At 43.9% G+C, this 143,530-nt stretch overlaps 1 protein-coding gene and 1 long non-coding RNA gene across 2 annotated transcripts; both read right to left on the bottom strand.

The window, feature by feature from the left end:
- Positions 1 to 22,340: 22,340 nt before the first annotated feature.
- Positions 22,341 to 113,014, bottom strand: SLC9A4 (solute carrier family 9 member A4). The gene is made up of 12 exons (XM_077482670.1): positions 112,520 to 113,014; positions 109,896 to 110,359; positions 84,061 to 84,320; positions 68,879 to 69,096; positions 64,555 to 64,757; positions 64,352 to 64,438; positions 58,768 to 58,838; positions 44,122 to 44,280; positions 40,022 to 40,112; positions 31,283 to 31,402; positions 25,649 to 25,733; positions 22,341 to 23,531 (listed from the first exon to the last, which is right to left on the bottom strand). Exons 1-12 carry the CDS (start codon positions 112,710 to 112,712, stop codon positions 23,251 to 23,253), a joined length of 2,232 nt encoding a protein of 743 aa, XP_077338796.1. The 5' UTR covers positions 112,713 to 113,014; the 3' UTR covers positions 22,341 to 23,250.
- LOC143984415 (uncharacterized) lies at positions 54,838 to 55,605 on the bottom strand. The gene is made up of 2 exons (XR_013274843.1): positions 55,132 to 55,605; positions 54,838 to 55,036 (listed from the first exon to the last, which is right to left on the bottom strand). It is a non-coding gene; the product is annotated as an uncharacterized LOC143984415 (long non-coding RNA).
- Positions 113,015 to 143,530: the final 30,516 nt, after the last annotated feature.

Raw genomic sequence — 143,530 nt, 5'->3', positions numbered from 1 at the left:
TTTCACGCATCGCATGCGGAGTTCGCACTGCCCTATGTGACCTGCTGGGAGTATCAGTGTAAAGTTTTATTGACACCTCCAAATTAGTTATCATTTCACAGTGCAATCTTTAAACTCGGACAGGAATCGGACCACATGGTGTGAACACCCATGTGATCCGATTTGGCTGTGGACTAAAAAAAGGGCCATGTACAAGTTTGGTCCGGATGCGATGTAAATTCAGCCATACTACATGCATGGCTGAAATCGCATCACACAGAGGTCACATGTGATTTGCACTGCAGTGCGGTGCAAATCACATTTGATCTCGTACATTGCAGCAATGTGAACCTAGCCTTTAACCAAACTGTGATACTGTATATCTTATGTCCAAGTTTCACAGACGGACACACTCGAATCAACGCCTGGAGTACCTGTGTGTGATTATGTCAAAAATGTTCTATGAAGGCCCAAACTACACTTATAAATGTTTCCTAGTCCAGATGTTGAACCAGCATTTTATCTATCTATCTATCTATCTAATTTTTTTAATTGAGTCTACATTGCACTGAATACATTTATGAAACTTTATTAAAAATTTATATCCTATAAACTGAGCGTGACAATTCAGTTTATCATGAACAAAAAAAAAAAACAAAAAAAAACTAAAATCTAATCCAACACCAGATAAATTTACACCATACACAAATTCATGCTATTTACGCCCACATATACGAACAACCATATGCGCCATATTTTCATAAACTACCTACACGAACGATTACGATCTAATCCGCCAGATTTACACCGCCTACACGAACGATTACGATCAAATCCGCCAGTTTTACATACACTATCTACACGTACGATTACGATCAAATCCGCCAGTTTTACATACACTATCTACACGTACGATTACGATCAAATCCGCCAGTTTTACATACACTATCTACACGTACAATTACGATCAAATCCGCCAGTTTTACATACACTATCTACACGAACGATTACGATCAAATCAAACGATTATGTCCGACAGTCACGAGAAACGCGGAGTTTACTCACTTTTTTTCAGGACCTTTTTGATGCGGTCATATTGGTCCGGCTCCCTGGACTTGATGTCCGACCATCTTTTCCGCAGCTGGTCCTTTCCTCTCCGTACCCCGAATTTTGACTCCAAGGCTGTGACCACCTCGTCCAAGATGGCGCTTTTCCTTATATTTGGTTTTGGGTAAGGGCCATGTTCCCCATCATAATCATCCCTCTTAAGGATAGCTACCATCTCCACCATCTCTTCGAACGCCATATTGGTGGCCTTATATCTCCTCCTTGCTTGGGGCCCATGGCTTTCCTCCGCGCTGCTCACGCTGCTAATTGAACTTGCATCCGCCATTTTCCACTCTCATACACCCACAGCGGAAGGAGGGTAAAAGGGGCGGGGAAACACGGTCGCAAGGAACGTCAGGGGCGGGCGACGCAGGCGGAGCCTGAGCGCATGCGCCGTATATAAAGCGGTACCACGAGGCCGTACGCTTGTCCGAACGGGAGCAGCGAGTGCTACACGCGACGGTAAGATAGTTATCATTTTATTTTCGGTTAATTTAAAGCCTGCGTTAGGGATATCCATATTGAATTTTATTCTTATTGATGTTTAATTGATTTCTATGTGGGTTGGTGGTTGAGTGGGCTTGGTGTTTTGTGTGGTAGTGTGGGGATGGGTGTATAGGGGGTGGGGCTAGTGTGTGTGTGTGTGTGGGTTTGTGTGTGTGTGTGTGTGTGTGTGTGTGTGTGTGTGGGGGGAGTGTTTGTGTGTGTGGGAGGGGTAGTGTGTGTGTGTGTGTGTGTGGGGGGGGGGAGTGTTTGTGTGTGTGGGAGGGGTAGTGTGTGTGTGTGTGTGTGTGTGTGTGGGGGGGGGGGAGTGTTTGTGTGTGTGGGAGGGGTAGTGTGTGTGTGTGTGTGTGTGTGTGTGTGTGTGTGTGGGGGGGAGTGTTTGTGTGTGTGGGAGGGGTAGTGTGTGTGTGTGTGTGTGTGTGTGTGTGTGTGGGGGGGAGTGTTTGTGTGTGTGGGAGGGGTAGTGTGTGTGTGTGTGTGTGTGTGTGTGTGGGGGGGGGGAGTGTTTGTGTGTGTGGGAGGGGTAGTGTGTGTGTGTGTGTGTGTGTGTGTGTGGGGGGGGGGAGTGTTTGTGTGTGTGGGAGGGGTAGTGTGTGTGTGTGTGTGTGTGTGTGTGTGTGGGGGGGGGGGGTAGCGTGTGTAGTAGTGTGTGTCTCGCCTACATTCTCACAATATAGTGTGCATTTGGTCTGACTTTTTTTTTTTTTGTTTTTTCTTTTCAGAAAATGAAAAAGTATACTGCAGACCCCTTTAAAGAGGAGGCCTTCCTCTCCACCTTTATAGATCTAGTGGAGTCCCACAGCAATCTGTGGGATACAAAACACCCCCAATACCCAATCCGTGCTGCCCGGAAGAAGACACTGGAGACAGTTTTGGCGTTTGTGAAAACCCGAGTCCCCCAGGCAGACACTGTCTTTGTGAACGCCAAAATTCAGAACCTGCGTAGCGCGTATAGGCGGGAGCAAAGAAAGATCCTAGAGTCCCAAACATCAGGAGCAGCAGCAGGTCAGGTCTATGTACCTAGGCTGTGGTATTATGACAGGCTGCGTTTTCTGGATGACACGTCAGAAGCCAGGCCGTCACTTTCGACTCTTCCGTCTACCCGTCCCTCCACCCTTCCCTCCGCCTCAGGTGAGCCATCCCTGGAAGATCCAGACCCTTCCTTGCTGGACGAAGTTGATGCGCCCAGCTGGAGCCAGGTATATTTTAGTTTCTAACGTTTGGATTGCTCAAATATTAATGATGTAAAGTTCAATGTTTGAATTGCTTCCAAATCTAGGATTTCATCACAAATTAAATTAGATAGAAGGATACAGTAGTTTACACAAATGTGGCTCAAATCTTAATGAACTGATGGAAAATGATGGTGTCAAAATGATAGCCTTTTGTATTTCAAGACAAATGTATTTGCAAGTGAGAACTGTAAAATTGTTAGTGATTGATGATTTCTAAATATAGACATATTTTAGTTATTGATTGCTTTGTTTTTTTACACAGGATGAGCTCACCCAGGAGGAGGCCGGGACCAGTGGTATGGAGGAGGAGGCCGGGACCAGCCACACGCAGGAGCTAGCTGGGCCCAGCAGGAGTAGGACTGAGAGCCAGGTCCCTCCCCTCCGCCTAGCCAGCAAAAGGCCCAGGAGGATGTGCCGTACAGAGGAGGAGTCCTTGGTGCTGATACAGCGAGCCACCCAGATTTTGTCCAAACCCCCCAATCCGCAGGAGGCCTATGCCACTTATCTGGCTAGCAAGCTCCAAGAAATGGACAAACCCCAAAGAAACATGTGTGAGGCAATCCTCTTTGATGCCATACAACTGGGTCTGAAGGGTGAGCTCACACCCACCTTGAAGCTCTACAAAACAGACCCTACTGCTCCTCCTCCTCCTCCTCCTCCTCCTCCTCCTCCTCCTCCTACCACAACTCCACCACCAGAGGCACAGCCTCCAGCGAAGCGTGGAGGGAAGGCTAGACAGAAGAGTCGCAGGTGACTGCCTGGCTTCAGTCTGCTCTGAAAGAAGACGCAGGCTGTTGTAGTACCACAGTCTGGGGACATAGATGTCATCTGCTGCTGTTCCTGGTCTTTGGGATTCTAGGACCTGGTTGTGCTCCCTATGTACATGCTACGCAGGTTCGGAATTTTGGTGTCCACTCACTTGATGTGTGCCTGGGGGACAAAAGGCTTCACAAACGTCAAAATTGTCTCCAGTGTTGCCTCCCTTTTGTTTTTTGTTTTTGGTTCTGAGGAAAAATAAAAATTTATTATTTCAAAAAAATCTTGTATGTTTTCTTTTTTTTTTTTTATCAATATTTTTGTATAATTTTGGGTTAAAAAAACAAAGTTTATTTGTGAGTAGGCAGATACATGTCAAAAGACTCTGGGGGTTATTTACAAAACACATGTTCATGTAAATATGCTAACTTCAAGTGCAATTTTTAAAGCACTGCAAGTGCACTTGGAAGTGCATTCGCTGTAAATTTGAGGCTTAACATTTGAAATGAGGGGAAGCTCTGCTGATTTTGAACATGCAATCATGTGTAGGCTAAAATGATGGTTTGGGTATCTATCTATCTATCTATCTATCTATCTATCTATCTATCTATCTATCTATCTATCTATCTATCTCTACTTGCATAGTCCTGCTTGGCCCAAAAAAATGCAAGTCCATCTTGTTTCAAACCCCCCACCCAAAAAAAAACAAAAAAAAAAAAAAAAAACAATAGTAGTTCCAAAAATATATAGTAATAGATTTTTTTTTTCTGAAATAAATAAATAAATATATATATATATATATATATATATATATATATATATATATATATATATATATATATATATATATATATATATATATTTTTTTTTTTTTGGGTTGTTTTTTTTTTTTTATATATAAATTGGGAATATATTTTTGCTATAATTGGAAGATTAATCATAGGATGAGGATGAATAAAAACATGTAGTATAACTCTGTGTGAATATAAGCAGCAAAGCTACTTCACTTTTCTTGCATTACGAAGAAGAAAAGAACGGGCTATATTAAAAAAAAAACACAAAATTAGCAGCATGACGAATATGCTAGCTTCAATACGAACACTAGTTTTACAAGACCGAGCGCTTCCGCCCTGTAAATTCTTTCTGAGTATGCGCGGAACTTAGTTTGACGAACAAGCCTACACACGGGCGGACTGTTCGCTCAAACCAAGTTTCAGCGGACAGTTTTACGGAAATTCCGAAAAACTTTGTTCGTCAGACTGTCCGCTGAAACTGTCCGCTGAAAGCCCACACACGAGCGGACTGTCCGCTGAAACACTGTTCAGCGGACAAAGTTGGGCGAACAGTCCACCCGTGTGTACGCGGCCTAAGAGAGAGAGCAACTCTGTCTGGATATAAGAGGCTCTCAGGGGCGGCAGTGGTCCTTACAGCATTGATTTCTACTCCTTCTGGCTCTGGAGCTTCACTGTCACGATCAAACCTCCATCCTATGCCAGCCTGCCACCAGCTGACCTGTGATATGTTCTAATTTTCTTAGCAGTTGTACTACAACTTTTAAATCTCTCTCTACTCTATCCAAAGATTTAAAAAAAAGTTTTGCTGTTAGCTATACTTTAGGTAGCTGGTGGGAGTAAAGGAATTTCTTGATTCCTTGATTCCTATTGATGTGGGTTGCAAATTACATGTGGGAGGTCTTGCCTGTGGAACACAGCTGGAGGTCCAAGGTAGTAAGGTCCCTTTACTGAACTTCTCATGGTTGGTGAATGTGGATTCCAGGAACAGGATCTGGTCTTGGTTAGATAAATAGACATACAGTCAAATTGTGGGGGAAGAGAATGGCATTTTGCTTTATGTTTTCTAGGGTGAACCTGGAGTGTTATATGGTTGTCTTTATTTGGGGGGTTGTTTGTTTGAAAGTGAGTCTGCAGCATAAAGGAAGACAATATGAGATTTTGTTAGGGAAATTACTGAGAATCATTTTACATTTTTCAGGCATACCTCCACCTAGTCCAATCAGCGAATGTTCAAACAGGATTTGTCCCAATAGACTTCAGGGGGAGTTTGAGTTTGCCAAATTTCAAACAGGATTTGTGAAATCCTCAGTAAATCCAACCCTGGCAGACTGACTGATTCTAGCAATTACCAAGTCAGAATTGATGATCACATGGCCTTCTTTGTAACAGCTGTCAGTGAAATTTGATTAGAAGTTATTTTCTTGACATGTGAAGGACCTAACCCACAGTCACTTCATCCACCCGTTAACCATAATATCTAACCCCCTCCAAATCCCCTCACAAATGACATGACAAGATTTTGGATTAAATGGCCTTGATGGCCTTTTATTAACAATTACTTTGAGATTAAATAAACAACATTTTAAATAACTCTTAACCAACTTTTTGTACTTTTGGGGTCTTTGAGGGGAACCCACCCCACTGGTCACTGCAACAAACTTCTTTTTACTTTAGGCCTCCAGTCGCAAGCCCCCGGACCCGGAGGCGGTACTCAACTTTCGCAGTGACCCACCTTTTACCCCTTCCAGGTTAACCCCTTGTTAACCAGAAGGTGCCTGATAACCCCATCCACAGATGGGTACCAACCATGTTATCCCCATACCACAGATGGGTACCAACCATGTTAAACCCCATACCACAGATGGGTACCAACCATGTTAACCCCATACCACAGATGGGTACCAAGCATGTTAACCCCATACCACAGATGGGTACCAAGCATGTTAACCCCATACCACAGATGGGTACCAACCATGCTAACCCCATACCACAGATGGGTACCAACCATGTTAACCCCCATACCACGGATGGGTACCAGCCATGTTATATATGCATATAACATCCATATTCTCCTCCTTCAAAGATCCAACCACTGCCACAGAACGAAAGGGGTAAAACCTTACCCTTGCGTGCACCTCCACACCCTCCTTGCTCGCTGTATGCCTTCCTGCAAACGTAGAGCCCAAAGACCGGTTCCCACTTCGATGAAGCGCATCCCCATTGTTCCCAAGATACCTCCAAGTATCCACCTCCAGCTCACTATGACGTACAGCCATACCCCCGTTCCTGCTCACAAGCCTACTCACTTCCATGTTTTACCTCCCTAGAGTCCTATAAACCTTTTCCGCAGGCCAAGATGACTGCCCACCATATCTGACCAAGCCATGACCATTCTGGCTGAGCTGCCCCACTGCGCACCTTTTAGCCGAACATTTGATCCCCTGGCCCACTCCAGTAAACCTATGAGTGACCCAGGATCAACACTGGCCAACTTCCCCAATGCAAACAAGAAAATGACAACCCAAAACAGTAAGTTCCCCCTTACTTAATGCCAAGATAAAGGCCCGAAAGCCACATCCTTAGACCCAAATCTGCAACGAATATGGGCGAATATAAAAACTCAAATCCGTCCAAGTCCCACCTATCCATGCACTTATCTGTAACGTAACTTGGGGCTGGGCCTGGCAGCCTCTGTGACCCCCCCAATTCAGAAAGACTGGGAGGCATAACTTTGTGGCTCATAGCCACCGCTGTCAACCAGTTTCGAAACCCAGCTATGAAATGTTCCGTAAACATTGTGCTCCTCTTACCGGCCACATAGGCGTGACTCCTTAATCCGGAACCCCTCCAGTCGCATGTCCTTAGTGGTCCGATCAGTTCGACCGTCTTAGTCACCTTCTGACTGAATCCTGAAAATAACCTACAACCCCCACCAGCCGCCCTACTTTGTGACCGTTTGGAAGGGCTGTCTATCTCGCGTATCTGTAATGCTCCCCACGAGACCCGGAGAGAAGGCCGTGCGGAACAGGGCACGTTCATGCTCTGAGTTACAAATGTCGCTCAGCTACTAAAATGGGCTGTGTAGCATGTCAATGGAAAACCAGGCGCTTCGTAGTTTGAAAGAAACTCCAAGTCCACCAATTACCGATCGATGGCGGCTGCCTAAATACCTCTCTCCAATCCCATGATAATAAAATAGCGACCCGCGTGGGTTACCTCTCGACCCTTGGAGGCGGTACCAACCCTGTACCGAAATGCTGCACATTCCTACCTTACCTTGAAGTAGCCCCCCACAAATTGTCCTATTCACAGATCATTGAATCCTCCCATGCCGTGATCCACCAGGCAATGTCCCACCCAAGTCAGGACCGGTGTTGTTCCGCATCTGGTGCTAACTCCCGGCAACTGACCCGTTGAAAACGAGACCAAGCATCCACCAAGGTGATACCCCATCCTTGGTACCTATACTGCATAATGAAAGCATTCCCTTGGAAACAACCCAACACCCAATGTCTCACCCCACCGGGCCCCGGAATAGACTTTGCCGACAAGCGGATGCCACCCGGACCCCCCCCCCCCCAGGTTGTCACAACAGAGACACACCTTTAGGTACGGAAGGATTACCACCACATTTACCTTACTACCATAGTCTGAAACCATTCCAGATGAACCAAGTTCCTCAAGAACCGAGCCTCCCCCCTCGCTGGGGGACAAAGGGCAGCACTGCCTTTTCCAGAAAAACAGGCCCCCATAGCCCACGAGGCCCACCGCCTACGTGACAACCCACCTAGAAAATACTGATGGGCCCAGACCTCATTAGAGTGTGCCCATAAAACGACTCCAGGATGTCCTGCCACCCCCGCAAGTCCCCCCTGTGCTCACTGTTGAGACTTCTGAAATCCTTAGGGACCTTGACTAACTCCGATTCTGCCACCAGCCGGCGGCAAAACCTACCCATGGGAATTCAAGCAAGCAAATTCTCATGTATATATTTATTTATTTGTGTTTCTCCGATTCTGCCACCAGCCGGCGGCAAAACCTACCCATGGAAATTCAAGCAAGCAAATTCTCATGTATATATTTATTTATTTGTGTTTCTAACCCACAACGTTTGTAACTGATGAACAATAACTCTCGCCTAGCAATGGTCCATGACTTCAGCCTTGAGCTTTCCCCGCTTGTCCCTCGATAATCGCATTCCCTTCCCATCGAATCCACTTCCATGCCCTGAAAACAGTGGCAGACATGGGGCCCTCCATCTTACCCATTGTTAGCGGGACCCCGAAATGTTCCGCTATATGTCGTACGGTCCCCAACGGGACGGCGCAAATTGTGTAACCCGGTTGGCAAATGCATCTGAAGTCCACCAGATAGTGAATGACCGAGTTGATCACAGAGATATGCCGTACCACCCATTCCCAAAAAACGGAGCTGAACGTTGTGAAGAAAAACGCATGAGAAGGAGAATCTCATGGGAGACAATGATCTACAAAGCATGCCACCTTCCACGTACAGTCTGGCAGACGGCAACTGTCTGGATGAACTGGCAAAATCCGGAAAGCTGATTCACTATTAGCTTCCGACCACCGTGACCCCTACCCATCGCCGACCCGTAATACCGCTGCACCCCAACAAGTACATGAAAACCGCATGCATTCCAACACCTGAGCCGATTTCCGGTCGAGGTACTGCTGGGAAAAAGGAAGCGTCCCAAACCATCCACCGTCGTCATCCCTCCTCTTCTGAACCACCTTCCAGTGCCCGGGAACCCCCCGCGGCCAGCACGTTTGTCTAAAGCAACAGCTCGCCCCGAACTTACTTTTTCGTGGTCGGTTGTCCCTAGGCTGTGGGACCTCAGTCCCCTGCCCGAAACTGATTAGGAGCCCGCTCCGCTATCATAAGCTGCATACACTGGCAACTATCCGAGTGATCCCATCGCAGTGCCTGTCGGACATCCAATCGTTGTCGAAATTATTCATTGTCCCACAGCCCTGCCCTACCGCCATACATCTGACGCTACAGGCTGGTAGGCATCAGAACCGCATCGAGCAGTGTTAGAGGGCCTCCTTCCCGCCCCCCGCCCCCCCCCCCACTTGCCAATATGACGAACGCCTGCAACCCAGTGTGAAGAAAGGGGGTGGGTAGAAGGAATCAGCAGATCTCTGTGATTGTCTCACCCAGGTTGAATCTCCCTATCTGCAATAATGTGAAGATCTCCACCCATTCCCCTTTCCACATTTCCCATTACCTCGGTCCTTAGATGGTCATCCCCTCTGGTACCTCTCGAAGCCAGCTGTGTAGCCGCCGTGGCACGCTTATTACTTATGTGGTGCCTGGGCTGTTCTGCGTGGGGCCTATCACCGCCTGCCCCCTAACGAACTACCCTCCACCGGGGGGGGCCCTGCTGTCCACCCCGATCTACCACTAGTTATAAGAAAGATAAAAACAGATAAGGAAGAATTGCACTCACCTGGCTGTCCAGGACTTGGCCCACCAGCCGCCACTTTGGAATCCACCGCTGCCGAATGTCCCCAGTCCTCGTCCCTCTCCGACCTGGACAGTTCTCCCTCTGATCAGTTGCTGTCCTCCTCCGTCTGAACGGCCACTGGCTGAACCCCCAGAGGGTCCTGCTCTGGTTGCTGGGGTTCGGTGTTGCTGTTTCCATCCTGCTCACCGTCCTGTCACACCGACCCCCTTGGTGCCCACTTAGCTGGGCTCCTGGTCTCAGCAACTGCTGTTCGACCTCAGACCACACTCCCCACCAACGCCGTGCTCCTCCTGTCCTCCCTCAGGTCACGTGGGACAGCGGGCCTACCCTGCCGCCTGACCCACCACCCGTGCCACTGCTCCGACCTGCTCCGTCAAAACTGGCCACCTGTTCCTGGCCTCTGCGATGAGTAATGGGGGGGGACGGAACCATATGTCGTGTTGGGCTCCCCCTCCCTGCGCTCTTGTAACTGCGTGTGTCTCTCACCCTCCCTGGAAACCCCAGGGCTGCGGGCTGCTGTTTGCTGTGGGGGGGGGGGGGGGGAGGTGTGATGCTCTCTCTCTCTTTCTCTTCTAGCAGCACTTGCTGGCAACTGAGCCCTGGTGAGGTGTCAGGCTGAAGTGCTCCGGCTGTATCAACCGCCGAGCACGTGGAGTCACTGCTGGCCACTGAGCCCTGTTGAGGTGTCAGGCTGAGGTGCTCCGGCTGTAGAGCACGTCGAGCACGTGGAGTCACTGGTCCCCCCCGTCCGCCATTCGTCACCGCTCCCATACTCTGCATACCGCCCCCCTGCCCGTGCTTGCAGTCGTTACATACCCCTGTGCCACCGCTGCAGCCGCTTGTAGCTGTGCAGGAATGCCTCTTCCGCCGCAATCACAGCCATCCATAGATCGGGGAGGAAGAGCGGTGAGGGTGTGTGGAATCTTTTCCTCCGCCGCTCACTACTGACGTCACTCCCCCTCCTGCCTACTAGTTTTCTAACCTGAGCGCCTCCCCTGCTCCGGCCACTCCCCTTTTCTTAAAGGAGACAAATTATTTTTCCCTACAAGCCTGACTGTGCTGTCCAAACCTGTCATGCTGTCCCTTTTCTCTCCTTCTGCTCCGGGACTCTCTGTACTTTTGTGGTGCACAGTTACATTTTAAAAATGTTTTAAGAAAAGAATCATAGATCTTTTTGGACTTTTACGTACTTTTTCAACCTATAATAATAAATCGGTTTAGAGTATTTATTAATGCATTGTACCAAATCAAATACTTATGTGTCCTTAAAATCAAAGTATAAAAGTATATTTAGGTAGACATATTTGTCATAGTATTATTACCATTTTAACAAATGCATACTGTTGGTGACAAATTTGTTCTGTATATTAATGACATCTGGTCATAACATAAAAGGGTGAAGCTACATGTGAAAAAAGGCATTTCTAAAAGTTCCAAAATACTTTTTTGTAAACCTAAAACATGAGATTTTAACTTACTGAAGCTGTAATAAAAATATGACAAAATATTGCCATCATTGCAATAGCTCATTTTGGCTTGTATTTCTAAATTCACCTAAAAATTATTGCTTCTTATTTTGACTTTCCCTCTACGATACATTCACCACCATTCCTTACATTGCACACTAGATGGCAGTGGAGTGCTTTGTTATTTTGGTGGACAAATTGCTATGAAAGATGAAATACTGGAGAATTGCGCTCCAACAAATTGAAAACGTCCTTATTCTCACTCACTTGTCCGTCGTGTAAGATAATGTTAACTACATATACTGTATATACCCAATGACCTAAGCATAGCAAAGTTGGTGTGCCATTTTTCTGCAGGTTAATAATTTGGAACTTTGATCAGGTCCACTATTTAAAATGTGGGCAGCACAGTGGTGTAGTGGTTAGCGCTCTCACCTAGCAGTAAGAAGGGTCGCTGGTTTGAATCCCAACCACGACACTACCTGCCTGGAGTTTGCATGTTCTCCCTGTGCCTGCGTGGGTTTCCTCCGGGTACTCCGGTTTCTACCTGCCTGGAGTTTGCATGTTCTCCCTGTGCCTGCGTGGGTTTCCTCCGGGTACTCTGGTTTCCTCCCAAATCCAAAGACATGCAGGTAGGTTAATTGGCTTCAGTCAAAAAAATTGGCCCTAGCATATGAATGGGGACCTTGGATTGTGGGCTCCTTAACGGTAGGGACCGATGTGAGTGTGCAATGTACAGGGATAGGGACAATTGTAGACACTCAGGTTGAACTTGATGGACTGGTGTCTTTATTCAACCTAACTAACCATGAGACCAAACCATGAAATGAGAAAAGCAAAGTTAAATTTAAATTAACAAGTGAAACTCACTAGTTTGGGGTGATAAATAAGATATGTATAATACCTACTATGTCTGTCTCTGAAGTATTTGGAACACCTAGAAATATCAAGACAAAGAGGTCACGGACCATTAACTTTAAGAAAGAAAAGCTAAACCAGTGGTCATTCATCTCCAGCTTAAACAAAATGAAATATAAAAACATAATAAGTGGCCTTTGAGTAACCATCCTAATGTAGGAAGTGATATGTTGTAGCATATCAAGAAAAACATGTTTGAGTTTCAGTTAATGTGAAATTACTTTCTAGATACTTAATTAGATACAAGGACTCAGAGTATGACACATTATTTCATCATAGTTCTGGAAATATAGTCACCACCCTGTCACCACCCTGTTGCTTATCTTGGCAGGACTGTTAACCAATTAGAAGTCTTTCCCACTCATATGTCTACTTCCTTCAACATTGTATACATTAATGTAAACCCAAGGCCAGCACCTATTCTTAGTCTGTCTCTTTATTTCCCCTGCCGTTTTCCAAAAGCAGTAGAACCACATTTATATGAATAATCAATACAAGCTGAATAGAACATGAGTTGATTTCCAAAAGGAGTAGAGTCTGCTCTCATTTAAAGTGTACTGTATGTTCACTGAGCTTAGTAAATACGGTCAAGCTGGGTTCATTTCAACTATACAATTATGTGCTAGCAAAAATTCTGTGTTTTTTTATAGATTTTTTCTACATGATTGTGTTTTCAAAATGAACACACCTTAATTACTAACAGCAAAGTAAAGATATACTTCATAAAATGAACATTCATTGAACAGCCTTACTCCCTGTGGTATATTAACCAAGGCTCGTCTGAGCAGAGCGCAATTCAGGCCAATTTATGGCACTTATTAAATACATAAATACTGTATTGTATATTGCTTGAAGATACTGAAAAGAAGTAAAATAGGAAGATTTGATATTAATAAACCAAATAAACCTGGAAGTATAAAAAAGAAAAAAACAAGCTATAGAACTCTTTTGTTGGCCTACATGCTGCTTTTTTCTAAATTATCTAATGTTCTTTTAACATCATGCTTCGGTTCTCACATGCACAAAGAAGGAAATGTTGGTTTTATGAGGAATGTAGAATGCCAGTGGAAGAAAGGAATAAGGGCAGATTTAAAATTCTAGATAGAAAAAGCAAGTATATATGTATTTACAGTAAAAAAATACAAATTACAGGGAAAAAAAGAAATAAATAAAGAAGTTAAATTATAACTAAAATTATTCAGGGAATAGAAAAGTTATTTGATTTGAAAAAAGGGAAAAAGCAACTGTTGAATTTGGGTCCTATTTCCCCCCTCAGAGCACACACAGTCAGGGACACACAATTTTCCACTGGGAACAGTCTAGGTGTTTTTATTGGGAATAATGAACTAGGATAGTGAGAGGGATCATGGGATACCCCGAATACTGTCCCACAGGACAGTGGCCTGCACTCCTTACAGTATTTAAAAGCTACACACAGTCACTCACTCCTCAGCAAAATGGTTGCTTACTCAATAAGCCACAGGATCATTGGTTGCTTCCTGCCGATATCCACCAGGCTCTAGCTATTGGAAGAGATGTAGACTTATACTACCATAGGACAGCTCTACTCTTTCCCACAAACTTCCTTCTGGCTGTCTCCAGTGAGATTCTCCAGACCCCACTTGATCCTTGGTTTTCAGTTTGCTAATAGACCCCCCTCCCCCCCTCAGCTAAGCCTACCTTGACCCATGGTGTCTTCTTCACAGATCCTCCCAGAAAGCTGGCCCAGAGGCAGAGCCTCTTCACAGAGATCTCCACCAGCAGAACTGGACCCAGGGACTCTGCAACTGCTGCTCAGGCTTTAGACTATTTATGCTCTTTTCCTCCACCTTCTGAGCACTTCTCCCCAGGGATTGGATGGAGTCCAATAAATATTCAGGTTGCATGCCCTATTCTTCCTCCCACTACGATTCTAGAATCTTCTAGAACACTGGAGAAGTAAAAAAGCAGAAGCCTGTGAGATTAGCAACTAAACATAAACCCCTGTTCCACTGATTACAGATGAGCTAAAGTAAACACTGCACTGCACTGATGGGCACTGATAGGTGGCACTTATGGGTGGCATGATGGGCACCGATAGGCAGCACTGATAATCAGGCACCGATGGGCAGATCTAGGCAGCACTGATGGGTATGATAGGCAGCACTGACAGGCATCACTGATGGGCACTGATTGGCATCACTGGTGGGGACTGTTTGGCATTAGACATGTGCAGAGTAAAATATTTCGTTTCGGAATTTCGTTTTCGTCTGAAAACTTAATTTATTTAGTTACTCCCGAAATTCGTTTTTATTTATTTCGTTTTTCGTTCAAAAATTGCATTCGTCCGAAAATCCACATGAATTACGGTCGAATCTGTCTTGGAAGGCTTATGGTGTCTGTCGAATGTATAAAGAAGATTCGACGGAGCTAACTATATAGCATACTTTAGAACCCTATTAAAGTCTATGGGACTCCAACGTTCAAAATCTAAAGTGCTAATTTTAAAGGCTAATTTGCAAGTTACTGTCCTAAAAAGTGTTTGGGGACCCGGGTCCTGCCCCAGGGGACATGTATCAATGCAAAAAAAAGTTTTAAAAACGGCCGTTTTTTCGGGAGCAGTGATTTTAATAATGATTAAAGTGAAACAATAAAAGTGTAATATTCCTTTAAATTTCGTAGGGGGGGGTTGTCTATAGTATGCCTGTGAAGGGGCGCATGTTTCCCGTGCTTAGAATTGTCCCTGCACAAAGTGTCATTTATGCAGGAAAAAAAGTCCTTTAAAATCACTCGCAGCTATAATGAATTGTCGGCTCCCGTAATACAGAGAACACTCATTGAAAGTCATTGATAAAAAAATAAATAAATAAATAAATAAATAAAAAAGCGTGGGGGTCCCCCAAATTCAATTACCAGGCCCTTCAGGTCTGGTATGGATATTAAGGAGAACCCTGCCTCAAATTTAAGAAAAAATTTGACGTGGGGTTCCCCCTAAATATCCATAACCAGACCCTTCAGGTCTGGTCTGGATATTAAGGGGAACCCCGCGTCAAATTAAAAAAAAAATTGACGTGGGGTTCCCCCTAAAAATCCATACCAGACCCTTTATCCGAGCACGCAACCTGGCAGGCCGCAGGAAAAGAGGGGGGGACGAGAGAGCGGCCCCCCCTCCCTCCTGAACCGTACCAGGCCACATGCCCTCAACATTGGGAGGATGCTTTGGGGGTCCGTGACCCCTCAAAGCACCTTGTCCCCATGTTGATGAGGACAAGGGCCTCATCCCCACAACCCTGGCCGGTGGTTGTGGAGGTCTGCGGGCGGGGGGCTTATCAGAATCTGGAAGCCCCCTTTAACAAGGGGACCCCCAGATCCCGGCCCCCCCCCTGTTTGAAATGGTAAGGGGGTACAAAAGTACCCCTACCATTTCACAAAGAAAGTGTAAAAAATGTTTAAATAAAACAAACACACTTTTTAAAAATTCCTTTATTAAAAATAAAAAAAAGATTCCAGCGGCGGTAATCCACTCTTGCTATCCAGCGACGGACGGTCAGCTCTCCATCGATGTCTAATGTCATCCAGCGCAGCGCAGCATCCTTCTTCTGTCTCCTCCACGGAGACACTGGAGGCATTCCGGCGCTGACGTTTCTTATATACGGAGGGCGGGGCCACCCGTCACCTGACCCCGCCCCCTCTGACGCAAGGGGAAACCCGGGGTTCCCCGTGACGTATGGGTGACCCCGCCCCCCTCTGATGTAACGGAAACCTGCCTGTGTTACATCAGAGGGGTGCGGGTCACCCCTACGTCACAGGGAACCCCGGGTTTCCCCTTGCGTCAGAGGGGGGCGGGGTCAGGTGACGGGTGGCCCCGCCCACCCTATATAAGAAACGTCAAGCCGCCGGAATGTCTGTAGTGTCTCCTCCACGGAGACAGAAGAAGGATGCTGCGCTGCGCTGGATGACATTAGACATCGATGGAGAGCTGATCGTCCGTCGCTGGATAGCAAGAGTGGATTACCGCCGCTGGAATCTTTTTTTTATTTTTAATAAAGGAATTTTTCAAAAGTGTGTTTGTTTTATTTAACCATTTTTTACACTTTCTTTGTGAAATGGTAGGGGTACTTTTGTACCCCCTTACCATTTCAAACAGGGGGGGGGCCGGGATCTGGGGGTCCCCTTGTTAAAGGGGGCTTCCAGATTCTGATAAGCCCCCCGCCCGCAGACCTCCACAACCACCGGCCAGGGTTGTGGGGATGAGGCCCTTGTCCTCATCAACATGGGGACAAGGTGCTTTGAGGGGTCACGGACCCCCAAAGCATCCTCCCAATGTTGAGGGCATGTGGCCTGGTACGGTTCAGGAGGGAGGGGGGGCCGCTCTCTCGTCCCCCCCTCTTTTCCTGCGGCCTGCCAGGTTGCGTGCTCGGATAAAGGGTCTGGTATGGAGTTTTAGGGGGAACCCCATGTCAAATTTTTTTTAAATTTGATGCGGGGTTCCCCTTAATATCCATACCAGACCTGAAGGGTCTGGTTATGGATATTTAGGGGGAACCCCACGTCAAATTTTTTCTTAAATTTGAGGCAGGGTTCCCCTTAATATCCATACCAGACCTGAAGGGCCTGGAAATTGAATTTGGGGGACCCCCACGCTTTTTTTTTTATTTATTTATTTATTTTTTTATCAATGACTTTCAATGAGTGTTCTCTGTATTACGGGAGCCGACAATTCATAATAGCTGCGAGTGATTTTAAAGGACTTTTTTTCCTGCATAAATGACACTTTGTGCAGGGACAATTCTAAGCACGGGAAACATGCGCCCCTTCACAGGCATACTATAGACAACACCCCCCTACGAAATTTAAAGGAATATTACACTTTTATTGTTTCACTTTAATCATTATTAAAATTACTGCTCCCGAAAAAACGGCCGTTTTTAAAACTTTTTTTTGCATTGATACATGTCCCCTGGGGCAGGACCCGGGTCCCCAAACACTTTTTAGGACAGTAACTTGCAGAATCTTTTCTCTCTGTCAAATCTTTTTTCTCTGTCGAATATTTTCTCTATATAATCTTGGACTAATAGAGGTAAGGTTAAGCACATTCGACCACAGGTTCTATAGACAGATTGTTATCGTCAGAGTCATGTCGAATCTCCTATTCTATATCGAACTGTTGTAACAATGAAAACGAAAATGAAGCATTTATTTATGTCGGATCTTTCGTTTTTCGGATTTTGTGCTTTCGTTATCGTTTGTCAAAACGAAAACGAAAATAGCTGAAATTCGGACGAAAATGCATTCGGACGAAAACGAATGCACATGTCTATTTGGCATCACTGCTGGACAATGATGGGGCTACACTGATAATTAGGGCACTGATTATCAGTGCCCTGATTATCTGTGCAGATCTCCCCTGTGGGGGAATGCCACTGATCGTCTCTACTCTCCTCAGGTACTGAAATAACCGGCATTTCCTTGTTTTCATGTGACCAGTTGTGATTGGACACAGCTGACCACATGGGTAAAGAGCTCGTCATTGGCTGTTTACTGAGATTGGTGATGCACTGTGTCCCAGGGACAGAGCGCACCAGCGACCGCCACACGACCCGCTAGGCACGCAAGCGCAGCGAGAGTGGGAGGACTTAATATGATGTCCTCCCAGAATGAGAGTGCTCACACCCACCCATCATTTGACAATACAACGGCCGGGAATCAGTTAAGCAGGCCATACACTAGTAGGATTTTTAACCACTTGCCGACCGCCTCACGCCGATGTACGTCATCAGAATGGCACGGGCAGGCATAAGCACATATATGTACGTCCTTTGCCTCCCGCGGGTCGGGGGCCCGATCGGGCCCCCGCCCGGTGCCTGCGGCGGTCGGTTTTCGTTCGGGAGCGATCCCGGACGAGGGGACGGCCATTCATTCATGGCCACCCCCTCGCGATCGCTCCCGACGAATGGAAATCCCCGGTGACATCACTTCCTCTCCTGTAATGTAAACACAGGAGAGGAAGTGATGTATTCTCTCCTCCGTGTCGGTATTTTTCGTTCCGACACGGAGGAGAGCGGATCAGTGAGTTGCACCAACACATCCCACACACAGTAGAACATGCCAGGCACACTCACACCCCCCCTTTACCCCCCGATCACCCCCCCAATTACCCCTGCCCCCCAGTCACAGTGACACCAATGTCATTTTTTTTTTTTTTTTTTTTTTTTTGCATTGGTGTCATTTGTGACTGTAATAACTGTTAGGGCAGTTAGGGTTAGCCCCCTTTAGTTCTAATGTACCCCCCTAACCCCCCCAATAAAGGTTTAACCCCGTGATCACCCCCCGTCGCCAGTGTCACTAAGGCTGGGTTCACATTGCAGCGGTTTATGAGAACGAATGTGATTCGCACCGCACTGCAGTGCAAATCACATCCGATCTCTGTGCGATTCGAGTTCAGCCATTCGCCGCACCCGCCGCACCCGCCACACCCGCCGCACCCGCCGCAAATTCGCACGGGACCCTTTTTTTGGCCCGCAGCAGAATCGGATCGCATGGGTGTTCACACCATGCGATCCGAGTTTGCAGATCGCACTGCGATATGCGAACTGATCTGGGGGTGTCAGTAACATTTCACTGACACTCCCAGCAGTTCGCATAGGGCAGTGTGAACTGCCGCCGGGAGGCATGCGATGCGGGAACCCGCCGCGGATTCGCGGCGTTTCCGCATCGCTCCAGTGTGAACCCAGCCTAATAAGCGATCATTTTTCTGATCGCCGTATTAGTGTCACAGGTGACGCTAGTTAGGCAGGTAGGTATTTAGGTTCGCCGCAGCTTTTTATAGCGCTAGGGACCCCCATATACTACCGCATAAAGCCCCCTGATTGCCCCCTAGTTAACCCTTTCACCAGTGATCACCATATAACTGTTACAGGTGACGCTGGTTGGTTAGTTATTTTTTTATAGTTTCAGGGCACCCGCCATTTATTACCTAATAAAGGTTTAACCCCCTGATCACCCGGCAGGTGTCATTTGTGACTAATAACTGTTAGGGCAGTTAGGGTTAGCCCCCTTTAGTTCTAAGGTACCCCCCTAACCCCCCCAATAAAGGTTTAACCCCGTGATCACCCCCCGTCGCCAGTGTCACTAAGGCTGGGTTCACATTGCAGCGGTTTATGAGAACGGATGTGATTCGCACCGCACTGCAGTGCAAATCACATCCGATCTCTGTGCGATTCGAGTTCAGCTATACAGATAGTATGGCTGAATTCGTGTCGCACCCGCCGCAAACTCGCACGGGACCCTTTTTTTGGTCCGCAGCAGAATCGGATCGCATGGGTGTTCACACCATGCGATCCAAGTTTGCAGATCGCACTGCGATATGCGAACTGATCTGGGGGTGTCATTAACATTTCACTGACACTCCCAGCAGTTCGCATAGGGCAGTGTGAACTGCCGCCGGGAGGCATGCGATGCGGGAACCCGCCGCGCATTCGTGGCGTTCCCGCATCGCTCCAGTGTGAACCCAGCCTAATAAGCGATCGTTTTTCTGATCGCTGTATTAGTGTCACAGGTGACGCTAGTTAGGCAGGTAGGTATTTAGGTTCGCCGCAGCTTTTTATAGCGCCAGGGACCCCCATATACTACCGCATAAAGCCCCCTGATTGCCCCCTAGTTAACCCTTTCACCAGTGATCACCATATAACTGTTACAGGTGACGCTGGTTGGTTAGTTATTTTTTTATAGTTTCAGGGCACCCGCCATTTATTACCTAGTCTCACTAGTGTACCCCTAAATTTAGGGGTGTCTACTTTCTAAAATGGGGTCATTTGGGGGGGGGGGGTTTGTGCCATCTTGGCATTTTATGGCCTTCAAAACTGTAACGCCCTTAGAAAGCCTGAAGGCGGTGCTTGGTTTTTGGGGCCCCGTACGCGGCTAGGCTCCCAAAAAGTCCCACATATGTGGTATCCCCGTACTCAGGAGAAGCAGCAGAATTTATTTTGGGGTGTCATTTCACATATGCCCATGGCATGCGTGAGCAATATATCATTTAGTGACAACTTTGTGAAAAAAAAAAAAAGTTTGTAATTTTCCCGCAACTTGTGGCAAAATATAAAATATTCCATGGACTCAACATGCCTCTCAGCAAATAGCTTGGGGTGTCTACTTTCTAAAATGGGGTCATTTGTGGGGGTTTTGTGCCATCTTGGCATTTTATGGCCTTCAAAACTGTAATAGGTAGTGAGAAGTGAACTCAAAAAATTACGCCCTTAGAAAGCCTGAAGGCGGTGCTTGGTTTTCGGGGCCCCGTACGCGGCTAGGCTCCCAAAAAGTCCCACATATGTGGTATCCCCGTACTCAGGAGAAGCAGCAGAATTTATTTTGGGGTGTCATTTCACATATGCCCATGGCATGCATGAGCAATATATCATTTAGTGACAACTTTGTGAAAAAAAAAAAAAAAAAAAAAAAGTTTGTAATTTTCCCGCAACTTGTGGCAAAATATAAAATATTCCATGGACTCAACATGCCTCTCAGCAAATAGCTTGGGGTGTCTACTTTCTAAAATGGGGTCATTTGTGGGGGTTTTGTGCCATCTTGGCATTTTATGGCCTTCAAAACTGTAATAGGTAGTGAGGCGTGAAATCAAAAATTGACGCCCTTAGAAAGCCTGAAGGCGGTGCTTGGTTTTCGGGGCCCTGTACGCGGCTAGGCTCCCAAAAAGTCCCACATATGTGGTATCCCCGTACTCAGGAGAAGCAGCAGAATTTATTTTGGGGTGTCATTTCACATACGCCCATAGCATGTGTGAGCAATATATCATTTAGTGACAACTTTGTGTAAAAAAAAAAAAAAAATTTTTTTTTTGTCATTATTCAATCGCTTGAGGCAAAAAAATAAAATATTCAATGGGCTCAACATGCCTCTTATCAATTTCCTTAGGGGGTCTACTTTCCAAAATGGGGTCATTTGGGGGGGTTTTGTACTGCCCTGTCATTTTAGCACCTCAAGAAATGAGATAGGCAGTCGTAAACTAAAAGCTGCGTAAATTCCAGAAAACGTACCTTAGTTTGTAGATGTGACAACTTTTGCGCAAACCAATAAATATACAATTATTGACTTTTTTTTTACCAAAGACATGTGGCTGAATACATTTTGTCCTAAATGTATGACTAAAATTGAGTTTATTGGATTTTTCTAATAACAAAAAGTAGAAAATATCATTTTTTTTCAAAATTTACGGTCTTTTTACGTTTATATCGCAAAAAATAAAAATCGCAGAGGCAATCAAATACCATCAAAAGAAAGCTCTATTTGTGGGAAGAAAAGGACGCAAATTTTGTTTGGGTACAACATTGCATGACCGCGCAATTACCAGTTAAAGCAGCGCAGTGCCAAAGTGTAAAAAGACCTCTGGTCATTTACCAGCAAAATGGTCCGGTCTGAAAGTGGTTAAGAACATTTGTTCACTTTTCTAATCATTAGTGTGGTAAAATTGTTGTCCCGACCACAGTGATGAAAAAATTCCATGGCAAAGAATTTAAATATTTTCTCAGACTGACCAATTTTTAACAGTGTATGTGTTTTTTGTTTGTAAATTTATATTCATTCCAAAATCAGATATTAAAAGCAAATTACATTTTGAAGTACTATTGAACAACATTCATCAAGTCATAGAATGTACTAAAAATTTTCATGTGAATGATCATATAAATATTCGTATGAACTTTGTTTCAAAATCTGCTAGTGTAGTGTGCTAGCCAATTTTATATGCTATGATTGCAGGTCTGTAATGGGAGGAGGTAGCTATACAATGACAAAAAGATGCTTCTGACTATGAGTTCTGCTATGATGTGGTGACTTCCATTCATGGACACCAACCCAACATATGTTCATAGTACTGGTACGGGCACAAATTCCCTTCTTTCCCTCATTGCTGTCTGTCCCTGATTTTCTTCCTGAAAGCTTACATAAGAAAAATATGAAAAAGAATCAAAACTTCATCTACTAATTTTAATAGTGTTTACTTCTTAGGTCCTAACCTACAAGGCCTTTAAGAGATTCAGGCTCTCTTTGCAAAAGATCAAGATGGCTTCTACACCCACAATTAGAAGCATTGAAAAAGCCATTTGGTTTTGAGGTTTATTATAAATTAATTACACTCAAAGTACATTTTTAACCTTTCACAGAATAATACTCCAGTTCCAAGATTTAGAACAATGGCATTTACATAAATACAGTATATTATCCATTATCCATGAAAAAACACTGTGGTTGGGCGAGTGCTTGTGGTACCAACAAGTGATAAAGGCAATCTTGAAAAACCTTTTTGTAAAAGTCTAAATAAGTCAAATTGGAAATGTTTAGGTCATCCTTCCGTATACTGAGTTTTTGGTGCTGCTGGTCATAGTACATGATTTCTTAGTCATGTGAGTTTCAGGAAAAAATAAGTATCTCTGCATCTACAGACATCCACGATCTAACACCATCAGTCAACATAGCATGTTTGAAGCTGATCTGACTGGATTCCATGCTGAGCTGTCAGCTGCGGCTTTGCTGTAGAGATGGGTGCAGAGGAGGCAGCCAACAATGGAAGATCCATAGTAACTCTATGGTGTCGTCACTTCCCATTTATTTGACAGGCGTTGTCGGCTGTGTCCTCTGTAGAGCTTTTCCACTGGAGACCGGACCGGATTGGCTTCAGAAAAGGTATGTATACTGATTTCTTCTTTACAGGACTAGATAGGTTAGTGGATGTCTGTAGATTTTTTTTTTTTTTTAACAAAGTCCACCCTAACACTAACATTTTAGTGTTAGGGTGGACGTCTACTTTAAAGTAACAATATACAATATCCTTATTCTCCAATAAATAATTCAAAAACATTGACTACTTGATGGCTCTGTAATCCATTTTTCAATAAATCTTTTCTCACCAAGTATATATGTTCATCTTACCAGTTTGTGCTCAATGCCCAGTGTCTGCAGTTTTTTAAATGTTTAGCATTACTTCAGGTCCCCATATTTTATTTAATCTACTTCTATAGGATGTCATGACTATCCACATGGTCATCATCTTCCTCAAGGACTATATCAAAATATGGCTTCTTTTTAGTTGGCTGATATATTGGTCTTGCAATGAGCTGTTTCAGGGGCTCATTCTTCTTGATTGGCCAAATCCCTGTTCTACTCCTACTCCTAGTTTCCTCCATTCCAGCATTTTCTTTAAGATTTTGTGATGGAGAATGTGGTAAATTGGTACCAGGCCTAGTTAGGATCCCTGCTGGCTCCAAAAACGCAGAATCGCTATCATTATCTTGATCTGAAACAAACAAAAAAAAATCATGATTGTAAATATCCATAAAAATATGTAGAAAAAACCCCCAAAGAAAATGTAGTACTAATCTCTAATGGCCAATTTGTGGACTAAATCAATATAAGGCTTTTTAATTTGTCACAGAAATATTAGGCCTCATGCAGGATGTTTTGCAAACTCTGCTAAAAGTTTTTCCTCCTGCCAGTAGCAAAAAAAAAAGCCTGATGCTTGCAAAAGTGTGCAATGTATTTAGGTGCATTTACAAGTGTCAAAAGCTTGGGTGTTAGTTAATTATTTGAATTGGCCAGAATAATAATTTATTCTGGCCATTGAAATGAATTAACACTCAAGAACTTAACACACCTAGCATTAACGCCCATTTGATGCATTTACATGCATTTACAAGCACCAAAGCATTTTTTTCTCCAAAACTCTGCTGCTCCTGGATGCCCTGGCAGTGTTTTTTTCTGCTCCTAAAAGCCCCTGCCACTAAATGCTGCTAAAAGCCTATGTGTGCATGGGGTAGTTTAGAGGCAGTACACTCTCAAGAAAAAAAAACTCTCTAGCAATACACACCAAACTGAGCATGTGTAGACTGACTCCACTAGCTAGAAATGTTTTGGGGGCAATGCAAGAAGGGCAGGGTATGTACATACAAGATCAAACAGCCTTTTCTTACAAAATGCAGGGATTAACTCCTTAGGTTCTACAGTCAGTATAACAAGCATGCTTTACTGCACATACAGACTGATTTTCCTGTTGTGGGTTTAGTAACACTTTAACATCACATGACTAGAGCCCAGTACTGTTTTAAATTTACACTGTTTCACCTTATAACTATTGATGATTATTCTGTAAACTTTTTAATATTTGTTTTCTACATTAAAAACATGACTTCATTGACTGAGCCTCTAGTAATTTGTTTTCATTTACACACAGACATACTAAAAGTAGCACCCTGCTCCTAATGAGCAGAAGCTACTGTTTTTCAAAATTAAGTTGTCTGAAGCTGTAGTTGGGCTCAGATTAATTATTTAAAAAAAGTTCTGGTTTCTGTATCAGTTCAGCTGGGTTGCACTAATTTACATTTGACCGTGGGTGTCGCTTTCACCGCCAGTGGGTGTAGAAATGTAACAAGCTGGATGTATTGAATACCACCTGTTGCTCGGAAATAGCTCAGTGGGAGTGGTATCTCTGCTGTGCATTCTGGGAGAGGGTATTTAAGATACTGACACCATTTTGTGAGAGCTCTTTCCGGGGTTCACCATCCCGACCTCATGGCCCTCCTGGCCTGGGGTGTGTGTCTCATGATCCTGCGCCTCGAGGCCGGCTGGCCCGAGGCTCTGCAACTGAGAGGGTAGGCCCAGGAGTCTTGGGGCCTACTGATTCAGGGGTGGTCCTGTGCTTTCCTGCCTGCGGGGAGAGTCCAAGAAAACTGAAGGACCCAGGGGAGGACTTTTCTAGGAGAGCACCGAGTACAAGGCTGGTATCTCTGGAGGAGCCTGGGAACCCAGTTGGAGGACGCAACCCGGATCAACACCCATACAGTATCGCCGGTTCGGCTGAAAGAAAACTGGTACTGTATGGCAGTTCTTTAAATTTGTTCAGAATCTCTCAAGAATATTTTAGTTCAATATACAAGTCTGTGGCAGAGACTTTGTTTGATCATCCCACTGATTGCTAGGTGAGAGGGGCCTATCCAGTGGTTGCTGGATCCAGTCTGTGGAGCTATTTCTGCTCTGGATCTGACCAATACCTCTAACCCACAATTATCAAGTGCCTGAACTCCCCTTAACCCTTTGACCCTCTATTGAAGGACTTTGTGCTTATCCCAAAAAAATCTGTGAAAAAGGACTAAGTGCTGGATTTAACATTCTTTGGGCTATTTTCCAATGGGACCCCGGAGACAGAGAAGCGAGCAGGTGAGGTAACGGTAAACCCAAATAAAACCAGCAGCTCCTTCGGGGGTCAGTGCTACATAAATATGTCACATTTTGCTCACTGTATTGTACCAAAGAAGGACAATCTGTAGAAATATTATAGTAAATGTAGGATGCTTTATGTAAAAGATTATAAGGACAAACATATTAATATTAATAATGTTTTGTTAATATGGAAATTACCTTGCAAAAATTGCAGGTTATATTCTTCTCTTGTGTTATAACAGTCATGGGGCAGTGATAAATAGCGTACATTCCGGGCATTTGTCTGTGCAATAGAAGTTAGGACAATAAAAACAAATCACAAAGGAATTTAAAGAAACATTTCTTTGCATTTTCTAACCTAACAAGGTTAACCTGCAACAGAACTTTATTTCATGTATCTTGACATGGTTAGTACTAAGAATTACAAAACTGACATTTGTACCTGCTCCCATACTTAAGTGTAACACGTTTTAGTACATGCTTATTTTATAATACAAAAATTCTTGGCTGTGTTTCATTGATCAGTTTTAATGGAAAATTTTAATTGAAAACCTTTGTACAAGACCAGTGATGAGTGAATGTGCTTGCATTCAATTCAGGGGCTGTTTAGCAAAGTCACTGTAAAATCTTGTGGAAGTTAATGCAGATCCCATTGAAGTCAATTGGAGACAAATCCTGAAAATCAATTCTGCCCATTTTCAAGGCTAATAGGCAAGGAATTGCCAAACAGCAGGCATAGGGAACTGTGACTGCTATGAGGGACATGAACCAATGCAAAAAAAAACAGCTTAGTAGGAGTAGGTTATTTAATAAGGCTTAAAGCAAAACATTAAACATGCACAATTCCTTTAATCACTTGATGACTGGCATGTTAACCCCACTTTCTGTACAGATCTTTTTCAGTTTTCAGCACCGTCATATTTTCAATAGGCTTGTGCAATTCGTTTCGTAACGAATCGAAATTCGGCCGAATTTTGCATCTTTTGGACATTCGGATGCATCCGAATGTCCGAATAAAAAAATAACAAATGACAACGAATACGAAAGAAATATAATGAATGAATTTGAATGACTTCGACATTATTCGAAATTATTTCAACCGCATTCGACATTATTTCAACTGCATTCGAAATGATATCAACATGATTCAACATTATTTCAACCGCATTCGAAAATATTTTGTGACCCGACTTTAGGGCCATGTATCTCGGGGACACTTGGTGCTAGACACTTCAAATTTGGATATGTTGTAGTGCTAGTATTATTGGTTTCTAGCTATAAGTGACCCCGAGATATGTGGCCCCAAAATCGGGTCGCAAAATGTTATTAGTTATTAGAGCAGAGTTTCTAGCACCAAGTGACCTCGAGATACATGGCCCTAAAGTCCGGTCACAAAATATTTTCGAATGTGGTTGAAATAATGTCGAATCATGTTGAAATAATTTCGAATGCATTTGAAATTATTTCAACATGATTCAACATTATTTCAACTGCATTCGAAATGATATCAACATGATTCAACATTATTTCAACCGCATTCGAAAATATTTTGTGACCCGAATTTAGGGCCATGTATCTCGGGGTCACTTGGTGCTAGACACTTCAAATTTGGATATGTTGTAGTGCTAGTATTATTGTTTTTGCATACCAAATTTGGGGTTTCTAGCTGTAAGTGACCCCGAGATATGTGGCCCCAAAATCGGGTCGCAAAATGTTATTAGTTATTAGAGCAGAGAATAACATTTTGCAACCCAATTTTGGGGCCACATATCTCGGGGTCACTTATAGCTAAAAAACCCAAATTTGGTATGCAAACACAATAGTACTAGCACTACAACATATCCAAATTTGGAGTTTCTAGCACCAAGTGACCCCGAGATACATGGCCCTAAAGTAGGGTCACAAAATATTTTCGAATGTGGTTGAAATAATGTCGAATCATGTTGAAATCATTTCGAATCCTGTAGAAATATTTTCGAATTTGGTTGAAATATTTTCGAATGTGGCCGATTTTTCGAATTCGGTAGAAAACTAAACGAAATCCGAAAACAAATTTAAGGAAGTTAACGAATATAACTAAACGAAATTAATGAATTAACGAATTAAAACGAAACGAAACTAAACAAATTTTTTCCTTTTGCACATGTCTAATTTTCAATGACAATTAAGCAGTGATGCAACACTGTATCCACATTAATTCTATATTATTTTTCAGACAGATAGAGCTTTCTTTTGGTGGTATTTAATCGTGACTTGTTTTTTTTTTTTTAAAGAAAAAGAAAAAAAACACATTTTGTTAGTGTTTTGCAAATAATTCATCTTTGTTCATAAATGTGGGCAAAAATGTATTCTGCTACACTTCTTTGGTTACAAAAAATTATATGTATATTATTTAGTTTGTGTGAAAGTTATCAAGTCTACAAAAAATGGTGTATACAGTATAATAGATAGATAGATAGATAGATAGATAGATAGATAGATAGATAGATAGATAGATAGATAGATAGATAGATAGATAGATAGATAGATAGATAGATATAGATAGATATAGATAGATAGATAGATAGATCTACAGTATGCAGTTAATATATAATCTCTGTTCTTGAGGCCCTAAAATGCCAGGACAGTACAAACACCCCCAAAAGCTACAAATACTGCTGACTTTAAAAAAAAAGAAATGTACTTGTCCTAGAATCCAGAGCCATCCTCACCTGGGCCAGATCTTCGCCGCTCTTTGAGTCCATTTAGTTTGGGAAGCTGTCTGTGACTCCTTGCAGCTTCACAGCTGACTTACCACTGCACATGCGCAAGCTATGCTATGCTGTGTGAATGTTCTGCAGCCTGCTGGGACCTGTGACATGTCCCAGAAGGCTGTGGCCAGGGGTGCCTAACTTTCAGTGGAATCACCTAGACAATTTGACCGGACATGGGAGCCAGTACCTACCAAAGGTATCTTTACCTTTAGGGTGAAGTTCTGCTTTAATATGACATTTCTCACACACAGAACGAGCATATGGGGATACCACATGTGTGAGCACTTTTCAGTGTTTGGACTGATTATGTACCAGACATACTGTATTTTGTGTATCACAAACATTAACCAAGTGTACTGTAATGCTTGCCTCTATATGAGTGCCCAGGGAATACAGCTTGGTATAGTATCACCTATAGCAGTCCCCATTCCTATAAGCCAAGCAAACCTAACCTACTGGTTGTCAGGGCTGGCTTAGCCCTTCCTTCTCTGGGCTGGCTGCTCAGCTGTCGGCTAATTGCCAGCTCTCATCTTTCTCCACAGTCACCAGCTGTTCCTGATCCTACTCGTCTGACCTGCCTACTTAAAACTGTCCAGCTTACTTCATCTCTGCCTTTGCCTAGGTCACATCACAAGAAACTATCTCCTGTGGTTCTGTTTAAAGACTGGCTTGCTGACATCCCTTCTGGCTCCTTACCCTGCTTGCTGTTGCTCCACTTGGATCCCTGACTTCTGGCCTGGCTGATTACCCGATCTGGTTATTGAACTCTGGACTGGCTAACTACTCGATCCGGTTAGTGGATTCTGGCTATGCTTTGACTACGCTTACTCTATTTACCTTTTTATTTTTTATTAATAAACAAGTGTGATTTAATTGTACTCCTGTCTCGGTCTGGTTCATGGTTTCTGACACTGGTACATGACTGCCCCCCAGAATGCTATATTTACTGGCCTGGAGGTACAGGAGATTGGAAAAATTATGAACAAAAGAGTTCCTGACAACCATGTTGTCCATTATCAGTTATAATGGATGATAATCCCTATGACACACTAGCAGAAACACAACAACCTGCACAAGATTATATTTTCCCCATGGACTGGCTCTACAGATGACAGCTTGGTTGGTGGAAGTAAACAAATCGTTTGGTGATGCTGTCAGATCTCACTGACTAAATATAGTATTATAACACATTTAGTCAATGGCATCACACCTGAGGCCCATTGACTTATTTACATTTTTTTAGCAAGCCAGCAGGCAGCAGGATCCTTGGTAGCTAGGATGCAGCGATTGCCTGTGTCATAACAACCAATGGTACTGTGTAGCCACATGTGTCCCAGCAGCCAAAGACATTTGTGGCCAGCAAAGTTGAAAATTGCCATTTAGTGTCAGAAACAATAACACCAATAAACCCCGCTTGGATCAGCACACACCGCGCTCCGCGGAGCTCTCCGCAGACTCGGCCTTAGGAAAGGCCGCGGCTTCAGCCTACTCCGAAGCGGTGGTCATCTTTCTACACCCAGGCCGTTTACACTGTGATCGCTCCTTCAAATGACATGACGCTGGTTCCTCCCTCCCCTCTCTGTACTGATCTGTACAGTGGAGGGGAGAGATCGGTGTCAGCAACACTGTGAGCTGGATCTGTAGTGCCCACAGCGCTGCTCTGTGACAGCCACCCCTCCATACCCAGCCAATACTCTGCAATACCCAGCCAATACTCTGCAATACCCAGCCAATACTCTGCCAAACCCAGCCAATACTCTGCCATACCCAGCCAATACTCTGCCATACCCTGCCAATACTCTGCAATACCCTGCCAATACTCTGCCAATACCCTTCCAATACTCTGCCAATACCCTTCCAATACTCTGCCAATACCCTTCCAATACTCTGCAATACCCAGTCAATACTCTGCAATACCCTGCCAATACTCTGCAATACCCTGCCAATACTCTGCCATACTCTGCCAATACTCTGCCATACCCTGCCATACCCTGCAATACCCTGCCAATACTCTGCAATACCCAGCCAATACCCAGCAATGCCCTGCCAATACCCTGCAATACCCTGCCAATACTCTGCAATACCCGGCAATACCCTGCCAATACTCTGTCATACCCTGCCAATACCCAGCAATACCCTGCCAATACTCTGCCAATAACCTGCCATACCCTGCCATAACCCCCGCCAATACTCTGCCATAACCCAGTCAATACTCTGCCATAACCCAGTCAATACTCTGCCATAACCCAGCCATACCCAGCCATACTCTGCCATACCCAGCCATACTCTGCCATACTCAGCCATACTCAGCCATACCCAGCCATACTCTGTAATACTCTTCGATACCCAGCCATACTCTGCAATACCCAGCCATACTCTGTAATACTCTGCGATACCCAGCCATACTCTGCGATACCCAGCCATAATCTGCGATACCCACCCATACTCTGCCAATACCCAGCCATACTCTGCAATACCCAGCCATACTCTGAAACATACTCTGTAATACCCAGCCATACTCTGTAATACCCAGCCATATTCTGCAATACTCAGCCATGCTCAGCCGTACCCAGTCATACTCAGCCAATATTACAGTGGGGGAGATTGTGGATATTACAGTGGGGGAGATGATGAGGATATCACAGTGGGGACTATATGGTGGTGGAATTTTCACAGGTTTTTGCAAATTCAATTATTTGCTGATCTGAAAAATGATCCGATCCGTGACTCTGATCCGAGGAACGATCCGTTCCGTGAGTTTTTTGATCCGTTGCACCCCTAGTCAGTTGGGATAATCATCCTTGCATAATTGAAAGAGATTTTCACAAAAAGTGCACTCTATGACGGAGGTTATTTTTGTGTGTCACATCCATCTAATTATAGTTACATATCCCCTACTTGAGCAGAGACAGAAGAAGACAAAATTAGTATGTATTATGATAAACCACAAACAAGTCTTGTGGGTCAATTTACCTGTGTATATGTGTATATATATCTATATATATATATATATATATATATATATATATATATATATATGTATGTGTGTGTGTGTGTGTAAAAACTATTTGTCTATTACCTGTCTTCCCCAGGGCAGACTGTTTCCTTTCCTCATACTTGAATAGCGACGAGTAAGGATTTCTCTGTTTTGTCTTTCATTATCTTCTTTTGGTAAATTATACTTTACATATGAAGATGTCTAAAAGAGAAGGTCAAAACTTAGTGCAACAATGTTTGTAAGACAACATTCCTTATTTGTAAGATTCATCATCATTGTATTGAGTTGTGTACCAAGAACCTGAAAAAAAGAGCAAACATTGTTTGGTTGGAGTTATTATTTCAACGTGTCCATAAAACATCTGAAAATGCGGTTTACTTCATTTATGTTTGGACTTTCTTTTAACTTATACCTATTGTAAGCCATCAGAGGGTTATGGATTTTCATTTGTTTTTGTCACCACCAATCTACTTGTCTAAGTTAAAATTAACAAATTATTTTCTGCAGATAAATAATTAAGGTCCCTTTGATATTTACATCCTGTGTACATTTTTTTTTGACGGTAGGAAATGGCAGGGACTACTGGACCTACTCTTTTTTTTTTTTTTACAAAGGAATGTTTATTAAATCAGTTACACATTACACTTGTAAATGCAGAGAATACATTTGAGACAGGAACTCAGATGTACAGAGTATACAGATCATATTGGTTTAAACATATTTATACCGAACAACAAGGAATCATCTTATTAAAGTCATCATTCAGTTTTTTGTTGGAAGACCAATTTCCCAGTTTAACTCAGACTGCAGGGTCTAGTAAGCATCAGCATTCCTCTTACCCTGAGGAGCTATTATATGTCTAAAGGATCCGTTTGTTAGAGAAATTCAAGGAGGGGGGAGGAAAGAAGAAAAGAAAAACAAAAAACAGGGAGGCAAGGAAGGGAAAAGGAAGAGGGGAGAGACGGAGAGGAGAGAGGGGGAGAGCAGCAGCCATCCCACCAGGGAACAGGCAGTAGATAACAATCAGGACTGTGACATAGGGCAGGAGAGGGGAAAAAAGAGAGAGGGGCAAGGGGGAGGGGAGGAGAGGAATCGGATCCATTGGCCCATTACAGTTATTTGGTGTCGTCAGTTATATAAGGTTTTCCTGATGCTGCGTACACACGGTCGAACTGTTTGACGTACTTAGTCCGTTGAAACACATTTCAGCGGACAATCCGCTCGTGTGTGGGCTTCAGCGGACTTTTTCAGCGTGCAGTCCGGAGTACTAAGATTTTCGGTTTTTCCAAAAATCTGTCCGTCGTACTTTGGTTTCAGCGGACAATACGGTCGTCAGTATGCTAGTTCGACGGACTAAGAATGGCGCATGCCCAGAAAGGATTTACACGGCGGAAGGGTGCTTTGCTGTGTCTTGGACTTCCTATTTCTAGTCCCGTCGTACATGCTGTACACGTCATCGCGCAAGCTTTCGACGGACTGTTTGTGTATCCGTGTGTGGTCAAGTCCGTTCAGTGGAAAGTACGACGGATTGTCCGTCGGATTGTATGACGGACTAAGTACGTCAAACAGTCCGACCGTGTGCACGCGGCATAAGTATATATAGGGTATTTGCCATGTCTGTAATCTAACTAAATCCCCATGTAGGGAGCAACACCTCTCGTTTATAGTGTTAAATGTCTAGCTTCTGTCCAGGCCGCCCATATTCTGTCAAACTTCTGCGGGCAGTTACGGCCCATGTACAGTGGTGTGAAAAAGTGTTTGCCCCCTTCCTCATTTCCTGTTCCTTTGCATGTTTGTCACACTTAAGTGTTTCGAAACATCAAACCAATTTAAACAATAGTCAAGGACAACACAAGTAAACACAAAATGCAATTTGTAAATGAAGGTGTTTATTATTAAAGGTGAAAAAAATCCAAACCATCATGGCCATGTGTGAAAAAGTGATTGCCCCCTAAACCTAATAACTGGTTGGGCCACCCTTAGCAGCAACAACTGCAACCAAGCGTTTGCGATAACGTGCAATGAGGCTTTTACAGCGTCCTGGAGGAATTTTGGCCCACTCATCTTTGCAGAATTTGCAGAATTGTCCTAATTCAGTTACATTAGAGGGTTTTCGAGCATGAACGGCCTTTTTAAGGTCGTACCACAACATCTCAATAGGATTCAGGTCAGGACTTTGGCTAGGCCACTCCAAAGTCTTCATTTTGTTTTTCTTCAGCCATTCGGTGGTGGACTTGCTGGTGTGTTTAGGATCATTGTCCTGCTGCAGAACCCAAGTTCGTTTCAGCTTGAGTACACGAACAGATGGTCGGACATTCTCCTTCAGGATCTCTTGGTAGACAGCAGAATTCATAGTTCCTTTTATCACGGCAAGTCTTCCAGGTCCTGAAGCAGCAAAACAGCCCCAGACCATCACACTACCACCACCATATTTTACTGTTGGTATAATGTTCTTTTTATGAAATGCAGTGTTCCTTCTACGCCAGATATACTTGGACACACACCTTCCAAAGAGTTCCACTTTTGTCTCATCGGTCCACAGAATGTTGTCCCAAAAGTCTTGGGGATCATCAAGATGTGTTGTGGAGAAATTGAGACGAGCTTTGATGTTCTTTTTGCTCAGCAGTGGTTTTCTCCTTGGAACTCTGCCATGCAGGCCATTTTTGCCCAGTCTTTTCCTGATGGTGGAGGCATGAACGCTGACCTTAACTGAGGCAAGTGAGGCCTGCAGTTCCTTGGACGTTGTTGTGGGGTCTTTTGTGACCTCTTGGATGAGTCGTCGCTGCGCTCTTGGGGTAATTTTGGGCGGCCGGCCACTCCTGGGAAGGTTCACCACTGTTCCATGTCTTTGCCATTTGTGGATAATGGCTCTCACTGTGGTTCGCTGGATTCCCAAAGCTTTGGAAATGGCTTTATAACCCTTTCCAGACTGATAGATCTCAATTACTTTCTTTCTCAATTGTTCCTGAATTTCTTTGGGTCTCGGCATGATGTGTAGCTTTTAAGGATCTTCTGGTGGACCTTACTGTGTCAAGCAGATCCTATTTAAGTGATGCCTTGATTGTGAACAGGTGTGGCAATAATCAGGCCTGGGTGTGGCTAGAGAAATTGAACTCAGGTGTGGACAACCACAGTTATAGTATGTTTTAACAAGGGGGGCAATCACTTTTTCACACAGGGCCATGATGGTTTGGATTTTTTTTCACCTTTAATAATAAACACCTTCATTTACAAATTGCATTTTGTGTTTACTTGTGTTGTCCTTGACTATTGTTTAAATTGGTTTGATGTTCCGAAACACTTAAGTGTGACAAACATGCAAAGGAACAGGAAATGAGGAAGGGGGCAAACACTTTTTCACACCACTGTAGGTAAGTTTATAAAGTGGTAGTACCGCATTAATCAGAGCACGCCACGCCTGCAGCGTTGGGGGATCCGGGAGCTTACACCTGAGAAGGATCTCCTTCCTAGCATAGTATGCTGCGTAAAACACAAACAATTTGGTATGCTTAGTAGTTGCCAAATTGTCTGTGATGCCTAGAAGAAAAGCCAGCGGATCCATATCCAGATGTAAACCCGCCACTCCATTGTTGCCTGCCACCCGCCAATAATTTTGAAGCACCGGGCATGACCAGACCACATGAAAGAAGGTCCCCACTGCCTGCCTGCACTTGGGACACGTATTCTCTATCTTTGGGTAAATAGTGGACAACCTATGTGGAGTGTAGTACACCCTGTGCAAAAATTTCAGTTACACAAATCTGTCCCTAGCCGAGATCATGAGTGGGATGCATTGTTGCAGACCCTCTGATCAATCCTCCTCAGTCAGGGCTGGGACATCTAGTTGCCATTTAGTAAATGATGGGAACACTCTAGAGGTATTTTTGCAAGCGAGTCTAAAGTAAATGGAGGACAGCGTGCAATCTATGCTGGTAGCCGTGAGGAGGGATTCGACCGAGTGGACGACGAGTTCTATCCCATTGCAGAATTGCTCCCGGACTGCATGCCTGAGCTGCATATATCTGAAGAACATCCAGGGGGGAAGATGATATTTACTTTTAAGTTCTGCAAACGAAAGGAGGATAGCCTCCTTAAAAATGTGACGCAACGTCCGGATCCAATGCCTGGCCCAGACCTGAGGGTCTGGAATAGACTGGAGATGTGGTATTGTAGGGTTACCCCTTAACGGGATATGCGGAGAGGCAGAATTCGGATCATTAAAGTATAGGGATACCTGTCTTCCATACCTTCGCCATCGTTGCCATAGGTGTGGTAACTTGGGGACCATATCTCGGGCCTCTATAAACCAGGTTACTGAGTTCGGAATATGATCCCAGAATTGCTGCCTCGAGATTGACCGTCGGGTTGGTAATGTCACCAATACCGTTGCCCAGTAGCACTTCCTAAAGTTCGGCAGGGACAGACCTTCTTCCGTTAGGGATAACTGCAACACGCGTTTGGCTACTCTTGGTGTCGTCCCTGCCCAAACGAAAGAGGTAATAGCTTGGTCTATTTTTACGAAGAAAGAGTTGGGAATGGGGACTGGGGTGTGACGAAAAGCATACAGAAATTTAGGGAGAAGGGACATTTTAATTAGATTTACCCTCCCCACCGGGGTCAATAAAAGTGTCTTCCACACTGCGCATTTGCGGATACATTTCTGGAGAATAGGGTGGACATTATCAGTTAGATAGCTCTTCAAGTCACCTCAGACCTGAATACCTAGGTACTTAAAACAAGTGACCCTGTTAAGAGGAGAGGGGGGGGTCATACGGTTCCCGGGGGTCTATCAGGGAGAACAAAAGTGACTTATCCCAATTTACTCTGACCCCAGAGAACACTCCAAACCAGTAAATAATGGACGCTTGCTTGGTTTGATGGGCCTGCTGTTCTGGCTTGACTCCTTAAACTACTCAGTCCTCACTGACACACCTGGTTATAGACTGAAGGCCACTCACAGCTATGTACCTTAAGCATTAGTATATTATCATCTAAAACATTCTACAGAAAATAGGCCACAGGCAACCAGTATTAGGAAAAGTAAGTATTTGATAGCAAAGTAGAATGAACACAATATACATACAGAGGAATGGGTCAATAAATATGTAAGGTTAACTGCAGGGAATATTAGCCTCACCTATGGCCATTGACTTATATTGCAATAAGGCTAAATCCTATTCAATTAGTGTACATAGCATTAGTAAGAACCCCATCAACCATGAAAACTTGAAAGGCACAAAGAAAAAGTCTCACTGTAACTCTTGACAATGACTATTTAAAAAGGGACCCTGATTGCACATACAGCCCTTTAATGGTTTAGTGTACATTTACTAACAAAGAGGTACTTCTGGAGATCACTGCTTAATTGTCAGTGTTGGCCAGCTTTCGGTTGGGCACTTCTGTAGATGGTGCACATGCAGCTGTCCCTTTAAGACTGTACACTGGGAGGAATGATGGGCTGCTAGGTAAGGGGCAGTCTTACTTGGCATTAACTGTGGGCAGTTAGGGGTTAAGCTAGGTAGTTCCATTAACCACTACCAGTATGCAATTGAACAGGCCCAGTAGGCTTGGGGATCAGTTGTTCCAGAAGTCTCAGTCCTCATGATCAGATCCTCACAAGGCTCAGTCACTCAGCCCAGGTCCCAGCTCAGCAAACAATCTCTCTGGAACTTGGTCCTCAGGCTCCCATGGGCACAGCAAAGACACAAGATCACTGCAAAAACTCTGTCCTCTCTCATGCAGTGCACAGACTACAGCAGGTCTGCACTGTCTCATTCTCCTTGCTTGTCTGCCTCCAGATTTGCCCTAGAAAAGTTCTGGTCTCTCCTGTGTACAGAGGGTTGTGTCTCTTGTAGTCCAAGCCCCCATTCATTTGTCTTGTACAGTGCTCCTTTTGGACTATATGTCCCTTATCCATTTTGGCTGCTTTCCTACACAGTCCCACCTCCCTGCTGTTGATATGCTCAAGCCACTGCCACCAGGAGGGAGGGAGGAAGTAGGAGTGAACAGAGAACACACAGCCACTCTGATGCCTCCAGGAGAGAGGGAGCAAGTGGGTGACTAGGGGAATCCACACAGTGGCTGCTCTGCTCACAGCCAGCCATGCACAGCAGGGGATGGGGGAAGAAAGGCCACAACACAACCAACACAGCTGGTCTGTTCATGCCGGCTGTCTCTCTGATTCTCGCACAGCACAGCTGGCAGCACAAGCATTCATTGGCACCTGGTTACACCGAGACTGCCAAAAGAAAAAAGCATTGGGGGAGATGGCAACGGTTTCCAATTGGGTGGTGATTGCAGGCTTGAGAAGAGCACTCTAATGAGATAAATGTGCTAAAATGTGTCCATATTTGTACATTTGTCTTCACCCACACCCAGTAGAATATAGTTTCACTTTAAAACCTGAGAGAATGGCAGCACTTTTCCAGTGTGCTGAACATTCACAAATAGCAAGTGATGAAGAGCTGGCATATTCCATGGGGCAGGAGAATACATTATGGGGCACAGAAGTGCATATAGAATGGGGTAAGGGGATACATTACGGCACACAGTAGGGCACTTTATGAGACACACAGCAGGACACATTATGCAGCATACAGCAGGGAACATTATGGTGCACATCAGGGCATATTACACAGGGCAGGAAGGCACATTATGGGAGCACAGCAGAACATATTACATGGGGGCAGGGCCGTCTTTAATATTGATTGGGCCCTGGGCAAACATTTTCTTGCCCCCCCCCCCCCCCCAGGCAATTTCACTCTCCACCTGCATACAATAAATAGCAGCTGGACTTGTTGCCTCATACTTGCCAATTATCCAGGTTTATATTCCCTTGTCCCTTGAAGTTTTAATTCCTTGCTGTGTCCCAATATCTCAGTGTGAAGTGCTGGTCCTAATGCTGCCCAGCTCTGAGCTGTTGATGTGTACAGATGACTCACCTACAGACCCTGTGTTTACATGTAAATAACCAGCATTTATGTGTAAATAGTGGCTGCAATACTAAGTAAATAGCTGCGGCCGGTGGCATTGATATGTAAATAAAGGCGACATTCATATGTATATCATGCTCCCCTGCAGTGAAGAGATGATGTGCTGTAACCTCTAGCAACTAATCAGTGAACCGTAATGTGTGCTGTAACCTCTAGCAACCAGTCAGTAAGCAGTAATGATATGCTTTAACTGCTGGCAACCAATCACAATTTCTGCCTGATCTGATACAGTATACTGATTTTAAGTCTGGCTGCTATTTATTGTATGTCTCAGAGCAGGTGGTGAGTGAAATTGCATGAGGGGGGGGCAAGAAAATTTTATTAAAGACGGCTCTGGCTGTCCTAAGCTGAAATGATACCAGACAGAAGATATCCAAATTATTAATAATGGAGCAGGTCTTTCTCTTATTGCAGATCTACTGATTTATTTCGATTTTTCTCTTTCGGGTGAATTTTAAACGCCTGGGGGTTTCTAGGGCACTCTTTATTGCCCAAAGAATTACCGTTATCCCATTATCGTTTAATGGGTTTCAGTCTCTCCCCTTACAATATCCAACTGGGTCCAAGATTCGAATAAGAGTATTGCATATGAGTAGCAAATATATTTTCTATGCAATGCCATGTTTAAATTTGACCATACATAGAAATGCTAGTTAGATTTTTTTTCATTTAAAAACCCCATAATTGATATGTACTACTTGTAGTTTGTCCTTAAGTTTTTTATGGATCTGTGCTGTGATGGGATGGTGTGTGTTTTTTTATTTCTTATTTAGGTTGTGTCTGTTTTTGTTGTCATTTGTATATATTTTTTTCATTTGTACCAACATTTTTTTTTCTATTAAATACAATCTGAATAAAAAAAAAAAAAAGAAGAAGTAAAAGAGCAAGCTAAAGAGAGAAACGCCAGGCACGTTCCTAGTACAGCAATAAAAATGGGTTTAAGATGAAATTCTTTAAATGACAGTAAAATGGATTGCACTCACATAGTGCTCAGTGGATGCGGGATGGCCAAATCTGGTAAGAGAACAGAAAACCGTAGGGTGACCCTTGGATGATGTTCTGCAAATGCCGTGAACAGCAGGCAGCAGGAGCCTCGAGGAGCCACGGATGGATGCCATCTCCTGGACCGTGGTGGCATCCATCCGTGGCTCCTCGAGGCTCCTGCTCCCAACTGTTCATGGCGCTTGCAGCACATCATCCAAGGGTCACGCTACAGTTTTCTGTTCTTTCACTGGACTTGGCAAGCCCACATCCACTGAGCCCTATGTAAGTGCAATCCATTTTACTGTCATTTAAAAAAATGTCAACTTAAATACATTTTTATTGCTGTACTAGGAACGTGCCTGGGGCTTCTCTGCCCTCTCGTGCTTTTATCTTCCACAGCTCCTGGATTCCCAGCCCTTACTTGAAGAAGCCTCGCCACCCACTGCAGCAACATAATAGAGACTCATTTAAGGGGCTCACCCCCCAAAACTTCACTTTGAAACACAGTCTTTGCTCCTCATAAACTTTCATCTTTGTACTTTTTTATATCAATATAAGATTGATGAGCATTTGTGTACTTGATGATTACAACTATCAGGTTCTTCTGGCGCTGAATTTCACACAAGCTTTGTGTGTTTATCGTAAAAGAGAAAGCTGCCTGTGACTGAAGGGAAGATCGTTTCAGAACTCATGGGGACTTCTAGGAGAACACTGGTTGAGAAACCTTGGCTAAGCACAGCAATTTTTCATGCATTTACACAGTTACATAATATCACCTATTTTTTCACCAAAGAAGACTATTATGAACTATCGTTTACATATTGTGAAATGTAATACACCTTACCCTTCGGCGCACATGATAGAGACTGTTTGTTAATATATCTTTCATGTGAATTACGTCTTCAGTGGAAAATGTGTTTGAAGTTTTTCTTTTTCTGCAAATGATAAAACAAAAATTACGTTGCTTCTGCAGCAGTATCACTAAAATAACACCATACCGTATTGCTTGTAAATAGACATGTGCACACTGAAATATTTTGTTTCAGAATTTTGTTTTCATCCATTTAGTTACTCCCGAAATTCGTTTTTATTTATTTAGTTTTTTGTTAAAAATTCATCCAAAAACCCAAATTAATTAAGGTCGAATCTGTCATTGAAGGCTTATGCTGTCTGTCGAATGTTCAAAGAAGATTCGACGGAGCAGCTAAATTGTATGACTCCATATAGTTTTTCTGCTCCGTCAAACTCCATATAGTTTTTCTGCTCCGTCAAATCTTCTTAGAACTTTCAACAGACATCATAAGCCAAAGATTCAACGTTTGTATGTTTTTCACTGCTTTCTCGAATCTTTGTGATTCATGTTGAATGTATATAGTTTAAACAGAAAATGGACTGGTGATAGTGGTCACTGATCAGACAGGTAACAAGATAGGGTATATAGAATCTATATAGAATTTCTATCTATAATATAGAATCTATAATAATAAATCCCCCCCCCCCCCACACACACACACAACACAGGCTGCCTCTGAGGCTATCACAACACTAGCAACACTAGTGTCGCTATCAGGTTCACAACACTAACACAATATCAGCAGATTATTATGAAAAAGTTAAGTTGAACTGTAGCTTGCTTCACTATTGTTCTGCTGCTGTGCTTATGCTTAATTGCTAAATAATTCAGGTTCTCTGACAAACGGATCAACTGAGATTGACTGTCTTCTGAAATGATTCAGTGTGTGTGTGTGTGTCTCTCTCTCTCTGCTAGCAATCATAAGTGAAAGTAAGTTGGCTGTATGTGTGTACTTAGTTCTAGCTATTTTACTGCTCCTCCTCTTTGGTTACAATCAGCCAATAACATTCATCATCATCATTATTTTTATTGTACTTCCCCCACCCAATTCCAGCAGTAATCTTTTCTCTCTCTGTCGAATCTTTTCTCTCTCTGTCAAATCTTTTCTCTCTCTGTCAAATCTTTTCTCTCTATGTAGAATAATCCTGGACTAATAGAGTTAAGGTTAGGCACATTCGACCACAGGTTAGATAGACACAGATTGTTATTGTCAGTGTCATGTCGAATCTCCTATCTATATCGAACTGTTGTCAAAACGAAAACGAAAATAAAGCATTTATTTATGTCGGATCTTTCATTTTTCGGATTTTGCACTTTCGTTATCGTTTGTTAAAACAATAACGAAAATACCTGAAATTTGGACGAAAATGCATTTGGACGAAAACGAATGCACATGTCTACTTGTAAAGCAATTTATTTACTGCATGATTTACCCACAGTTTTCTGTCTGGGTTGCCTTCTAGGTGGTCAGGGAATTACCATAGAGCAGCCTCCCTCAGCCCTAAAGCGCTGCTGAAACTGGCAATGGTTTACCACTAGTGCGGGCACAGCCTCAGTGTGAAAGTAAGCTAGAAGAGCACATGCTGCAGTGACTCTGATTAGGCAACCAGCATGAAGATGTAATTTACAAGCATACCTTCCAACTTTCTAAGATGAGAAAGAGTGACACCCTTTACCAAAAAGTAGTAGGCAAAGGATGCATCCCTTATAGGCCTTGGGCAATTAATACACAAAAAATTTAATGTTTTTTATTTAAATATTATTAAAATGAATAAGCCCAAAAGTCGTTTTGATTTTCACCAATCATTTTTATATTGGCTCTTGGTACACTAATGAGTGACATGACACCGGGGAGGGAAAATGGCTAACTGGGCCCAATTTGGACATTTTGACTTAGGGGTGTACTCACTTTTGTTGCCAGTGGTTTACACATTAATGGCTGTGTGTCGAGTTATTTTAAGGGGACAGAAAATTTACACTGTTATACAAGCTGTACACTCACTACTTTACATTGTAACAAAGTGTAATTTCTTCAGTGTTGTCACATGAAAATATATAATAAAATATTTATAGAAGTGGGGAATGTACTCACTTTTGTGAGATACCATATATATGTTTGTAGTAACATTTTACCTGTAGTACAATCTACCACTGAGCTGATATTTACTTGGCTGTTCGGAAAAGACCTCACAGCAGTTCTGTGTTATGTGATAGATCGTTTTTTTAAATAACCTGAATCTCTGTATTAATAAGATGGTTAGTGCTCAGCTGGATGGCAGATTTTGATGTACAGCTGATGCCAAAAGTTTTGGGAATGACACAAATATTAATTTTCACAAAGTCTGCTGCCTCAGTTTTAATGATGGCAATTTGCATATACTCCAGAATGCTATGAAGAGTGATCAAATGAATTGCAATTAATTGCAAAGTCCCTCTTTGCCATGAAAATTATCTTAATCCCATAAAAAAAAAACATATCAACTGCATTTATGAAGAAGGCTTCAGGGTGACCAAGAAAGTCAAGCAAGCACTAGGTATGTCTCCTACAGTTGATACAGCTGCAGGATCGGGGCACCATCAATGCAGAGCTTGCTCAGAAATGGCAGCAGGCAGGTGTAAGTGCATCTGAATGCACAGTGAGGAGAATATTTTTGAAGGATGACCTGGTGTCACGAAAGGCAGCAAAGAAGCCACTTCTCTACAGGAAAAACCATCAGGGACAGACTGACATTCAGCAAAAGGTACAGGGTTTGGACTGATGAGGACTATGGTAAAGTAATTTTCTCTGATGAATCCCCTTTCCGATTGTTTGGGGCATCTGGAAAAAGCCTTATCCTGAGAAGAAAGGGTGAGAGCTACCATCAGGCCCGTGTCATGCCAACAGTAAAGCATCCTGAGACCATTCATCTGTGGGGGTGCTTCTCAGCCAAGGGAGTGGGCTCACTCACAATTTTGCCTAAGATCGCAGACTGAATAATGAATGAATAAAAAATGGTACAAAAACATCCTCCAAAAGCAACTTCTCCCAACTAGTCAAGAACAGTTTGGTGAGGAACAATGCGTTTTCCAGCATGATGGAGCACTTTCCCATAAAGGAAAAGTGATACCTAAGGGGCTTGGGGAACAAAACATTGAAATTTGTGACCTATGGCCAGGAAACTCCCCAGACCTTAAAGTGATTGTAAACCCTTGAGATTTTTCACCTTAATGCATTCTATGTTCTGCAAAAATCTGCAAAAATATGCAGCCCCCCAGAGCCTTCCTTTTACTTACCTGAACCTGATCATTCCATCGATGGAGACGAGTACAGCAGCTCCAACCGCTGTCTCGGGTCCTCACTGGCTCCCACTGCTGTCAATCAAATCCTGTGACAGGGGAGCCAGGGCAGGCTCGAGTTCTGCTGTCTGTGTCAATGGACATAGCAGCAGGACTTGGGAGTGTTCCCTCACAAGTGCTTCCATGGAAAGTGGCTCTCTGTGGGGGCACTCGAGAAGAGGAAGTGCCAGAAGGAGGATCAAGGCCGCTCAGTGCAAAATCCTTGCCCAGAGGAGGAAAGTATAACATGTTTGTTATTTAAAAAACAAAACAAAAAAACTAACCTTTACAAACCCTTTGATCCCATTGAGAACTTGTGGTCCATCCTCAAGAGGCGGGTGAACAAAAAAAACACAAGTTCCAACAAACTCCAAGCATTGATTATGCAAGAATGGGCTACCATCAGTCAGGATGTGTCACAGAAGTTGATTGGCAGCATGCAAATTGCAAGGCGAACTGCAGAGGTCTTGAAAAAGGGGAGTCAAATATTGACCCTTTGCATAACCTTAATGTAATTGTCAATAAAAGCCTTTGACACTTATGAAATACTTGTAATTATACTTCAGTATACCATAGCAACATCTGCCAAAAAGATCTAAAACACTGAAGCAGCAGACTTTGTGAAAATAATATTTATGTCATTCTCAAAACTTTTGGCCATGGCTGTAGATGTAGTGTTAATACTGTAGATACAAAACACAGCTTGGAGGGCCAACAACAATAGGCCTAGCCCTGTATTTGTGGAATCCTGCTGTACATGATAAAATAACACTTACTGTAGGGAGGATGAAGAAGTATCACTCCTCGTTCCAAACCTAGTCATTTCAATAGCTTGTTTAATCTCAAGCTTTTTATGCAGAGAGACAATACTTGATTTAGGCTGATGTTCTCGGATAAGAACTTTCCGGAGAAATGTGTTATCAAGTTTTTTAAATCTGGAACAAAACATGCATCATACTTTATATAATACAAACAAGAACACAAATTGACACTAACAATTTAAGTTAATATCAGAAGTTTGAGTTGCACACCTTCCCAAATACATCATATTTTATTTAGCTGTAGAAAATGTGAGCAAAGGGGATTAGATACATACTATGGAAACGAAAGTTATTTTAGAGGCTAAGGCTACATTTGGATGGGCTAGTCACCCATGTGAATGTAGCCTAACTTCTCCATTTACTAGAATAATAAATGTGCATATATTTGCAGGAAAAAATGTATTTTTTTTTTTTTTTTTTGCAAATGAGCCTGCATAGCTTTGCAACTGTGATCATGGGTGCAATGCCAGGTTTCTGTAGACTCTTTTCGTGTGTGCCAAGGCACAAACTTTTAGTTTAGAGTCAGGGAAATTGTCAATGGTGACAGTGTGGTGATCACTGCACTCATGTTCCATTGAGAACTACAAGTCAAGTCTATAATAGAGGCAAACAATAAAGTGTATTCATACATTGTGAATGAATGATATGGCTGTAAAGGTGGAAATTTAAAAAGTTACACTGGTTGTGGGAGTGGAGGAGTTCCACTGCTATTATGCCACTATGCCACTTTTATTTTCCCGTGAGACCTTCAGGAGCTCTGCAAACCAGGACACTGGTACAAAATTCAGCCATCTTCCTTGGTCATGAGCTTGCCCCACCCCCTCTGTCAAACGTTTGGGCAGTGAGACCATCCATCATAATGATGGGCCAACACTGAGGCTTGAGCAGCAAGAAGGAGTGGTGCCATGATCTCAACCATAAGTGGTAGTTAAAGCAGTGTTCCAGCCAAAACATTTTTTTAAACAATTCCCAAGTAAACTACTGTAATTCTTAAAAATCTTGTCTTCATAGGAATTTTGACAAATGCAGACCAGACCACTGCCCTTTTCACCGAATTGTGACAACTACCTGGTCAACCTCGCACTGCGCTGTCACTGATTTGCAACATTAATGCTCTCAGCCTCACCCTACACAAAGATTTCCCACAATTAAGGTGCCAGAAGACTGAGAGCAAGTGTCACGGGGTTAAGTTAACTAACCAACTAACTCTTTAAACTGCCACCACCAACTACTAAGATAGAAGAGTAGTAGCTTTCACGAGATTAGCAATAGCAATTTATGATTTAGGAATAAACTGTCCAACGGCCCCTCCACATTTGCCTTTCTTGGATAAGTGGGAACAAGACCTACAACGGAAATTTACACCTAACCAAATACAATGCATACTAAGATTTACTTTAAAATCGTCAGTTTTTATGAAAATTCAGGAATCAAATGATAAAATCCTGACAAGATGGTACCTCACCCCACATCTTTTACATTACCCAGACACTATGGATTGCTGTTGGCGATGTTTGGAGGGTAGAGGAACCTTATTTCACATATTTTGGTCATGTCCCAAATTGTTCCATTTTTGGACAACAGTCCAAGAAGTGACCCAAAAGTTCACGGATTATAAGATTTCTGGTGATCCAGCTTTATTTCTTTTGCATGTGTCTACCATGTTGGTCAAAAATTATCAAAATTCGGGGGGGCGTGTCCGGATGTGAACCTAGGAGGACGTGTGTGCTGGAGCTCCTGGAATCCTATTCTGTATCCTTTGTCATCCTCCTCGCTAACGATCCCGGGAACGCTGCAATCTCCCCCTCTACACCCGAGGCATCTTACCGACCGGACGGGCTGCGAAGTGTGGAGCATCGGGGTACTTTTGAGGCCCCGGCTGGTTGAGGCCTAGTCGGCTTGCTGAGGTCCGGCCGCCATCTTTGAGGCCTGTGAAGCCTCCGGACCGGCCGCGGCGAAGTACAGCGCCCTCGGATCTGCTGCACGGGCGGGCTGCGGGCACGGAGCACCGGTGGAGCACGGAGCCGAGTCTAGCTGCCGCCACCGCCAGCACCGCCGCCACGCCGGGAGGACGCCGATGCGACAGGCCGCGCGGCGGCGGGATCTGTCATCCTCTGGGGGATTGTCAGGCTTACGAAGGCCCTCATCCTCGCTCTACAGGGTGGTGAGTCCTGCACTTTCAGGGGCATTTGGCGACCCCCTAGGAGAGGTGGAAGGGAGAGTGTGGTGGGGCTTGGTGCTGTTTCCTGCTGGCTTCCCCTCTATGTTTATGGATGGACACTCTTAAAGGGCAATACACCAGAGCACTCCTTGCATTGTCAGACTGTCTCCACACTTGTCTTTTTGCTAAACTTCCTGCAGTTTACTGCCCTTGGGAGGCCCCAGAACTGTGACTTTAGTTTCTCTGCAGCCCACACTGTCATCTTGTTGCTGAGCACTTTTAAAGGGGTACACCTCCCTGTCTGCACACCACTGTACACAAGGCCGGCTTGCTTGTCCTGTTCCCCATGCCCTCCAAGGGCAAGTCTGCGGCGAAGAAGGCTGCATTACCGCCTGTGCAGGACCCTAGTGACTTTCTGCATCAGTTTAAAGCCCTAATGGCAGACATGGAGCAGGCGGCACCGAAGGAGGCTGCGCCGTCCGCACTGACCGCACCTCCAGCAAATGATACCAGTGTCATCCTTGCAGCTATTGAGCAAAGCAGAACCTCATTGTTGGTCCGCATAGATCATCTGGCGGAGGAATGCAATCTCATAAGAGCAGACTTTGATAAATTTAGGGGCAGACTTTCTGAAACCGAATCCCGCATCTCGGCAGCAGAGGACACTACTAGCCGCCATGATGAAGCCATTCATGCGTTGCAGCGTACTGTTCAGACTCTGGTGGCGAAATCCGATGACGCAGAAAATCGCTTACGAAGGAACAATGTCAGGGTCCTGGGCCTCCCTGAGGGGGCAGAGGGGGATCGACCAGCTGAATTTGCAGAGGGCTTCTTCAAGACACTTCTTCACCTGACGGAGGTCCCCCCGACGTATGTGGTGGAGAGGGCACACAGGGTCCCAACTAGTCGGGGTCCGCCCGGGGCCCCACCTAGGCCTTTCCTGGTACGGTTCCTCAACTTTCGGGACCGGGACCGCATTCTACGTGAAGCTCGTAAACATCAGACCTTGCCCTTCGAGAACACGGTGGTGCATCTATACCCTGATTTCTCAGCTGACTTGCAGAGACGACGCAAGACCTTTACAGACATCAGAAGAAGGCTTCGTGAACGTGAAATGAAATACTCCATGCTTTATCCTAGTCGGTTGCGGGTGCAGCACGGAAGTTCGGTGAAGTTCTTTGATTCTCCGGCTGAAGCGGACGCATGGCTACAGTCACTCTGATATACAAGTCACGACATATTTGGTTGCTACATGGCGGATTTGACTTCAGTTTCCTTCTTTTTTGCCCTATTCGGCTGCCATCAAGAGTTCCGGCTGGTTGGTACCCGGCAGGTTGAGTTCCCCTGTCAGGCTGAGACTTTGTTCCCATGTTGTTGCGGCCTGACCCTGATGGCTGGGGGCGGGAGGACAGTTTTGGCAGTTGTCTGCCCCTCGCCAAGCCCACATCTATGCAATCCCCTTGCTATGGGGTGGTGCCGCCCTTCATTTCATCCTTAGCACTGTTTGAAGTTACATCAGATGATGGGGACCAAGAAGGGGCACAGGCTGTCTGGATACCCATATCAAGAACTGCCGGGTCGTGAGCGGGGTCGGGAGCTCCAGGCACATAAACAATGTGTCCATAATCAGTTGGACGTTATATTTTTTTCTCTTTACACACTTTTTGGTTCAAAGTTTTTTCTTTTTGTCTTGTGGTCCTTTTTGACCCTCCACGGTCATGCCTTCTAGGACTTTTTTTGGACACAGTTTGGGGAAAAGCTGCGTGTACCTGTTTTTTTGGTTCATTACACGGCAGCAGGGTGTTTATCGGGTTCTAAGGGTAGGATGTTTAATAAGTGCAGCCCTCCAAGATAGCTTTTTTGTTTTCTATGTGAATATTTTTATGTCTGGCCTAAGCGATCAACAGTATTTCTTATTAGTGCTGTGTGTGTTTTCCTTCCTGTCTCACAGATCAAGCGGGGGATGATGGCGGGATCAATGTTTAATGTAGTTTCCTGGAATGTCCGAGGTCTTAACGACAAATTTCGTAGAGCCTTAATGTTTCAATTCCTAAAGCCAATCAGTCCCCATGTGGTGTTTCTGCAGGAGACGCATCTGGATGGGAGCAGGGTGCTGGCCTTGCGTAGGGCCTGGATTCAGAGAGCGTTACACGCTACATACTCTACCTACTCCAGGGGAGTATCAATTTTAATTAGTAAGGCGGTACCCTGCACCATACACAATGTGATCTCGGACCCGGGTGGTAGGTTCTTGGTGATTGTGGCTGATATTGGTACGTGCAAAATGGTTTTGGTGAACGTCTATATCCCGCCCCCCTTCCAGATTCAGATCCTGTATGACCTATTGAGTAAACTGGCGTCCTACATGCATCTCCCTCTCCTCATAGCCGGGGATTTTAATGCTATCCTATCTACCGCTCTGGACTCCTCCAACACATCTAGGGTGGCGTCGGCTGATCTTTCTGCCTGGGCGGCGGCAGCTTCCCTGACAGAGATTTGGCGTTGGAAAAACCCTGCCACTAGAGGCTACTCCCACTTATCAAAAACTCATAAATCCTCATCGAGAATAGATCTAGCATTTGCTAATGCATCTATGCTACAATTAGTGGGCGGTGCAAAGTATTTAGCGGGGGGTATTTCTGATCATTCACCCTTGTCAATCCATATTGGCTCCAACTTAGGTCCTAAGGGGAGGGGGTGGAGACTGAACCCGGGCTGGTTGGAGGTAGAAGAGGTGTCCTCGCAAGTTGCGCCGCACCTTGAAAATTTTTGGGAAGATAACGAGGGGTCTGCCGACGCCACCATAGTTTGGGATACATTTAAGGCCTGCATGCGGGGGCATTATATTTCAGCCATCAAACAGGCTCGTAGGTCTCATAATCAGGTTGAACAGGAATTGCAGGACACGGAGAGGGTGTGCGCCATGGAACATGCGAACAATCAGTCTGCTGTCACTTATGGTAAACTGCTTGAAGCGAGGCGTGCTCTGGCACTCCATTACTCTGAACTAACACACACATCTAGGTTGAAAATGGCTGAATCCATCTTTGAGCAAGGGGACAAGAACGGTAAATTGTTGGCCCTGCTGGTGGCTGAGCAAAGGGCACAGACTAACATCCCTTGTATTAAAAATGCTCAGGGGGACCTGCTGACGACCCCGACAGACATACTGGACACGTTTGTGGAGTATTACAAAACCCTGTATGCCCCCATACCGCCTTATGACCTCACGGAGTTGGGAGGGTTGTTGGCATCGCTGCAGGTCCCGCAGCTGTCTGAGACGGATAGGGACTTTTTGGAAGCTGACATAACTGCAGAGGAAATTGAAAGAGCCATTCGGTCTTTCCCTCCTCGTAAATCCCCGGGGCCTGACGGTTTCTGTATCGAGTGGTATAGGCAGCATTTGGAAGTGTTGGTACCTAGACTTAAAAATTTGTATGATTACTGCTTGGACCACAGGCGTCTCCCAGACTCTTTGCTGGAGGCGCAGGTGATCCTGCTGCCAAAACCGGGCAAGGACCCTCTGTCATGCTCTTCGTATAGGCCGATTGCATTGCTGAATCAAGATTTAAAAATCCTAACGAAGGTGCTGGCTACCAGACTCTCTCAGGTTATCACGACTTTGGTGGATATTGATCAGACGGGGTTCATCCCACAGAAATCTACTGACACTAATTTACGCAGACTGTTTGCCCACCTACAGCTTGAACACGCTGAACAGGGGTCTAGAGTGGTGGTCTCCCTGGATATGGCCAAGGCCTTCGATTCAGTAGACTGGCAATACATGTTGACAGTTCTGCGGAGAATGGGCTTTGGGGAGATCTATGTGACTTGGATATCTCTGCTTTATAGTTTTCCACAGGCGAGTATCAGAATAGGCACTTCAGTCTCCCCCCAATTTAGAGTCCGTAGGGGCACGCGTCAGGGGTGCCCATTGTCTCCCTCTTTGTTTGCATTAGCAATAGAACCACTGGCTATAGCCCTGAGGCACTCGCCTGAGGTAGGAGCACTGGAGGTGGGGGGTATTAGGGAGTGTACAGCATTGTATGCGGACGACATGCTTCTCTTCTTGAGGGACGCAGGGCCGTCTTTGGAGGCAGTGTTCGGGGTGCTCGACAAATTTGCTGAGTTCTCCGGACTCCGGGTCAATTGGGAGAAATCCAATGTGATGGCTATTGACGGGGAGGCTCGAGCGCTGGCTACCACTAGGGTTCCCATTGCATGGGTGGAAGAAATTAAGTATCTAGGAGTGAGAGTATCACCAAGGGTGGGCGATTATATGTCTCTAAATCTCTTCCCCTTGCTGGCCAGGGTCAAGGTACAGTTGGAAGCTTGGAAGCATCTGCCGTTGTCCTTAATTGGGAGGGTTAACTTGCTCAAAATGAAGGTTCTGCCAGTATTTCTTTACTTTTTACGTAATTCACCTGTTTGGATCCCATGCTCCTTTTTTCGGAGGGTTAATAGCCTCTTTAGCTCCTTTTTATGGGCCACTGCGCACCCCAGACTAAGTCTCCGGGTCTTACAGGAGCCATGGGGGCAAGGTGGCTTGGCGTTGCCGGATCTTTTTAAATATTATCTAGCTGGGCAAATGGTAGTCGCCAGACGTTGGCTAACACGGGATGACGGGGATTCGGCTAATGTACTGGAGGCGGCCCTTCTGGGCTCGTACGAGAGCTTGTCCTATTTGGTGTATAGAGGTCAAGGAGCTTCATTGGCTCTGACGGCCTCAATGCGGGCAACGATACGGGCTTGGGACAAAGTGCGGGTCTTACTGAAACAACCGGAGGGGAGTTGGTCTCCTGACACTCCTCTCTGGTTTAATCCTAGATTACCACATTTCAGGGAAATACCCGACCCGGTGATATGGGCCAGAGTAGGCATCAAACAACTGAAGCATGTGGTAGGAGAGAGGAAGCTTCTAACGTTTGATCAGCTTAAAGCTAAACATGCTCTTCCAAATTGGTATTTCTTTCGCTATCTACAGCTGCGGCATGCTTTTCTCTCACAGTTTGGTCCTGGGGCTCTGGAGATGAGAGTGTCGTCTCTGGAGAGTGTGCTGCGAACGGAGGACTTGGAAAAGCCTCTTTCTGTTGTGTACAAAATGTTGTTCCCTGACAGGCCGAAGCCCATCCAAAAATGCAGGGATGTCTGGAGTGCCTTGGTGCCGGACTTTGAGGGGGAGGACTGGGATGACATGTGGGATTACCCGTTCCAGATGCTGGTATCAGCTAGAGACAGACTTATCCAGTTTAAAATCCTGCATAGAGTGTATTACACCCCAGCCAGATTGGCCAGAATGTATGGTACGGGTGCCGGGGGTTGCTGGCGTTGTACAGCCGACCGAGCTGACTTTGATCATGTGTTTTGGCAGTGTCCGCAGATTGAGGAGTTCTGGAGGGGAGTGACGCAAGTTATACAATCGGTACTTTCGGTACCGATCCCAGTCACGGTTGCGACATGCTTGCTCGGACTGGTGGGGGAGTTGGCACCTCGAAAGGTGCAGAGGACTCTAATCTCTCTGACGTTATTTTATGCACGTAAAGCTATTCTTTTGTGTTGGAAGAAACCTGATCCTCCTACAGTGTCTTATTGGAAGGGTTTAGTTAATAAAGCTCTGCCGTTCTACAAAGCAACATATCTCAGTAGAGGATGTCCCAATAAATTTGAGAGAGTGTGGCGGTGTTGGCTTGATGCCACAGATACTGTGATCTAATCACTAGGTGGGGGGAGAACTCCTTGAGAGTCGGGTAAGGGACGGGGCAGGGGGTCGCTACACTTAGGTTGAATCCCGTCCCCGTCGCGGGTCTTGGGAAAATTATTCAATTATTAATGGTATAAGATATGTTTTCTATATGTGAAGTACTGTTGGTGAACATGGATTACGCTCAGAAGTTGATCGGGGGGCTGCACAGGGGGGGGAGAGGGTGGGAAGGGGGGGGGGGACTGGGGTTTTTGGGACCCTTTGTATGTTCTGTATGTGTTTAAAAACTGTTCAATAAAAATAAATTTTCAAAAAAAAAATTATCAAAATTCAATTTTAAGACACCTTTTAAATGCTGCAAAGTCCTGTATTCTTCTTTATTGGAAGAAACAGACACCACCGAAGGTGGTGGACTGGCTACGTAAAGTAGATAATATAAGTAAGATGGAAGACTTAGTACTGGCCACACAACAGCAACAGGAAAAGTATCATATAACTTGGAAACTTTGGAAACAGTTTGTTACGTCTGCAGAAGGTTTGATCCTCCTAGGAAATGGAAGTTAATTTTAAGTACACCCTTGAAGCACCTTGGTTATCTGAAACCAACAATAACTAACCCCCCCCCAGCATCCTCCCTTGTCTATATCCTTGCCTCTCACCCCTTTTTTTTTGGTGGTATTATTTTTAATTTTTATTTTTATTTGTTGTGTGTGAATAGAGGCGGGCAATTTTGAGTTTTGTATATAAGTTCTTTAGTGCTCGATCTTAGGGGGCAGTAAATAGTCATATTTACTTGACGTTTAATTTATACTATGCCCCCATCAATATTTTTTGAAGATGCCTGTATAGATATGGATATAATGTTTATGTAGTTGTTTAATGTATATATACAAGCTTGTAGAGATATGTATTTTTCCCATTGTAGGCGTTAATAAAATTTATTTATATTGAAAAGGAATAAACGTCTGAAACACACACTGTCACCACAGACAGGCATATTCAGAGATTTACACTACAGTAGCGTTCTTCAAGAGACAGGGATTCTTTGAGTTTGTGTTAGCGCATTAGAGACAGTTTTAATATTTTTGAAAATATGATTTAATAATGAAAAGGTCAAAATGGTACAAATAAAATATTTACAAAAAAAAAAGGTTTAACAAAGAAACAAAGAGACAACAATGCAACAGCAAGCAAAAGGGTGAAAATTAAAATACTTGCAAGTCCTGGTTTGCAGAGTCCAATGAATAAGCAAGATGGACGGTACAGTGGCTCTCTCAAGTCCTGTTAGGTGTTCCTTGGTTTGATGTTAAATGGGAACTGTTAACTGTGCTTGTAGTCCCCTTTTCTTTGACATCCAGGAGTGTTGAAAAAGACCATCTGACCAACCAAGAGGCTGGGGAGCAGCCAATGGAATGTCTCAGATCATGCCACAGATCCAGTTTTATTTAGGTAATAATATCTTTGAATACCTACATGTTATAGTCTGCTAACATGCATATTATTGTCCACAATTAAATTACCTTCAGAATAAATATAGATATGGCAGGTTTCAGATGCCCAGTTCACCTAGGAGATTAATTGGACTGGTTCTGCTCCCAATACACCTAGGGAAGTGATGTTTGGGCTCAAAATACTACAAATTAACTGAGGGTGGTAAACATCTCCTTATTCTGGCTGTGCTGTTATTATTTCATGAGTTATGAAATACACTTGGATTATGGAATTTACCAAAAGGAAGGGACAGATATGCGTATTCTACAGACTTCAGCTAAGGTATTTACAATGGGAATGGTCCAGCAAGATCTATGTTTGTTTTCCAGATTGCTCAAGCATTGCTCAAGCTTGTGAATTTGACAGTCTTACGTGGGTACCTAGACTGAATTGTGTATTGGTTAATGGAAAGGGTCTGTGTGTGTCTGATCAATGGACTGATAAAGTGGTTCTGGCATCAGCTAACAGTTTGTGCATTGTATGAACTGAAGGAGGAGGGAGGGCGAAGGTCACTGCAGCAATGTCTCTTGCGACACAATGGCATGGGAGATTTCTGACCTGAACAAAATGGCTGCCCCACATACAGCTATTTATGTTCCCAGTATGCAGGACCATTACAGGAATGGCCTAACAGTAGACAGTGCAGTCCGCAGTCATTCTTTTAGCTTGGAAAATGGAAGGGGGAGTAGGAAGGAAGAGCAGGGGAGTGTTTTACCATACTAGGTTAGAGGACTGTGTGTTTCGATTGATGCACACATTGTAGGGTGACACACATCTATTCCCTGCATGTAGGGTGGCTCCACAGGACACTGCAAAAGAGAGGAGCCACCCTGAAACAGGAAATCTGGTCATGGTACTAACTTTTATCATGATATTATTTATTTTATGAACGAACAACATCCTTTGTGATAGCATGGACCATAACAGGTCCTCTTTATGGAGAGATCTGGGGTCTTTGAGACCCAATATCTCTCCTCTGGCCTTAAAAGCATTCTCGGTTTGATCTGATGCTTTCACAAACAAGTGCACAGTGAAGGGATAAGCAGTGGTTAAAGTGGTAGTAAACTTAAAGGTAAAGGCATAATATGCTAGTATGGATATATAACGTAACGAGCCAGCAACTCGCCCATCTGAAAAAGTCACTTAATTACATAGATTAGATTGTACAAAGTACAGTGGCTTATGTATTTTGGCAATAAGCCCTAATCACAGACATTGCAAACATGAAGGATTTAACTTGAAACAACAAACAACAAAGGATTCGCCCTGGGACTTTAAACGAAGTGGGTACTGTTTCCGCCAGTAAACATAACAGTAGTAAATATAATATATGGTTTATTCAAGTACAATTGTTTACATGGATAAATAACATCAACGGTTGCCAATATAAAATATATAAACAAGGAGTATTGGTACATAAATGTAGAAGTAGTACATGGTACACGGGCATCATACTACCCGACTAGTTTCGTGAGATCCAGCTCGCTCTTCAGGGGTGGATGTGTGTAACAATGTACCTAGGATGAACAAAAATATATATGTTTGGCAATATAGCACAGTATTAGTTATAACAGCGCAGGGTAGGAGGGGTTGTAGGCCCCTCCATACTTACCACTGAGCTTGGCCATGGCTCCAGGTGTGCAGCCTCGAGATGGCAGCAGCGCATGCCTCCCCTGGGAGCTGAGGGGGCAGGATCAAACGGGACCCCATCCAGGGCCAAACGGAGAGCAGGCATGGCAAAGGTGTAGTGATGTATCCCTAGGGTCCTCATTGGTCGATAAAACGTATAGGCTGTGAACATAAGTATGTTTGTCAGGCATCTGAAGTAGTAGAGTAAAATCAATAGATATTGGTATAAAGATATGTATGCATGTATGCATGAATGAAAGGCCTGAGCCAAAAGTTGTAGGGCCATGAAGATGGTTAGAAACCTAGGACAACAGAGGGGTACTACCAGGTGACAAAGAGAGGGGGGAAAGAGGTGAACTACAATTGTGTGGGTAGTGATGTATCCCTAGGAACCTCATTAGTCCATAAAGCGTATAAGCTATAAACAAATATGTTTATCAGGCATCTAAAGTAGTAAAGTAAGATCAATGAGTATAGGCATAAAGATATATATAGCCAAGTAAAGCCTGAATCAAGGATGGTAGGGACATGGAGATGGTGGAAACCATAGGGTGGCAAGGGGGTACTGGCAGGTGACAAAGTAAGAAAAGAAAAAAAGAAAGATGGACTCGTGTGGAAAAATCATCAGTATCCAAAAAAAATATATATAAATAAATAAATAAGAATAAGTGCTCGTAAGATAAACAATGTGTGAGATATGCAAGTGTGCCTAAATAAGGTAAGTATCAAAAAGGTGAATATGGTAAGTATCTGAGTCAGGTGAATATCCTAAGTATAAAAGTAATGAGACACAGCAAGCAATCTCCACAGCTGTGTGTGTCCTCAGTGAAGAGTGAAATGAAATCCAAGCCATGCCTGACCTCCAATTTAACCCCGGAAGGCCCCAACAGAAACTATTGTTATATACCCTGGCTCTGTATGCGATTCCTCGGTTGGCGCTAGCGATTTCTGTCTCGCATTGGGAGCTGCGATGTGTATAAAGGGAGGCTTTTTCATGTCTCCTGCTGTCCCCATCTGCTTTCTGGCGGATGGGGACACCTACACATCGGCACCATGTTTAGGCTTCAGAAGCATGGCGTCTGCGATTTTGCAGATGTCGGCATAGCTGGACGCACTATATCATCAGATGGCATGGGGGTACGCTTGCATTTGCGTGCCTTCCTATGACAGTGGGTGCCTCCTGCACTCACATGTCAGCCATCCACACATGGTGTTGGGGGCGGAGTCTGTTGGGGCCTTCCGGGGTTAAATTGGAGGTCAGGCATGGCTTGGATTTCATTTCACTCTTCACTGAGGACACACACAGCTGTGGAGATTGCTTGCTGTGTCTCATTACTTTTATACTTAGGATATTCACCTGACTCAGGTACTTACCATATTCACCTTTTTGATACTTACCTTATTTAGGCACACTTGCATATCTCACACATTGTTTATCTTACGAGCACTTATTCTTATTTATTTATTTATATATATATTTTTTTTGGATACTGATGATTTTTCCACACGAGTCCATCTTTCTTTTTTTCTTTTCTTACCTTGTCACCTGCCAGTACCCCCTTGCCACCCTATGGTTTCCACCATCTCCATGTCCCTACCATCCTTGATTCAGGCTTTACTTGGCTATATATATCTTTATGCCTATACTCATTGATCTTACTTTACTACTTTAGATGCCTGATAAACATATTTGTTTATAGCTTATACGCTTTATGGACTAATGAGGTTCCTAGGGATACATCACTACCCACACAATTGTAGTTCACCTCTTTCCCCCCTCTCTTTGTCACCTGATAGTACCCCTCTGTTGTCCTAGGTTTCTAACCATCTTCATGGCCCTACAACTTTTGGCTCAGGCCTTTCATTCATGCATACATGCATACATATCTTTATACCAATATCTATTGATTTTACTCTACTACTTCAGATGCCTGACAAACATACTTATGTTCACAGCCTATACGTTTTATCGACCAATGAGGACCCTAGGGATACATCACTACACCTTTGCCATGCCTGCTCTCCGTTTGGCGCTGGATGGGATCCCGTTTGATCCTGCCCCCTCAGCTCCCAGGGGAGGCATGCACTGCTGCCGTCTCGAGGCTGCACACCTGGAGCCATGGCCAAGCTCAGTGGTAAGTATGGGGGGGCCTACAACCCCTCCTACCCTGCGCTGTTATAACTAATACTGTGCTATATTGCCAAACATATATATTTTTGTTCATCCTAGGTACATTGTTACACACATCCACCCCTGAAGAGCGAGCTGGATCTCACGAAACTAGTCGGGTAGTATGATGCCCGTGTACCATGTACTACTTCTACATTTATGTACTAATACTCCTTGTTTATATATTTTATATTGGCAACCGTTGATGTTATTTATCCATGTAAACAATTGTACTTGAATAAACCATATATTATATTTACTACTGTTATGTTTACTGGCGGAAACAGTACCCACTTCGTTTAAAGTCCCAGGGCGAATCCTTTGTTGTTTGTTATATATTACAGGGATGGAAGTGTGTCACTGGGGACACCAGACCTTTTCCTTTGTCTCTTAACTTGAAACAAAGCCCTCCAGTGGCGGTGTACATTCGCCATTGCAGAGGCTTCCATCTTCACCCGATCTTCCTTCCAGGTTCATGGGCTGTGGATGCTTAAATGGCCGAGCCACAATGACGTCACTCCCATGCACATGACTGCAGCTCAGAACTCTGAAGGAAAAACGCAGGTATGCCATTCCTTCAGAGCTCATGCGCCAGTGAAATCACTGGTTGTAACTCACTAGACTATCGGTGCATGTTTACGAGATATTCATTTAACCTACAGGTTCAGTATATTAAAGAGGAAGTAAACCCTGATGGGTTTACTTCCTCTTTTTTTCACTGCAAAGGTAAAGCATAATGGACTACTATGCATCGCATAGTAGCTCATTATGTGTCACTTACCTGACACAGGAGCCAGCGAAGTCGCCGCTGTCCCCTGTAGTCCGCCGCATCCATGTTGCTTGTGGCGTCTCGCAGCTCCGACGAATCACAGTGGCGCAACCGCGATGACGTCACTCCCGCGCATGCGCACGGGAGTCGCGCCTCGCAGCTCCGCCGCTGTCATACGGCGAAGCCGCGATGACGTCACTCCCGCGCATGCGCACGGGAGTCGACAAATTTGGCAAATCCATTCTTGGATTTGCCGCATTTAGTGTGCCTGCGCGGCGCTGTCTACGGCGCATGCGCCGTAGACAGCGGTGCCCATTTTCGGGCAAATATCTCCTAAACCATATAGGTTTAGGAGATATTGCTTGGACCTACAGGTAAGCCTTAATCTAGGCTTACCTATAGGTCCAAGTTGTTTGGAAGGGTTTACTTCCTCTTTAAGCTTTATTATAAGTTTACCTGTAGGTAAAAATAGAAAAAATGCAGTTTACTACCACTTCAAAGGTTGCTTCTAATGTAAGTCTTCAGGGCAGTAACTGCACATATTAGTGACTTACGCAATTTTCTTATTATTAGTCTGTGTTTCTAATTCATTGCATAGCCGTCACAATAAGTTATTTTATACATTGTGCTGTGCTTTCTTTTACTATAATAGTGACATATAGAAAAGGACAAATACCCACTTTTCTTTCATCTGATAGTGACCCCAGAGGCCACATATGTCTGATATTCCTGTCTTCAGGTGACCCATTAACTGTTTGGAGAAATAGATCAGAATATGAAATTTGAAACATATCATTAAAAATGTGTCTTCATTTTTACAGGCTTTTTCCTTAACAACATATGTTGTAATATTGAAAATCATCTACTGCCGCACTAAACTTAATATATATTAACTATATAAACTAAATATATGTTGTGGTGATATTAGTTAGATGAAATAGCTAGGGCTTCTCTGAGTTACAGGCAGAAACACTACAGAAAAAACATTTGAAATAAAAGAATGCCCACACTCTGCATTTTCAGCACTTTACTGTACTTTACTGCAACTTCACATTTCTTTATATCACGTTTGACATACTTACGGAACTTTGGCACAGAGTACTACTAGCATGAATATACATCCTGAAGCCTCATTTCAGTTCAGACCACAATTACACATATTTAGCCATCTTCACCCATTCCTCTCCTCGGCCGAATTAGGAAGTGGTGATACAAAACTGTGTCTGGACACCGAGGAGGGGGTGAGAGATAAGATAACACGCTTACACACCTCGGGTCCACCGTGACCGCAGTCCAACATTGTGCTATTCAGTAGAGAAGCTTGCTGTGCCTTTGAATTGTTTTGCTGGCTTTGGATTTTCAGAATGTGAGTGTAAAGGTTGAAGTTTTTTGTGTTTGCAATAAAGTGGTTCATACTGTTTTACACTGTTTGAGCACCTTTATTATTTTACATGTGGAGTGATCTGAATATATACATTGGAATATTGGATTATCGATTTATTACTTGATGTGTGGTTTCGAAGTGCTTATAGCCTGGCACGAAAGTGCAGGCATTGGGAGTCGGTGAGTGCATTTCTTAAGGGAAAGGAGTCACTTATCACTTTTGGTGAGGTGGATGGAATAAGAAGACACTACAGTTGAACGGACATTTTGGATACTTTATGAACTTTTTTTGCTTTTATTTTTACATATGATTTTTTTGGCACATTTATTTGGCTCACTTGTCACAGGGTGATAAAAATTGTTTATTTAGTATATATATATATATATATATATATATATATATATATATATCCTTTTGTAGTCACATTGAAGAGATATTTATATTATAAGGGCCACTATTTTTTCCTTTTATTAGATTTTATTTAAAGGTAAAAATACTACTTACACAGCCATTAATGTCTAAACCGCTGGTGACAAACGTGAGTACACTCCTAAGTGAAAATGTCAAAATTGGGCCCAAAGTGTAAATATTTTGTGTGGCCACCATCAGGGCCATCTTTAATATTGACTGGAACCTGGGCACACATTTTCTTGGGCCCCCTTTTTCATGCAATTTCACTCTGCACATGCTTTGAGACATACAATAAATAGCAGCTAGACTCAAAACCAGTTTACTGAATCAGATCAGACAGCGATTGCGATTGGTTGCCAGAGGTTACAGTGTATCATTACCTCTCACTGACTGGCTGCTAGAGGTTACAGCACACATTATGGCTCACTGTTATTTTGTTGAGGTTACAGCACATGACTTCTTCTTGTTGATTGGTTGCTAGAGATTACTGTACATCAATACTGCTCACTTATTGATTGCTAGAGGTTACTTAAGGAACATCTATACCAGTCACTAATTGGTTGTTAGAGATTACTGCACATTATTACTGCTCACTGATTGTTTGCTAAAGGTTACAACACATCATCTCTGCACTGCCTGCCTGCGTATTCACATGCACCAAAATTCAGGGTGTTGTGGCCCCATATTATTTTAAAGACGGGTTCCATCTACAATTTGCTTACTTTTGCAGAACAGGCTGATGTTAGGCTTAATGATGAAAGTTGTAGGCAGGACTTTAAAGCATGCTCCTTTACCTACCCAGTGGGCAGCATTCAGCAGAAGTGATGGTGGATGGGACCTCAGGGGGACATGATATACTTATGAATGCTACCTTTATTTACATATCAATGCCGTGGTCCACAACTATTTAAATATTTTGCCACCACTATTTACATATCAATGCAGATTATTTGCATGTAAACACAGGGGCTGCAGGTGAGTCATCTGAACATGGCAATAGGGCAGAGCTGGGCAGCAGCAACAGAAGTTTACACTGAGACATTGGGACACAGCACGGGACTAAAACTTCAAGGAATAAGGGAATTTAAACTAGGATAGTTGGCAAGTATGAGGCAGCTGCTTTGGGCCTCACTACAATGATGGTCCGAGGGCAGTTGCCCCTTTTGCCCTGCCTTAAAAACGGTCCTGGTCACCATTATTTTCCAGCACTGCCTTAACCCTCTTGGGCATGGAATTCACTAGGTTGTCACTAGAGTCCTGGAGTCCTCTTGATGACATCACAGAGTAGGTGGATGTTAGAGACCTTGCGCTCCTCCACCTTCCATTTGAGTATGCCCCACAGATGCTCAATAGGGTTTAGGTCTGGATACATGCTTGGCCAGTCCATTACCTTTACCCTCAGCTTCTTTAGCAAGGCAATGGTCATCTTGGAGGTGTGTTTGGGGTCGTTATCATGTTGTAATGCTGTCCTGTGGCACAGTCTCCTAAGAGAGGGGATCATGCTTTGCTTCAGTATGTCACAGTACATGTTGGCATTCATGGTCCCTGTCAATAAACTGTAGCTCCCCAGTGTCGGCAGCACTCATGCAGCCCCAGACCATGACACTCCCACCACTATGCTTGACTGTTGGCAAGACACACTTGTATTTGTAGTCCTCACCCTTTGACGCCACACAAACTTGACACCATCTGAACCAAATAAGTTTATCTTGGTCTCATCAGTAATCCATGTCCTTAGTCTGCTAAGCTTCAGCAAACTGTTTGCAGGCTTTCTTGTGCAACATGTTTAGAAGAGGCTTCCTTCTTGGACGACAGCCATGCAGACAAATGGGATGCAGTGTGATGCGTATGGTCTGATCGCTGACAGGCTGACCCCCTCACCCCTTCAACCTCTGCAGCAATGCTGGCAGTACTCATACGTCTATTTCCCAAAGACAACCTCTGGACATGATGCTCAGCATGTGCACTCAACTTCTTTGGTTGACCATGGTGAGGCCCGTTCCTGTTAAACCACACTAATGCTCCCCATTTACACCTGAGACCTTGCAACACTAACAAGTCACTTGATACTGGGAGGGAGAATGGCTAATTGGGCCCAATTTTGACATTTGCACTTAGGGGTATACTCACTTTTGTTGCCAGCGGTTTAGACATTAATGGCTGTGTTGAGTTATTTTGAGGAGACACCAAATTTACATTGTTATACAAGCTGTACACTCATTACTTTACCTGGTAGCAAAGTGTAATTTCTTCAGTGTTGTTACATAAATAAATATTTACAAAAATGTGAGGGGTGCAGGGCTTTTTTTCAGCTGGAACTTGGTGGAACTCAGTTTCACCACCTCCAGCTCAGGCCCTCTGCTCCCTGCACACCACTATCGCTCTGTGGCAGCCAAGCTGTCAGTTGTAAGTGACAGCTTGGCTCCCTCAGATCTGACCTCCTGAGTGGCTCCCACTGAGTGCATGATGGGGAGGAGGGGGATGCAGGTGCCCAGGGTGTGTGCAGGGCATGGTTGTGTTTCTGCATCTATTATCTTAGAAAAAAAGCCCTGGAGGGGTGTGCCCACTTTTGTGAGATACTGTAGGTGAAAACATAAAAAAGACAGAGATTGAGACAGACACAGAGAGGACAAAAGAGGAAAATGGGTTGGCAGATTTCATAGCTTAGCAGAAGATTAGGTAAGCACAATTGAGCCCTAAAGTTCTAAAACAGAATTCAGCAAGGACATTGTAAAGTGATTCAGTAGTCAGTGTTCATAAATTTGTAAATTTGTAAATTTTGTAAGTTCTCTGTATACATATTACTCTATAATCTCTACTTATTTTATGCCAAGAATCTGCATTAAAGAACCTTTTCAAATCAATGTATGTAGGCAAGTGGAGATAAGTAGAGGCCCCCTTAAGGGTTGCTCCTCCTGCTGTTGGAGTACTTTGTGGGTATTTAGAGGGGGTGGAGCTGGGGCTCTGAGTTCATTCTGGCTGGGAGAAAGACAGAGAAGGAAGGTCTGCTGGAGGTGGCCATGCTCTCCCCTTCAAGAGAGGGGCTGAAGTATATCCCCTTGTTCTCTCTACTAGATGAACTGACAGCTAAGGGAGCCTGCAGCCCTAGAAGTGCATGAGAAAGGGAAAATTACATCTGCTTAGAGCTACAAGAGAACCAATGTCAATACCGCCTGACCTCAAGTCAGTATTTGAGGTGTAACTATGCCCTTATATGGACTGTTGTGTTTCATCTATCGAACCGGCACGTAAAGAAGTTTATTATGTGAATATTGTTAGTGTATTACTGGTGCAAACCTAGGCATCTGGGCCCTGGAAGCTAAAGTGGGGACCAAGTGTGTGAATACTCCTGGGCAGGTCTTTTTTTTTCAGGGAATAGGTGCAGGAACTCAACCATGACCCCCCAAAACATTTTCTCCCCACACACACATCCTCCAAACCACATCAAACAGTGGACGTGGCAAAATTTCACTAACAGTGGAAAGGTCGTAAAGGGGCATTAAAAATTTGGAGTGCATTACATACAGAGAGCAGAGTTCAGGGGTGCACTACACACAGGGTTCAGAGTACAGGGGTCCACTACACGCAGAGTGTAGAGTACAGGGTGTGCTACACACAGAGTGCAGAGTTCAGCACTCTTCCACAGCTGCTTACCTCTGCATCCCCCATCCACATCTCACTTTCAATACTTTTCAGCACTGTCCTCTGCACGCAACCCCCCCCCCCCCCTCCACTTCTTCTCCTCCACTCGTTAAAAGCTCTGCTGTCTTCCACAAGTCTTACTTTTGCTGCTGTATTAAGCTTAAGCACCCAGCTGGCTCTAGTACCTCCCCACACACTGTAGACAGCTCTGCCTCGCTCACTTGCAGGGAGATCATCCAGCAGGGAGCAGGGGTATCAGTATACAAGCACCAGGGAAAAATGGAGATCACGAAGTATTAGCCTACCACGTGATGTCCCCCTCCTACCCATGACCACACTGCACCACAGGCACCTGCATCTCCCTTGTCCCCTTTCTGCACTCAGTGGGATCTGGTCGGGAGATCAGATGTGTGGGAGCTGTTGGGAGATAAGCTGTCACTTGTAAACGTAGAAGCCAGACTTTTGTGTTTACAAGTCATAATGGTAAGCGGAGAGCAGAGAGCCTGAGCCAAAGGTGGTGGAGCTGATTTACACGGAATTCCAGATGAAAAGAAAAACCTCCTGGGGAAGAGGGGGCTATGTGCACCAGGGCTAAGAGGATGTGAAGTGTAGGCCTAAGACCTCCATCTGTGCACAGGACAGTACTGGTTTGGGGGCTGAACAACCTTAACGCCATGCAACCTGCACTTAGGAGGCAATGCTTGGCTGCACTTTCATATGATTAAAGCACAATTCACTCTCTTTTAAACTAAATTACATTTAATGCCATGTTATACATTTACTTAAATATAATAATATAAAAACATGTAAAATTAAAACTCACTTACCCGAGTATGAATTTCTTGATTGACTGTTTGTTCCCTTGATATTCTTTTCACATTCAGATATCTTACCAAAGGTCCAATAGTGAGACCCTAAATTTAAATGCACATTTGCTAACCATACTTTTTCAATAAAAAATAGTATCTGCATAAACTATTTGCACAATGAACAAATATTTATTTTTCCCACATTCCAAGAACAGTCTTACCTTAATGAACACTGTGAAGTATATAACTACAATGGTTGACGTTATGAATAATTTCTTCCTTGGAAATAAGAGAATAGGCAACAAGAATACAAGTGAGAAACTACTGGCTCCTCGTAAACCGCTGTATGTAATGATTAATTGGTCTTTAAAAGTGAATGGGTATGTCCGGAAACAATTTATTATCGGAAAAAGAAGAAAAACACCTGAAATGTATGAAACACAAAATTAAAAATAATCAGATGCTACTACTACTACAACTACTACTACAACTACCACTACTACTAATTGTAATTATCATTATTATTAATAACCATTATAAATAATAAAATACACATATCTAAGGATTTTGCTAAATGCAGTGCTATGAATGTATTTTGTGATCTGCAGGGAGCAGATTATGGGCTGATTTACTAAAGGCAAATAGACTGTGCACTTTGCAACGTGCAGTTGCTCTAGACTCTAGAGCTTAGTAAATAAGAAGAAGCTCTTTTGACTTTTATTATCCCATCATGTGCAAGTAAAAATGCTGTTTTTATTTTCCTTTGCAGGTGAATGGGTACTCTTTCCCAAATTAGTGTGTGTGTGAATAAAGCTTGTTTACTGCGTTTACAGTTTCTGACTTTTGAATCTTTAGTGGGATGGCAATCTACCAAGGAGCCTCTCTAAGTCCTTAGGTACTAAGAAAAAACAGTTTTATAGACTTTTTTTTACAGACTTTTTTCTGCCTCCCTCTATGTTAGCCTACATGTTCATGCACACATATGTGTTTACAGGTGTTTAGAGACAGGAGCGTTTAGGGGCAGAAATCTGAATGCACCACAATAGTGTTCAGGAGAAGAGCGTTTGGGCATAACAAAACTCCCGACATGTGTAAATGTGTCTAAACGCAAGGCGCATTAAGTGATTGAGTGTTTATTAATTTCAATGGTCCAAATAAATTAAGAGTTTGTCAGATTAAATTAATGACTGCCCAAACACTTGACATGCCTGAACACATCTAATTGAGTCTAAATGTGGCTTTGGGTGCGTTTTTAACACTGCTTCTCTCCTACCAGAAAAAGGCATTCATAAGAGTTGGACAAGTGCCCAGTGTGCATAAAACCTTAATTCTGTGAGCTAGAGAATTGATAAATATTTGGAACGCCTTTTCCAGCTCTTTTGTGGGCTTTCTTGGCCCCTGCCCATGAGAATAGGGGAAGTGCCAATTTCTGCATCCCCTGGGTTTTGACCCAAGAGGATTGCATGTTTGAGGAGTCTAACCTTTTGGGAGATTGGTACAAGGTGCTGTCCTAATGGATAGGAAGTAATTCAGCCTTGAGGGTGCACCTGTGGCTGTCCCAAACTTTAGAGATGTGATAAGTGACTGAGCTGAAGGAGATGTTGAGCACTTGAAACTGGACAGCTGTCCTGTCTGAGGAGCAGAAGATTTGTAAGTTTAGCACACGGTGGACTAGGGGTTATCAACGTGGCCTATTATGCCATCTTTAGGTCATTTACACTGACCTCAGGGTAAATAGAACTAGACATAAATGCATCCTTCTGTAAAAAGTAGCATGGTAATTCCCTATTTTATATTTTTTTTTAGATAGTTAAGCAATCCCCCAATTTTTTTTTTATGGTGAAGGTCCTAAAATGTAGCTATCCAGTAGTTATTACACTTATTGTATTCAGTTTATAAGCGCTTCATCTCATGCATTATGTCCTTTATTTGGACATAATAGTTGGTTTACTAAAGAAAAATAGACTGCTCTTTTTACATGGGAAATTGCACTTTGTAAGTTAATGAGGTGAACCTATGCTGACTTCCATCATCCAATCAAATGCTGTTTATTTATTTACCTTACACTTAATTGGGTATTCTTTGCTAAGTGAAATTGTACCACATTCAATAAGATCTAGAGAAAATTCTCTTGAAAAATGTTTTTGCAACATAAACAGCTTATTCACCTTAAGTAAATTAACCCCATAATTTGACCTATATCTCATTGGCTAATTTATAAAAGGGTATTACCTTATGCTTTTCATGTAAATATGATATTTCTTGCATTTCGTTCTAAATCCTGTTGTATTTTATCATCTGTTGCTATTAAAATGTTGTAAAAATCTATTTATAAAAAAGCTTACAAAAGAAGTTATAGCTCCTTAAAATGTCTACATTCTACTTAAAGTGTAGTATCAACCAAAAGTGGAACTTCTGCTTTTCCAGCCCCCCCCCCCCCCCCCCCTCCAGTGTCACAGTTTTCTCCTTTCAGGGGGGAGGGGGGAGTAGATACCTTTCTAATACAGGTATTTTGCTCCCACTTCTGGGCATAGATTTCTGTGGGGGGGCACCCACAGAAACAAAGCAGGGACCAGTGGGATAATGCAGCTCGTGTCACGCATGCGCAGTAGGGAACCAGGAAGTGAAGCCACAAGGCTCCACTTCCTGACTCCCCTACCGAGGATATCGGTGGCAGAACCCGACAGCTGAGGGATAGATCGGCTTCAGGTGCCGATATTGCGGGAGCTCTGGACAGTTAAGTGTCCTTAAATTAAAAAAATTGTCAGAACTCTGCTTTAAGTGAAATTTAACCCAACGATTTGTTTTTTTGTTCTTCTCCCTCCCTCTTGTAAACTAGGAAAAATAAATAAATAAATAAATAAATAACATTTCTACAAACTATAGTAGCTTTATAGGTTGAAAACTAGCACTTCCTGCTGTCTGGCCTAGGCCATGACCCCCTGCCTGCTGATATGGCCAAATCATAGCCATCCCAGGAGGCAGTGTGATACTGAGGACACAAGTTTCAGTGCCTTATGCAGATATGTTAACAGTATCAGCATGTCCATGCATGTGTGGGGAATTTCTGCGCATGTGCACATATAGTGTGATTCACAAAAATGACCATATAGTAAAAACTCATGGCATGTGCACATGTGTGCAGAAATGTCCCATGAAATCCCATGCAGATGAGCCACAGATCCCTGACAGGTCCTAGATTCTTGGCAGGGCCTGTGGCATATCTACCCATACGTTGGTTTTTTTGAAGAAGAGGAAGAGGGTGAAAGGAATTGATGTGGGGCTAAAGTTAAAGTAAGGGCAATTGTTAGGTTCTATGACTTTAGGTGAGATGTTGTTTCTTTAAGAAGAATGGGGCTACATAAGTGATAGCCCTGTTGTCAATTTAGTCATTGCTATGTATATGTCCTGGGTTTGGCACTCATATAGTCTAAAGTCAGGAATTACACTTTGAAGAGGTGCCTTGGTGTGTCAGTAAAGCATTACATTTTGCAACTAAAACTTGCACAGAAAAAACTTTTGTTTTCAATATTAGGAACAGTTTAATTAAAGTAGAACTATAGGCAAATCTTTGTTTTTCATTTTGCATAGAGCAAGGGAGGGTTATAACCCAACAGATTTTTTTTCACCATCTGTGTTCCATTGAGGAGATTTACCTTCACTTCCTGTCCCATAGCCAAACAGGAAGTGAAGAGAATTCCTTGGGGACCCCCAGGTCCCCACAACTAGTGCCCTGATTGGAAGATTTCCACTCTATTACTTTTCTGGGGAGAACCCAAAATGTGTGATTTTATTTTACTTTAACTTTCAATGACAACAGTAAACAGGACAAATAGAGAGGGAATCTCCATAACAGGGGCACAGAAAACAATAAAAACCCGACACATGTTCTAATCTACCTTTAAGCTATCCAAAATGGAAAAAAAAAGTTTTGCCTTTAGTTATACCTTAAGTTTTCCATGCTGACCAGATTAAGTGATGGGGATTTTTCTAATGTAAATACAGGCATACCCCACTTTTAAATACACAATGGGATCTATTTTCTAAAGCTGGAAAGTGCAAAATCAGTCTCACTTCTGCATAGAAACCAATGATCTTCCAGGTTTTATTACCAAAGTTGAATTGAATAAGCTGAGGTTAAAAGCTCATTGGTTTCTATGCAGAAGTGAGCCTGATTTTGAACTTTCCACCTTTAGTAAATAAACCCCATTGAGTACTTAAAAGTGAGGTATGCCTGTAGTTATTTCAGGTGAAAAAATTATGATTCCCACACTTATGTGGCAGGTATATTTGGGAATTGAACATTATTATTAAGTAAAGTATCACATTAAATTATAACAATTCAAGCATCATAGAAAATTAACCCCTTTGATATGAAATAAGCAAAAAAGTACAATTTGTAGTTTCCCACGGTAAAAAAGTTATAAATGACACAGTCCCATCTACTTTTTTTTGTTATATACCGTATCTCACACTAGGACATATGGAGCTCTTTTTTTGACACTGGGCAACGGTAATAAATAATAAAACCTTTAAACATCATACTTAGAGCTCGCCATATCAGGCAAAAGAGTAAAGTGAAGCTGACAAAAGCCCAGTTCCATTCGTGGTTTTTTCCAACTGTGCTGACGCCCATGAAAATAAATATAAGAGTCTCGCTCACGCTGCTCAACATCTTCATAAAATATTTTATAGTTGTGCTTGAATTTTTGGAGATGTTTTCTTCCACATATTTCTTCATAGTCATTGCACAAGCTGTCATACTGGGGAACACACAAAGATAATTATTCCATATTCATATGGAAAATGTAAAGAACCTATCTCTAAATACTATAATATTGATTTCTTAACCTATATATTTATGGAACATACTTGGCCAAGTTGCTGTTTTTCTGGAATAATATTTACATTTTCTTGTTGGATTACTTAGTTAAAAAGAGATTTATCAGATGTTACTATGGAAGTATTCAATGAGCAAATGTAAAATCAAAGGAGCACATCACCATGGGTTCATGCAGAAGAAAAAGGGAAAAGACTTAAATGTGCACATGTTTAGTGTATGGAAAATAACAATCTATACTACAAAATTAAATACACATCAGTTATTATTAGATAAGATTACATGACAAAGCTGTACTTAGGTAAATACCAAGAACAGCATCATGAAATAAAATAGTTTTATGTAGTCCTTTGCAATCAGTGCTAAAGTATAAAATGCAGGTGAACATTCACCTGATGTTCTTGTTTATACAGTACCTTGAAAAGTAGGGTTGAGTGGACACCTGGATGTTCGGGTTCGACGGTTTCAGATGAACTTTGGAAAAAAGTTTGGGTTCGGGACCGAACTTGACCCGAACTTGACTCCGAACCCAAACCCCATAGAAGCCAACGGGGACCCGAACTTTTGAGGACTAAAATGTCTCTAAAAAAGTAATGGGGAGGGCTAGAGGGCTGCAAATGGCGACAAAATGTTGTTAAGAGCATGGCAAGTGCTCTGCAAAAATCTTCCAATCAGGTCCCCAAGGAATTCCCTTCACTTCCTGCTGGAGGCCCTCTTCTCAGAATCTTAAGAACCTCAGAAACTCAATGGCACAATGCCACACATATGGTGGGAATGCCCCAAAATACGCCCTTTCTGGAAAAAAATATTCAATTTAATGGATAAGCTAGTGGGAAAATAAAATACTTTGAAATAAAAAAAAAAAAAATTATAATCTTGACCTAGGAAGACGAGGTCCATATGGAGTAGGAGGTTGAGGTGGCGGTGGATGTGGTGGTGTAGGTGGAAGCAGCGGTGGAGGAGGACGAGGTAGCCAACATTGGTTCAAAAATACAACAATGGCTGGGTAAGGCCGGTGATGTGTCGAATTCTGTCCCTCGTCGGATAGTGTCTGCCCTGTACTGCGTTTGCTCAGTATGTAGGACAAGGAGATTTCGAAAATCTCTGAAGACGAACGGCGCTGCGCGGTGAGTCCAGGTTCAAGCCACACCATCCGAGGTTCAAGCCGAGCGAAGCGAGGCCATGCCCAAAGCATGGCGAGCGAAGTGCGGCGAGCGAAGCGAGCCTGTGAGGGGACCTGTTACTATGTGCTACTGTATGTCCACTTGGATGGTGGGGCTTGAACCAGCACTCACGGAGCAGGCGCCGTTCATCTTCCGAGATTTTCGGAATCTCCTTGTCCTCGGGCCGGACACTATCCGATGGCCAGACAGTTTTTGTCAGAACACCGGTATACATGTCTATTCTGCACATGGTATGGACAAATCCTGTGGGATCCATGCCTGGTTCATTTTAATGAACGTGAGCTTGTCCACATTGGCTCTGGACAAGCGGCTGCGCTTGTCTGTGATAATGCCCCCTGCCGTGCTAAATACACGTTCAGATAATACACTGGCTGCAGGTCAGGCCAGCACCTCCAAGGCTTAAAGGGCAAGCTCAGGCGATGTGCCCAATTTGGAGACCCAAAAGTTGAAGGGGGCAGACCCGTCATTCAGTACATGTAAGCGTGTGCACACATACTGCTCCACTATGTTGGTGAAATGCTGCCTCCTGCTAAGACGTTCCATCACAGCTGTTGGTGCTGGTTCTTGTGGCGTGCTGACAAAGCTTTTCCACATTTTGGCCATGCTAACCCTGCCTTCTGAGGTGCTGGCGGTGCCCTGGCTGTGTTTCGCCTTGTGCTTCCACCGTACCCCCGCTGTCAGGTGGGAATGCCACCAGCAGCGCATCTACCAGCGTGCGCTTGTACTCGCGCATCTTACGATCACGCTCCAGTGAGGGAATTAAGGATGGTAAGTTGTCCTTGTAACGGGGATCCAGCAAGGTGGCCACCCAGTAATCAGCACCATTTAGAATGTGGGAAACTCGCCGGTCTTTGCGGAGACACTGCAGCATGTAATCGCTTATGTGTGCCAGGCTGCCCAGAGGCCACGAAAGCTGTCCTCTGTGGGAGGTGTATCGTCTGTGTCTTCTGTATCCCCCCAGGCACGCACTAGTGATGGCCATGAGCTGGTCTGGGTGCCACCCTGCTGTGAACATGGATCCTCCTCCTCCATCTCCTCCTCCTCATCCTCCACCTCGTCATCCTCCAGAACTGTACCCTTGCTGCCGGACAATTGTGTACCTGGCGTTTGTTGGTGCAGGAACCCACCCTCATAGCCACTTGTGAATGACTGTGAATGACTGTGAATGACTGCCCTGAAAGCCTTGCAAATGATCCCTCTTCCTTCTTCTGTGCCATATCCTCTTCCATCATCGCCCGAAGCGTTCTATCAAGGAGGCATAGAACTGGGATAGTAACTCTGAGAATGGCGTCATCGGCACTGGCCATGTTGGTGGAGTACTTAAAACAGAGCAGCAAGGCACACAGGTCTCACATGGAGGCCCAGTTATTGGTGGTGAAGTGGTGCTGTTCCGCAGAGTGACTCACGCGTGTGTGCTGCAGCTGAAACTCTTCTATCACATGCTGCTGCTCGCACAGTCTGGCCAGCATGTGCAAGGTGGAGTTCCACCTTGTGGGCACGTCACATATGAGGCGGTGAGCGGAAAGGCTGAAGTTACACTGCAGCGCTGACAGGCGAGCAGCAGCAGGGTGAGAACACTGAAAGTGCGCACTTTCTGCAGCAGCTCTGGCATATGGGGGTAATTTTTAAGGAACCTCTGGACCACCAAGTTCAGCACATGCGCAAGGCAAGGGATGTGCTTCAAACTGGCTAGGCCCAGAGCTGCTATGAGATTTCGCCCATTATCGCACACCACCAGGTCGGGCTTGAGGCTCACTGCCACCAACCACTCATCAGTCTGTTGTTCCATGTCCCTCCACAACTCCTGTGCGGTGTGGGGTTTTCCCCCCAAACAGGAAAGTTTTAAAACTCCCTGGCTGTGCTGAAGTTGGTGATGAAGGTGTTAGGCTGACTGAATGAGGAGGGGGTAGAGGATGAGGAAGCGGAGTAGGAGGAGTTATCAACAGGAGGCAAACTGAAGCGCCCTGCAATCCTCAGGTGGTGGAAGGACATGCGCCAAACTGCTATCTGCCTCAGGCCCAGCCGCCACTGCATTTACCCAGTGTGCTGTTAGGGAGATATAACGTCCCTGACCGTGCTTACTGGTCCACACAGCCGTAGTTAGGTGGACCTTGCCACAGATGGCGTTGCGTAGTGCACACCTGATTTTGTCCCCAACTTGGTTGTGCAGGAAAGGGATGGCTCGTCTGGAAAAGTAGTGGCGGCTAGGCACGACGTACTGTGGGACAGCCAATGCCATCAGGCTTTTAAAACTCTGCGTCTCCACCAGATGGAATGACAGCATTTCAAAGGCGAGGAATTTTGAAATGCTGGCATTAAGGGACAGGGATCGCAGGTGCCTAGGGGGGTACTTCCTCTTCCGCTCCAGTGTTTGGGAGATAGAGAGCTGGACACTTCCATGGGACATTGTGGAGATGGTTGGTGACCCAGGTGGTAGTGTTGCTGGCAGATCCTCTGTTTGCGGGTTGGCAGGTGCCACTGTCACTACAGAGGTGGATGAAGAGGCCGAGACCACAGCAGAAGAGGAAGCAGGAGGAGCCAGAGACCTTTCTTGGTTTTTGAGGTGTCTACTCCACTGCAGCTCGTGCTTTGCACTTAGATGCCTGGTCATGCAGGTTGCGCTCAGGTTGAGAACGTTTATGCCTCGCTTCAGGCTCTGATTGCACAGCATGCAAACCGCTCGTGTCTTGTCATCAGCACATTGTCTGAAAAACTGCTACGCTATGGAACTCCTTGGACCTGGCTTTGGTGTGCTTGGTCCCTTGTTGTGTTGGGCAGTAGCAGGCGTACTGTCTAGGGGATGGACGCTCCACTTTTGCACCCTGCTCCCTCTTCTGCTGTGCTGGTGGCTCTGTGCGACCACTGTCTCTTCCTCCGAACTACACTGGTCACCAGCATGACGATGATTCTGAGTGGGGTCCAGGACCTCATCGTCCTCCACATTATCTTCCACCCAGTCTTCACCCCTGCCCTCCTTGTCGGTCTGCACAATTGCAAAAGCAGCAGCAGTTGGCGCCTGTGTTTCGTCATCATCCGAGACGTGCTGCGATGGTCCTCCCATGTACTCATCTTCAAACATAAGTGGTTGGGCATCAGTGCACTCAATCTCTTCCACTTCTGGGTCCGGGCTAGGTGGATGGCCCTGGGAAACCCTGCTAACAGAGTCATCAAAAAGCAGAAGAGACTGCTGGCTTATTTGCAAGGGGGTGATATGAAAGACTGATGGACATCGGCTGCAGGTGCCAACTCTGATCTTTCATCATGAGACTGGGTGAGAGACAATGTCAAGGAACCAGAGGCACTGTCAGCAACCCAATCTACTATCGCCTGTACTTGTCCTGGCCTCAACATTCGTACAGCCGCATTAGGCCCGACCAAATACCGCTGCAGGCTCTGTCGTCTATTCACACCAGAGGAAGGTGTTTCCCTTGTGCGTGTAGCTGGCACAGATCCACCACATCCTCTCCCTGCAACAGGAGCTCCACCAGCAGCACCACGACCGGAGCCACGTCCCTTCTTTGACGTTCTCCTCATATTTTCCAAATTTAGGATCTTGCCCTAAATGGGTGTTTTTGCAATAGAGGAATACACCCAGAGTATGTAAACGTGTATCTTAGAGCTTCAGAAATGGCGAAAATGCTATTCAAAAGAAATGTTTTTGGCCTAAAAAAATTTTTTTGAATAGCACAATAGAAGAAAAGTATATAAATTGTGTAACACACACCTCCATATATGCAGAAAACACTGCAAAGTTTTTTTTTTTTTTGCACTAAATGGGTGTTTTTGCAATAGCAGAATACACCCAGAGTATGTATCTTAGAGCTGCAGAAATAGCGAAAATGTATGTGTATGTTTTTTCTCTGTGTCCTGTGCCGATCGTTTGGTGTGGGATGGCGGCTGGAGCGCATATGCGTTCCAGCTCGCCGCTCTGTTCCTGTAATTGCACAGCTGCAAGCCTCGGTTGAGATTGAGGCTTGGTTTTACACTAGCGCAGTATGGTTCATGTGGTGGAGACTGCACATGCACGCGAGCGCCATAGAGACGACCCTGCCCGCTCATGATGTCATCTGGCAGCAGTTTTAAAAACCTGTCAGATTCAGACAGGTTTGCTGCTTCACCTTAGCAAAAAAAAAGAGCAAAATTCACTACTTGCTCTGTGGAATTCTGGGGTAAGAGTTTTTATGCTTAATCCTTGCTGAATTAACTCTGTATTGGCTGATTGATTCTGAACACTAGATGGTTTTGTGTCATTCAATAATTTATCTTTTTGCTATTGACTTAGTTCCAGCTTGTCTGAATCTATTACTATGGATGTCTCTTTGCCCCTTTGTGGCCAGCCCTTGCGCCGCAGGTAGGATGGAATTTTATTGTTCCTTTCTGCCTGTTTGTTGGGTTGGTTTGGGGGTAGTAAAAAAATTATCATTTATTTTAGCCCTTCCGTACCGGATCTTCGTTCATCAGCATGCGAAGATAATGCTCAGTCTGGGTCACATCGTGGCCATTCAAGATAAAATTTGGGACGTCATAAGTCCTTTTCCAGACACTGCTCTGACAAGTCAAAGTCCGGGTCTCGGCACTATTCCCACCACCATTCTGGTCGCTCGGAAGGAAAATCCTGTTGGGGTTGCAGAGCTAAAGTTCCAGAAAACAAATCGCTATGCGATTTATGTTTTTTCTCGAGCCACAAAAGAAAGAAATGCTAAAGACCAGCAAGTGGAGGCTTTGGTCAGAAAGGTGGTTCAAGAATCTTTGAGTAAATCAGATTCCACGCATGCGGACGTTCCTCCCTCTGTGCCAAACTCAGTGGTTGAGATGGAAGACTTTGAGGTGCCGGGTCCCTCCCGTGACAGTTTTTCCTTCAGTGGTTCCTCTGACAGTGAAGCTGAAGTGGATGATCCTAATGCAGGGTTTGATTTTTTCCCTGGTTCCTCATCTGGTCAGAGCAGTCAAAGACGCACTAAGATGGGAGGAGCCAGTGGAAGAACCCGCTAAACAGAGGAAGTACTTTAAGCATCTTAAAAAAGAGCGCTCAAATTTTCCCTTTTTGGGGGAACTAGGTGAAATCATCTCGGATGAATGGAGTAAGGACAAGAGGAAGAATTTTTTGATCTCCAAAGTAGCAAGAATGTACCCATTTAAGGGTGAGGAGGTCTGCTCCTCTTATTGATGCGGCTTTGATGAGGCTGGTGAGACATGTCACGCTCCCTCTGGAAGACACCGTCTCTATTAAGGATGGTCTTGAAAGGAAAATCAATATAGATTTGAAGCGTATCTATATTACGGCCGGGATGGACTGTAAGCCAGCATTGGCATTGGCAGCATTATCTAAAGCTATGGAGTGCTAGACTGATTATATGGGTGCGACTTTGAGAAGCATTTCCGAGGATGCATTCAAGAATTCTCCAATACATGAGAGGAAGATGGCGTCAGCGTTTCTGGGTGAGGCATCTCTGGACATTATTAGTCTAGTAGCACGTGTCATGCTGTCTTCTGTTGCAGCTAAACGGGCCTTATGGTTATGCCCTTGGGTGGCGGATCCGGCCTCTAAACAGGCTTGATGCAAAATTCCCTTTGAGGGCGCCTCCCTCTTTGGGAATAAGCTTGATTCAGCCATCACACGTGCTACCGGGGGGAAGTCTGGGTTCTTACCTCAGGATCGCCGGCCTTTAGGTCAGAAGAGGACCCAAGCCAGACAAGATCCGGAACGTGCTAGGGATGCACGCCGTTACAGGCCGGGTCGTGAATTTAGGAAGAACTGGAGGAGAAACTAGCCCTCTGGTCAGAAGCCTTCGAAAACAATATCTTCCGGGAGTCGAGAAGCTGTTAAATCTTTTTGATATAGGACCTGTCCAGGCGGAGCAGGTAGGGGCCCGTCTACTCTGTTTCTGCCATGTCTGGGCAGCCTCGATACAGGACTTTTGGGTCATCAAAACAGTTTCCCTAGGGCATGCCTGCGTGTTCAGCAGTCCACCCATACATCGCTTTGTTCCCACGGGTCTTCCTCATTCAGAAGAAAAGAGGGAAGTTCTTCTGGCTTACACGGATTCCCTTATTGCTCAAGGTGCGGCCATTTTTGTCCCAACAGAGGAAAAATTTCAAGGGATATATTCCCCTCTTTTTATGATCCTCAAAAGGAGCGGGTCTTGGACTCGACTTGACTTACCTGAATTCCTTTATAAAAAAGGAGAAATTCAAGATGGAAACATTATTGACTATACGACCGACAATACAAACAGGCGATTGGTTAGTTTCAACAGATCTGAAAGACGCATACTTTCACGTCCCAATCACGAAGGACTTCCAGAAATATCTCAGATTTTCAGTGGACCAAAGACATCTCCAGTTCATATGTCTCCCGTTCAGGTTTACAAGATCGCCACGGGTGTTTTTAAAGCTCTTACTGGCGGTGGTCGCCTTGATCAGAATCAAAGGTGTCCGATTACATCATTATTTGGACGACCTACTCCTGCTGTCACAGGACAAGGAGCAGTTGCTGTCGCACCGAGATCAAGTCATCTCTACCCTGATAGGGTTCGGTTGAACAGGGAGAAAAGTCACCTGGAGCCAACACAGTCTCTAGTGTTTCTCGGGACACAGTTCGACACTGCGAAGAGCACGATCTCTCTCCCTCTGGAAAAGATCTTTTGATAGTCCGAGACAGAATTCATCTGGCAATGTCAGCTTCCATTCTCAGGGCTTCTCAGTGCCTCAGGATAATAGGCACCATAGTAGCCACAGCTCCTATGGTGAAGTGGGCGCAATGGAGGATGCAACCTTTTCAAAAGGGTTTCCTTCAACAGTGGAATCCGGAGTTGCAAGATCACCTGATTCGAATAACTCCTACTATGCGGGAAAGTCTCCCCTGGTGGTTGCAATGGAAGAATCTTCTCAACTGCCATTCGATAGCTCCAGTGGCTTGGATAACAGTAACAACAGATGCCAGCAACAGGGGCTGGGGCGCTCCTTGTCTGTCAGAAGTAGCCCAGAGCAGGTGGGATTTTCCACCTCAGGGGGTGGTTTCAAATGTATTGGAGCTTCAAGCTGCCTTCCAGGCCCTTCGGGCTTTCCTCCTTCTGACATCGGGGACCTCAGTCCTCATGAGGTTTGACAATACGACATCGGTATTGTATATCAAGAGAAAAGGGGGCACTAGCAGTCTCTCCCTTCTGAAGGAGGTGAGTCCAATCATGTCTTGGGCCCAGACGAACCTGACGGCATCGGATTAGATGCTCTCACGGATCAGTGGAGATTCCACAAGGCGTATGCCTTTCCTCCAGTCCCGGTCATTCTTCGGTTTCTTTCGAGGCTCAGACAGGAAGTAGCCGAGATAGTGGCAATCATCCCATATTGGCCCAACAGGCCATGGTTTCCTCTCCTGTTACAACTGAGTTACCGGAACCCAGTTCCGCTACCTTCCAGACCGGATCTTCTTCTACAGGGAACATCTCTTCATCCCTGCCCATCTCATCTTCATCTGATGGTCTGGTGGTTGAGAGGAAGAGGCTGGAGGGGTTGGGATGCCCAAGTTCAGCATTGGCTACCTTCTTAAATGCCAGAAAACAGGGTACGAATAAAGTGTATCAGAGAATCTGGTCTAAATTTATGGACTATGTCTTATCTTCTAGTGGTTCTTGTAACAACCCAAAAATAAAGGATGTTTTAGGTTTTCTCCAATCGGGTTTGGATCTGCCATTGTCTGTAAGTCCTCTGCGGGTCCAGGTTTCCGCAATCTCTGCCTTTACTGGTATCTCTTGGGCAAAACATCCTCTTACCAGGCAATTATTTAGAGGTGCATCAAGACTTAGGCCTCAGAGAAAGCCAAGGTTCTCCAAATGGGATCTTCCCCTTGTTTTGGATTTCCTCTCAAGAGAATCTTTTCAACAAGTGGATTAGCTATCTATGAAAGACATTTCTCTTAAAACAGCATTACATCGGCTAAGAGAGATTCAGAGATTAGTGCCTTGGGTTCTAAGGAGCCCTTCCTTACCTTCTTCCCAGATCAAGTGGTCCTGATCCCAATGTTAGGATCAAATCCTAAAGTGACATCGGTATTCCACGAGAATTAAGAGATTGTTCTTCCAACTTTTCAGTAAGTTGATTCTTCAGTGGCTCTGGATGTTGGGGAAGTTTTGAAGTACTACTTGGAAGTTACAGCATCTTTCAGGAAGTCAGATCATCTGTTTGTCTATTTTTACAGGTAAAACAGGGGATTGCGTGCTTCCTCTAGAACCATTGCGGGCTGGATCGTACAGACTATTCAAAGGGCGTATGAGGCTAAGGGACAGGCTCCTCCGGAGGCCGTGACTGCTCAGTCTACCAGAGGTATATCGACGTCATGGGCAGCTTTCCGACACATGTCAGCAGAAGTAATCTGCAAGGCACCCTCATGGTCATCGATAAATACTTTCATGAAGCACTATGGTATTGAGCCAGCGACTCTTTCTTCTGTTAATTTCGGTTTAAATGTTCTATCTGTTTGAACAGTGCTAATTAAAGCTTCCTTTTGTTGAACCAGCAATTTGTGCCCACCCGGGTGTGTATGGCTAGTTATTTCCCATACGTAGGCTGCCATGGAGTCTGTCAGGAAAACAGAAAATTTATACCAAATACTTACCGTAATTTTCATTTCCTGATGGACTCCATGGCAGCAGGAGTTCCCTCCCATTTGCTAGAGTAGGCTAAGTTATGGAACACAGTCGCTGATTAGGAGAAAAGATTTATGGGAGTGGGGTCCTATGAGGTATGAGAGGCGGGATTAACCCATACATAGGCTGCCATGGAGTCCGCCAGGAAAGGAAAATTATGGTAAGTATTTGATATAAATTTTCAGTTTTTTTGAATAGCACAATAGAAGAAAAATATATACATTTTGTAACACGCATCTCCACATATGCAGAAAACACTGCAAAGTTTTTTTTTTGCACTAAATGGGTGTTTTTGCAATAGCAGAATATACCCAGAGTATGTAAACGTGTATCTTAGAGCTGCAGAAATGGCAAAAATGCTATTCAAAAAAATAGTTTTTGCCCTAAAATGTTTTTTTTGAATAGCACAATAGAGGAAAATTATTTAAATTGTCCACATATCCACATATGCAGAAAAAACTGCAAAGTTTTATTTTTTTGCACTAAATGGGTGTTTTTGCAATAGCAGAATACATCCAGAGTATGTAAACGTGTATCTTAGAGCTGCAGAAATGGCGAAAATGCTATGCAAAAAAAAATATTTTTGCCCTAATTTTTTTTTTTAGAATAGCACAATAGAAGAAAAAAATATAAATTGTGTGTGTAACACATGCCTCCACATATGCAGAAAACACTGCAAAGTTTTTTTTTTTTTTTTTGACACTAAATGGGTGTTTTTGCAATAGCAGAATACACCCAGAGTATGTACCGGGTGTATGTCACAGTAACATATGCAGTGCTGGTGCACTGAGTTTGCAGATAAAAGTTAGATTTTCTCTGCCACTGGGCTCATGGCAGTGTAAAAAGACTGTGCACTGCAACCCAACCAGGTAAATCTATGTAGATCGCCGAGTTATTAGAATAGATTTCTGAATCTGGACTCCTACATAATTCTCTCTCCCTCAAAGCACCAACAGGAACCTTGCCCTACACTGTCTATCTTTTCTCTTAGTGCAGTGTAAAATCGCTGACTAATTAGAATAGATTTCAGAATCAGGACTCCTATCATGTAATTCTCTCCCTCACAGCAGCCAGGAACCTGTCCCTACACTGTCTAAAGCAGAGTGACGTGCTGTGCTGTGTGCCTCTAGCTTAAATAGAGGCTGGGTCACATGCTGCACTGGCCAATCACAGCCATGCCATTAGTAGGCATGGCTGTGATGGCTTCTAAGAGCACACCAGTTAAACAAATGTTGATTGGCTGCTGCAGGGCTTTTTAAAATGCACCATTACGTTGCTGAACACCGGACCCGAACCCGAACATACAGTCAATTGTTCAGGTTCGGATTCAGGACACAAAAACCCAAAAGTTCGGTACGAGCCCAAACTTTGCAGTTCGGGTTCGCTCAACACTATTGAAAAGTATTCGTACCCCTTGAAATTTTCCCCATTTATTCATGTTACAACCAAAAACGTAAATGTATTTTATTGGGATTTTATGTGATAGACCAACACAAAGTGGCACATAATTGTGAGGTGGAAGGAAAATGATAAATGATTTTCCAAATTCTTTACAAATAAATGTGTGAAAAGTGTGACATGCATTTGTATTCGGCCCCCCGAGTCAATATATTGCAATTACAGCTGCAAGCCTTTTTGGGGAAGTCTCTACCAGCTTTGCACATCTAGAGAGTGAATTTTTTTCCCCATTCCTCTTTGCAAAAAAACTCAAGCTCTGTCAGATTGGATGGAGAGCCTCTGTGAACAGCAATTTTCAAGTCTTGCTACAGATTCTCAATTGGTTTTAGATCTGGACTTTCACTGGGCCATTCTAACACATGAATATGCTTTGATCTAAACCATTCCATTGTAGCTCTGGCTGTATGTTTAGGGTTGTTGTCCTACTGGAAGGTGAACCTCTGCCCCAGTTTTGCAGACTGTAACACGTTTCCTTTTACGTTTGCCCTATATTTGGCTCCATCCGTCTTCCCATCAACTCTGACCAGCTTCCCTGTCCCTGCTGAAGAAAAGCCTACCCAGAACATAATGCTGCCAACACCATGTTTCACGGTGGAGATGGTGTGTTCAGGGTGATGTGCAGTGTTTTCCTGCCACACATAGCTTTTGGCATTTAGTCCAAAAAGTTAAATTTAGGTCTCATTTGACCAGAGCACCATCTTCCACATGTTTGCTAAGTCTCCCACATGGCTTATCAAAAACTGCAAACGGGACTTCTTATGGTTTTTTCAACAATGGCTTTCTTCTTGCCACTCTTCCATAAAGGCCAGATTAGTGGAGTGCACGACTAATAGTTGTCCTGTGGACAGATTCTCCCACCTGAGCTCTGGATCTTTGCAGCTCATCCAGAGTTACTATAGGCCTCTTGGCTGCTTCTCTGATTAATGCTCTCCTTGCCTGGCCTGTCAGTTTAGGTGGATGGCCATGACTTGGTAGGTTTTCAGTTGGGCCATACTCTTTCCATTTTTGGGTGAGGGATTGAACAGTACTTTGTGAGATGTTCAAAGCTTGGGATATTTTTTTTATGATCTATCCCTGCTTTAAATGTCTCCACAACTTTATCCCTGACCTGTCTGGTGTGTCCCTTAGCCTTCATGATGCTGTTTATTCACTAAGGTTCTCTAACACACCTTTGAGGGCTTCACAGAACAGCTTTATACTGAGATTTTAAGTGGATGTAAACCTTTTACATAGACCCAGTGAAGTGAACAGCCTCAGATGATACAGCTTGATATACTGTTTAGAAAGTGCATGTCCTGTTAGAATTTTCTCTTCTTGATTCACCTGTAGGTGTGGATTTTTGCCATACACTGTGAGACTGCTGATTGGAAGAAAGGTACACTCCCCCCTCCACATAAGCAGAGACTTGCGGAGCTGTGCTGTGAATAGATCAGCTCCCAGCTAATCTATTTATAGCACCCACCCTGACACAAAATACAGCTGGGTTTTATCACAATTGTCGGAAAAAACTTGTCAGAAGTTATGCAGAAGAACGGAGCAGGAGAAAGCCACGGGACTTAGGGCTTTGAACAGAGATAATAAAAAAAACACTGCAGATATATGTGCCCAGCTCAAATTTCATGAATCGGGTTTGTATCCACTTTAAATTACCTACAGGTGGACTCTATTAATTAGGTGACTTCTGAAGGCAATTGTTCCACTAGATTTTCAATAGGGGTATCAGAGTAAAGGGGGCTGAATACAAATGCACACCGCACTTTTCAGATATTTATTTGTAAAAAAGTTTTAAAACCATTTATTCTTTTCCTACCACTTCACAATTATGTGCTCCTTGTGTTGGTCTATCACATAAAATACCAATAAAATACATTTATGTTTTTGGTTGTAACATGACAAAATGTGGAAAATTTCAAGGGGTATGAATACCTTTCCAAGGCACTGTACTCATTCACATTGAACACCGATACCACTTTTTTAAGACCGAGTACAAGTACCAATACTTTTTTTCAAGTACCGCCAATACCGATACTTTTTTTTAATGTCATGTGATAGTGGCATTATTATGCGGCACTGATAGGTGGCGTGGACTGTGTCAGTAGTTTTTTTCATTTTATTCGATTATTTTTGCTATTTTATATTTTACAATTTATTATTTTTTACAAAATCAATTACTATTAGGTTCTATTCACATATATGCGAATCAAATGCATTTTGAACCACATCTGATTCACATAACGACAGCAATTTAAAGGCCGTACAAACACCTAAAACACCTTAAATCCACCATAATTATGCCTTCTAAACGGACTCCAATACCTTTTGCCAATAGACCAAATTTTGTCCAAAAATTCTGAAAAATGTATAGCAATTTCAGGTAAGCAAACTTGTCCAGTCTCACTCATGTCTAGTCAAGACAGATATTCTATTTAATATTTACTTAAATATGTGTAAATGTGTGTAAAGTGAACTGTGCATTTTTTTTAAGTGTGCTCGAGAAGTCATCCACTTGACTCTCTACACCTTTTTCAGGCCTGGTTTCTTGAAAGTGCTTAACCAGTCCGATTGTATTTCTTATGCAAGTGCTAAGGGTTCTTTCCCAGATTTGTACTAGGCAGTTTACATGTAGCGCTTCACCCATAGCTCCCAACTCTCTCTGATTTGGTAGCTACTGTCCCTGATTTGAAACAATGTCCCTCTGTCCCTCTGTCCCTCTTTCCTCCTCATTTGTCCCTCATTTTGGTCTGATCCATATAGTTGTATATAAAAAAGGACTTTTTTATCTTTCAAAAAGTGTTTCCCAGTGCTAAACCTTTCATCCAATTTCTAAATTGCTGCATTTGTAAATTTTAAAAGCCACTATAAAGGAATAGTAGGCGTAAAAAAAAAAAAAGCACTTGTGGGTTTAATTCCACTTTTTTGGGGTTAATTCTCCTTTAAGGGGTGGGGCGGGGGCGTGTCCTATGCCTGCATATGTTTGTTAGTAGGTGTCCCTCATTCCTATCTTAAAATGTTGGGAGGTATGCTGTAACTGTACTGTGGCTTCACCATTGGTTGCAATGTTACTCTACTATTGTGGCTAGAAACACATCAGTGATGTATTATGAAATACTGTGATGTATTTTTCTGACTGTATACATGAATGCTGATGATGCAATCTTTGTTACTTGACACATACTGTAATTGCAGTTGGTTATGCAACCATACTGCATGCACCACATGCTTAAAATCTCATATACTGACTGCCCTACCTACTACAAAAATGTGGGTGAACTTTTAGATCCTTTTTCCAGCCTTTTGCATATACAGTACATATATTGTCCTGTTTATTGCCATGGGTTGTTGCATTTATTGGTTACATTGATTAAACATCTGTTATACAATAAAAAAAAGTAGCAGTTATCTAGTCCCCTTTGTAAAGAAAAATGTGAAAGCTAGTAAATCAAAAGCTTATAAAAAGGAAAATACCATAAAGATAAACATTAGTGTATCTTTCTGCACCATCAAACATGTTGTTGAGACAAGCAGAAATTTTTTATGTGAAACATATAAAAGGAAATGAAACATATTTACAACATAATAAAACTGCTTAGTGGTACTTACGCCAAGATTCCAGAGAGATAGAAGGCCTCTGCAGACAGGTATGACAGGTAGCTGAACATGAAAACAAGAAGTGGTTCAATAGAAGTTATGTTCTTGGTGAATCGTGTGATAAATGCAGTGAAGAACCCAAATATGATCCCGATAAACACACCGCCAATTCCAACCATAAAGAAACGCCCGATGCCTGCAAAAATGTCTACGGGTTCAATGCTTTCATAGGTGTGCATTTGTGTGAATGAAATAAAAATATTATACAGCACCTGTAAAGGAGACATAAATTATTGAATACAGTGCAATCAAAATTATTTTTTGGGGCAACTGATTTGTAATGCAGATGAATATATAACTCCAGGAAAAGAGCTAAATACAAATTTGAGTTACAAATCACCAAAAGATTCATATTTGTATTTCCCTTTCTTCCTGTTTGGCAAAACCAGCATGGCAGTAAGTGAGGAGAAATCTCTCTAACAGAGCCCTGGATTGCAGTAAAATGTCCACAAAAGTTCTTATCATTCCCCACCCTCTCCAAAACAAGAAAGTTCAATTAATGCCACGTACACACGACCGGACTTTCCGGCAGACTAGGTCTGATGGAATCAGTCCGTCAGACATTCGATCGTGTGTGGGATAATTCGATAGTTTTTCTTAAAAAAAATCTAACGGACCTAGAAATAGAAGATATTTCAAATCTGTCTGATGGCAGGGGCGGACTGACCATTGGGCTACTCGGGCACTGCTCGAGGGCCCCATGCCACTAAGGGGCCCCATCAGGGTTGCCAGCCTCAGTAAAACCAGGGACAGTATGTAAAAAATGTGTGTGTTTTTTACATCTGTCTTTGAAATGTCCCTTACCGACATCCTTTTGGTCTAAAAATCCAGAGATTATAGCTGCCTCACCTCTCCAGTACCTTCTCAGCCAATAGAAACATGTCTGTGTGTACTGTGTGATTGTATACTGTGTGTGTATATACTGTGTGGCCCAATAATCTCTGATTGCCTGGGGGCCCCATAATCTCCTATTTCCCGGGGGCCCCATGAGTTGTCAGTCCGCCCCTGTCCGATGGACTCAATTCTTATCGTAAAAAACGTTCTTCTGTATGCTGATCCCATGGACCAAATATGACGCAAGGGAAGCTATTGGCTACGTGCTATTGAACTTCATTTTTTAGTCTTGTCTTACATCATCATGTTCAAAATGAACGGACTTTCGAACAGACTTAGGATGGCTATACACCTATAGATTATCTGCAGATTTTCTATGGTTAGATGGAAAAAGTGCAACAGTTTTCACCATGTATACTAAACTGTGTGGGTAGAGGAATCTCCCACTGGGCCAAGCTTCAGTATCTTGCTAGTCGGCCCCACTGGCTCTCAACCTAAACAATGCTTGCACTTAGTCAGAACGTTCAGGTATTATGAGAGCCAGCGGGGCCGACTAGCAAAATATGGAAGCTTGGGCCAATGGGAGATTCTTCCATCCACACAGTTCAGCATAGATGGAGGGATCTGTTGCACTTTTTCCATCTGACCATAGAAAATCTGCAGATAATCTATAGGTGTATGGCCAGTTTTAGTCCTTTTCGTGTGTGGGCCACTCCGTTCATTTGGAAGTCTGACGGAACTCCGTCGAAAGTCCGTCGGGAAGACCATCTGACCTTTTCTGATGGAAAAGTCTGGTCATGTGTATGCGGCATAACAGTTTAAATTTTTGGTGTCGACAGGAATAAACTTAACATGTAGATTTTAACCACTTGACCTTCAGAAGATTTACCCGCCTTCAAGGCCACTTTTTTTGATACAGCACTGTGTTACTTTAAGGCTGTGTTACTTTAAGGCTGAGTTCATACTGGCATTAAAAACACCCCCCCCCCCCCCCCCCCCAATGCCAAATCACATGTATATACACACATGCCCTGTAGTAGTAAAACTGCTATAGGGTGGGCAGCAAGTGGTTAATTAGGAGTAGTGGTATGATCTCAGCTGTGGATTACTGGTTGGGTGTAATTGTGAATGGTTGCCATATTCTTTACGTATTATGTCGCCTGCGTGAATAAAAAGTAAAAAAAGCAAGAAATCAATACATGCATATATGCATACCTTCTATACTGTTCGTCTATCAATTGCATTTTGTATTATAAAGAAAAGCAAATGACAAACAATTTTCTATTTGTGCCTGCACTGTCAAAGGAAGTATTTTACCAAAATCAATATTTTTTCCTACTTTGTTTGCAAATACCACTGTAAACGGAATGAACTATGCAAAGCAGCGCATTTTTAAACAGCAATGAAACCATGAAACAGGATGTGTATACCAAGTTCAAATATTATTTGCTACTAATCTACAAGGTAAATCATATGTGGTGTGTTTGGTAACACAATATTTCTGTATAATGGCCAATAAAGGGGTTAAATTATGGAACTAATATACAGTATCTCACAAAAGTGAGTACACCCCTCACATTTTTCTAAATATTTTATTATATCTTTTCATGTGACAACACTGAAGAAATTACACTTTGCTACAATGTAAAGTAGCGAGTGTACAGCTTGTGTAACAGTGTACATTTGCTGTCCTCTCAAAATAACGCAACACACAGCCATTGATGTCTAAACTGCAGGCAACAAAAGCGAGTACACCCCTAAGTGAAAATGTCCAAATTGAGCCCAAAGTGTAAATTTTTTGTATGGCCACAATTATTTTCCAGCACTGCTTTAACCTTCTTGGGCATGGAGTTCACCAGAGCTTCACAGGTTACCACTGGAGTCCTCTTCCACTCCTCCATGACGATAGCTGGTGGATGTTAGAGACTTTGCCCTCCTTCACCTTCCATTTTAGGATGCCCCACAGATGCTGAATAGGGTTTAGGTCTAGAGACATGCTTGGCCAGTCCATCGCCTTTACCCTCGGCTTCTTTAGCAAGGCCATCTTAGAGGTGGGTTTGGGGTCGTTATCATGTTGGAATACTGCCCTGCAGCCCAGTCTCCAAAGGGAGGGGATCATGCTCTGCTTCAGTATGTCACAGTACATGTTGACATTCATGGTTCCCTCAATGAACTGTAGCTCCGCAGTGCTGACAGCACTCATGCAGCTCCAGACCATGACAACCCACCACCATGCTTGACTGTAGGCAAGCCGCACTTGTTTTTGTACTCCTCATCTGGCTGCCGCCACACACGCTTGACACCATCTGAACCAAATAAGTTTATCTTGGTCTCATCAGACCACAGGACATGGTTTCAGTAATCCATATCCTTAGTTTGCTTTCTTCAGAAAATGGTTTGTGGTCTTTCTTGTGCATCATCTTTAGAAGAGGCTTTCTTCTGGGATGACAGCCATGCAGACCAATTTAATGCAGTGTGTGGCGTATGGTCTGAGCACTGACAGGCTGACCCCCAACCCCTTCAACCTCTGCAGCAATGCTGGCAACAGTCATATGTCTATTTCCAAAAGACAACCTCCGGATATGATGCTGAGCATGTTTACTCAACTTCTTTGGTCGACCATGGCAAGGTCTGTTCTGAGTGGAACCTATCATGTTAAACCGCTGTATGGTCTTGGCCACGGTGCTGCAGCTCAGTTTCAGGGTCTTGACAATCTTCTTATAACCTAGGCCACTTTTATGTAGAGCAACAATTCTTTTTTTCAGATCCTCAGAGAGTTATTTTCCATGAGGTGCCATTTTGAACTTCCAGTGACCAGTATGATAGAGTGAGAGCGATAACACCAAATGTAATGCACCTGCTCCCGATTCACATCTGAGACTTTGTAACACTAATGCCCCGTACACACGAGAGGACTTATGTCCGACAGACTTCCAAAGGAGTTCTGCCGGAGTTCCGACGGAGTTCTGACAGACTTTTCGGCCGAACGGACTTGGCCACACACGATCACACTAAACTCCGTTGGATTCGAACGTGATGACGTACGACCCGACTCGAATAAGGAAGTTCATAGCCAGTAGCCAATAGCTGCCCTAGCGTCGGTTTTAGTCCGTCGGAGTAGCACACACACGAGCGAATTTTTCGAAGGGGACCGGGTCCGGCGGAGTTCCGTCGGGAAAATTTGAAGCATGCTTCATTTCTAAAGTCCGTCAGACTTTAGCTAAGCTAAAGTCCGTTGCAGCCCACACACGATCGGATAGTCTGACGGACTCAGTCCGTCGGAGTTTGGATGTCGAAAAGTCCGCTCGTGTGTACGGGGCATAAGGAGTCACATGACACCGGGGAGGGAAAATGGCTAATTGGGCCCAATTTGAACATTTTCACTTAGGGGTGTACTCACTTTTGTTGCCAGTGGTTTAGACATGAATGGCTGTGTGTTGAGTTATTTTGAGGGGACAGCAAATTTACACTGTTATACAAGCAGAACACTCACCACTTTACATTGTAATTTTTTCAGTGTGTCACATGAAAAGGTATAATAAAATATTTTATAAAATGTGAAAGGTGTACTCACTTTTGTGAGATACTGTATATATATTTGTGAAACAGATTAAGGGATGTATAATTAAATGTATATTTATACTGACTTGTGAAGTAGGAAATCTAAAAATACAGAATGAAGCAAGCAAGCTAGGCGAGTCCATGTTTAAAATATTCCACATCGATATATATAATTATACCAGTCACAACCTACTTTAGAAATACATGTCATGGGTTAAGGTGGAGTGTGGAAATACCAGTTCTCCATGGTGTTCTGGAAATTATGGAGTACAGTATCCTACCACATCCTTCTCTAGTATGTAATGCTGGCTTCTTTAGTTTTCTAGAATTCATATCAGTAAAATTCCTATCAACAAAGAGCTTGAAATTCCAACAATTTGGTGTTACATAATTTAGCCAAAACAGTCATGGTTGCTGGCTGACTGGAAGTTTTCCGATAACCAAGAGAACATTAGCACAGTAAACATTTGGAAGATGAAAACTGCTTATGCGATGTACTCCAAATGGAGTCCTGGGAAAGTGCATGGTTAGTGATTATACTAAAATTACCAATTTCTCCTTTAGACAGAACTGCTTGTAAAAAATCATAACCATTGGTTGCAGTAAAAGTGGGGTTGGAATTTGATGGAAGGTTCCCTCTGTGTTATTAAATGGATATTAGAAAGAACCATGTAGGATGACCATACAGTACCTATCAACCTACTGAAACGTCCTGGGTGGGTTCCTTTTCTACTACACGTACGCCTCACTCAGTCCTATAAATCAACAACAATACTATGCTGAATGGCTAAGGCGCCACCATGAGTATGGTTCATTCACATAAATAATTGTGGGCAGCACTGCATTTGAGCAGTGTCAAGAGAAACCGACTAGTACATTTTCTTTGCTATGTAATGCCAGGTAAGTCTTCAGAGTGGAGATCTCAGAGGTGGAAAGAAAGATAAGTATTTTACCAGATGAGTTGGACACAAGAGGTTGGATTGGGGAGTGGGAGCCCAGGAACATCTATATAACGAGTATAGCATAAAATCAGAAGGTTTAAAAAGAAAAAATAATATCAGTTACAGCCAAAGGTTCTGATTTATTTTATTTTGGCCAAAACAGGCAGTTTCGCATTGGATAGTTGGAAAGTAAAACAGATAATGTTCTTTTTCACTAAGGGGAATTGCCAGCGCATCTCTATACATATATTTTAAAAAATTAGGAAGAAAACTAGAACTGGTTAAGCTGGCTCAAATTTCTAAAGCCCTAGTCATTCTCTGCAAGCCCATTAGTAAAGCAGAGCTTGCTGAATTCTAATATGAATATCTTGGAAACAAACATTCATAGTTAAGTCTCTGGAAAAATAGCCGGTAACTACCGGTAATTCAGAAAGACAGTGATTGATCCCATATACAGCAAAAGAAAATCTAACACTGCTAATTAGCCAAGAGAGAGAAAAGAAGAACAGTGCACATTGCTTATGAAGTGACATCACTGCTTAATAACTATTTTCCACAATAAACCTGTGCAATAAATTATGTATTCTGTTATGTCTATTAGATGTGTTGCAGGCTGTGAAAAGTGCTTAGAACTTATTTTCTTGTAGTTTATTACATTTTTCTAATAGTGCAGGTTTGGAATATTGCCACTGTAGGCATCAGAGTTGCCAATTTAAAGATAAACAGCAGGTAAACCATAGGCGTGTGCAAGGGGTGTGCCGAGTGTGTCTGGGCACACCCTAATAATTCCACGTGGTGCCCATCCCCCCTGCTGCCAAGGTCCCCCCTGTGTTGCGTCCCCCCCCCACTCCGCCCCACAGCACTACTGGTGGCTTCCCTCCTCTTCTCATCCTTCAGCTGCTGCAAGGGATGTTTCAGGATGGAGGGCAAGGAAAGGAGCCAGTAAATATGCCATTTACTGGCCCCTTCCTTTTCTAAATGGACACAGTGAGTGATTGGCACTGTGTACATTCATAACTGAAGCCATTGAACAGGTTTATCTTCCAATGCAGGGGGTTCTCACCATCAATGCAACAAATATAACATTCTGCCTCCTGGTTCTCTTGTGACAGCTTTACTGTTCTGAATAGTACCTCTTTGGTCCTTCTGACCATCAAACACATCCCAGTATTCATGCACAGATGCTGTACCTCAGCTCTGCATCTTTCCTAGCAGCTTCCTAGCTGCTCTGTCCCTTCTGGACTCTCTTTCCTTGGTCTGTCCTGACCTGGACAGCATGGTGCAAGCCAGCACCTCTCACAGCTCCATTCACACACTGACCTCTGAGCTCTAACTCTGGCTCTCATATGAAGCTATTACACAACTGTGCCATTAGTGTGCTTTCTTCTTAGAAACTCTGGTTTAAATTTTGCACAGGGTCACCCTTCTATATATTCTCCTCCCCTTGTTTTGCACCAAAGGGTGAAACGCACCAATTCATCATACTGGCACCTCTGTGCCTGCTACTACCCACAGAGGTCCTAGTGGGTCTGACCTTCTTTCTAAAGGGGATCTCTACCCACATAATTTTACGAGTGTGCTTCCATAAGCACTTCTTGAACCGTAGAGTTCCACTGGTCTCTCTGCTATCCCTTCTACTGTCTGGACTCAGGTCTCTAAAGTTCTTTTTACCTCCCCACATCTACTATCCCAGGACTGTAAGAGGCCTACTTCTATCACACCTGTCAGGGAGCAACCTTTTTCAACACATTTGTGTACACAATTTTCTTTAACCACTTCTGTGTCCTCTGGTACTTCAACCAATAACTCTGACCCATCCAACATTTCTCTAAAGTGCTTCTCATACACAAACTCAGTAGGAAGCAACCCAAAATATTATGAGACAACTTTTTCTGCTGAGTGTTTGCGCTCACTCAGTCCATGTGTCATGAGAGGGTTAATTTCTGCAACAGCCAACACGCCTTTGTCTACCAGCTGTTCAGCAGGCCTTTCTCCTGGCACAGCAGCAATATTGTATACCTCGGTATTACCTTCAGAATTTTTTTTCAGAATTGCTATTAGACTCTTGGCCAGGCCGTCCCAATCAAATATGCTCCTCTCGCTGGTGCTCCGTAGCACTGCATCAGCCCAAGGAGACACAGACGGACCAGGGGGTGCAGCAGCATCTGACACGTTACACTTGTCAGTTTTTCTATTACATTGAAATACCACATTTTCACCACCGTGCACTGACATTAATTTATTCCCAACACTAGATTAAGATTTTATTTTCAAACCTCAGCAGGTTAACCCCTTATTTACCTCAACGGTTTTAATCTCATTAGTGAGCAAAAAAATGTATTCAGATTTACCACTTGTCTTCCTGCTACACAGTACTCCGCTTGAAGACAAGTCCTTATCAGTCCTCAGTCTTGCTGCGGGTTCAGCATTAACCCATGTTTCCCCACTACACAGCAGCAAGTCTCTCTTATAAGCAGATATCCTCACCAGACTTGCCACCACTTCACTGGCATAAGATACATAATCAGTCTCTCTCAATTTATATCAGCAACAGCCTTACCACTCCACTTGGCAGCTGCCCTCCTTGGCATTACAGACTCTCTGGCATCCCAGGCCTCTTTGTGGGGATGATGAGCCTCTTCTCCACTGCAGCTTCATCATCCAGAAGACACAATTTCTCTTGTTGCCATGGGATACCACATTCTCCCAGCAGAACTTTTCCAGCACTTTCCAACTGGCTGAAAGGGTTCCTCTCAAGCCCACTAACCATGACTCTCATAAAGAATACTTCACCATCCACCACATGTCTCACGGTTGACCTTGGTTTTGTTGCTTCAGGCAACAACACTGATTTTGTTATGTTATGAGTTATGCACTCAACAGTTCCTCAGAAAATTTTTCGCTGCACTTTCTCTTTAAGGCAGCAAAACTATACACATTTTGCTTGCTCACCCAGCAAAGCACAGAAAGCAACAGACAGTCTCTGGCAACCCGTGCTTATGCACAGACAATGTACCTCAGCTCTGCGTCTTGTTTCACACCTGTTTCACACCACTGGTGTGAAACGCGTTAGTAGCTTTATCCTTGATGTATGGATTCATCATAATAAAGAAATACGTTTTTCATTGAAGTTCAGCCATCCATATTCTTTTGTTCAGTTCTTGCATATGGTTGCATACTGAGCCGCACCCACGCCTGGAGAGGGGAGATATCATTGGAAACAGACAACTGGAGCAGGTTCTCTCTGCCTCACAGCTTACTAATTGCTCTATCCCACCTGGACTCTCTTTCAGGCTTGGGCCTTTGTCTGTCCTGACCTTGACAATTTTGGTGCAAGCCAACACCTCCTGGCACCTGTGCCATTAGTGTGTTTTTTTCTTAGAAACTCTGGCATAAACAATCATTTTACACAGTGCCACGGGGTCACCCTGTTACAGTAAACTAAGCTAATTGTAAAAAAAAAAATTTTTTAACACTAAATTGTGCTTTAAGAGTATGTCATTGCTGAAGGTGCCTGTGAATATTGTGTTTTGTAACACCCTGAACAGCTTTAAAGTATAACTAAAAGCTACACTTTTTGTTTAGTTTTGGATAGAGTGGAGAGGGATTAGAACACCTGTAACTTTTTATTGTTATCTGTGCCCCCGTTAGGGAGAATCGCCCTCTCACGTTGTCTTGTTTACCATTATCATTGAATGTACAGTATAAGGAAAAGAAAATCCAAAATTTTGGGTTGTCCCTACAAAAGCAATAGAGACACAATCTTCCAATGAGGATACTAGTTCTGGTGACCTAGGAGGAACCAAGGTATTCCCTTAAGTTACAGGGATTCCTTTCCCTTCCTGTTTTGGCTATGGTACAGGAAGTGAAGGTATAATCTCCCCAAAAAGGTTTTGCCTATAGTTCTATCTTAAAGTGGTACTTTAGGCTGGGTTTTAAAAATTGGTGGACAGGCAGGATTTTTAGTGCAGAAGAGACAGGCTTTGTCTCCAGCATTAAAGCACCACTGTACAGTAAGCTGCGCATGCACAAATTTGGCAATACTGAATCTGATGGAACTACCACACATGAGCAGAAGTGATGTCATCTCTGCCCAGCCAAGGAAAGCAGACAGTGATCGAGACCCAGAAGCCGGCTGCCTGAAGATGTTAGCGACCAGCGAGGAGCTCCGGTGTGGACCATCGCTGCATTCTAGGTGCGTATAGTCCGCCTTAATGCCTCAAGCTTGTAATTTAAAGGATTTGTGTAATTTCAATGTGGTCAGCAAAGTCACATCAAAGCCACATGAAATGGCCTTCTCCCCACTGTATGTTTTTTTTATTTTTATTGGCCACAATTAAATAACAAGATTTATCACCATGGACCTTAAAGCAGAGTTCCAGCCCTCCCCCATCCCCTCCAAAAAATAAAAGTCAGCAGCTACAAATACTGTAGCTGCTGACTTTTAATATTAGGACACTTACCTGTCCAGGGATCCTGCGATGTTGGCATCCCAGCCGATTTTCCGATCGGCTCTCAGTTGCTGCCGCCACCATTCGTGTGCTTTCTAACTGGCCCGGCGGCGGAGGAAGGAGGAGGGGGCTGAACTTGTGGGGGACCTCACCACAACCAGGTCTCCTGGAAGTGGGAACAGGTATCTGTCAAAAACAGGTAGATGTTCCCCCCTTCCCCCGAAATGTGCCAAATGTGGCACGGGGGGGGGGGGGGGGGCGCAAACAAGTGGAGCTTCCACTTTTGAGTGGAACTCCCCTTTAGTGGGGTTAAACACAAATGGTTCATTGACCAAACCCAGGCATATTTGCACATCCCTAATCATGATTGAATAAGTGAGGTAAATACAGCTTCACTAGCTACACGAAAATTAGGATTTTTTCTACAGCTTACCTGTAAAATCCTTTTCTTGGAGTACATCACGGGACACAGAGCAGCCATAACTAGCTGGGTTATACGCCACCTATAGGTGAATGGACACTGGCAAACCAAAAAGACAGGAAGTCCTCCCCTATTTAACCCCTCCTACACAGGAAGTATCTCAGTTTTGTAGCAAGCAAAAAACTTCCCAGACAAGAGGGGAGGAATCTCTGTGTCCCGTGATATACTCCAAGAAAATGATTTTACAGGTAAGCTGTAGAAAAAAATCCTAATTTCTTTATTGTACATCACGGGGCACAGAGCAGCCATAATAACTAACTGGGATGTCCCAAAGTAATGATTTTGAGGAGAGGGAGCACATTATGACCAAACAAACTTGATAAAACCTAGTGAATGTATGCACCGAAGACCAAGTAGCAGCCTTGCAAATCTGAGCCATCGATTCTTGATGATGAACTGCCCATGAAGCACTCACTATTCTGGTAGAGTGTGCCCTTACTGGAAAAGGCGGGACCTTACCCCTTAATCCATAAGCCTGAACAATCACTTGGTGGATTCATTGGGAAATAGTCAACTTAGATGCTGCCTGTCCCATCTTGGGACCATCTAGCAATACAAACAGAACATCAGTCTTCCGCATCTGAACCGACATTCTCGGATAGACCCTGATAGCCCATACTACATCAAGAGAATGAAATAATATCTCCTCTGCAGACTGAAGATTTGGAAAAAGGGGAGGTAGAATAATTTCCCAATTTCGATGAAAACTGGACACTACCTAGGGCAAAAATTCTGGTTGTGGCCGCAAAAACCGCCCTATCCTGGTGCAAGATCAAAAAAGGTTCTTTACAAAACAGACCAACTCATTTTCTTGTCAAGAGGATCAGAGGAATCTGCTGGATAGGCTCAAAAGGCTGCTTCTGTATAACTCCCAGGACTAAATTTAAATCCCAAGGGCACAGAGGCGGCCTGACTCGTGGAAGCACATGAATCATCCCCTGTACAAATGAATGTTCGAACTAAGTAGTGAGAAGCAAGCATGTGCAAGGGATGGGGGGCGTGACAGGATGTGCAGAGTGGAGTGAGTGAGTGCGTGAAGACGCTGTGTGTGTCTCCCTCCCTGGCCCCCATGGCGAAAGCGCGGTGTGCTTAAAAATTACGGCCGGGTACAGCAAGAGAAGGGTCGGAGCAGAGCAGCTTGGCAGCATAGCAGGACGCTGGACGGGAGGAGGAGCGACGGCTTTGCATCACCTTGGTGTGTGGAGATCTCGGAGATGCTCGTTGACCCCCGCTGATTTCCGCTGATTTCCGGGTTCCGTATCCTGACGGCCGCAGAGAAGGACGAGCCCACGAATACTCCCGACCAATGCTGAACCCCTCGGACCGAGAGACGCCGCTCACAGTATCGAGTAGTTCCGAACGCTCCCCCGCTCCCCGGTAAGCCGCGACAGGAGGAAGGAGGTAAGCGGCGGGATTGTGGGGGAGGAAGAAACCGGCTGACTGAGGGGCATTGCAAGCAGAGGCTTGGTGGAGCAAGTAGGGATACAGTGAAGCCCGTGGGCCGGTAACAGTTAAATAGGCACCAAAGGGGGTAAGAAAGTCCTGTATCCCCCTGTTAGTTTTTTTTTTTCTTTTTTTTTCTCTCCTCCTCTCCCTCTGGATGTTTGGATGCCCGGACTCTACCGCCCTGTGTGTGAGGCTGTTATAGGAGAAAAAAAAAAAAAAAAGGGGAAACAAACCCCCGAACATTTTGTAAGCAGTGTTCAGGAAAATCAGACTTTGGGAACCTGTGTTCTGTGGACTGACCGTGAGTCCAGCTCAGTACTGCGCTAATGTAACAACTGAACTATGTGTATTAATTGAAGGACGGTGTCTGGGTATTAACGGGCTGAATGGTACACGAGCTGATATGAGCAAAATAAATGTGTGTGGTGTTTTGAAGCCTAGAAAAATCAAGAAAACAGGAAGAGTCTGTGATACCTGAAATGTACATTGGGATACGGCTTTTACCGCATTTAAAGTTTATTGTTTGGTGGGCGGCAGGGTTAAAATCCTTTTAAACTGTGCTATACCCAGGATTGTTCTGAAGGAAGCGGCGAGAAAGGGAAAGTAATATGCAGCACCTGCGCTCAGCAAAAGAAAGGGGGGAAAAAAGTTCGCAACAGTCCGCCACAGCAGCCAAATTAGAACAATATGCTCATAACCCGGCACAGTCTTCTCAGACTCCTGCAAAAAAAGGACAGTCAAAGGTGCAGCAAGGTGTAATGACCGAAAGGAAAAGTATGGGACAGTCAAACATTAATATTAATACGCAGGCTGGAGCAGGGGCAAAATCCTCAGTAAATAAAAATGCGGATGCAGGGGAACAGCATACAGAAACTATAACAGGCGACTCCCCCTTGATAGAAAAAGAGCCAACTATAAAGGACGTGCTACTGGCCGTAAATGCATGTAACATCTCTCTGAAAGAACTTTGTAAACAAATGAAGGGAGTGAAGGAGGATCTACTAGTGGTAAGGCAAGACCTACAGAAAGTGGTGGAAAGAACGACAGAACTCGAGACGAGGACCAGTAGACTAGAAGATGATACAACCTTCTTAATTAAAGAAGTAGAAGGCTTGAAGGAGCAGTTTAGTAGTTATAGAACAAGAATGGATGAAATGGAAAACAGGCTCCGGAGGGACAATGTGCGAATAGTGGGACTTCCTGAAAAAAGCGAGGGTGTAAACCCTGCTGAATTTATGGAGCATCTTTTGGTTGATCTGTTCGGAAGGGAGGCTTTCTCGACAACATTTTCTATAGAGAGGGCACATAGGGTACCCTTTAGAGCCCCACCTGAGGGGGGGCGCCCTAGGCCATTACTGATGAAATTACTCAATTATAAAGATAAAGTGGTGTTATTACGGAAAGCAAGGGAAATGGGGAATGTATTGTATAGGGGTGTTAGAATTTCATTATACTCTGATTTTTCCCCAGAACTCCAGAGAAAAAGGGCAGAGTTCTTTCAGGTGAAACGCAAGCTACAGAAGCTTAGTGTGTCATATGCTCTTCTTTATCCGGCAAAGTTACGGATTAATGCTCTAGGACATACTCAGGTTTTCTGCTCCCCAATGGAAGTGGAAAAATGGATAGAAGAAAATAAAGAAAAATTTTAGCCCCTGGGGACCGTGGTCAGGAGGGTGCTGGGAAGATAGGAAGAGTTGGGGGGGTATAGTATGCATGGTTCTTTCTTTTTTTTTTTTCTTTTTTTTTTTTTTTCTGTGTGAAAGGGGGGGGGGGGGGGTGGGAGGGAGGCAACACACAGCGAGGGTAACAGGTGTGAGTGGTGAATAGGTTGTGAAGAGAGTGGTATATGGTCACTAATAGCCCCTTGGGTAACACCTGGGAAGGTGGGGGAGGGGGTAGAATGGGAGGGGAGGGAAGAAAAGGGGGGAGGTTGAGGGTGGGAAAAAAATATATGTTTGCACTAGAAGAAGTTCAGGAGATAATCCAAATAAAGAAAGGATACAAAGTTAGGGGTGGTAAAATATGGGGTGGTAAAAAACAAGGAAAATCTGTTGGTTTCACGGGGAAAAATGGTAACAAACAATTATATAGTATAATTCACGTTAAGAGACACATAATATATGAAATAATGATGATGTTTGGGAAATTTATTGTTATACTGTGGTTTAATAATAGGGGAGGTTGGTATAATTTAATTAAAAGGGTGGGAGTGGATCCTAGCAGTGTTTTCATAAGACTGTTCATCTTATCCTCTCTCCATCCTGCTCCACTTCCCTTTTTCATCTACTGGTGTTAATGCAGGATGGAAAAATTAAGGTAGGCTCCTGGAATGTGAGGGGCCTGGGGACGCAGGTGAAACAAAAAGCGGTGCTTTCAAGGTTGGAGGGATATGGAGCAGGGTTGTTATGTTTGCAGGAGACTCATTTAAATAGAGATACAATATACCGGTTGCAGAGTAGAAAATACCAATCTCAATACCATTCTGTTTACTCGACATATAGTAGAGGGGTGAGTGTCCTGGTAAGAACGGGGGTGAATTTTGTATGTAAGCGGGTTAGCCTGGATGAAAAGGGTAGATACATTTTCTTACACTGTTTAATTGAAAATAGAGAATGCATGTTGGCAAATATTTATATTCCCCCACCATTCAAAATGGAAGTGCTTTTTAAATTACAGGACTTCCTAGTTGGGATAGATGGTGTTCCTATAATAATAGTAGGGGATTTCAATACGGTTTTAGATATTAAAGTTGATAGATTCCCAGAAAAAAAACTGGTGGAATCGGTTGGGCAGGGGAGAATGGGTCAGTACCTGGAAGAGGTAGGACTGCTGGACTTATGGAGAACCGGGAATCCAGGAGTCCGGCAGTATAGTTGTCACTCGGTAGCGCATTCTACACTATCCAGGATTGATATGATACTGGGGAATGACCTTGCCCTACAAATGGTGGAAAAGATTGAATACCAGCCCAGGGGGATTTCAGATCATTCTCCAGTGATAGTAGCATTGAAAATGAGAGAACGAAGGGTACAGAGGGCGTGGAAACTGAACCCGCTTTGGTTGGAACTAATAAAAAAAGAGACGGAAGAACGCCCTGAGAGAATCCAGTGGGAGCTAAAAGAATTTCTAAAAAATAATCGGGGTACAGTAAGGTCAGGGATCCTATGGGATACTCTGAAAGCTTACCTGAGGGGTCTGCTGATCCAATCAATAGCAAAAATAAATAGAAAATCCAAGGAGCAGGAGGTAAGAATAGGTAGAGAAGTGCTGGAGGCTGAAAGAGATTTTATTAGTGACCCCATCCAGGGTAAGAAAAAAATCTGGTTAGACAAACAAGAAGAATTTAGGTTAATAACCCTGAAGAAAGTGGAGATACAACATCAGTTACATCGGCAAGTCTCCTTTGCTGAAGGGGAAAGTATGGGAAAAATGTTAGCACAACTGGTGAAGAACAACATGGGCCCCTCCTCAATCCCGGCGATTAGGACAACTGAGGGAGAAGTTATAACGGAAACTGGGAATATATGTCAAGTATTTGGAGGATATTATAAAAAACTTTATACTGCACAAAAAGTGGGGATGGATGAGCAGATGGAAACATTTTTAGGCCACCTAGAGGTACCATGTTTGACACAAGAAGAAAGAGAAGAACTGGAAGCCCCTATTACTCTGAAGGAACTTCAGGAAGCAGTTGCGAGTATGCCAAATCAGAAATCGCCTGGGCCAGATGGGCTACCGATTGAAGTTTATAAAAACTATGGCGAGATACTGCTTCCTGAGCTTCTGGAGATGTTAAGAGGAGCATATGGGGAGGGTAAACTGCCACCATCAATGATGGAGGCAGTTATAATTTTGCTGTACAAAGAAGGAAAGGACTCACTAGATGTAGCAGCATATAGACCAATCTCTCTCTTGTGCACTGATACAAAGATACTGGCCAAGGTTTTAGCGATTAGGCTTAATCGAGTTATAGCAAGATTAGTCCATACGGACCAAACAGGGTTCATTGCCAATAGGTCAACTAGTATAAATATTAGAAGAGCGTTCTTGAATCTTCAGATCCCAACGGATAATGATACCCCGGGGGCAGCTGTGGCATTGGACGTAATGAAAGCATTCGATAGTGTAGAATGGGGATATATATGGAAAGTCTTGGAGAAATTTGGCCTGGGTCCTTTTTTTATAGGATGGATTAGGATGCTATACGATAAACCTAGCGCTAGATTAAAAATTAATAACGAGTTCTCTGATAAAATAGAGTTGGGGAGAGGGACGAGGCAGGGGTGCCCATTGTCGCCCCTGCTCTTTGCGTTGGCTATAGAGCCTTTGGCATGTGCAATCAGAGCAAACCGGGAAATAGTTGGATTTTTGAGAAAAACGGGGGAGGAAAAAATCTCTCTCTATGCAGATGATATCCTGTTATTTCTGGGGGATATGAGGCACTCATTGCCAAAGGCAATAGGATTGGTGCAAGGGTTTGGAGGCTTCACAGGACTGGAGATTAATTGGATAAAAGTCGGAATGTCTTCCGTTAGACCCAACTGGTCAACAAACAGCCCTGGGAATCCCCCAAATGGCAACAGTAGATAAGCTGAAATATCTGGGAGTAACCCTGACAAGGGATCCTAACGAGTATATAAATTATAATCTAGTCCCATTATTGGTTAAGTTTAAACAAAAAATTGCTATATGGAAGAGAATGCCTCTCTCGGTGGCCGGTAGATGCAACCTGATAAAAATGATATGGATGCCCCAACTTTTATACATATTGCATAATTCCCCTATATGGATTAATAGATGTTGGTTTAATAAGATCGAGATGTTGTTTAGGGAATTAATATGGAAGGGAGGACAGGCTAGATTGAGGTTGCGGATGCTCCAGCTACCGGGAGAGGAAGGTGGTTTCGCAGTCCCCCACCCGGAGTGCTATTTTTGGTCATCCCAATTACAACAGTTAGGGGGAATAGAAGAGGTGAATGGTGGAACCCCAAACGGGATATTAGTATTAATAGGCTCCCCGCATAGAACGCTGATTGAGACCCTGGAAGCGGATTCATTCCAGTATAGATGCCCCACAGTAAAAATGATGATAAAACTATGGGATATAGTTAAAAAAAAAATGGGATACAGTAAAATAACAAAGTTTACACCCCTTTGGAATAATAAGAAGCTACAAGAAATATGGCGGGTTGGAAAAATTGTAGAATGGGAAAAATGTGGTATTGTAAGGTTGAGTCAGCTATATGGAGGTAGGGGTTTTAAATCTTTTGAGCAACTACAAAAAGAATTTAAGTTACCACAAAAGTCGTTTTATGCTTATATACAAGTAAGGCACGCTTTAAAGACCCAGTTTGGAAACGTAGTATCAACATGGGAAGAACTGTCCCTGTTACATCTAGTAGCACAAGTAGGACCCACTAAAGGATTAATATCCAAATTTTATGCCCAGTTGGGTGCACAGATTAATTGTGAGAAGAAAGGGAGGGTTGAGAGAGGGAAATGGGAGCAAGACATAGGTAATATAACACGAGCGCAGTGGAAAAATATCCTAGAGGCATGTCCAAAAGTCTCAGTCTCTCCCCCCCATAAGATATCCCACTTGATGGTAATTAATAGAGCTTATTATACCCCCCAGAGATTATTTAGATTTGGTAAGAGAGCAGACGATTGTTGTCCTAGGTGTGGGGGGACAGGAAATTTAATACATATGCTCTGGAAATGTCCTAAATTATTTAGATATTGGGAAGGAGTGGTAGAAACACTAAGCAGAGTCTTTAGGACGGTAATAGAATCAAACCCCATAGTGTGTATCCTGGGATATAGAGACGAGAAAGCAGAGAGAAAGGGAGTAACTATCGTAATTCTAAGATGCCTATTTCAAGCTAGAAGAATGATTGCTAGAAGATGGCAATCAAAGCTAGCTCCTACAATAGAGGATTGGGTGAGCGCTGTAAACGAATATCTGTGTAAGGAGAGAGCGGTATATGCAAAACGAAATAACCTAAAAGAGTTTAACAGAAACTGGCGAGATTGGTTAGTAGAGATGCATACCCCAGTCTAAAACACATTAGGAAAAGGGAGTAGAGAAGGGGGGGGGGGATGGGAACTGGGTGCGGGTAGGGTAGAGGGTAATAAAGGTATTAGAATTACTACAACACATTACAACACAAGTATGTTACATTGAAGGTTAAAAGCACAAATATATACACTTGAGAGGGGGAGGGGGGGTTGTAAAGATATAAAGGGAGGGAAGGAGGGAGGGGGGTATATTAATAGGAAAAATGTTGGAAGAGTAAAAAGAGTCGAGGAGGGGTAAAGGGGGTTATAGTACTGTCTAGATAATGTTTTCATTTTCCTTTTTTTCTGTTCTTCTTATTAAATTATACTCGTTGTATGGATGTATACTTATTGCCCCCTTCTTCCTGGCACTTTAAAACCCAGACTCCTGGTTGGAAGGAATATGTAATGAACTGTTGGCAATGTTATTTGAAAAAGGTGTTTTGTATAGTCTGAAAATTTAATAAAGATTAAAGTAAAAAAAAAAGTAGTGAGAAGCAATAGGCCTCTGAAAAAATATTGCTAAGACTGAAATGCGAGCCTTAATTGTAATTAAGACCAGATTTATATCCACTGCTTTTTGCAGAAAAGCCAGAGCTCTCCCAATGACATATCTATGGGGGTGCCACCTTCTGGCCTTGCAGTTTCTTATCTGCTGGATCTTTAAATACCTGGGAATTATCTACAGGACAGGTAAGACTTTTATTCACAGAGAAAATGGCAGTGTCCACAGATGCCATACTCCATTTCTTTATAAACATTTCCTCCATAGAATACAAAAGTGCAAATCTTTTAGGAGGAATAAAAAGTTTATCAGGGTGATCCCAGGCAGCATACACAATCAGCTTGTCATGACTCTGCAGTAATACTTTTATGCCCTGTGTGTCTCTTACCTAGTCTATCGGTCTTAGTCTGCATTCTTTTTAATAAATTGTTACAAACATTTGTCATTTTATATTAGTGCTATGAGAATATCTATGTTCAGTGACATTTTTTAGCTGCACAGATGATAACATCACACAAAGAAACCTTTAAAGGTTAGTTTGTGTTTACATTTGGCATGTTTGTAGTGTACTGGCAGTAGTGTAGTCATTTTTTTTAACTATTATATCACTCTGTTCCTGAACATACAACACAAATCATTGTTAAAAATGCAAGGGGTAATGCCTACACCAGAAGTGACATGGCACAAATTACCTGTTGACATAGAAACTATATAATGCAAACAGCAACCGTGATTTGCCTGCTGACCAACCATCACCTTTTTTGTTCATTATGTACATTAACGATGACATTCCTAGTTGTACTGCAAGTCCTTTGATCTCACAGAACAATAGTTAAAAGAACCAAGTACACTTAGCTTGTTTAGTGGTTTATGGCGTGACCATTTGGGCTTGTAACAAAGTAAAGACACCGTTGTTTGCATTGCTTGTCTTCTAATGGCTGTTTTCTCCTGCAGGTGAGCTTGTATTAATATTGTGTATGATGATCATGATTTCCATGCATTAGGGGGCTTTGGTGAAATATCAGGGGTCTAAACAGGGGGAATCTGCACCACATGGGGATTCTACTACAAAGCCTTTAAACACATTTTGGAGCACGGATCCTCCACCCACAACCTACATGCCACTATCTAGCAACGATTACTGCAGCTTCTAGAGTTTGGACCTCCCTAACAGATCTTCGTTATCTTTGCACCATTATGGTCCTACAGAAACTACCATTAAAGCGGAGTTACACCCAGAAATGGAACTTCTGCTGATCCAGTTCTCCCCCCGCCCCTCCGGTTTCAGATTTGGCACCTTCCGGGGGGGGGGGGGGGAGCAGATACCTGTCGAATCCAGATATTTGCTCCCACTTTCGGCGAAAGAGCGCAGCAGAATACGCAGTGAATTATGCCATGTCTGGCCTCTCCTCTGTCCCCCCACGCGGTATTCTGGGAGAAACACAGGTCCCAGAAGACAGCAGGGACCAGTCAGACTCACGCATTGGCGCAGTAGGAAACAGACTGTGAGGGAGCAAGGCTTCACTTCCTGATTCCCTTACCAAAGATGTTGGTGCCTCCACCCGGAGCCGAGGGATGGGTCGGCTTCAGGTGAGGACATCAAGGGTGCCCTGGACAGGTAAGTGTCTGTATTTTAAAAGTCAGCAGCTGCAGTATTTGCTGCTGCTGACTTTTATTTATTTTTTTGCAGGTGAAACTTGGCTTTAATATCATTGGAAAATCTTATCCTCGACCAGTGGTGGCCTGTCCATAGGGGGCACAGGGGCGCCGCCCCCCTAATCCATGCCCCCAGCCTCTAATCTACATGCAGGGCACTGGACACATGGATTCCAATGGATATTTTGTGCTTGTTTTAGAAGCACATGATTAGAGCCTGAAGATCCAATTGGCTTAAAAAAGGGATGGGCTCGAGCTGAAGAGCACTGCGTCCTGAGCCCACCCAGTTGTGTGACAATAGCAAATTAATATTTGCTATTGTCTTCCTGATTCTTCTCCCGGCCAATCAGGCAGAGGTTGCTGAGACCCGATTGGCCAAGAGGAAAAGCGCTCATATTTGAAGAAAAGAGGAGGATGAGACACGGGGAAGCCGCCATGAAACCGAGGAAGCCACTGCCCAGAGGAAGCAATGTCCACCACCTAGATGGGGTAAGTGCGAGGCTGGTAAGCAACTGACCAATGGAGGGGGTTTGGGGTGTGATGGTTGCTGCTGATCTGAACGACTAGGGGAGGTGGCAGTTTCTATTGTTTGCTGCCCCCAAAAAATATAGCTTCCAGCCACTACTGTCCTCGATATATTCTGGCAGTCTTGGGAATCGGCTGGTATCCATACAATATCTCACCTATACAAGGACATGTACCTAAGATCTTTTAGAGCTTATTCCATTCTGACCTCCACTTTTTTCAAATACCTTCAAATACGCCATGCACTTCAGAATATCCAACTTGACAAATCCTCTCATGGATAAACTCTTGTATATATACCAAAGGTCGCTACAATATACAAGTGATCAAAATTCAACCAAATACTGTGCATATATAAATCAACAATACATAAATAAATAAACAATTCATATATCATAAAGTGCAGGGCCGTCTTTAATATTGATTGGACCCTGGGAAAAGGTTTTCTTGGGCCCCCCTTACAATTTCACTCTCCACCTGCTCTGAGACATACAATAAATAGCAGCTAGACTTAAAATCAGTTTACTGTATCAGATAAGGCAGCAATTGTGATTGGTTGCTAGAGGTTACAGTGTATCATTACTACTTACTGACTGGTTGCTAGAGGTTACACCACACATCACAGCTCACTGATTAGTTGCTAGATGTTACAGCACGTGATTTCTGCTTGTTGATTGGTTGCTAGAGATTACTGTACAGTAATACTGCTCACTGATTGGTTGCAACACATCATCTCCTCACTGCAGGGGGCATCATATACATATGAATGACGCCTTTACTTACATATCTATGCTGCCGGATGCAGCTATTTACATATGAATGCTGTTGCTATTTACATATCAATGTCGGTTATTTACATGTAAACACAGGGTCTGCAGGACACCGCAAGGGACTAGAACTTCAAGGGACAAGGGAATTTAAATTGGGATAGTTGGCAAGTATCAGCCAGCTGCTTTGGGCCCCACAACAATGACAGGGCCCAGAGCAGCTGCCCCTTTTGCTCTGCCTTAAAGATGGCCCTGATAAAGTGCTAGAGTGTTCATACAATTCATATAATAAAGTGCCATTTAAATTAGTCCACTCAAATGTGTCAAACATATGACCCAATCCGTTGTGCTTCAGAAAGTCCTGTAAACTTCAAAAATATCAAATGCTCTGTGCGCAGGTCACCTCTCCATGCTCCCCTACTTTTCCCTACACACTCACTATGCCCAAAATGTTATGCTCGCTTTGCATAAATCCAAAGCCATTTTTCCCTGGTAATCTCCACTGCGTTTCACCAGATAAGAACTAATAGAGTATGCTCGCTTTTCTTATGCCCATAGCCTTCATTCAAGTTGTGTTTACTAGTAGTACTCCTCTAGGTGATGCAGTGATGCGTGCATGGTAGGGGAACATAAACCAGACAAAATACCCCATATTGTGATTCCACTTTTTTTTATTGTCTTTCAATAAACAGAATCACACTATGGGGTATTTTGCCTGGTTTATTTTCCCCTAATCTGCAAACATCACAACATCACCCAGAGGAAAACTACTAGTGGAGACAACTTGAATGAAGGTTATAGGCATATGAAAAGAAGTAAAAAAGTAGAAAAGAATATTAGTTCTGATCTGGTGAAACACCTTGGATATTACCAGGGAAAAATGTCTGCGGCTATATACAAAGCAAGCATAAAATCTTGGGTCTGGGGAGTGTGTAGGTAAAAGGAAATGAGCATAGAGAGGTGACCTGCACACAGAGCACTTTATTTTTTAAGTTTTGAAGTTTATAGCACATAGCACTTTCTGAAGCAGAATGGATTGGGTCATATGTTTGACACATTTGAGTTACTTTTTTGAATGGACGTTAGCACGTTATTATATGAATTGTATGAACATTCTAGCACTTTATGATATACAAATCCTTTATTTATTTATTTATTGTTGATTTATATAAAATGCCATGAAAAAGTATTCATACCCCTTGACATTTTCCACATTTTGTCATGTTACAACCAAAAATTTAAATGTATTTTATTGGGATATTATGTGATAGAGTTAGACCAACACAAAGTGGCACATAATTGTGAAGTGGAAGGAAAATAATAAATGTTTTTCAAAACGTTTTACAAATAAATATCTGAAAAGTGTGGCATGCATTTGTCAGGGATAAAGTTGTGGAAAAATGTAAAGCATGGTTAGGTTATAAAAAATAAAACGAGTATGGCACAACTGCAAAGCTACCAAGACATGGCCGGCCACATCAACTGACAGGCAAGGTAAGGAAAGCATTAATCAGAGAAGCAGCCAAGAGGCCCATGGTAACTCTGGAGGAGCTGTGGGAGAATCTGTCCACAGGACAACTATTAGTTGTGCATTCCACCAATCTGGCCTTTATGGAAAAGTGGCGGGAAGAAAGCCATAAGGAGTCCCATTTGCAGTTTGCGAGAAGCCATGTGGGGAACACAGCAAATATGTGGAAGAAGGTTCTGGACTGATGAAACCAAAACTGAACTTTTTTGGCCTAAATGAAAAATGCTATGTGTGGCAGGAAAACCCTGCACATCACCCTGAGCACATCATCTCCACCGTGAAACATGGTGGTGGCAGAATCATATTGTGGGGATGCTTTTCTTCAGCAGGGACATGGAAGCTGATCAGTGTTGATGGAAAGATGGATGGAGCCAAATATAGGGCAATCTTAGAAGAAAACCTGTTAGAGTCTGCAAAACACTTGAGACTAGGGCAGAGGTTTACCTTCCAGAAGGACAACGACCCTAAACATACAGCCAGGGCTACAATGTAATGGTAGATCAAAGCATATTCATGTGTTATGTCGCGTACACACGAGCGGACTTTTCAACATCCAAAGTTCGACGGACTGATTCCGTCAGACTATTCTATCGTGTGTGGGCTGCAACGGACTTTTGATTCGCCAAAGTCTGACGGACTTTAGAATATGGAACATGCTTCAAATTTTTCCGACGGAACTCCGCCGGACCCGGTCCCTTCGAAAAATTCGCTCGTGTGTATGCTATTCCGACGGACTAAAACCGACGCTAGGGCAGCTATTGGCTACTGGCTATGAACTTCCTTATTCGAGTCCAGTCGTACGTCATCACGTTCGAATCCGTCGGAGTTTAGTGTGATTGTGTGTGGCCAAGTCCACTCAGTCAAAAAGTCCATCAGAACTCTGTCGGAACTCCGGCAGAACTCCGGCAGAACTCCTTCGGAAGTCTGTCGGACATAAGTCCTCTCGTGTGTACGGGGCTTTAGAATGACCCATTGAGAATCTATGGCAAGACTTGAACATTTTCACAGATGCTATCCATCCAATCTGACAGAGCTTAATTATTTTGCACATAAGAATGGGCAAAAATGTCACTCTCTAGATGGGAAAATCTGAAGGGACATCCCCAAAAAGACTTGCAGCTGTAATTGCAGTGAAAGGTGGCTCTACAAAGTATTGGGGGGACTGAATACAAATGCACGCTACACTTTACACATATTTATTTGTAAATATTTTGAAAACCATTTATCATTTCCCCTCCACTTCACAGTTATGCGCTACTTTGTGTTGGTCTATCACATACAATCCCAATAAAATAAATTTACGTTTTTGGTTGTAACATCACAAAACGTGGAACATTTCAAGGGGTATGAATACATTTGCAAGGTATTGTATGCACAGTATTTGGTTGAAATTTGATCACGTGTATATTGTAGCGATAGCACACACACCTGTGGTTTTTAAATTTGGATTACACTTGGTTAGTAGTCATTGTGCAGGCAGCCACACCGAACGTTAACTCTTAGCGCAGAGTCTATTGCATATATTATCGCAATTATATGAATCTATACAACTTAACTGTAAAAGCATTGCGCCGATATATGCTATTCTAAATGCCCCATCCTCTTCGGAAAAATCAACTATGCTACAATCCTGAGCCATAGAACTTAGTTTTACAGCTACTCCACAACAATAGCAAACAGCATCTTCCCTACCCCTGAAATATTCAAGATACATTAAACACTGGGAAGCTTCCCAGAAACTCTTATATGATTGGTACTTTACCCCTGTAATGATTACTTCATTTTATCCTACACAATCTCCTTTATGCTGGAGGCATTGCAGAGCCCCAGGATCAACATTTCATATTGGTGGCATTACCGCTGTCATACTGAACATTCGGCCTCAAGTTTTTTCATTCATATCCTGTGTTACTGGACTTCATATTTTACCCAATCCTAAAGTTGTTTCACTAGGTTTAGATATGGATTCCTGGCCCTCAGATTTTGATGCTGTACTTACACATTTTGTCACAGCCTGTCTACTCATTGCCCATAACTGGAAAACACCAACACCCCCCTGAAACCACAATGATCATACCCGTTTTAAATGACCAAGCCTTTTATGAATATTCCTTCACTAAAGCCTATCGTCTGCAAAAAAAGATTCCACCACCAATAGTTCTCCTGGCTGGGACACTCTGGTTGTTCTTTTAAACTCTAAACCATTATATTTTTATATATGTCTCCTTAGGCCCTCTCCTTCCTTTTCTGTTTTATTTCACTTTTTGTTTACACCAAAAATCCATCTCTGCACTTGATCTAATAATATTTGACACTGATCAGCTTATTATACTCTTAACTCAAATGCCCTGACTGATTTTTTTTAAATAAACTACCCCTATACCTGTAGACTCTGCTTTCCCTCTGTTCTCCCTACCCTCTCTGACTAGCCCTACTGGGCCATACTCACCTTTTTTTCCCTTTATATCCAATGTCCACTCTATATATATGTTTATCAGCTGTTATTTGCTGTATTGGACCATTTAAATAATTAAAAATAACCGATAAAGAATGATTGAAATTAAATGATTTTTAAAAATGGGAGAAAAAAGAAAACGAATGCAGTCGCCACAGTTTAAGCTGTGAAATATAAATTTTTTGTTCTTGGGTCTAAAACTATTAGACTTTATTACATCACTTCAATTAAATAATTGTATTCCTTACAATGTCTTTGAGAGTAAATTTGTCCTATACACATTGGTCTAATTTCTGTGCTATACTCTATCCTCAATTCAATCCGATACAAACTTTTAATGTTCACTGTCAATTTTACAGTGTATGTTTGAATCAAATTTGAAAGTACAGACTTTTTTTTATTTTGTATTACATTATAATAAACGTGGCCTATTGCATTTAAACAAATATGGTTTATGTGATGGCAAAGGCAGTGATCCTTTGATTGAGAAAGCTGAATGGTGCATCTACACAAATATAGTCACTGTGTCTTTTTCTTGTTTGTCTGTGTACCATTTAGTTACATAAAACAAATCACTTACCACTGTTATTCCATCATTCAGCAGAGATTCTCCAAAGATCATCATATATAGCTGTTCATTTACAGATATCTCCTCAAAGACAGCAAGGACAGCCACCGGATCAACTGCTGATATCAGGCTTCCAAAGAGCAAACTTTGTAGTAGATTGATATCAGTTAATCCAAAAACTTCTATCTGGCAAATGGCATATAGAGAAAGACCAATGCCAAAGGCATTAATAAGTGTCCCAATTACAGACCAACAAATAATGCTTCCAATGTTCTCAAAAAAGGGGCGGGTGGGTAGAAAGTATCCCCCTTCAAGCACAATTGGAGGCAGCAGATAAAGGAAATAAATGTCAGTTCTCATTGCAGGTGGCGCTTTGTGATCTGTCCCAAAAATGATTCCTCCCAGTAGTACACCAATAGCTATCAGAATGCAGCTCTCAGGCATTATTGCTGGCAATTTGTGATACAGATGAAATCCTATGAAATAAAATTATATTATTTAGGAAAAATACAACACAATATTTATTGAATTGATTTAACCAGTTTGGGCTCTGCACATTCAAAGCCCCAGTTCAGTATTTAGTCTATACAAATAACAAAACATCCTAAAATTATTGTCTAAATCTAAATGTCTTGCTGTAGAGTTCAACTATAATAATTTCAAGCGGAACTTTACCAATAACAAATAGATTTTAAAAAATGATGTTCTTTAGCAAGGAACATATATTGCACATTAAGAATTATGCTACCAAAATGAGTGTGTGCTGTAAATTGCCACCAGCATTTCTCCTGTTTCTTCTTGGTGGAGGCTGCCATTTTGCTGCTGCCCAGAGCAGCAGTAAATCTTTAAGCTGTCAGCCTATATAGTCTATAGTGGCTCTGATTTCCAGCACAATGGCAAAAATGTCAATGCCAAAAATGGGAGCATGTGCAGTGCAGGGTGGCACAGTGTATTACTGGATTTTAAACAGTATAGGCACTTTTTATTTTCATGCTTAATATAGCAATACCCACAAAAGGGACCAGCATGAAGTGTTCTAGCAGAACTTAATTTTCTGCTTAAAGTTCCACTTTAAGGGAGTAAACCATAATGGGCTCCATTCATTAAAGCAGCTTGCATGTGGTATTTAGGTGCCCAGACACATTTTTCTTAAATATCACATGCACCTTCGAGTCTGGTACAGATTTTAATGGGAAACCCATGGCAATTTTTTTTTTAAATGGTGTGGGGTCCCCTCAAAATCCATACCAGACCCTTATAGGAGCTTGCAGCCCAGTAGGCTTGAAAACGGGGGGGGGGGGACGAGCAAGCTGAGGGGTTTTTTTCTTCCTTTTCCGGGTCCGGCGGCGGTGCGTGCGGCATCGTGATTGACAATGGATCTACTTTCAGGAGACATTTTTTATTTTATTTTTTACTAAAGGAATTGTCAAAAACTTGTGTAGTGTCTTTACTCACTTTTTGCACTTTTTTGGTGAATCAGTAGGGGTACTATGTGCCCCATACTCATTCACAATGGGGGGGGGGGGGGGGAACAGGAGCTGTGTGTTAAAGGGAAATTCCAAATTCTAATAAGCCCCCCGGCTCCACAGCTGGTCCCCTACTGCGCTGTCTAATTCCTTCCAATGGCAGAGGAAGAAGGAGGGGGCCTGAACATCTGGGAAAGGGGACCGCGGGCTATTTTTCCGAAAGTGGGGTAAACAGGTACCCATTCCCCCATCCCCCCTAAAAGGTGTCAAATGTGGCACCAGAAGGGGGGGGGGAGAGACGGATGAGTGGAAGTTCCACTTTTGAGTGGAACTCCGCTTTAAGTATCCTTGGCTGACTACTACGTCTACTTTCCTCAATGTTGCCCATTTGTTTGAAATCCCAGTCTGCTTTGAAACTCTTGCCTGGTTGAGACCTTGCTGATGCAGTATAGCTACTATGTGTCTTGTTGCTGTGTTCAGTCTTGCCATGGTGTATGACCTGTGACATGAAACTGTCTTCCACAACCTCACCTTTCTCTGCTTAGTGGCTTGGCTGTTCCTCACCCAGTTTTAAACCTCCTACAGAGCTCTTTCTGTTTCAGGTATTGACTGTGTTTCAACATACATATGAAATGGATGATCATTAGCACCTGCTTGGAATTATTTGTTAATCATTTGTTAATCAAAGTGTGCAAATGTAAGAATTGATGCTGCTTTAAAACCAAAAGGTAGACACACCAAATATCGATTTAATTTTGATTTTTCTTTTTTCCCTTACTTTGTATTTTGAAAAATGATAAAAATAAACAATTAAAATATATATTTTTGAAAGGATTCTTACTTACCAGCATTTCTTCACACCTGCTTAAAATTTTTGCAGAGTACTGTAGATATCTATCTGCATTTTCGTTATACAATATTATCAATTTTGTACCCAGCCTTTGATTGTAGCATGTGTAGGATTTACTGTATAACAATGCCTACTTTGCTTTGAACGATGTAGTGCACCATAGTAAAAAAAAAGCATACTGTATAATATATACCGTATATATACTGTATGTACATACTGATAAAACATATAATTCATTTTAGGAATTCTAGAGAATGTTAAATATGGCAAGAAATGCAAGCCAAAAAGTCAAGCAGGACATGATCATATTAGGAACTTACCAATTTTAGCATAGGAAGCGAGGATGATCCATAGGGTGATTTCATAAGGGATTTGGACCAGGCTGTAATCCACAGAAAAGGTATGTATTCTTTCCTCAACTTCTGGATTTTTTGTAATCCCTGCAGTCATATCTGTGCTTCCAGTTGTGCTGTTTAGAATCATTAGAAGAATAAGAAAGTGAAGGATTTCCATTCTCAAACAGAAATTAAGGATTCCTATGTACTATAACAAAAATAATTTGAAGAAGCATCATCTCATCCACATAAAATGGTATTTTCATTGCACATTGGTAATTTCTATAAGCTCATTTCATTTTTGTTACAGAGGAAGAAAGCAAAACACAAAATGTGCAGAAGGCAATTCTTTCAGTATTAGTGTTGGAAATTATGTTCCTGTTTGTTGAAGGAGTCACCTGGTCAGAGTATTTGTTTAAGATAGGATTCATTTTCTTTGATTGAAAAGCATATACTATTCGATGGCAGGTTTGTCTCGTGCAAGTTAGTCCGCCCAATTTTTACATAGATCTCTGAGTTGTAAAATCTGACACACTTAGGATCACAAGCAGTGTATTGTGACTAGGTGTGGTGCCTGAGAATGAATACATATGCTTTGACAATGTTGCCACCTTGTGAATAGCCATGTAAGTGCCACTTTGATAGTATCAAATACAATAATGACAAAGGCAGTACTGTAGAATTTGTTAATATTTTAATTTGAGCATTATATACAATTTACATCAAGCACTCACAGATTTATTAACATAATATATTAATTATTTTTTACAATGAATAGAATGATTCAGTAATGTCTGATGGCTTTGTGTTTTAATTGCTTGTTTACAGAAGCAGCATATTTGTTAGCAAAAATTAAATATTAACTATTACATAACTTATTAATTTACATTTACAGTACCTAAATAAAATATTGTAAGTATGTATGTGTTTTTGGTACATACTATTCTTAGTATTATTGTTATTATTATTATTAGTAGTAGTAGTAATATTATAAGCGGGCAGAACAGTGAAGATGGCCTGTCGGGGACCTGCCCCCTCCTCCCTTCTCCTTCACTGAGAAAAGTTCTTTCTAAGTCTACACTGTGTGGCCAGGTGCCGGACTATAGAAACATGGAGAAGGAGACATTGCCCTCTTAACATAGGGTGACCAGACATTCCTGGTTTCTGGGGACAGTCTCCAAACTGAGGACCAAGTCTGTCCCCAGTTTTGTTCCCGGATTCAGGGCTGGATTAACATAGACAGAGCATCCCATGCTGGCTGAGAAACAGCCTGGTGGCTCGGATTCTGACCCCTCCTGCTGCTCGCTCCTGGCCTGCTGCTGTTCAGTGGAGGAGAGACAAAGCCAAAAATGTATTGTGTGCAGGGCTGAAAGCAGGAGGTGAGCTGATGGGGGGGGGGGGGGGGTCTGTTTGTACACAGGTGAAGGTAGTGGGTGAGCAGGGGTCAAAGCAGATATAGCTGCATGGAGAGATGGAGAGTTTAGCTGTTGTGGGGGAAGGGCTAAGAGGTGGCTGCAGAGATAATCTGTGAGAGAAGGGTGCAGAGGTGAGCTATGGATGTGGGGGCAGAAGTGTCCTCTGTGCATAGCAAACCTCTGAACCCTGCACTCTATGCCTAACACCCCCCTGTGTATTATGCAGTCCTGTGCCCAGCGCTCTGTGTATTATGCAGTTCTGTGCCCATCACTCTGTGTATTATGCAGTCCTGTGTCCAGCACTCTGTGTATCATCTAGACCTGTGCCCAGCGCTCTGTCTATTATGTAGTCCTGTTCCCAGCGTTCTGTGTATTATGTAGTCCTGTTCCCAGCGTTCTGTGTATTATGCAGTCCTGTGCCCAGCACTTTGTGTATTATGCATTCCTTTGGGCAGTGCTCTGTGTATTAGACCCCATTCACACCTGAGCATTTTGTAGCTTGAAGCCGGAAGCTACAAAACGCTAGAGGGGAAAAATTCTATTATTCTCAATGGAGATGGTTCACATCTCCACTACATGTCGCCTGAAGCCGAACGCCTGAAGCTCAAACAAGTTCCGGACCCTTTTTTGTCACTCGAATTGAGCAGATTTGGGCGTTTTTCTTCTTTTAACATTGGTGACCTTTTGCCCTGCACAAAATCGCGGCAAATCGCGGTAAAAAACGCCACAAAAAACGCCGCAAAAAACGCTTGAAAACGCTACGCTCAGGTGTGAATGCAGCCTTATGTAGTCCTGTACCCAGCGCTCTGTGTATTATGTAGTCCTGTTCCCAGCACTCTGTGTATTATGTAGTCCTGTACCCAGCGCTTAGGGATGAGCCGAACACACCCCGGTTCGGTTCGCACCAGAACCTGCGAACGGACCGAAAATTTGTGCAAACTTTATAACCCCATTACAGTCTATGTGACTCAAACGTTCAAAATCAAAAGCGCTAATTTTAAAGGCTAATATGCACGTTATTGTCCTAAAAAGGGTTTGGGGACCCGAGTCCTGCCCCAGGGGACATGTATCAATGCAAAAAACTGTTCTAAAAACTGCTGTTTTTTTTTGGGAGCAGTGATTTTAATGATGCTTAACCACTTTCAGACCGAACCCTTTTGCTGGCTTAAGACCAGACCACTTTTTGCGATTCGGCACAGCGTCGCTTTAACTGACAATTGCATGGTCATGTGTCATGGTTCCCAAACAAAATTGACGTCCTTTATTTCCCATAAATAGAGCTTTCTTTTGGTGGTATTTGATCACCCCTGCGGTTTTTATTTTTTGCGCTATAAACAAAAAAAGAGCGACAATTTTGAAAAAAATGCATTATTTTTTACTTTTTGCTATAATAAATATCCCCCAAAAATATATAAAAAAAAAAATTTTTTTCCTCAATGTAGGCTGATACGTATTTTTCTACATATTTTTGGTAAAAAAAAAAAATTGCAATAAGCGATTGTTGATTGGTTTGTACAAAATTTACAGCGATTACAACATAGGGGATAGTTTTATGGTATTTTTATTAATATTTTTTTTTTACTAGTAATGGCAGCGATCAGCAATTTTTATTGTGACTGCGACATTATGGCAGATACATCGGACATTTTTCGGACATTGTTTACACATTTTTGGGACCATTGTCATTTATACAGCAATCAGTGCTATACAAATGCACTGATTCCTGTGTAAATGACACTGGCAGTGAAGGGGTTAACCAGGGTGTGGCAGTGTAGAGGTTAAGTGTGTCCTAGGGGCGTGTTACTAACCGTGGGGGGGGGCGTGGCTGTGTGCTAGCGAACACTGATCTCTGCTCCAATCACAGTTACATAGTTACATACTTAGATAGTTATTAACCAGTTGCCGACCGCCGCACGCCGATGTACGTCGGCAGAATGGCACGGGCAGGCATAAGGGCTTACATGTACGTCCCTTGCCTCCCGCGGGTCGGGGGCCCGATCGGGCCCCCGCCCGGTGCCTGCGGCGGTCGGTTTTCGTCCGGGAGCGATCCGGGACGAGGGGGCGGCCATTCATTCATGGCCACCCCCTCGCGATCGCTCCCGACGAATAGAAATCCCCCGTGACATCACTTCCTCTCCTGTAATGTAAACACAGGAGAGGAAGTGATGTATTCTCTCCTCCGTGTCGGTATTTTTCGTTCCGACACGGAGGAGAGCGGATCGGTGAGTTGCACCAACACTCTACACACACAGTAGAACATGCCAGGCACACTCACACCCCCCCTTTACCCCCCGATCACCCCCCCAATTACCCCTGCCCCCCCAGTCACAGTGACACCAATGTCATTTTTTTTTTTTTTTTGCATTGGTGTCATTTGTGACTGTAATAACTGTTAGGGCAGTTAGAGTTAGCCCCCTTTAGTTCTAATGTACCCCCCTAACCCCCCCAATAAAGGTTTAACCCCGTGATCACCCCCCGTCGCCAGTGTCACTAAGGCTGGGTTCACATTGCAGCGGTTTATGAGAACGAATGTGATTCGCACCGCACTGCAGTGCAAATCACATCCGATCTCTGTGCGATTCGAGTTCAGCCATTCGCCGCACCCGCCACACCCGCCGCACCCGCCGCAAATTCGCACGGGACCCTTTTTTTGGCCCACAGCAGAATCGGATCGCATGGGTGTTCACACCATGCGATCCGAGTTTGCAGATCGCACTGCGATATGCGAACTGATCTGGGGGTGTCAGTAACATTTCACTGACACTCCCAGCAGTTCGCATAGGGCAGTGTGAACTGCCGCCGGGAGGCATGCGATGCGGGAACCCGCCGCGGATTCGCGGCGTTTCCGCATCGCTCCAGTGTGAACCCAGCCTAATAAGCGATCATTTTTCTGATCGCCGTATTAGTGTCACAGGTGACGCTAGTTAGGCAGGTAGGTATTTAGGTTCGCCGCAGCTTTTTATAGCGCCAGGGACCCCCATATACTACCGCATAAAGCCCCCTGATTGCCCCCTAGTTAACCCTTTCACCAGTGATCACCATATAACTGTTACAGGTGACGCTGGTTGGTTAGTTATTTTTTTATAGTTTCAGGGCACCCGCCATTTATTACCTAATAAAGGTTTAACCCCCTGATCACCCGGCGGGTGTCATTTGTGACTAATACCTGTTAGGGCAGTTAGGGTTAGCCCCCTTTAGTTCTAAGGTACCCCCCTAACCCCCCCAATAAAGGTTTAACCCCGTGATCACCCCCCGTCGCCAGTGTCACTAAGGCTGGGTTCACATTGCAGCGGTTTATGAGAACGGATGTGATTCGCACCGCACTGCAGTGCAAATCACATCCGATCTCTGTGCGATTCGAGTTCAGCCATTCGCCGCACCCGCCGCACCCGCCACACCCGCCGCACCCGCCGCAAATTCGCACGGGACCCTTTTTTTGGCCCGCAGCAGAATCGGATCGCATGGGTGTTCACACCATGCGATCCGAGTTTGCAGATCGCACTGCGATATGCGAACTGATCTGGGGGTGTCAGTAACATTTCACTGACACTCCCAGCAGTTCGCATAGGGCAGTGTGAACTGCCGCCGGGAGGCATGCGATGCGGGAACCCGCCGCGCATTCGTGGCGTTCCCGCATCGCTCCAGTGTGAACCCAGCCTAATAAGCGATCGTTTTTCTGATCGCTGTATTAGTGTCACAGGTGACGCTAGTTAGGCAGGTAGGTATTTAGGTTCGCTGCAGCTTTTTATAGCGCCAGGGACCCCCATATACTACCGCATAAAGCCCCCTGATTGCCCCCTAGTTAACCCTTTCACCAGTGATCACCATATAACTGTTACAGGTGACGCTGGTTGGTTAGTTATTTTTTTATAGTTTCAGGGCACCCGCCATTTATTACCTAGTCTCACTAGTGTACCCCTAAATTTAGGGGTGTCTACTTTCCAAAATGGGGTCATTTGGGGGGGTTTGTGCCATCTTGGCATTTTATGGCCTTCAAAACTGTAACGCCCTTAGAAAGCCTGAAGGCGGTGCTTGGTTTTCGGGGCCCCGTACGCGGCTAGGCTCCCAAAAAGTCCCACATATGTGGTATCCCCGTACTCAGGAGAAGCAGCAGAATTTATTTTGGGGTGTCATTTCACATATGCCCATGGCATGCATGAGCAATATATCATTTAGTGACAACTTTGTGAAAAAAAAAAAAAAAAGTTTGTAATTTTCCCGCAACTTGTGGCAAAATATAAAATATTCCATGAACTCAACATGCCTCTCAGCAAATAGCTTGGGGTGTCTACTTTCTAAAATGGGGTCATTTGTGGGGGTTTTGTGCCATCTTGGCATTTTATGGCCTTCAAAACTGTAATAGGTAGTGAGAAGTGAACTCAAAAATTTACGCCCTTAGAAAGCCTGAAGGCGGTGCTTGGTTTTCGGGGCCCCGTACGCGGCTAGGCTCCCAAAAAGTCCCACATATGTGGTATCCCCGTACTCAGGAGAAGCAGCAGAATTTATTTTGGGGTGTCATTTCACATACGCCCATAGCATGTGTGAGCAATATATCATTTAGTGACAATTTTGTGTAAAAAAAAAAAAAATTTTTTTTTTTGTCATTATTCAATCGCTTGAGGCAAAAAAATAAAATATTCAATGGGCTCAACATGCCTCTTATCAATTTCCTTAGGGGGTCTACTTTCCAAAATGGGGTCATTTGGGGGGGTTTTGTACTGCCCTGCCATTTTAGCACCTCAAGAAATGAGATAGGCAGTCGTAAACTAAAAGCTGCGTAAATTCCAGAAAACGTACCTTAGTTTGTAGATGTGACAACTTTTGCGCAAACCAATAAATATACAATTATTGACTTTTTTTTTACCAAAGACATGTGGCTGAATACATTTTGGCCTAAATGTATGACTAAAATTGAGTTTATTGGATTTTTCTAATAACAAAAAGTAGAAAATATCATTTTTTTTCAAAATTTGCGGTCTTTTTACGTTTATATCGCAAAAAATAAAAATCGCAGAGGCAATCAAATACCATCAAAAGAAAGCTCTATTTGTGGGAAGAAAAGGACGCAAATTTTGTTTGGGTACAACATTGCATGACCGCGCAATTACCAGTTAAAGCAGCGCAGTGCCAAAGTGTAAAAAGACCTCTGGTCATTTACCAGCAAAATGGTCCGGTCTGAAAGTGGTTAAGGTTGAATAAAGACACCAGTTCATCCAGTTCAACCTGAGTGATCAGTGTCACTTGTTGCTAGGCGGAATGGGGAGATGCTGTTTAGATCGGCATCTCCCCGTTCAGCCTCCCCGTAAGACGATCGTTGGTATCCCCACGGTGATCGAGTTCCTCAGGACCCTCGACCAGACTCACAGCAGCATTCTGAAAGGGACATACCTGTACGCCCATATGTTTGTCCGTTCCATTCTGCCAACGTACACCGTTGTGCGCCGGTCAGGAAGTGGTTAAAGTAAAAAAAATGTGAAATATTCCTTTAAATATTGTACCTGGGGGTGTCTATAGTATGCTTGTAGAGTGGCACATGTTTACCGTGCTTAGAACAGTCTCTGCACAAAATTACATTTTTAAACGAATAAAACAGAAAATTGTATCATACTTACCGTAATTTTCCATTCCTGGTGCCAATCCATGGCAGCATACCTGTGATAGAGCTCCGCCTACTCCACCTTCAGGACTAGTGAATAGCATAAATTAAAGGACATTGTCCCTCCCCCAACATTCTTCGTAATATAGAATACCGAGGGTGGGAGCATATGCTGCCATGGATTGGCACCAGGAAAGGAAAATTACAGTAAGTATGATACAATTTTCTGTTTTCCTGGTGCCTCCATGGCAGCACACCTGTGATAAATAACTAGCTCACACGGGTAGGTTTAATGCTTTAACTAAAACATTTTTAATCAGATACAGACATAGAAGCGCAAACTGCTCTTCTCCTGAACTCTACGGTCGTAAGAGCTCCTGGATCAACACAATAGTGTTTAAGGAATGTGTGTCGCAAAGACCAAGTGGAGGCCCTGCATATTGTTTCCAAAGAAACATTAGCCCTCACTGTCCAAGAAGCTGATACCACTCTTGTTGAATGAACATTCACCTGAGCCGGAGGTTCCAAGTTTTCTGAATTAGTTTGACAACCCAGGATGCCAAGGTTCTGGTAGAAGCTTCCTTTCCTCTTTTTTTTCCTTATGGGATAATGAGTAATCTTTCATAATTCCTGAAACTTGCTGTGGTTTCCAAGCAGGCCCTGAGGACTTTGGATATGTCCAACTCATGACAGGAGTTTGATTCTGAGTCCATAAAAACTGGTAATGCCCATGGTTCTGACAGATTTGCCGTTGAGGTGACCTTAAGCGCTAACCCTCTGAGGGGGCGAAGTTCTATCCTATCTGGAAAAAATTATATATGTTCATCCCCAATGCTTAGGAAGTGGAGTTCCGAAATCCTCCTGCCAGATGTAATGGCCAACAGAAAAGTTGTTTTTAAAGTTAAATTCCAAATTGAGACTTCTTCAACTGGCACAAACGGATGAGTAGATAGAACTTCCAATGCTAAAGAAAGATCCCACTTTGGGAAGGAACATCTGGATAGAGAACGCATCTTCAATACTCCCCTGAGGAACGTAACCACTAGAGGGTCTGCCCACTTGGTGTTGGTTTCTGCAGAAATTGCGGACACTTGTGCCTTGAGGGAACTCTGGCTGAGCCCCAAATCAAGACCAGTTTGCAGAAAACTTAGAACATCAGCTGTGGAAGGAGAGATAGGATCAAATCCTTTCCCTGTGGCATAGGATAAGAACTTGTCCCAAATTCTTGCATAGATTGTGTTGGTTGTAGGCTTTCTAGCTTTCAGCAAGGTGGATATGATCTCTTGGGAACAGCCTAATGATTTAAACCTCCTCCTTTCAACTTCCATACACGAAGATCCAGCTTCTGTGGGTCTGGATGGGCCAGCCTGCCATGGGTCAACAACTGTGGGATGGGAGGAATTCTGATCGGAGAATCCACACTGAGTTGCATGGCTAGTGGAAACCAAGGTCTCTTCGGCCAATAGGGTAGCACTGCTAGCACTTGGACTGGTTCGTTCAGGAGTCTGAGGAGAAACCTCAAAATGAGTGGGCAAGGAGGAAAGGCATAAGCTGTCTTGAAGGTCTAAGGACAAGATAGCACTACTCTTTCTGCCTGTGGATGTAGAAGGCAAGAGAAGAACCTCCTGAGTTTGCAATTCTCCTGCGTAGCAAAGAGATCCACCTGTGGGTTCTGCCATAGATTGGAGATTTGGTTGCGCACATGGGGATGGAGAGACCACTCATTGTTGTCCCCAAACCTCCCTGATAAGACATCTGTCTCCGTGTTCATCTTGCCTGGGAGATACATTGCCCTGAGGTCTACCAGGTTCCTCTCTGCCCAGAGCATTATAGGTTCCACTTCCCTCAGAAGTGTCTTGCTGTGGGTGCCCCCTTGTTTCTGAAGGTATGAGCCTTGTTGTCCAAACGTAGAAGTACTCTCTATCCCTTGACCTGAGATGTAAAAGAGGTTAAGGCTAGAAATGCTGCCCTCATTTCTAGGATGTTGGACACTATCCCTCTGGTGGGAAAGGACCATCTTCCCTGAATCCTGAATTCTCTGCAATGGGCACCCCACCCCTGGCCACTTGTATCTGACGTAATTGTGGTCCATGAGTGGGTACCCAAATAATGAAACCGGGAGAGATTCTCTGGATTCGTCCACCAATGTAGACTCCTGCTCATTAGCATTGTTAAATGGATTGTCTGGGAAAGATGTTGCCATCTCCATTGTATTAAGAATCCCATCTGGAAGTGTCTCTTATGCCAGTGAGATCATGGGACTAGAGGTATGCACGAGGACATTGTGCCAATAAGGCTCAGACACTTTAAGACTGTCAGATGGGATCTCTGTATGATCTTGGATACCTTCTGAATGATGCCCTGCATCTTCATCTGGGCCTAAGAGACTGTGCCTATGAGCGTATTGAACATTTCTCCTAAGTAAACCATCTGTTGTGTTGGAACTAATTGGCTCTTCCGATGGTTTACCAGCCACCCCAACTCCGACAATGACTGAAGAAGAATCTCCCTGTGGACTATAAGCTGGCTTGGGTTGTTTGACAGCAAGAGGATATCATCCAGGTAGTGATAAATTCTTAATCCCTTCTCTCTGAGGGGCCAAGACAGATATCAATACTTTTGTGAACACTCGAGGGGAGGTGCACAGCCCGAAGGGCAGAGCCTGAAATTGCAGGTGGACATGACCCACTGCGAACCTTAAGTATTTTTGGAAGGATGGTAGAATAGGGATGTGGAGGTAAGCATCCGGCAGGTCTATCGATATTAGCCAATCTCCTGGTTGTATGGTTTGGATGATCGTTTGGAACGACTTCATCTTGAAGCTTTTAAGATGGATGTATTGATTTATCTTCTTCAGATCTATTACAGGTCTCCAGTCCCCTGTTTTTTTCTGTACCAGGAACAGGGTGGAATAAAAACCTGTAAATCGCTCTGATGGGGGGGTATTGCCCGCCCCTTGAGGCTGCAGGAACTTCAAAAATTAGTTTAAGGCCAGTGGTTTCTGTGGGGAGGCTGGTAACTGTGTTTCATTGAAGGACGTGTGAGGAGGCTGCTGAGAGCCAAAAGTGACCCTACCGGATCGTTGATAGGACCCATGGGTCTTGACACTTGGAGGCCCAGGTGGGGAAAAAGCCTTTTAACCGGGCCCCCGCCCCTTTGACGTCAAAAAGACTTTGTCCCCTCCTGGGGAGCAGTGAGGGACTTGTTCTTTCTGGCTCCCAAAAAAGAAGTCTGGGTGCCTCTCCACAATTTCTTGTTGTCCATAAAGGGGCAAGACTGTCTGAAGTCTCTAGAATTTGATTGCCGGGATCGTGATAAATAGGCCTTTGTTCTCCGGACCTTCCTGTCCTGAGGAAGTAAGCCAGATTTTCCCCCTGTTACTCTGGAGATTGCTTTGCAGAGTTTCTCGCCAAACAAAGATTTTCCATTGAAGGAAATCTTGCACCAATTCTGCTTTGATGCTAGATCGGCTGTCCAAGGTTTTAGCCATAAGGCCCGCTTTGCCATAACAGAGTGTAGCATTGAAATGGCTGAACACTGGATTGTATCAATTGCAGCTTCTCCTACGAAATCCACCGCCAACTTAAGCTCCTCCAGAGCTTTCACTATGTCATCTTTAGGAACGCCTTGGTGCAGGACTGTCTCAACATTTTCCGTCCAAGACCAGATGGCATTGGAAACAGATGTCAGCGCAGTGGCTGGTCTGCAAGCCCACCCTGCCACTAGATAGCTCCTCTTGAGGTCTAGGTCAATACGTCTACCTAGGGGATCCTTGAAAGACAGTGAATCCTCCATTGGCAGTGTTACATTTTTTTGCCAGATGCACTACAGCCGCATCAACCACTACAGTATGGTTAAGTGGGCTAGAGAAAACTTCTTGTCAATTTTGTTCCACTCATCCTCTATGATCTCCCTGATCTCCCCCATTAATGGGAAGAAGATCTGCTTTCTCTTGAGGAATGGGAAATAGGTTTTTGATTTAGATTTTTGAAGAGGTTCTTCCGGGTCTTCCCAGGCAATGGTGCTCCTCACTGCTTGTACAAAGGGTTGAACCAGGGAGATGGTTAAGTATCATCTGAAGACTCCAGTGTAGTTTGTTTAGCTGTTTTCCCTGACGGAGGCAAAGGAGTACTAACGGCCGATGCACCCGTTACGTCGGGGTCTACATCCAACACTTGTGCAGCTTGTGAAACCAGGTGAGCAGGAATCATGACCGTCAATTCAGAAAGAGAGTCTCTCACAGTTTGCTTAAGTAGGTCAACCACCTGTTGGCCTTCTAATTCCCGGTTAGCTGCGTAATCCCTGAGACAGTCTCTGCAAACAAGCTTATCAGGGAGTGGAACCGCGCCACAGGCCCAGCATTTTTTCCTTGACGCCCACGGTGGAGGCGAAGGCGAATGACAACATCTATAGGATCCTGATCTTCTGGAAGATTTATGATGAGAAGAGCATGACCTCTGCTAAGGACTATCGTCATTGTCATGGCACCTTGAAGATTTTCTGGACCACTTTGAAGGAACAGGGCTGAAACAAACCAAGTTGGTTTATCAGTGGTGCACTCTTTTTTTTCTTTTTTTTTTTAAATCCTCACATGCAGGTGGTCCACATACCTATTGGATACAAGAGGATCTTGGCTATGAGATGAATGGCTCATGGTGAATTATGGGGCAGGAGGACCAGCTGAGGAATACGGAAAAAATAAAAAAAGTAGAATCCAAAGAGATATCAAAAAAAAAATTCACAATGGCAGTGAGATTTAAAGGTGAGACATACCTGTTTGTTGAAACACTTTTGAGCTGCAGGGCACACACTGGTTATGAGACACAGCCCTGAACTCACAAAGGCACCAACTTTTATAGGGAAAGAGGGTGGGAACACACCATTAATTAATTAAATAAATTAAAACCTGAAATCCATTAAATTTAGCCCTTACTGGTAACAAGTACTGGTTTGGGCGGACCGGGAATAAAAGTCTTAAAGGGGACACACTTTACATTGGTCTTAACACCTCACTCATTTGTCTCCTATTTATTTTTCTTAAAGAAAAAAATACTTGTCACTAACAATTAAATCATGCTGCTCTTATTTAAAAGGAACAAAATCTAACCTGACCCAAGGAACCGAAAGAAAGCTGATCCGCCTGCTGTCTCCACCAACATCTGTTCATTCTTGAATTTATCAGCAGATTAGGTTCCTGTGAGGAAACTCTGCAAGACCCCAAAAGATGCTCAGAAGGGGTTCCCACTCGAATCAGCGCTAATCTCGGCCCAAGAACGGGGACTGCGCACAGGAGAGGCTTAACCCAGCTGACGCTGCTGACTGCAGAGGTATGGACATACTGCTACTCTTCACCAGTCAAAAAGGAGAATGTTGGGGGAGGGACAATGTCCTTTAATTTATGCTATTCGCTAGTCCTGAAGGTGGAGTAGAGACGGAGCTCTAACACAGGTATGCTGCCATGGAGTCAACAGGAAAGATCATTTAAAATTGCAGCTTTAATGAAATGTCTGGTCCCGGCAATACTGATGAAAATCAGAGAGACAAATGGCATGGGTAACCCCCCCCCCCCCCCCCCCGTCCATTGCCCGACCCTTTGGGTTTTGTATGGATATTAAGGGGAATCCCGCACCCAAATTAAAAAAAGGAAAGGCCCCCAGGCCCTCTATATTCTGAACAGCAGTATACAGGCAGTGCAAACAAGACAGGGACCGTAGGTTTGTTGTTAAGTAGAATCTGTTTGTCATTTTGAACTGGTACATTTTTAAAGTGTAGCTCCAGACAAAAAATCTATTTTTAAGCTTTTTGAAAAACATAGGGAAGGGTTATCACCCCTGTGACATTTGTTTTGCTGTCTGTGAACCTCTTCAGAAGATTTCACCTCACTTTTTGTCCCAATGACACATATTTTTTGAAAATTTTGGGTTTATAGTGAAGCAAGGATTGGTGATAAAGCATCAGTGGAGAGGAGACACGTTTCCCCCATATTAACTCTTACAGGAGAGAATTTCCCTTCCTAGGGGTAGATTTAATCTCACTTCCTGTTGTCTCCTTCCGTTTGCAAGTAGGGGTCATTTGTAAGTTGGATGTTTGAAAGTAGGGGCCTGTCCTATATGCTCTGCAGAAATTTGGGCCTAAAGTGTTGGTGTTGTCACAACACTGTAAGCCCTCACAGTTACTCTTGGTGGGCGCTGAAACACCCTGCTGTGAACTATTATATCAAAAATTTTAATTACATGCCATTGTTGAACAGTGGTAGAAAAATTGGGCCTTTGGTGGTGGTGGTGGTGGTGCTGGTGCCACAACACAGTAAGTCCTTACAGTTACTCTTGGTGGGCGCTGGAATGGGCCCTGGTGTGAAATATTATATCAAGAATAGTAATTACATGCCATTGTTGAACAGTGGTAGAAAAATTGGGCCTTTGGTGGTGGTTAGGGATGAGCTTCGTGTTCGAGTCGAACGTACGTTCGACTCGAACATTGGCCGTTCGGCCGTTCGGCGAATTCCGAACGTTTTGGCCGTTCGCGTCAAAATTCGAGTGACGCGCGCGCGGACCACAATGCACTGCGTTGGCGCAGTGCATTGCTGCCCGATGATTGGCCAAGCATGCACTGTGACCCCGCATGCTTGGCCAATCGCAGCGCCGGCAGCGAGGAGAGCCATGATTGGCCACAGGCATCCTGCCTGTGGCCAATCATAGCTCAGGCTGTGTAGTGCACGCCCCACACTATATAAGGCCGCCTTTAAGGCGGCCTCCTGTAGTGTGTTACTTTGCATCTGAAGCAGTGGGTGTTCTGTGTACCTTCAACACAGTACACACCAATCGTTTTTGGCTGATTTCCTATCTTGCTGCTGTGTAGTGGTTGTTGTCTGTGCCCTGACTGCAGTATACACCACTATATTCACCTCACCTATATAGCTAGTGATCTAGCTTTAACCACTTAACAACTGCCCATTGCCGATTAACGGCTTCAGGGCGGTTGTTTAACTCAGAGAGGCCGTTAATTAACGGCCTCCCAGAATTCTGCTCTCGCGTGCCCCGAGGTGTGCGCACTCGAGAGCATCCGTGACCGCCGGGTCCATAGGACCCGGCGCATCACGGTAAACGGCCGCTCATAGCGGCCGTTTACCACGTGATTGCTCCGTCAAATGACGGAGTGATCACTTGGAAACAAACCGGCGTCATGTTATGACGCCTGTTCCTACCTCCCCTTTCTGTACCGATCGGTACAGCGGAGGGGAAAGAGATCGGTGTCAGCAGCGATGTGGGCTGCATCTGCAGTGCCCACATCGCTGCTCACCGAATTTAACCCCTCAATTCCCTGCCAATACTCTGCAATACCAGTGCATACTCTGCAGTACCCTGCCATTACTCTGCAGTACCCCGCCATTACTCTGCAGTACCCCGCCATTACTCTGCAGTGCAGTACCCCGCCATTACTCTGCAGTGCAGTACCCTGCCATTACTCTGCAGTGCAGTACCCTGCCATTACTCTGTAGTACCCCGCCATTACTCTGCAGTGCAGTACCCCGCCATTACTCTGCAGTGCAGTACCCTGCCATTACTCTGCAGTGCAGTACCCCGCCATTACTCTGCAGTACCCCGCCATTACTCTGCAGTGCAGTACCCCGCCATTACTCTGCAGTGCAGTACCCCGCCATTACTCTGCAGTGCAGTACCCTGCCATTACTCTGCAGTGCAGTACCCTGCTATTACTCTGTAGTACCCCGCCAATACCCCGCCAATACTCTGTAATACCCTGCCATAAATTGCCATACCCAGCCATACTCAGAGATACCCAGCCATACTCGGTGATACCCTGAAATACCCAGCCATAGACGCCCCCCACCCCTCACCGCCCTCCGGTGCTTCTACCAACTCGCCAGTACGATCAAAGCCAGAATCTTTTTTTTATTTTTTATTTCAGGCTTCCCAGCCTAGAGGTGAGATGTGGGGTCATATTGACCCCCCAGATTTCACTGTAAAGAGGACCTGTCACCCCATATTCCTATTACAAGGGATGTTTACATTTCTTGTAATAGGAATAAAAGTGATCAAAAATATATTTTTGGGAAAAAAAATGTCAAACTAAAATAAATAAAGTAAAATGAACAATAAAAAAATAAAATAAAAATTAAAGCGCCCATGTCCCCATGTGCTCGCATGTGCCACACATGTGAGGTATCGCCGAGAATGTTAGAGCGAGAGCAATAATTCTAGTCCTAGACCTCCTCTGCAACTCAAAACATGTAACCAGTAAAAAAATATTTAAAGCGTCGCCTATGGGGATTTTTTAAGTAGCGACGTTTGGCGCCATTCCACGGGCATGTGCAATTTTGAAGAGTGACATGTTTGATATCTATTTACTCAGCATAACTTCATCTTTCACTTTATGCAAACATTGGGCTAACAAGTGGTTAATAATAGAGCTTGCAGTCAGTAGTGTTAGGAGTGCGTGCTGTCTGCGTGCTCTGTACCCAGTACATACCGCTATAATATAGGGCAGGCCCCTACTTTCAAACATCCAACTTACAAACATCTCCTACTTGCAAACGCAAGGAGACAGCAGCAAGTGAGATGAAAAAAGATGGACGACAAAACAAATTATACAGGGGTGATAACCCTTCCCTATGTTTTCCAAAAAGCTTAAAGATAGTTTTTTTGACTGGAGCTACACTTTAAAAATGTACCGGTTGAAAATGACAAACAGATTCAACTTAACACAACAAACCTACACAGTCCCTGTCTTGTTTGCACCGCCTGTATACTGCTGTTCTGAGTATATAGGGCCTGGGGGCCACACGCATTTCCTTTTTTTAATATGGGTACGGGGTTCCCCTTAATATGCGTACAAGACCCAAATAGGCTGGTAATGGGCAGGGAGGGCTACCCATGCCATGTTTCTCAATGATTTTCAACCATATTGCAGGAACCAGATATAACATTAAAACCGCAAGCAGTTTTAAATGGTGTTATTTCCGTTTAATGTCATTTTGTGCAGGGACTGTTCTAAACACGGGAAACACGTGGCACTTCACAGGCATACTACAGACACCCCGCAGGCACCATATTTAAAGGAATATTTCACTTTTTTTTTTTCACTTTAATTGTCATTAAAATCAGTGCTCCCGCCAAAACGGTAGTTTTTAAAACTTTTTTTTGCAGTGACCCATGTCCCCTGAGGCAGGAGGCAGGTCGCCAAACCCTTTTTAGGACACTATCTTGCATATTAGCCGTTAAAATGAGCACTTTCCAATTCGAACGTTCGAGTCCCATAGACTTCAATGGGGTTCTAACGTTCGTACCGAACGCGGGGGTCGTTCGCAAGTTCTGGTGCGAACCGAACCGGGGGGTGTTCGGCTCATCCCTAGTGGTGGTGGTGGTGCTGGTACCACAACACAGTAAGTCCTCACAGTTACTCTTGGTGGGCGCTGGAATGGGCCCTGCTGTGAAATATTATATCAAGAATTGTAAGTACATGCACCTGTTGAACAGGGGCAGAAAAATTGGGCCTTTGGTGGTGTTGGTGGTGGTGGTGTTGCCACAACACTGTAAACCCTCACAGTTACTCTTGGTGGGTGCAGAAATGGGCCCTGCTGTGAAATAGTAGATCAATAGTAATTACATGTAGACATGTGCAAAAGGAAAAAAAATGTTTAGTTTAGTTTTAATTTGTTAATTAATTAATTTCGTTTAGTTATATTCATTAAATTTGTTAAATTCATTTTCTGATTTCGTTTCGTTTTCTACCGAATTAAAAAAAACGGTCACATTCAAAAATATTTCAACCGCATTCGAAAATATTTCTACTGAATTCAAAATTATTTCAACCAGCATTCAAAACTATTTCAACCGGATTCGAAAATATTTTGTGACCCGAATTTGGGGCCACGTATCTCGGGGTCGCTTGGTGCTAGAAACCCCAAATTTGGAGATGTTGTAGTGCTAGTTCTACTGCGCTTGCATAACACATTCAGGCTTTCTAGCTATAAGTGGCCCCGAGATACGTGGCCCCAAAGTCGGGTCGCAAAATGTCATTCTCTGCTGCAGAAAAGTACTTGGCATATTGCCCATATCTCGGGTCACTTGGTGCTAGGAACCAGAGAAATTCGAATTTCAGAAGATAGTTGTATATTCTTTCTATTTTATTCTATTAAATTATATTTTTTTCTATTCTCTTCTAATCTTTTCTATTTGAATTAGAAATTTGGAAGATGGTTAGTTCCTTACTTATATACATCTGTCACATCAACTTCTCATACTTCACATATTTGCAGTGTACCAGTGCAAAAAACCCACACATCTTATTTAATTTATATTTATTGCATCAATGAAGTTGTCAGCATGCCTGATTGAAGAACACCGGATGCAGGACAGGCCAGTAGCTCAATTGCATACTGTGCAAACTCTGGCCAGTAGTCCATCCTCAAGACCCAGTAACCCAGAGGATTTTCGGTGGGAAAGGTGTCCAAGTCTGATCTTGCCCCTAGGTATTCCTGCACCATGTAAATCAGACACTGGAGATGGTTGCTGGAACCGATCACACCTTGGGGCTACGGACTAAAAAATTGTTGCATCGGTCAGACAGCCACCTTCTCCACCGCTCCTTCTGTGACTGACCGAAGCCTCAGCATCACGTTGTCCAGGACCAGGAATTTGTAACCTCCCAGTCTCTGGGAACGCATTGTACAGACCTTTCTGCAAGGCCTCCTGAAGATATTTCATCCCCTGCTCCCTCTGCGAAGGCAAGATAAGGTCCGCAACCTTACCCTTGTAACGTGGATCAAGGAAGGTTGCCAGTCAGTAATGATCCCTCTCCTTGATCCGACGAATACAAGGATCCTTACGCAGGCTTTATAGGATCAGGGAAGCCATGCAGCGTAGGTTAGCTGAGGCATTCGGTCTGGAGTCCTCTGGGTCACTAAGGACGACATGATCTGCAGCCACCTCCTCCCAGCTACATACAATTCCATGGGTTTCTTGGGACTGTAAATCGCTTAAAGACTGCTGCCAATGCTGCCAATGCTGCCAATGCTGAGTGCTAGACTCCACCTCCATGTTGACGCAATCCTCCTCCTCCTCCTCCTCCTCTTCATGTGTGATTGGTAGGGAAGCAGGAACACTGTCTGTATAAGGGGGCCTTGAGAGGTAAGGAAGTCCTCCTCTTCCTGCCTCTGTTCTGCCTCAAGTGCTCTGTCCATTATTCCACGCAGAGTGTGCTCCAACAGGTGTAAAAGAGGGACAGTGTCACTGATGCATGCACTGTCACTGCTCATCCTCCTCATGGCCTCCTCAAATGGTGACAGGACAGTTCATGCATCAATGATCATGGGCCACTAGCGTGGGGAAAAAAAACAAGCTCCCTTGACCCTGTCCTGGTGCCATAGTTGCACAGGTACTCATTGATGGCCCTCTGCTGCGTGTGCAGCCGCTGCAGCATGACCAAGGTTGAGTTCCACCTGGTGGGCATGTCACAGATTAGGCGGTTCTTGGGCAGGCTAAATTCCTTTTGGAGGTCAGCCAGCCGAGCACTGGCATTTTATGACCAGCGGAAATACAAACAGACTTTCCTGGTCTGCCTTAGGCCACGTACACACGGGCGGATTGTCTGCCCAACTAAGTTCGTCAGACAATCCGACAGACAGTCCGTCCAAACTTTTGAATGAACGGACTTGCCCACACACGGCACTTTTTGAGCGGACTAATACGGCGGACTAAGTCCGCCATACAATCCGCTCTACTTTTGAAATGAACGGACTCGCCCACACACGCGGAGGAAAGTCCGCTCATTTCGAGCGCGTCTCCAGGTAGGCGGGGCCCGCGAAGGAGACATCGCTGGCGCCGCCGCCTGGAATGGACTTAAAGGGGAACCCCAACGCCGAAAAAAATCGGCGTGGGGGTGCCCCCCAAGTCCACAACAGACCCTTGTCCGAGCACGCTACCCGGCCAGCCAGGAAAGGGGGGTGAGCGAGCGCCCCCCCCCCCTCCTGAGCCGTACCAGGCCGCGTGCCCTCAACATGGGGGATGCCTTGGGGAAGGGGGGGCCGCGCGGCGTTGGTTGTCGGGGTCTGCGGGCGGGGGGCTTATCGGAATCCGGGAGCCCCCTTTAATAAGGGGGCCCCCGGATACCGGCCCCCCACCCTATGTGAATGAGTATGGGGTACAATGTACCCCTACCCATTCACCTGTGAAAAAAAGTACAAAAAAAACACAACACAGGGTTACAATATTTTATTGCACAGCTCCGGGGGTCTTCCGTCTTCGGGGGCCTTCTCGCCGGACTCCTCCGCTATCTTCTTGTAGCTCTTTTGCTAGCGGAGGAGTCCGGCTTTCTTCCTCCCCGCCGCCGGCCTCTTCTCCCGACTTCGGGGGTCTTGTCCCCCTCTTCGGTTCTTCTGCCGGGCCACCGCGCCTTCTTATAGCTCTTTTACAGGCGGTGGCCCGGTCTTCTGTCGCCGCTGTCGCCGCCGCCTTCCGTTCTTCTTCTTCTTCTCCAGGAGATGTTGCCTCGACGATCTCTCCGGCCGGAATGCCAGAGCCGCGCTGCGCGGCCACTTATATAGTGACAATGGGGCGGTGTCACATGGTATATGTCACATGGGTTGGTGTCACATGGTGACCCCGCCCCCTTACGATGTCATAGTCCCCATGTGACATCAACCCATGTGACCAACCCATGTGACATATACCATGTGACACCGCCCCATTGTCACTATATAAGTGGCCGCGCAGCGCGGCTCTGGCATTCCGGCCGGAGAGATCGTCGAGGCAACATCTCCTGGAGAAGAAGAAGAAGAAGAAGAAGAAGAAGAAGAAGAAGAAGAAGAACGGAAGGCGGTGGCGACAGCGGCGACAGAAGACCGGGCCACCGCCTGTAAAAGAGCTATAAGAAGGCGCGGTGGCCCGGCAGAAGAACCGAAGAGGGGGATAAGACCCCCGAAGTCGGGAGAAGAGGCCGGCGGCGGGGAGGAAGAAAGCCGGACTCCTCCGCTAGCAAAAGAGCTACTAGAAGATAGCGGAGGAGTCCGGCGAGAAGACCCCCGAAGACGGAAGACCCCCGGAGCTGTGCAATAAAGTATTTTATCTCGTGTGTTGTGTTTTTTTTTTGGTACTTTTATTTTACAGGTGAATGGGTAGGGGTACATTGTACCCCATACTCATTCACATAGGGTGGGGGGCCGGTATCCGGGGGCCCCCTTATTAAAGGGGGCTCCCGGATTCCGATAAGCCCCCCGCCCGCAGACCCCGACAACCAACGGCCAGGGTTGTCGGGAAGAGGCCCTTGTCCTCATCAACATGGGGACAAGGTGCTTTGGGGTGGGGGGGCCGCGCGGCCCCCCCTTCCCCAAGGCACCCCCCCATGTTGAGGGCACGCGGCCTGGTACGGCTCAGGAGGGGGGGCGCTCGCTCGCCCCCCTTTCCTGGCCGGCCGGGTAGCGTGCTCGGACGAGGGTCTGTTGTGGACTTAGGGGGGACCCCCACGCCGATTTTTTTCGCCGTTGGGGTTCCCCTTTAAGTCCATACCAGGCGGCGGGGCCAGCGACGTCTCCGTTGCGGGCCCCGCCTACCTGGATACCCGCTTGAAATGAGCGGACTTTTCTCCGGGCGGGAAAAGTCCGCTCATTTCAAAAGTTGGGCGGACTGGCACACACACGGGCGGATTGTCCGCGGATTGTCCGCCCAAATGCGAGTCCAGCAGACAGTCTTTCCAACATTCCGAAAGACTTAGTCCGCCAGACTGTCCGCTGAAAAAGTCCGCTGAAGCCCACACACGAGCGGACTGTCCGCTGAAATGTGTTTCGGCGGACTAAGTTGGGCAGACAGTCGGCCCGTGTGTACGCGGCCTTAGGACATCCTGTAAGCCCGGCTACCTGCCCAAGAACCGCCGCACCACCAAGTTAAGGAAGTGAGCCAAACAGGGCACACGGGTCAATTGTCCCTGTTGGAGGGCGGAGAGGAGGTTGGTGCCATTGTCGCAAACCACCATTCCTGGCTTAAGCTGGCATGGTGTCAACCACCTCTCAGCCTGCCTCTGCAGAGCTGACAGAATCTATGCCCCATTGTGGCTCCTGTCCCTCAAGCACACCAACGCAAGCACCGCATGGCATCTTTTTGCCTGCGTAATTGCGTAGCCCCTTGAATGCCTACGGAGCACCGCTGGTTTCCGAGGACAAAGCACAGGAAGAGGCCATGGAGGAAGAAGAAGAGGAGGGGGTGGAAGAGAGAGGTGTGGCAGAATCACCACTAGCAGAATTTTGGAGGCGTGGTGGCGGAACAACCTCCAACACTACTGCACCTTGTCCTGCATCCTTCCCAGCTGCCAGCAGAGTCACCCAATGCGCTGTGAAAGATAGGGAACGTCCCTGTCTGTGCCTGCTGGAGTCAACGGTAAAATGCACCTTAACGCTAACAGCCCTTTCCAGCGAGGACCAAGACATTGCCTTCCACATGCCAGTAGAGAGCTGGAATCGCCTTCTGTGAGAAAAAGTGGCATTTGGGAACCTGCCACTGAGGAACCTCACATTCCACAAACTCACAGAAGGGGGCAGAGTCTATCAACTGAAAAGGCAGTAGTTGAAGTGCTAGCAATTTAGCCAAGCTAGCATTCAACCGCTGGGCATGTGGATGTCTGGGAGTGAACTTCTTTTGGCGGTGCAGCAGCTAGGGCAGGGAAATTTGCCTGGTACAATCTGATGTCAGTGTACCGATAGCAGATTGCCCGCAAGTACTTGGCTGTGACACATCTAATTCTACACCTTCATTCCTCAGTGCTGGTTTCAGAGAGGACTGAAGGTATAGTGGGGTTGGAGATCCTAGCTGATGAGGCGCAAGGAGTGGTGAACTTTGTTCTTTGGTGTGGGTCTTTTAGGTACGCTTGCCAACGAACTGCATGGCAGGTCGACATATGTCTGGTCAAGCATGTGGTGCCCATCGGCTGATGTTTTGGCCACGCGAGATATATGTTGCAGCGGTGCAATCTGATGCACTCATCTCAAAAAAGGCCCACACCAAAGAACTTTTGGAATATCGCACAGAGACAGCAGCGTCCTGCACATGCATAGCTCTGCGGTGTGATACAGTGGGTGTGCTGCCCTTAAGCTGGCCCCTGCAGGCCATCCTGTCTCATTGGAGATGTACCTCCTCCTCCTCCTCTCTCCTGTCAGGCACCCACGTGGAGTCAGTGACCTCATCATATCCTCCCTCCTCATCACTGGACCAAACCTGGCAGTATGCTGCAGCTGGGGGAACATGACTGACAGATGGCTGTCCTTCTTGGGCACCTCCTCTCTCTGGGCTCTCATTACTGCCTTCCTCTAGCTGGGTACAATCATCAGAGCCTTCAAAAACCTGGAGCATGCACCCAACACTGTGGTCAAACAGTTCGGAGGACTCCTCAGGAGGACATGATGGGCCTAGGGAAGGAGTGACTGATGCCATTGAGCCAAGGGAATCGGCTGAGTTGGCAGCTGCTTTGCCAGACAAAGTACCCTGAGCTTGGGTGAGAGGGGATGAGGAGGATGAGGATGGCTTAGTCATCCACTCTACCAAGTCTTCGGCATGTTGCGGCTCAACACGGCCAGCTGCCGAAAAAAAGGACAAGCATGTCCCACGGCCACATGCTGATCAGGATGCACTGTGTCCACGACCAGCACTGTTGCCTCTAGACACTGAGCCTGCTTGCCCTCTTTTATTGGCTTGTGGCTGTCTGCCTCTCTTTGTTGGCCTTCCAGACACACTAATGGCCTGCAGGGAGATGTAGCTGCACAAAGCAGGGACGTGTATATATATATATATATATATATATATATATATATATATATATATATATATATATATATATATATATATTGATTATACTACAGCTAGCAGAATCAACTGGCATGCCTGTAATATTATTAGTATGAGAACACCGGTAATTGTATTCAGGTAAGCTTTAGGTGCACACTGTGCAAAGGACACTAAAACAAAATACTGCAGCTCCTTTCCTGTATTTGTATGAGAACACCGGCAATTGTATTCAGGTAAAGCTTTAGATGTAAACTGTGCAAAGGACACTAAAAGAAAATACTTCAGCTCCCTGCCTGTATTTGTATCAGAATGCCAGCAATTGTATTCAGGTAAAGCTTTAGGTGCACACTGTGCAAAGGACACTAAAAGAAAATACTGCAGCTCCCTGCCTTTATTTGTATGAAAATGCCAGCAATTGTATTCAGGTAAAGCTTTAGGTGCACACTGTGCAAAGGACACTAAAAGAAAATACTGCAGTTCCCTGCCTATATTTGTATGAGAATGCCGGCAATTGTATTCAGGTAAAGCTTTAGGTGCACACTGTGCAAAGGACACTAGAAGAAAATACAGCAGCTCCCTGCCTGTATTTGTATGAGAACACTGGCAATTGTATTCAGGTAAAGCTTTAGGCGCACAATGTGCAAAGGACATTAAAACATAATACTGCAGCTCCCTGCCTGTATTTGTATGAGGATGCCAGGAATTGTATTCAGGTAAAGCTTTAGGTGCACACTGTGCAAAGGACACTAATACAAAATACTGCATCTCCCTGCCTGTATTGGTAGGAGAACACTGGCAATTGTATTCAGGTAAAGCTATAGGTGCACACTGTGCAAAGGACACTAAAACAAAATACTGCAGCTCCCTGCCTGTATTTGTACGAGAATGCTGGCAATTGTATTCAGGTAAAGCTTTAGGTGCACGCTGTGCAAAGGACACTAAAACAAAATACTGCAGCTCCCTGCCTGTATTTGTACGAGAATGCTGGCAATTGTATTCAGGTAAAGCTTTAGGTGCACACTGTGCAAAGGACAATAAAACAAAATACTGCAGCTCCCTGCCTGTATTTGTATGAGAATGCCAGGAATTGTATTCAGGTAAAGCTTTAGGTGCACACTGTGCAAAGGACATTAAAAGAAAATACTGCAGCTCCCGCCTGTATTTGTATGAGAATAACAGCAATTGTATTCAGGTAAAGCTTTAGGTGCATACTGCGCACAGGACACTTAAAGAAAATACTGCAGTTCCCTGCCTGTATTTGTATGAGAATGCCGGCAATTGTATTCAGGTAAAGCTTTAGGTGCACACTGTGCAAAGGACACTATAAGAAAATACAGCAGCTCCCTGCCTATATTTGTATGAGAACACTGGCAATTGTATTCAGGTAAAGCTTTAGGTGCACACTGTGCAAAGGACACTAATACAAAATACTGCAGCTCCCTGCCTGTATTGTTAGGAGAACACCGACAATTGTATTCAGGTAAAGCTTTAGGTGCACACTGTGCAAAGGACACTAAAAGAAAATACTGCAGCTCCCTGCCTGTATTTGTATGAGAATGCCAGGAATTGTATTCAGGTAAAGCTTTAGGTGCACACTGTGCAAAGGACACTAAAACAAAATACTGAAGCTCCCTGTCTGTATTTGTACGAGAACGCCGGCAATTGTATTCAGGTAAAGCTTTAGGTGCACACTGTGCAAAGGACACTAAAACAAAATACTGCAGCTCCCTGCCTGTATTTGTACGAGAACGCTGGCAATTGTATTCAGGTAAAGCTTTAGGTGCACACTGTGCAAAGGACACTAAAAGAAAATACTGCAGCTCCCTGCCTGTATTTGTATGAGAATGCCAGGAATTGTATTCAGGTAAAGCTTTAGGTGCACACTGTGCAAAGGACACTAAAACAAAATACTGCAGCTCCCTGCCTTTATTTGTATGAGAACGCCGGCAATTGTATTCAGGTAAAGCTTTAGGTGCACACTGTGCAAAGGACACTAAAACAAAATACTGCAGCTCCATACCTGTATTTGTATGAGAGCGCCGGCAATTGTATTCAGGTAAAGCTTTAGGTGCACACTGTGCAAAGGACACTAATAGAAAATACTGTAGCTCCCTGCCTGTATTTGTATGAAAACGCTGGCAATTGTATTCAGGTAAAGCTTTAGGTGCACACTGTGCAAAGGACACTAAAACAAAATACTGCAGCTCCCTGCCTTTATTTGTATGAGAACGCTGGCAATTGTATTCAGGTAAAGCTTTAAGTGCACACTGTGAAAAGGACACTAATACAAAATACTGCAGCTCCCTGCCTGTATTTGTATGAGAACGCCAGCAATTGTATTCAGGTAAAGCTTTAGGTGCACACTGTGCAAAGGACACTAAAAGAAAATACTGTAGCTCCCTGCCTGTATTTGTATGAAAACACTGGCAATTGTATTCAGGTAAAGCTTTAGGTGCACACTGTGCAAAGGACACTAGAAGAAAATACAGCAGCTCCCTGCCTGTATTTGTATGAGAACACTGGCAATTGTATTCAGGTAAAGCTTTAGGCGCACAATGTGCAAAGGACATTAAAACATAATACTGCAGCTCCCTGCCTGTATTTGTATGAGGATGCCAGGAATTGTATTCAGGTAAAGCTTTAGGTGCACACTGTGCAAAGGACACTAATACAAAATACTGCATCTCCCTGCCTGTATTGGTAGGAGAACACTGGCAATTGTATTCAGGTAAAGCTATAGGTGCACACTGTGCAAAGGACACTAAAACAAAATACTGCAGCTCCCTGCCTGTATTTGTACGAGAATGCTGGCAATTGTATTCAGGTAAAGCTTTAGGTGCACGCTGTGCAAAGGACACTAAAACAAAATACTGCAGCTCCCTGCCTGTATTTGTACGAGAATGCTGGCAATTGTATTCAGGTAAAGCTTTAGGTGCACACTGTGCAAAGGACAATAAAACAAAATACTGCAGCTCCCTGCCTGTATTTGTATGAGAATGCCAGGAATTGTATTCAGGTAAAGCTTTAGGTGCACACTGTGCAAAGGACATTAAAAGAAAATACTGCAGCTCCCGCCTGTATTTGTATGAGAATAACAGCAATTGTATTCAGGTAAAGCTTTAGGTGCATACTGCGCACAGGACACTTAAAGAAAATACTGCAGTTCCCTGCCTGTATTTGTATGAGAATGCCGGCAATTGTATTCAGGTAAAGCTTTAGGTGCACACTGTGCAAAGGACACTATAAGAAAATACAGCAGCTCCCTGCCTATATTTGTATGAGAACACTGGCAATTGTATTCAGGTAAAGCTTTAGGTGCACACTGTGCAAAGGACACTAATACAAAATACTGCAGCTCCCTGCCTGTATTGTTAGGAGAACACCGACAATTGTATTCAGGTAAAGCTTTAGGTGCACACTGTGCAAAGGACACTAAAAGAAAATACTGCAGCTCCCTGCCTGTATTTGTATGAGAATGCCAGGAATTGTATTCAGGTAAAGCTTTAGGTGCACACTGTGCAAAGGACACTAAAACAAAATACTGAAGCTCCCTGTCTGTATTTGTACGAGAACGCCGGCAATTGTATTCAGGTAAAGCTTTAGGTGCACACTGTGCAAAGGACACTAAAACAAAATACTGCAGCTCCCTGCCTGTATTTGTACGAGAACGCTGGCAATTGTATTCAGGTAAAGCTTTAGGTGCACACTGTGCAAAGGACACTAAAAGAAAATACTGCAGCTCCCTGCCTGTATTTGTATGAGAATGCCAGGAATTGTATTCAGGTAAAGCTTTAGGTGCACACTGTGCAAAGGACACTAAAACAAAATACTGCAGCTCCCTACCTTTATTTGTATGAGAACGCCGGCAATTGTATTCAGGTAAAGCTTTAGGTGCACACTGTGCAAAGGACACTAAAACAAAATACTGCAGCTCCATACCTGTATTTGTATGAGAGTGCCGGCAATTGTATTCAGGTAAAGCTTTAGGTGCACACTGTGCAAAGGACACTAATAGAAAATACTGTAGCTCCCTGCCTGTATTTGTATGAAAACGCTGGCAATTGTATTCAGGTAAAGCTTTAGGTGCACACTGTGCAAAGGACACTAAAACAAAATACTGCAGCTCCCTGCCTTTATTTGTATGAGAACGCTGGCAATTGTATTCAGGTAAAGCTTTAAGTGCACACTGTGAAAAGGACACTAATACAAAATACTGCAGCTCCCTGCCTGTATTTGTATGAGAACGCCAGCAATTGTATTCAGGTAAAGCTTTAGGTGCACACTGTGCAAAGGACACTAAAAGAAAATACTGTAGCTCCCTGCCTGTATTTGTATGAAAACACTGGCAATTGTATTCAGGTAAAGCTTTAGGTGCACACTGTGCAAAGGACACTAAAACAAAATACTGCAGCTCCCTGCCTTTATTTGTATGAGAACGCCGGCAATTGTATTCAGGTAAAGCTTTAGGTGCACACTGTGCAAAGGACACTAAAACAAAATACTGCAGCTCCATACCTGTATTTGTATGAGAATGCCAGGAATTGTATTCAGGTAAAGCTTTAGGTGCACACTGTGCAAAGGACATTAAAAGAAAATACTGCAGCTCCCGCCTGTATTTGTATGAGAATAACAGCAATTGTATTCAGGTAAAGCTTTAGGTGCATACTGTGCACAGGACACTTAAAGAAAATACTGCAGTTCCCTGCCTGTATTTGAATGAGAATGCCGGCAATTGTATTCAGGTAAAGCTTTAGGTGCACACTGTGCAAAGGACACTAAAATAAAATACAGCAGCTCCCTGTCTATATTTGTATGAGAACACTGGCAATTGTATTCAGGTAAAGCTTTAGGTGCACACTGTGCAAAGGACATTAAAATAAAATACTGCAGCTCCCTGCTTGTATATGTATGAGAATGCCAGGAATTGTATTCAGGTAAAGCTTTAGGTGCACACTGTGCAAAGGACACTAATACAAAATACTGCAGCTCCCTGCCTGCATTGTTAGGAGAACACTGGCAATTGTATTCAGGTAAAGCTTTAGGTGCACACTGTGCAAAGGACACTAATAGAAAATACTGTAGCTCCCTGCCTGTATTTGTATGAAAACGCTGGCAATTGTATTCAGGTAAAGCTTTAGGTGCACACTGTGCAAAGGACACTAAAACAAAATACTGCAGCTCCCTGCCTTTATTTGTATGAGAACGCCGGCAATTGTATTCAGGTAAAGCTTTAGGTGCACACTGTGCAAAGGACACTAAAACAAAATACTGCAGCTCCATACCTGTATTTGTATGAGAATGCCAGGAATTGTATTCAGGTAAAGCTTTAGGTGCACACTGTGCAAAGGACATTAAAAGAAAATACTGCAGCTCCCGCCTGTATTTGTATGAGAATAACAGCAATTGTATTCAGGTAAAGCTTTAGGTGCATACTGTGCACAGGACATTTAAAGAAAATACTGCAGTTCCCTGCCTGTATTTGTATGAGAATGCCGGCAATTGTATTCAGGTAAAGCTTTAGGTGCACACTGTGCAAAGGACACTAAAAGAAAATACAGCAGCTCCCTGCCTATATTTGTATGAGAACACTGGCAATTGTATTCAGGTAAAGCTTTAGGTGCACACTGTGCAAAGGACACTAATACAAAATACTGCAGCTCCCTGCCTGTATTGTTAGGAGAACACCGACAATTGTATTCAGGTAAAGCTTTAGGTGCACACTGTGCAAAGGACACTAAAAGAAAATACTGCAGCTCCCTGCCTGTATTTGTATGAGAATGCCAGGAATTGTATTCAGGTAAAGCTTTAGGGGCACACTGTGCAAAGGACACTAAAACAAAATACTGCAGCTCCCTGCCTGTATTTGTACGAGAACGCCGGCAATTGTATTCAGGTAAAGCTTTAGGTGCACACTGTGCAAAGGACACTAAAACAAAATACTGCAGCTCCCTGCCTGTATTTGTACGAGAACACTGGCAATTGTATTCAGGTAAAGCTTTAGGTGCACACTGTGCAAAGGACACTAATACAAAATACTGCAGCTCCCTGCCTGTATTGTTAGGAGAACACCGACAATTGTATTCAGGTAAAGCTTTAGGTGCACACTGTGCAAAGGACACTAAAAGAAAATACTGCAGCTCCCTGCCTGTATTTGTATGAGAATGCCAGGAATTGTATTCAGGTAAAGCTTTAGGTGCACACTGTGCAAAGGACACTAAAACAAAATACTGCAGCTCCCTGTCTGTATTTGTACGAGAACGCCGGCAATTGTATTCAGGTAAAGCTTTAGGTGCACACTGTGCAAAGGACACTAAAACAAAATTCTGCAGCTCCCTGCCTGTATTTGTACGAGAACGCTGGCAATTGTATTCAGGTAAAGCTTTAGGTGCACACTGTGCAAAGGACACTAAAAGAAAATACTGCAGCTCCCTGCCTGTATTTGTATGAGAATGCCAGGAATTGTATTCAGGTAAAGCTTTAGGTGCACACTGTGCAAAGGACACTAAAACAAAATACTGCAGCTCCCTGTCTGTATTTGTACGAGAACGCCGGCAATTGTATTCAGGTAAAGCTTTAGGTGCACACTGTGCAAAGGACACTAAAACAAAATTCTGCAGCTCCCTGCCTGTATTTGTACGAGAACGCTGGCAATTGTATTCAGGTAAAGCTTTAGGTGCACACTGTGCAAAGGACACTAAAACAAAATACTGCAGCTCCCTGCCTTTATTTGTATGAGAACGCCGGCAATTGTATTCAGGTAAAGCTTTAGGTGCACACTGTGCAAAGGACACTAAAACAAAATACTGCAGCTCCATACCTGTATTTGTATGAGAGCGCCGGCAATTGTATTCAGGTAAAGCTTTAGGTGCACACTGTGCAAAGGACACTAATAGAAAATACTGTAGCTCCCTGCCTGTATTTGTATGAAAACGCTGGCAATTGTATTCAGGTAAAGCTTTAGGTGCACACTGTGCAAAGGACACTAAAACAAAATACTGCAGCTCCCTGCCTTTATTTGTATGAGAACGCTGGCAATTGTATTCAGGTAAAGCTTTAAGTGCACACTGTGAAAAGGACACCAATACAAAATACTGCAGCTCCCTGCCTGTATTTGTATGAGAACGCCAGCAATTGTATTCAGGTAAAGCTTTAGGTGCACACTGTGCAAAGGACAATAATAGAAAATACTGTAGCTCCCTGCCTGTATTTGTATGAAAACGCTGGCAATTGTATTCAGGTAAAGCTTTAGGTGCACACTGTGCAAAGGACACTAAAACAAAATACTGCAGCTCCCTGCCTTTATTTGTATGAGAACGCCGGCAATTGTATTCAGGTAAAGCTTTAGGTGCACACTGTGCAAAGGACACTAAAACAAAATACTGCAGCTCCCTGCCTTTATTTGTATGAGAACGCCGGCAATTGTATTCAGGTAAAGCTTTAGGTGCACACTGTGCAAAGGACACTAAAACAAAATACTGCAGCTCCATACCTGTATTTGTATGAGAATGCCAGGAATTGTATTCAGGTAAAGCTTTAGGTGCACACTGTGCAAAGGACATTAAAAGAAAATACTGCAGCTCCCGCCTGTATTTGTATGAGAATAACAGCAATTGTATTCAGGTAAAGCTTTAGGTGCATACTGTGCACAGGACACTTAAAGAAAATACTGCAGTTCCCTGCCTGTATTTGAATGAGAATGCCGGCAATTGTATTCAGGTAAAGCTTTAGGTGCACACTGTGCAAAGGACACTAAAATAAAATACAGCAGCTCCCTGTCTATATTTGTATGAGAACACTGGCAATTGTATTCAGGTAAAGCTTTAGGTGCACACTGTGCAAAGGACATTAAAATAAAATACTGCAGCTCCCTGCTTGTATTTGTATGAGAATGCCAGGAATTGTATTCAGGTAAAGCTTTAGGTGCACACTGTGCAAAGGACACTAATACAAAATACTGCAGCTCCCTGCCTGCATTGTTAGGAGAACACTGGCAATTGTATTCAGGTAAAGCTTTAGGTGCACACTGTGCAAAGGACACTAATAGAAAATACTGTAGCTCCCTGCCTGTATTTGTATGAAAACGCTGGCAATTGTATTCAGGTAAAGCTTTAGGTGCACACTGTGCAAAGGACACTAAAACAAAATACTGCAGCTCCCTGCCTTTATTTGTATGAGAACGCCGGCAATTGTATTCAGG

This window comes from Lithobates pipiens, unplaced genomic scaffold (genome assembly GCF_037356315.1).
Source record: "Lithobates pipiens isolate NorthernLeopardFrog02 unplaced genomic scaffold, aLitPip1_a1.2 Scaffold_16, whole genome shotgun sequence".
Lineage (NCBI taxonomy): Eukaryota > Metazoa > Chordata > Amphibia > Anura > Ranidae > Lithobates > Lithobates pipiens.
This window is presented reverse-complemented; position numbering and strand designations above follow the sequence as displayed.

Coding starts and splice junctions, on each gene's coding strand:
- SLC9A4 (XM_077482670.1), bottom strand. CDS start 112,712: ATGGAAATCCTTCACTTTCTTATTCTTCTAATGATTCTAAACAGCACA. Junction 110,360..112,519: donor CGCTTCCTATGCTAAAATTG/GTAAGTTCCTAA, acceptor TTTATTTCATAG/GATTTCATCTGTATCACAAA. Junction 31,403..40,021: donor TCTATCATGTGCGCCGAAGG/GTAAGGTGTATT, acceptor CTTCTCTTTTAG/ACATCTTCATATGTAAAGTA.